This window comes from Anarhichas minor, unplaced genomic scaffold (assembly GCF_050575085.1).
Source record: "Anarhichas minor isolate MPS153535 unplaced genomic scaffold, ASM5057508v1 ptg000045l, whole genome shotgun sequence".
Classification (NCBI taxonomy): Eukaryota; Metazoa; Chordata; class Actinopteri; order Perciformes; family Anarhichadidae; genus Anarhichas; species Anarhichas minor.
The window spans coordinates 10,361,103-10,503,834 of NW_027466491.1; the positions used below are offsets into that span (position 1 = coordinate 10,361,103).

The window sequence follows — 142,732 nt, forward strand, 5'->3', positions numbered from 1 at the left end:
AAAAAAATCATAGTATATTATTAAAAAAGCCATAAAAAAAATATACTATAGAAGATCCGAATTCTGACGTGGCAGCAACAAACTATAAAGCAGTACCTCGTAATGATGGGATAGTTTTTATCAGACACTTGATGTCCCCAAACTAAATTCAAGTGAGGTGGACAAAAAATTATTTTAATTCTTACAGTATTCAACAAGTGCCAGTAAAAAAAAGTAAACGCAACAGCAGCGACATTAAACCACTTAAAGGCTTTTTATAATAAAAACAATCAAAAGTTAATTATTTAAGGAGGTGGTGTAAGATATTAAATTGAAGGCTTATTGTTTTACACAGGCTAAATCATTTTATTATCACATCGTGTATTTACGATGGAGTCGTGGTAAAACAGCACAGGAACACAACACAACGTCAACTTTCTGAGCATCATTTTGTGATATTTTCCAAAAATAGCAGCAGACATTGCGACAGACAGAACTATATGTTTGGGAATAAACCTATGGAAGCTCATTCCTGCATCCAGCACAGATTAAAACACAAATCCTTACATTTCACTGGAACAATACATTTGATTTCAGGCATATTTCATGTAACCTAAGGACAGTTAACATACAGAAAATAGCAATAAAAATAATTGAATACAAAGTTTAGCTAAAATTTTAGATTGCGCATAAATCATTCATGTGAGATACTGACATTTTTATATTTTTAATCATATATAACCTTATTTGTATTTATTTTTATAATGGGCTCCCAGACAACACTAATTGTTTTTGAGAATCATTTTCTAAACTTTTGTTCTTTTAGGCCACAATGTGAATGGAAACAATAACTATTGTTTTACTTGTTATATAGTGTGGGTTTGACAAAAAAATACAAAATAAAACTGGTAAAGTTAAAAGAACACGCTGATATTTTGGGAATTCTTCTTTTCTAATTTTATGTTATTCATTCAGTTAATTATAAATAGATTGGTTCATTTTACAGAATTGTAGATGTTTGCTGAAGATATTTATACAACTTTTGTCATTCTTGAGACTCCTTAAAGTCCACACCCGGCTGTGTGTTAATGCCATTAAATGTCACCAAAATATCAGCGTGTCCCTCCACAGTAAAAGCACAGGTGAAGTTACAGTAGCACTGAGGCTACACGGTACGTGGGCTATTGGGCACTGCTGATTGGCCTTTGCCAGGCAGCGATGGGATGGGATGCGGGGCCATGTGTAGGTGTTCAGGCGGTGGTGGCGCTCTCCTTCTTGCCAATCTGGCAATAGAGAATCATGGAGAAGACCATGCCGAAAATCTGCAGAGAGAGAGAGAGAGAGAGAGAGAGAGAGAGCGAGAGAGACCATATTAAAGACCACTGAAATGTAATTTAGTTAAGTTTTAGTGAAAACACTATTTGTAATTAAATTACATATATTATAACATTTTGTAAGACTTTAAATTATCTCCTATCGTGGCTCGGCACAGTTCTATACAGGTTTAGGTCTTAGTTTGTTTCTTCTGGGGAGTTCTGTTCATAAAGAGTAAATATGGCGTACCCCAGGGGTCGACCCCGGGCCCCCTGGTTTTCCATAATTAGATTATATTACCTTAAAATAAAAAGGATGTTTTACCTACGTACAAGCAGCAATAATACAATGTATAAATACTATGCTGCAAGCATTAAACACGTCACGTAAAAGTACAAAAGTATTAGCATCAAAAGTACTTGGCCCATACCCGAAGGATATAAATGATATTTGAGTAAAATTCTTTAAATGTTGCATACAAGGTGGAGTTAATCTATAACAACACATCATACTTTATATTTGTTCTTTATATGTTTTTATTAATAATCTGAATCTGCAAATTAACTACAACTGTCAGATAAATATTCACATCCTGAGATGAAGTGGAGTAGAAGTATAAAATAGGATAAAATGGAAATACTTAAGTAAAGTACCTCAAAATTGTACATTATTGAGCTAATGTTCTTTTCAAAGTGTTTTTTTACACAGAAAGTTTTAATATATTTCACCTCATCCACAAATGTAGTTATTTACCGTATAAAATTTTGGAGTACTTTGTATTGCATCCTTTTGTGTTGTGGCTCCAGGAAAAATATTTTTACTTTTAGCAGCAGTTTCTGGTGGGGAAGTGTGTGTGTGCGTGTGTGTGTGTGTGTGTGTGTGTGTGTGTGTGGGCTCACCAGCAGAATGGCGATGGCGAATGCGATTCCCAGCACCACCTTCATGTGTTTCTCCATCAACTCGATGATTTTGGTGGAGCAGGGCTGCAGGAGCGAAGCAGGAAATCATCATCACATGTTTCTATGTAACTGATGTACTCACATCTAGATATTAAATATCTAAATCTTAGAAACTCTTCAGTGATGATGTCAAATATTCAAAGAACACTTGTGCCGTTCACAGCTAGGTGTAAATAAAGTTCTGGTCTCACCGTTTGGTAAATGTCGGCGGGCTTGCAGTCCGTCTCGGTGGCGTTGCAGCGGCAGGAGTCGGGAACTGTATCCCAGTCTGCCGGTCCTTTCACGAGACCACAACACTTGAGCTGCAGCGAGAACACAACGTGAGACGCGCTGGTCATCAACAGCTCTTCTACATTCAGTTTATTCAACATGGAATGAGATGCAGAACAATCTGAAGCTTACCTCACTTTCATCTTTAGGGCCATTCAAATGTTCAAATTTGATCCTATTTCAACTCAGTTATTCTTGTTTTAAGTGATTCATTCTAAAATAACAATTGCTTTATTTATTAGTACATTTTTTATTTGTGTTTCTTGGTTCCTGTGATTGTTTGTTTATTATAATTATATTATTACAATTATTATTATTTTATTTTTATTATTATTATTATTTTACTTGGCTGTATAATAAATGAGCTCAATTTAATAAAGGTTTGATTAATTTAAGAGCTGAAACTAAAATGAAACAGCAACTTTTTTGATAATTTATTAATTGTTTGTCATTTTTAAAGCAAAATACCAAATATTCTCTTATTCCGGTGTCTTAACTGAGGACTTGCAGCTTTTCTTTGTCATATGTAACTGAAAATATTTGTGTTTTTGATTGTTGGTCTGATTGAATTTAAAAAAAGATGATTATAACGAGCATTTTATAGACATGCAGCGCCCTCTAGTGGGTCTCCATCCACAAAGCAGGCATCAAAATCATCCCTCATCCAGTTCAAGTTATTTAACGTCTCTCTGTGTGTGTGTGTGTGTGTGTGTGTGTGTGTGTGTGTGCTTGCGTGCGTGTCTCTGTGTGTGTGTGTGTGTGTGTGTGTGTGTGTGTGCGTGCCTCTCTCTCTCTCTCTGTGTGTGTGTGTGTGTCTCTCTCTCTGTGTGTGTGTGTGTGTGTGTGTGTGTGTGTGTGTGTGTGTGTGTGTGTGTGTGTGTGTGTGTCTGTGTGTGTGCGTGCGTGTCTCTCTCTCTCTCTCTGTGTGTGTGTGTGTGTCTCTCTCTCTGTGTGTGTGTGTGTGCGTGTGTGTGTGTGTGTGTGTGTGTGTGTGTGTTACCTCCGCCTGTAGTTTCTCCAGGTCGGCCTTCACATCCTCCGTTTGTGTTGACAGCGGGGTGATCGTCTCCAGACGCTCCTTCACCCAGTCCTTCACCTGCACACAGACACAATATGAATAAACATAAAGTCTGACCCTCCTGACAAACCTACCGGAAACAGGAAACACGAGGAGCGCATCACTTCCTGTTTTACCTTCTTCTCCTCCACGGCTCCCAGGATGCCCAGCGCCAGCAGGAGGATGAAGATGACGAGGAGGCTGATGAAGAACTGAGGATGAAGGAAAGCGTGTTGTTACATGAAGATGATAAATACTTCTATACAAAGATGAGTTAAAGCTAAAGTATTGCCATTCATTAGAAAAAGCTTTATTTACATCCTAACTCCATATTAAAACTCTTTAACAGGATTATTTTGATAAAAAGAGTTCATAAATCTTTCATCAAATAGCAAAAAAGTCATTAAAATAATATCATATTATGTCATAAAAAGTCATAATATAGTTTGTAAAAAAAATCATAAAAAGGTCATAAAACTTTCATAAGATATGTCAAAAAAAGTCATTAAGATTAATATTATAGTTTGTTAAAAAGTCATAAAAAAGTCATCAAAGTCGTATGTAAACAAAATATATAAGTCATAAGAAGTCATAATATAGTATTTCATTAGACATCATAGTATAGTATGTAACACAGTCACATTATACAGTATGTAATATACATGTATACGGTTGAATGGATGAAATATAAGTGTTACCATCAGCAGCAAGCAGCGGTTCTCTCTGATGGCTCCACAGCAGCCCAGGAAGCCGAGCACCATGATGATCACCCCGATGGCGATCATGAAGTCGATGCCGGGAATCGCTTCACTGGTGATCTGGAGAGAGACGGCGGCGACATCATAAATCATAGAGTGTGTGGAGGTCAACTGATGCTAATGTCTCAGGAAGTCAGTTACTATATCTGTGTTTATTTGATGTATTTCATCCTCGTATCTAAACTTCTGGACTGTTTCAGTGATGACGTCTCACCAGGTTTCCATCTTTGTGGACTTTCAGGTAGATGGCGACGCCGAGGATGATGCAACCGCTCAGCTGCAGAGAGAAAGAGATGAAATACAAAATACTAAATGTTTAATGTGGAGAAAAACGTTTGCAACTCAAACTTCACAATGTCGACTTTACATATATATAGATATATATATATATTTATATATAAAATAAAATATATAGAAATAATACATTTTTTAATATATATATATAATAAAACATGTATTTTTTATTTCTATTATTTTAAATAAATAAATAAATATGTGTGTTTTCTTTCTACCGGTCTTTGTTGTTGTAATACTCATTTTGGCCACAAGAGGCTGCACCACTACCTCATATATTAATGGGACTAAAAGCATTCATGTCTTCTTCTGGGTGAGTTTTTATTCACTCTAAAAACTCAAGAGACACATATTTATCTTTAAGTTCTGTAAATGAAGAACTCACCTGGAAGGAAACATGAATGTGTTTAATCTTAAGGTATCTTGTGTGTTATATTTCCGTCTCTGATCTGTTCTGTTGATCAATAAATCAAACTCCATCAGACTGGACCAGGCAGAACCAGCAGCTCAGTATCGGGGATCTGGATCAGGACTCCCCGAGGACTACATGGTGGAGGCTTCGGTCCGGGTTCAGGACTGACGAGCATGACATGAATTATTCAACCATCAATTAGCCGAAACACCCTGCTGTGAATCATCAGCAGAGAGAAGACAGAGCCAGAAACCAGAGACCAGAGACCAGAGACCAGACCACATCATTACCCCGGAGACAAACAGCTGATCACAGATTCATCTTCATTAAAGAAGAGAAGCGCTGCTCCACCTCATAATGAATGTACAAAGAACTCATCTTAAGTCTTTTAACAGCATGTTTCCTTCATGTGAAGTTACGTATTAAGTTTAGCAAAACTTTATATTTAAATTAAGTGAAATCGTGGACTAAACCTCTAAAAACCATATTAGATTTTACAGTTTATGAACATTAATTTGACTCTTTTTACTCATTTCATTTTGTATTATTTCAATGTATTAATTTACTTTATAATGTTGTAAAATATTTATTATTAATATAATTACTTAAATAACTTGCCAAATGCTTCACAAAAGCCAAAAATGAAACAAGAATAAAATCAAGTAAAAATTAATTAAAACAATATTTAATGCATATAATATATAAGAATATATTGTTTTAGTGAGTAAAGATTTCACTCATTGTAATTTGAATAAACATCTTGTTTGAATTCAACACTCTTGTTGTAAACAGAAGTATTCTGAACATGTGAGGTAAACTTTCCTTTAATCAAGAAAATAACATGCAGATAAAACACTGATGAAAGTAATCAGTAGTTGCACTTCTAAGCTTCTCCATCTGATTTGATTTAATGTCCATATTTTCCATTAACTTTACAACGTTTATCACCTTTGAATGATATTATTTTAATGCTATAAATAAACATAAAGTCTACAGTAAAGAAAAGTATGATGGATGATTCATTCAACTTCTGAATGAACGGAAACAGACATGACAAACAGAACGAGTACGTGACCTCTGTGCTCACAATAGTAACACACACACACACACACACACACACACACACACACACACACACACACACACACACACACACACACACACACACACACACACACACACACACACACACACACACACACACACACACACACACACACACACACACACACACCCTGAGCCAAGTTGTACTCTGAAGGCTGAATAAATAACAGCGTTACCAGGATTTAGTGAGTCACTGAGTCACACCCACATAGCTCACACCTGACCAGTGAAACCAGTGATTTATTCTTGTTTGACCAGCAACAGCTTCAGCAGTGATGAAAGAAGTATTCTGGTGTTCTACTTAAAGCTCAGGTTGGAAATGTATTTTTATATATATTGAAACGCTCCATACATCCTGACAGCAATCAATAAATCAAACGCTCTGCCTGCTTCATGTGTTAAAGCTGCATTCTCTCTGGTGTCCACCAGGGGGCGACTCCTCTGGTTGTATAGAAGTCTATGAGAAAATGACTCTACTTCTCTCTTGATTTATTACCTCAGTAAACATTGTAAACATGAGTTTTTGGTCTCAATCTCTAGTTTCAAGTCTTCTTCAATACAGCATGATGTTCATTTAGTACATTATGGTCCATTTAGAGTCAAACAGACCATAAAGCAGGGGATGCTTTAGGGCGGGGCTACACGGTGATTGACAGGTCTCTACCACAGCGTTGTCCGGTCTGGCAGTTGTCCGTGTTTTCGTCTAAAACTTGAATCCTTTTTAACGTGTTTTCACTTCATGACAAATTAATTGTAGCATTTTGATCGCCTAACAATGTCTTATTCACATTTTATTGTACTTGACTCGACCCTCACAAAAAACCCCAAGTTGGCGACGGCCAAAAATGACAAACTTGAGGCTTTAACACTATCGTCCACAAACCGGTGGGCGACGTCACGGTGACTACGCTCACGTCCGTTTTCACCAGAGTCTTCCACAAGCTGCTCGCTCGACATTTACCAACAGCAGCCATGTTGGTTGTCAACCCGGCTTCACCAAATGGCGAATAAACGACACAACAGTCTGTCATTTAGTGAGCAAGAACAACGTCAGTCTTGTGTCGGTCGGTACTGACTGCAATATGCTCCAATATGCTATTTCAAAATTCAGCTCCAGAAACATCCAAACAGAGTTAGTAGTTATTAGTTGGTGTTAGTTGGACAGTTCAGAGTGTTTGAATAACAAACAAGCCTGCTGGTGGAAACACTGAGCCTGAGGAAACATCCTGTAATATTCTGCTGACTCTGCTGGTTTGTTGTTGACACATCGGCCCTCATGAAATAAACCAAAACTGCTCCAACTGTTTAGGATCCTACTGGTTCCACAACAGATTTAAAAGAACTTCTTATTCTGCTTTCCTCTTTGATGGCTTTGTCTCTCTTTCTTTTTCAATTAGTTAATAGTCTACCGACTACAACAGTAAAATCCTGCTTTAACATTGATGTGTGATTAATGATAATCATACATCAACACTGAAGGAACATCTTACAGTAAGAGAGTATTTTTAATGTGTGGTATTGAGCCGGTGTTTTCATGTACAGGTGGTTTCCAACAGACACGGGCCAAACAAACACTGAATGAAAAGCCTCCGTACAGAGTAGTGGATCGTTGTTATCACCTAAACATCTGCATAGTCAAAGCTGTGGGATTCAAACGTGCGTCACTGTAACAGCAACATGAACACACACACACACACACACACACACACACACACACACACACACACACACACACACACACACACACACACACACACACACACACACACACACACACACACACACACACACACACACACAGAGAACCTGCAGAGCAACATAGCAGCACAGCCCTCAGCAGGTTTGTAAAACAAACACATCCTCTGATCCTCTTGATGAGAAAACGATCAATTCTACAGTTGATCATGATAACAGTTGATTCGGATTACACTTGACGGATTACAGTCAATTGGGATTGATTGGATTGGTTAGTTATGGATGCAGCTGACAGGATTGAGATTATCAGTTAATCAGGATTACATCCAATCAAGAGTGTAGTAGGTTTGGAGTACAGTTGATCAGGAATGCGATAGTTGGGATTTTAATTGATTTGGAAACAGATATTCAGGATTTGAGCCAATTAGGAATCTACAGGAGCAGGATTACAACTGCTGAGTCAACTGATTCAGGATGAAAGATATTTAGGAATACCATTAATCAGGAATACGGTTGATCAGATTTCAATTAGATTACAATTACAGTTTATTGGATTTGCAACTGGATCACAGTTAATCAGAATACATTTTCAGTTTTGCAAATTTGAAGATTACAGATTACAGTTGATCGGAATTAAAGTAAAATTGGGATTATATCTGGTCAGGGTTACATTTGATTAAGATAACAGTTGATTTGAAGTTAATTTGGATATTTACGAATCTCGATTACAGTTAATTACTTCAACAGTTTAGAAGGAATACCGCTCCAGTATCTTCTTCCTGTCTCTTTAACTTGTCTCTTATTGTTTGTTTTTCTTGCCTTGTGTATAACTCAGACTATACAAATACATGTTACATGTTTGTGTCTAAATGTAAAGATGTTCCCTGAGCCTTTATGTCCCTGCTGGGTTCCTGTAGATGCACTGTCGAGATCAATGTTGTTCACCGCACACCAATTGTTTCTCCTTCTTGGGTAATAACTAATAAACTTTGTGATAATAATAGTAATTACAAGGTGCTCGTTCTGTCCCTTGAGATAGACAGGGGGCGGCTCATTCCTGAGCAGTGACTCAGAGGCAGCGGGTTACACGGTAGTAACGAGTCATTGTGTAACTGAGACGCAAACTGATCTGCTGGATTCGTTGTAAATCCATCAGACCAGCGAGCAGACGAGACGGTGTCATTACACAAAAAACACACACTAAATTACAGAAGTGACGCAACCAATAACAGGAAGGTGTGTACAGTCATGAGCCCACTGAGCTTGTGAAAGACAACCCACTGGGTTTGGGCCCTTGTTGAGGTCTCTCTGGCTCAGCAACCATTACATTGAATTCAGACACTATTTCTAGAAGGTTGTACAACTCATGGTTGACAGTTGGACATCAATATGAACCAGACTGGAACCATAGCCACCATGGACATAGCCACGATGACATCACCCATTGGTTTGTAGACTGCTGTTTTGAAGCCACGAGTTCGGCATTTTGGTCATCGCCATCTTGGTTTTTGGCCGTCGCCATCTTGGTTTTTGGCCGTCGCCATCTTGGTTTTTGGTCGTCGCCATCTTGGTTTTTGGCCGTCGCCATCTTGGTTTTCGGCCGTCGCCATCTTGGTTTTCGGCCGTCGCCATCTTGGTTTTCGGCCGTCGCCATCTTGCTTTTCGGCCGTCGCCATCTTGCTTTTTGGCCGTCGCCATCTTGTTTTTCAGCCGTCACCATCTTGGTATTTGTCCGCCACCATCTTGGTTGTAAGTAAATGCTGGAAATGTTGAAGTTAATTACCTGAGAATTGTACTTCTAATCGTCAATGTATGTTGTTCTATCTGCTGATTGTTTTCATTTTTGAAAATAAATTTGCTTAATTGCTCATTTCTGCTCACATATTTTGACTTTTTCATCTCTTGTAATTTAATCAAATAACCAGTTTAAATGTTTCTGAGAGTAAAATAAGCAGACCACAGCAGTACTTTGACTGAATACATTTAGTTTGTATGTATTTAGTCACGGTCCATCTGTGTTTTGCTGCAGTTTTAAAGATGTTTTCTCTCTGTTGAGATCATCTATTTCCTGCGTGGGAACAGTCCCTGAATGCAGCATCTATTATTCATTGGGTATATGAGCACTCTGCTGAAAGGCGTTAATGTACAGAGACAGAGTTGCAGATAATTGGTTATTTCTTGACCATTAAAGGCCATAAAAGCTCTGCTGTGTGACAAGACATCCGCACGGTTAGAGCACTTTATCTGTGGAGAGTTCAGCCACAGAAACAACAGCAGATAAAAACATAAAGATGCCAAGAGGAGCAAGAACAAGTCAACAGTTCTACCAGTTTGATAGTCAGATGTCTGAGAGGACTACTCGTTATGTCTGAATGGTCTCTTCTGCTTTTATAGTGTAGAAAGTCTCTCTACTAATAAATGTTATTTAGTTTAGTAGATGGAGAACAAAACGCTGCTCAATGGTTCAACTGAAAGAGACAAAGATCCTCTGAGCAACAGTTGAATAAGAAGAGAAGAAATCAGCAGTCATTGGTGAAATAAACTGGAAGTTTAGATTTAAACAGGAACAGCTTCCTGTTTCACAGTTTCACAATAAAAGCAGCCTGGAACAAGCTGGAATTAACTTTAGCAAAGCTCTTCACAGTAGAAATAGAAGGTTAGTCTAGAGTTGTTGGAGTATCAACGTAAATAAACCATCTGGTGTTTGAATTATACTTATTTTATCTGTTAGAATAGTTATTGTTGGAGGAAAGAAGAGAAACATCAATATAACAGCAAATAAGTGGAGATAAATAGATCTTTTCCAACAGCGTCCATGTTTGTTCCTCTTTTTTTAGCCCTCAGGAAGCATCACTTAGCATCTAAAAGCTAGAGCAGAGCCACTAGTTACAAACTTTAATAAGAGCCCTGCCCCACCCTCACCACCCTCACCATCATCATTAGGTAAACACATCATGTCCACCATGGCCGCTGAGTGGGTCGAATCAAGTTAGCATTGATTGAACATCATTTCTGGGAACATGGACTGAAATAAACTCGGCAGGCAGCCGGACTGACGCTCAAACAGCAGGAGGTTTATTTTAAACAGAGCTAAAGGCTAAATATTATTTCTGACAGTTGACAGAAAAAGAAGAATGATGAGATGATATTCGTTCCAAATAGTTTGATCGGTGGTCTCTATAAAAGCTGATCAGAAGAGTCGATCAAATGGCACAAAAATGTGCAAGACGAATTCTTTATGCACCGCTAAAGCTGTGTCTCTGAAGAGAGTGGAATATGTCGTAAATAGGTGATATCTCTTAAAGAGAGAGAGAGAGAGAGAGAGAGAGAGAGAGAGAGAGAGAGAGAGAGAGAGAGAGAGAGAGAGCTGGTCAAGTGGACCAACAACAAGGGATGTGATTGGCTGAGAGACCAAAGAAAACACGTGTCCCCAAATATTCCCCTAAATCAAGACAACTAGTGGTTAAGACACAAATAATGAAACATATGTGAGAACGAGAGAGTTTACGAGACGACTGAAGAAGCCGAAATTGTTCAAATGCTACTTTTAATTAGCATTGCTAGCTTGGTTTCTTGTAGCGGGAAACAGAACTGAGCTTGAAAAATGAGTAAAACTAACACGGTAATGTTTGTAAATCAACATGCTGTGTCTTTAAAGTAAGGGGAAGCTGCTCGTCTATACTCTCAAATATAATGCAATTAAATTAAAATCCAAAGTCGTCTCTCTGACTGCCCCCCCCCCCACCACCTATAATAATGTGAATGATAACAAGTGCATTTCGACAGCACTGTAGAAATGCTCAGCACAAACCTTCAACAACAAGTGTTGTCAGCTTTGTGTTGAGCAAGAACTTAATCCAGTGGAGTTTTAGATTAACCGAGCGTTTGGTGTTTAATGGGGGAAGTCCCGAGCAGAGAACGTGAGGAGATAGAGATACGTGAGGCAATGTTTGTGGGTTTGTAACGTGGGCCGAGGAGTAACATGAGGCTGCAGATGTCAGGCGTGATCTGAGACCGAGCAGCGAGTCCACGCCCTGAAACTGAGCAACCTTTTTGTTCATTGGGGGGGCAGAGATACAATGGAGAGCCCACACAACCTGTTTGACTCTACTGAACGGTTGAATGGAGGAACAAGAAGAAGAGACGAGCTGCTCTGCACAGACACACCTGAACAATTAAAAGTTTAATGAACAAAACTAAACACATAGATTGAAAATAAATGAAATTAGACAGACAGACAGACAGACAGACAGACAGACAGACAGACAGATAGACAGACAGACAGACAGATAGATAGATAGAAAGTTAAAATACAAAAGAAGAAGTAATACTTCAATATATTCAACAACTTGAGTTGAGTAAAACATATAGTATAAGTCTAACAGTACAACACGTCCATAAAATGAATCCTGCATCACAAAATCCAAACACTTTAAGTGAGAAAACTCCTCCAATGACAAACCAAATAAACCCACAACTGACAGCGAATTGGAGAACTCTCGGAAACAAGAATAATATGATTTAAACGTCTCCACAATAATAAAAAAGACATTATTAAGATGTAATGATGTTAAAAACATTTATTAAATGACTTTGTTTTGTTTTCTAGACTCACCCAGAAAAGGAGGTTGAAGAAGAAGAGGAGGAACTTGATGCATTTATTCACAGCCATGGCTTTTTCTTTAGTTGTCTTTATTCCTTCGTCCTCAGCGGCTTCTTATCCGACTCTCGACTCGCTGCCTTCAAACAAACACTAGCTTCCTTCAGAACGAGAGACTCCCTCAGGCTGGTAAACAGAGCAGCCTGCTCTACCCGTTTACTCTTCACTGAGGGAGCGTCCCTTTTCTTGCCCTTCCTCCTTCCCTTTCCCGATCCCGCCTCTTCTTTCCTACACCCCCTTCTCTCCTTTCCCCCTCCTGCTCCTTTCCTTCTTTGCATCCTTCTTTCCTACCAAATAAAACTCTGTTGGGCTCGAAACCGACAGACTCAAGTAGAAGTACTAATACCACGCTGTAAAAATACTTTGCTACAAGTAAAAGTCCACTACTGAAAATATTTCTTACCTAAATCGATGTAAGAATAATCAGAATTATTTTTTTTTTAAATACTAGAATATGACGAGCTAATTTTTAATGAACTACACACTGATAAAAAAAATCCTGCTTGATCTACTTAAAATAAATGCTTATTATTACGTAGGTCAAACTAGTTCATTTTTTGTACTTAAAAATTATCTTTTTTATGTCAAGTCAACTTAACTTTTTCATTTACATCAAGCCAAAGTATTTTACAGTGAGTTTAAGCGATTGTTGCTTGAGAAGAGATATTTGTTTTGAACCTATGAGATGTTTTGAACACTGAGTTCATACTCTGTCAGTGGATGAGGGATTTTCCACAAACTGAACAATGATTATTATTCACCACATTCGCCTAAAGACATATTCAACACCAGCCATCAACCATTAACTTCACTGACTTTTGAACGAGGCAGAGCTGATGTGGTCCACACTGGCTCCTCCCACTTTATAACTGCAACACGTTTGCACTCATGTGTGTAATATCTTATCCCATGTCTGTATTTTAGGAGTTGTAGTTTTGTGTATTTATAGTGTATTCTAACATATTCTTTATATCGTGTACTCTAGTATTGATATGTATATTCTTACCGTGTATTTACTGCATTTACTTCTGTAACACAAAAATCTCCCAATTTAGGATTAATAAAAGTATCTATTCATCCATCACTGCAGTATAACTTGTTGTAAACTACACATTTCTTACAGTATAAAGTAATTAATCACAAACTGGCTGGATGGTGTTTCCTCAGTAAGAAGATCTCATGTTGGAAAATCAGCTCGAATGAATCGTAACAAAAAGTAAATAACAGATTTAATTTCGTTAACAGAACTCTTTGGTTTTACTTAACTAAAGAATTGTTGATCATTTTAACCTGATCACAGACTCGAAATGTATCTTTTCATTCTTCTCATGACAACATGTAGTGAAGCTGAAGTAGTAAAAGAACAGCACTGACACAACAACATGGTCCTTAAAGGTAGAATCAGTGAAATATGACTCTGTACTACCATCTAGTAGCAGCTGTGTGAAACTACAAGCAGCAAACACTGTTTAATTAACTTACAAATGTTCCTGCTCACCAGTTAGCTCACAGACGGCTGCAGTGAGACCCGAGACTGAATGAGTCCAGCTGGTTAATATTTAACTTAAAAATTCAAATAATTCTTTGTCAAGCTGGTGATTGTAAAAGCTGGTCTGACAGGCGGTTCTTTGTTTGCTCGTCTTCGCTGGTGTGTTGATTTAGAAACAGCAGGTGTTTAACTGCTTCACAGAAAAGAAAAAATAAATAGGGTGGGACTTTAGCCGGGGTTTAAAAGTGCTGATAGATGGAGAAGTCTGGATGCAGAATATGTTCTGAGGAGATCAGAGTCTGGATGGATTGGTCATGCAGAGCTTTAAAAACTAATAAAAGAATCTTAAAATAAATTCTATATTTCACTAGAAACCAGTGGAGCTGTACATAAAGAGTGCTATAAAGGTAAAAGCCAACTTAAGACAAATAACAGATCTCCAAAAGAAAGAACATTGTATTTATAAAAAGATACTGGTAATGAGAGTATTATTAGTTTGTCCAATTTCAAAGCAGAATCTAGAATGACATCTACATTTATGAGATGTGTTCAGAGATTTGAAGGCTAAATAGGACAAAGAAATTTAAACCGATAATAAAAAGTCTCCGTCTTACTCTCAGTTAGCTGTAGAACATATTTTCCCGTCCAGTGTTTCATACCTTCATTGTGTTTTCTGAACAGAGACCCTAGTGGAAGCTCGATGAAAATCAAACGGGACCTAAGATAGATCTTTGAGGTTCACCACGGGAAACGTGAGCAGAAGAAGATGGAAAATTAACAATCATGAGGCCAACCAGAGACATTTGTTTCCATCACTTCCTTTTTATCCTGTTAGATATTGATGTGAAATTGTCATGATTAGCGTGTGAATTCTTGAGTTATGAGAAATTTTAACAAATTCCTCCCGGGCACCCGTGTTACTGTGTTTACAAGAATGTACTGTAACTTTGACCCGAACACAAAAGGGTTAATAAAATACTGTACAGACTTGTAAAGCCCCTTTAAGGAAGATGTGTGATCTTGAGCTTTAAAAATAAAATGAACGTTGACTCGTCAAAGAAGTATAAGTGCAAAAATACAAGCAACAAAATCCACATAAAACAGAACATCAAGGCACAGAGAAACCTTTAATTATGCATAATAGTCTTTGGTGGGTGTAACAGCTGATGCATGTGTCTTTAATAGAGCGATAGAGAGAAAGAGGAGGGGTCAAGAGCGTGCGTCTACGTGGCAGAGAGTGAAGGCAGGTTAGAGTGTTTGTTTCTAGCAGATGGGGGATGTGGAGGTCTAGAAGAAGCAGCTAAGGCTTAACATGCTTATCTGCTGAACAGCAGCCTCTATATGTATATAAAACTTCTTTTTTTCCTTCCTCCGTCAGCTGTTTTTCGGAGTTGTACCTCTTTGTAGGATACTGGTAATTGAGTTGTTCCTTTCAGCTGTTTCTAGTTCTCTGTGTTTGTAGAGCTCGAATCTCACCGTGCTGCTTGTAGTGAACATGTGTTGCTGTTGTGGGTCTCTGCAGGTAGAGTGAGCTCTTTCCTTGGCGGATTTATTGAGTTCGTCTGGGTTTTGTTTGGGGAAAAGAACCTATTCGTCTCTCACGTCGGGTGCTTGAGAGTCTAGAATTGTCTCTTTCGTGGGTTTGTTTTAGAGAGCTCACGGAGCGGGATGTGTTTAACCTCAGTGAGAGTCCATGTGGTCCTGACTCAATTCAAGACTTTGGCTCGGTGCCTGGAATTCAATGTGCTGTGCGATCAAGTCCGGTAAGTTTATTGTTTATGGAAATGAGTGAGTGGCTCACATCCTGTGCAGCATGGTGGCTTCTGAGATGTGGATGGTGTCGTATCCGTAGTTGAGCTTTGCCCTCCTTTGTTGTTTGTCTCTTTGAACGTCTCTTTTGTCTTTGCTCGTGACAGGAAGCTTGTTGAAGCGCTCGCTGATGTCTTGTTCCGAGCGGTCCAGATCGTGTGAAGTTATAATCTGAAAACAAAAAAATAATGTTGTATGCTTGTTTTTTCTTGGATTAGCAGTGTAACTGGAGGCCACCACTTCTGCACTTGCTCTCAGCTCTACAGAACATTTTAGTGTCTTTCAACTCATTGTTTTGGGGGGGGGGGGGGTCTTTTTTGAAACAATACTCAAACAATACAGAAAATGATTGAAATCCCATCTTAAAGAGCTTTCGATGTAAAATCTATGTTTATTTGAAGACGATGACTTTTTATTTTACCATAGTCTCTTTATTTCAACCTGCTCTGCCGAGACACTGAGCTGTGGTTCCTCTGGCCTGTTGTCTTTTCTACTTGCATTGTGAGTTTAATTTAATATAATTATCTGATTATTCACTTTGTCAATAATGTTATGAGCCTCAAAAACCCAACAACAGTTGACTCAAAACCAAGCATTTCTATCCATGTTGTATCCAAACTGGAATGTCTCTTTGTAGCATTGAAGCACAGCTGATTCGTTGATTAGATGTGATGTCACACTGACGTTTCTTTATTCGGTTGGGAAGGTTTGAGGATTTGGCTGCAGTCCGACACGAACGGCTGAGAAGCAGCAAGTCGCTGTAACTTCATCTGGAGGAGTTTAACAGGTAAGATCACCTTCTGGAAACACTGATTAATGAATTATTGTCCGTCATAAATTATTATAGTGTAGCAGTGTAGAACGTACTCTGTATTTAAAAAACTATGAATTGTATTAATTAAAAAGTATGTGAAGTAAAGATACGATCTGAAATGTTCCTAGATTTTATCATGGGTGAGATTCGACATGTCACAACTGGCCTCACAGCTTTCAAAGAAGAGACTTTTTTTTTTTTTATTCAAATTGCCTGAACATTGGAGATTTAAAACAACTAATACAGTTGTTATTCCTCTAGAGATGTATTTTTAACAAAATGACCATTTGTCATATAGATGTCGGACCTGAGGCTCTGTAGTACCTCGGTGTTATTTGTCAAACTAATGTCAGAACTTGTAACGGGTGTAGTTAGGACCCAGGAGCAGTACGACAACACCAAGACTGGTATGAGTTGAGTTCTTTTATTTGCATCACACGACAGGCAGAAGATTCTCTGGAAGAATCCAACAGATTTCTCGTGGTCAAGGACAGAAGGGCTGAGTAAGTTACCAGGGCAGAGGCAAGGCGAGGTAGTCCGGGACAGGCAGGGTCGGCAACAGGGAATCAGTCCAAGGGAGAGTGCGGGAAAGTTGAGCATGAATGCAAAGAACGATCTGGCAGTGAGTGTGTCTGAGGCAGGGGTTTAAATAGTGAAGAGGTAGAGTGAGCAGGTGAGAGTGATGAGCTGATGAGGTGAGTGTGACTGGCAGGTGCCCTGAATGAACTAATTAGGTGAGTCAAAGGTGGAAAGAAGTGACAGAGCTGTGACAGAACCCCCCCCTCAAGGGACGGCTCCGGAAGTCCAAAAAAAACAAAAAACAAAACGTCTCCCAAGGGAGGGTGGTGGGGGCCCGGAGGAGGGTCAAAACTCCTCCGAGGCCGCAGAGTCAGAATCCCCATCCGGGTGGGTGGAGGGGTTCAGGTGGGAGGGTTCCTTGGGCCCGGAGGGAGGTCTCTCATGGTCCGCACCGGGGACCTGCTGGGTGTTCCTGGCAGTCGTCTGGGTCCTAGATGGTTGTTCTGGGTGCTGCCGATGAAATCTGGCGATGAGTCGAGGGTCGCAGATGTTCCGAGCCGGAACCCATTGCCTCTCCTCCGGACCGTATCCCTCCCAGTCGACCAGGTATTGAAGCCCTCGCCCCCAGCAGCGGGAGCGCAGCAGGCGATGGACAGAGTAAACCGGACCTCCTTCAAAGAGGCGAGGAGGCGGAGGAGGCGGAGCAGCCGGCACCAAAGGGCTCTCCCGGACCGGTTTGACCTTGGATACATGGAACGTGGGGTGAATGCGCATGGACCTGGGGAGCTTGAGCCTTACTGCTGCCGGGTTGATGATCCTCTCAATCTCGAACGGCCCAATGAACCGTGGGCCCAGCTTTTTAGACTCCACCCGCAAAGGTAGGTCCCTGGTTGCCAACCACACCCTCTGACCCACCTGGTAGATAGGGGCTGGGGTGCGGTGTCGATTCGCCGCTGTAGCAGCGCGGTCCGCAGACTGGAGCAGGGTTGCTCGGGCCCTAGTCCAGGTCTGGTGGCAGCGGCGGATGAATGTCTGGACAGATGGGCAGGAAACTTCCCTTTCCAATGCCGGGAACAGGGGTGGCTGGAACCCATAAGCACACTGAAAGGGTGACAAGCCTGTGGCGGAACTGGTCAGGGTGTTATGGGCGTACTCTACCCACATCAACTGACGGGACCAGGAGGCAGGATTCCGGGAGACCATGCAGCGAAGGGCTGTTTCCATCTCCTGATTCTTCCTCTCCGTCTGACCATTGGACTGAGGATGAAACCCCGATGACAGACTGACAGTGGCCCCCAGCAGAGTGCAGAATTCCCTCCAAAAGATGGAGGTGAACTGAGGACCTCGGTCGGAGACAATGTCGACTGGAATTCCATGCAGGCAGAAGATATGCAGACAGATGAGTTCAGCCGTCTCCTTAGCAGATGGGAGTTTGGGGAGAGGAATAAAGTGGGCCAGCTTGCTGAATCTGTCGACCACTGTCAGAATGACGGTGTGGCCCTCAGATAACGGTAGTCCGGTGACAAAGTCCAGGGAGATGTGAGACCACGGACGATGAGGCACTGGGAGAGGCCGCAGGAGGCCGGCCGGAGCCTGATGGGAAGGTTTCTGTTGGTTGCACACAGGGCAGGCGTTGACGAATTCCCTGGTGTCCTTGTTGAGCGAGACCCACCAGAAGCGCTGCCGCAGGACGTCCTGGGTCCTCTGGATGCCCGGGTGGCAGGTAAGTGGAGAGGAGTGTGCCCACTGGAGGACGTCGGACCGAAGGCCCTGAGGGACAAACAGGCGGTTAGGAGGGCACGCGCTGGGACCGGCTTGACCCCTAGTAGCGGCCCTCACCGATTTCTCAATCTCCCAGGTGAGAACGCCTACTTGACAGGAGGCAGGGAGGATGGATGAGGGGCCAGCGGTGGATTCCGCCTCCCCCTGGAACTGACGGGAAAGGGCATCAGGCTTGACATTGCGGGAACCGGGGCGATAGGAGAGCGTGAAGTGGAACCGGGTGAAGAATAACGACCACCTGGCCTGTCGGGAATTGAGTCTCTTGGCTGTGCGGATGTACTCCAGGTTCTTGTGGTCGGTCCAAACAAGGAATGGGAGCTTGGTCCCCTCCAACCAATGCCGCCACTCCTCCAGGGCCAGCTTCACTGCTAGTAGTTCTCGGTTACCAATGTCATAGTTTCTCTCGGCAGGGGAAAGCCGTCGCGAAAAAAAGGCACAGGGATGGAGCTTTTGATCAGTGGCCGAGCGCTGGGACAGGACACCCCCAACTCCTATGTCGGAGGCATCCACCTCCACCACAAATTGCCTGTCAGGATCCGGGACTCGGAGGATGGGTGCAGAAGTGAACCTGGACTTCAGGTTCTGGAAGGCCTCTTCAGCTGCAGAGGTCCATCGGAAAGGGGTCTTGGAGGAGGTGAGGGCGGTGAGTGGGGAAGCGACCGCACTGTAATTCCTGATGAACCTCCGATAGAAGTTGGCGAACCCCAGGAAACTTTGAAGTTGCTTGCAGGAGCTTGGAACAGGCCAGGTAGTGACCGCGGCAACCTTAGCGGGGTCCATCTGGATGCTGCCCTGGGAGACAATATACCCCAGGAATGAAACCGTGTGAACATGAAACTCGCACTTCTCCGCCTTCACAAACAGGGAGTTCTCCAGTAGGCGTTGAAGCACGGACTGGACATGGTGCACATGTTCCTCTTGGTTCTTGGAAAAGATCAGGATGTCGTCGAGGTAGACGAATACGTGCCGGTCCAACATGTCTCGGAGCACGTCGTTGACCAGGGCCTGGAAGATGGCAGGGGCGTTGGTTAAGCCGAAGGGCATCACAAGGTACTCATAATGTCCTTTAGGTGTATTGAATGCAGTCTTCCACTCATCCCCTTCCCTGATCCGGACCAGGTGATAGGCATTGCGGAGGTCCAGCTTGGAGAAGATGGTGGCTCCTTGAAGTAGCTCGAAGGCCGTTGCGATGAGTGGCAAGGGGTAGCGGTTCTTAACCGTGATTTCATTTAAGCCCCGGTAGTCGATGCAGGGTCTGAGAGTCTTGTCCTTCTTCTCCACAAAGAAAAATCCAGCCCCTGCGGGAGAGGACGAGGGGCGTATGATACCGGAAGCCAGGGAGTCGTTAATATATTTGTCCATAGCTTCTCTTTCAGGAACTGACAGGGAATACAGGCGCCCCTTAGGTGGGAATGTACCAGGATGGAGGTCGATGGCACAATCATACGGACGGTGAGGAGGCAGAGACAGGGCTTTGGACTTGTTGAATACTTCCCTAAAGTCCAAGTATTCCGCAGGAACCCCCGTAAGTTCAGGCATGGACCTGGAGAGCCTGGCACTTCGTGGAACGGCGGCTTGTTTCAGGCAGACTAGGTGACAGGCCTGGCTCCAACCCCGAAAAGCTCCCGTAGTCCAGTCGACGTGCGGATTATGTCGACGCAGCCAGGGGTATCCCAGAATGAGAGGGATGTGAGGGGTTTGCAGGATGTGGAAACTGATGGTCTCGTGGTGGTTGCCGGATAACAGCATGTGTACCGGGACGGTTTGGTGAGTCACTGTTCCCAGAAGATGACCGTCCAGGGCGCTGGCTGGAACAGCCTGTGGAAGAGGTCTCCGGTCAATTCCCAACTGGGTAACAAGGTCCTCGTCCATGAAGGACGCGTCTGCTCCAGAGTCCAGGAAGGTGGAAATAGTATGGGAGCCCCCGGTTAATAGTAGTTGGGCGTGGAAAAGTGGTCGTTGACAGGCGGAGGATCGGGAATCAGCTCGGCTCACCCGTACCTCCCTCCTTACTGGCGAGCCCGGTCCTTTTAACATGCAATTGTAAGCATAATGACCCGTCTGACCACAGTACATGCATAGGTTTCCCCGTCTGCGTCGCTCTCGTTCCTCTGTGGATAGCCCAGTACGTCCCACTTGCATGGGTTCGCTCGCCTGAGGAAGCGGCTGCGTCGGCGTGTAATCCAGAGCCGTAGCACGAGGAAAGCAAGACGGTTGCCCTTGACTTGGCTGTCCCCGGCGCCTTGCCAGCCGTCTGACTTGGATGCGGCGATCCACTCTGGAGGTAGTCTCGATAAGTCCGTCCAGGGACGTGGGTAGCTCGATCGAGATGAGTTCATCTTTAATATAATCCGCTAACCCGAGCAGATATGCGTCACACTGGGCATCCATCCCCCATGAGCTTAATCGAGCCTGGGTCCGGAATTCAATGGCGTAGTCTGTGACCGATCGGTGGCCCTGCTGGAGCCTCATTAGCCCTCCGGTGACGTCCGGTCCTCCGGAAACTGCCCCGAAAACCTTGCTTAGCTCGGCGGAGAAGGACTGGAAGGAAGCACAGGCAGGAGTACGACGATCCCACTCCGCCGTTCCCCACAGCCGAGCTCTCCCCGTCAGGTGGTTGATGGTAAATGCTACCCTGGCATCTTCAGACGCGAAAGTGCGGGGCTGCAACGCAAACAGGATGGAGCAGTTCGTCAGGAATGCGTTGCAACCCTCAGGATCCCCGGCGTAGCGTTCGGGCTCCCCCACCCGGGGCTCCGAGACCGCCGTAGATGCTGCTGGACCCATTCCTGACTGAACTGGAGCGAGTAGCGGCGAAGCAGCCACGTTGGCCGGAGCTGTGGCTGCCGTGAGTTGTCGTACCTGGTCTATCAACGTGGTGAGCATCTGGTTCTGATTCGCCAGGTTGTGGTGAACCTCGGCGGTGTTGGTGACCACCATGGTCTCGGTTCGTTGCATCGTCTCCTCGATCGCCTCGAGCCGGGTCCATGCCGTGGTGCCGTCTGCTGGATCCATGATGTGGCCAGATCGTACTGTAACGGGTGTAGTTAGGACCCAGGAGCAGTACGACAACACCAAGACTGGTATGAGTTGAGTTCTTTTATTTGCATCACACGACAGGCAGAAGATTCTCTGGAAGAATCCAACAGATTTCTCGTGGTCAAGGACAGAAGGGCTGAGTAAGTTACCAGGGCAGAGGCAAGGCGAGGTAGTCCGGGACAGGCAGGGTCGGCAACAGGGAATCAGTCCAAGGGAGAGTGCGGGAAAGTTGAGCATGAATGCAAAGAACGATCTGGCAGTGAGTGTGTCTGAGGCAGGGGTTTAAATAGTGAAGAGGTAGAGTGAGCAGGTGAGAGTGATGAGCTGATGAGGTGAGTGTGACTGGCAGGTGCCCTGAATGAACTAATTAGGTGAGTCAAAGGTGGAAAGAAGTGACAGAGCTGTGACAGAACTAAGTTTCTACCAAACACATACATTTAGTTTGCCCATGGACTGTATATAAGAAATGAACGTAGTCACTATGACATCACCCATTAGTTTGTGGACTGACGTTTTGAAGCCTCAAGTTCTGCATTTTGGCCGTCAGCATCTTGTTATTTTTGCAACCAGAAGTGACACGAGAGGGAGGAGCTAAGTACAACCAAACGCTGAATCATTTTTAGGCGATCAAAATATTTATGGTGACCATAAAGCATCCCCTGCTTTATGGTCTGTTTGACTCTAAATGGACCATAATGTACTAAATGAACATCATGCTGTATTGAAGAAGACTTGAAACTAGAGATTGAGACCATAAACTCATGTTTACAATGTTTACTGAGGTAATAAATCAAGAGAGAAGTAGAGTCATTTTCTCATAGACTTCTATACAATCAGTCGCCTCCTGCTGGGAGAAAAAGTTCCTCCGGTCCAAAAACGCCTAGCTTGTGGAACTATTTGGTCAAAGAGGGGCTTTTGATCATCCAATTAGAAAACCTGCAATTATTAGCATTCTTTGTTTTGCTAGGGAACCACGATGACAGCACACGATCTTTGGAAAACTCTGGCGAACCTGTCAGAAGAACAGTTCAAGGAGTTCAAGTGGTTCCTGAAGCAGGAAGACATCATTGAGGGCTTCTCAGCCATCTCAGCGGCCCGGCTGGAGAGGGCAGACAGGCAAGACACTGTCGATCTGATGGTGCAAAAATATGGCTGCTCTGGAGCTCTGGAGATAACCATGAGCATTTTAGAGAAGATCAGCAGGAATGATCTGAAGCAGTGTTTGTTCAACACTGTTGGCTCCAGACGAAAAGGTAAGTTAAGGAAAGGTGAAAATATAATCTCTCACAGCTATAATTTAAATGTTTTAGATAAATATTTAATAAACATTTAGGTAAATAGAAGTATTGGATCAGACTCAGTATCGTCAGATACCCAATATTAAAGGACTTGGATCCGGATCAGGAAAAAACAACACCTTGAGATTTAAGATTGACCAGATGTGTTTGTGTTCTGCTTTATTTTAGACCTTAAGAATCTTGACTCTCCTCCTCTCAATTGTGATTATGGAAGAATGAAGTCCAAGCTTGTGGAGACAACGGCTGAAATTAAGCTGATGATCCAGAAGAGAGAGATGAAGATCTTGGAAATCAACCGCTCAGCAGAGATCAGCAGTAAATCTGCAGACACACACATCGCAGACAGTGAGCAGGTCTTTACTGTTTTGCAGCAGTCTGTCAAGAGAATTCTGGGTAATCTCATTGAGGCAATCAAAGAAAAGCGTGAAACGACAAAGAAACACGCCAAAGGATTCATCCAAGAGCTGGAGCAGGAAATCTCTGAGCTGAGAAAGAAAGGCGCTGAGGTGGAGCAGCTCTCATGCACCGCAGACCACCCTGAATTTCTGCAAAGATTCTCGTCCTTTAATGCTATTCCACCCACCAAGAACTGGACAGAAGTCAGCGTCCCTCCACCGTCATATGGGGGAAGTGTGGGGGTCGCCGTGAATCAGCTGGAGGAAACACTCAAGAAAGAGAAGGAGAAATTGTTTGCTAAAGCCAAGCTGAAAAGGGTCCAGCAGTTTGCAAAGGATGTGACTTTGGATCCCGATACAGCAAATGACAATCTCATTTTGTCTGACGATGGGAAAACAGTTCACTGTGGTGACGCAACACGAAACCTCCCAGACAACCCAGAAAGATTTAATCCTGCTATAAATGTCTTAGGAAAGGAGAGTTTCTCTTCGGGGAGGTTTTACTACGAGGTTCAGGTTAAAGGGAAGACTTCCTGGGATTTAGGCATCGTCAAAGAGTCGATCAACAGGAAGGGGTCGATCTCGGCAAGCCCCGAGAATGGCTTCTGGACGATATGTTTAAGGAAAGGAGATAAGCACAAAGCTCCTGCTGTCAATCTTAGTGTAAAAACTCAGCCGGAGAAGGTGGGCGTGTTTGTGGATTATGAGAAGGGTTCAGTCTCCTTTTATGACGTTGACTCTGCAGACCTTATCCACAGCTTTACTGACTGCTCCTTCACTGAGAAACTCTACCCTTTCTTCAGTACCGGTCGTCATTACGATGGTAAAAACGCCACCCCTCTGATCATCTCTGCTGTCAATTACAACGATTAGATTTGATAAATCATCTACTTCTGCAACTGATTCAGCCATTTAAGAAACATCGCAAATTATAGCAACTGTGATGTTTGTGTTTAAACAAGTTCATGATCTACAACAGTGTAGGAGATGAGTGAAATGCTTTGAAACTGTCTGAAAATGTATCAGGATTAGGTTTCAGTAGGTGGATGTACCACTAGATGGAGCCACGTCCTCTGTGATGAAATGGAGTTAAAGATGTGTGTCTGTGAATAAATGTCTTTGATGTAATCGTGTGGAAATCCCTTCCTTGTATTCGTCTGCTGGCTTTCCCAGTTAGCTAGTGTTGAAGAACTCATGCAAAGTCCTGTTGACCTGTTTACTGCAGTAGAATGTTTTAATGGTATACTGGTACACGGTGAGCTGTCAGACAGAGCGTTGGTCTGAGACAGTAAGCCAACCAGCAAAGGACTCAGAACTGATCTACAGTGTAAAATACTCGACTCTACTTATAACCATTGATGCATTCATGTGTTCATCATTTTAATGTTGCAGCTGGTGAAGGTGGATCTCATTTTATTACTTTATATGCTACTGGGTAGTTGAATCTATTATAATAATACATAATTTATTAGTTGATTTGTTTTATTATTATTCTGAATCTGCAAAGTAACTAAAGATATAAAATAATGTAGAGCAGCAAAAAGTACAACTTTAACATGAGATGATGTGGAGTAGAAGAATAAACTAGCTCAAGTACTTCAAAATTGCACTTTAGTACATTACTTGAGTAAATGTACTTGTTACATTACAACATATTTAATAACTAATAACTAATGCTAATTACAAACAACTACTAATATGTTTAACATCACAATTCATAATAAATCTGGAAAGTAAACAGTTGTTGAGGTACACGATCACATTGTTTTAATGATTAAGATTTGTACTTTGCATAAAAATAATGTGCCAGAGTTCACAAAAGCCCCAAAAGTCCTGAAATCCAATAAAAGTATTTTCTTTGTAGCTGTAAGCAGATTAATTCCTTTCATTTTGAGCAACAGCCCTTTAAAAATGTCTGTGCACGTCCCTGTAGTGGAGGAAGTAAGGAAACTGTGACAAGTCTACACTCTGGATCACAGCAGGAAGAGAAGTCATAGAGACTTTATTGCCAGGTATTATGAATTGTATTATATTGATACATGGAATTTACCCCAGCACAGTCCGGGCAGTTTGATGTCAAATATTAACAAATTCATGCAGATTATGCAACAAACTATTGAAGATAAGCAGAAGAGAAAGTGAAGAGAGAAGTGATTCTGAGTCAGTTCTCAGATTTGACCCAAAGCTGAAGCTACAGTCCAGACGTTTGGTTTTCTGTCTGAAGACAATTTAAACTACATTTCTTGGATCTTTCTAAATAACAGCAGGTGAGTACTTCTGGTTACACTTCTGATTACATTCAAGGCAAGTTAAGTATAATATATGTCAAGATGTGGCAACAACAGAAGTTTATACCTGTTAATGTACATTTGAAGTAAACAAAGGAGAATATTTTAATAAACGGACCTTTTTATGAATTGATTTGATAGATGTATCATAAAGATCAGGAATTATTTTAAAAGACTTTACTTCCTACTGCAATGTCTTGATGTTGCCATTGATATTAGAGGTTATTATTTGAGTTTCTGGTTCCTGGAGAAGAACAAGCTAACCTTAGCCTACCTAGCTAACTAGCCGCCCAACACTTTACGTGTGTTGTTACCAGTAGCGGCTGGTCAATAGAGGGCGCTAGGGCGCCGACCCTCCTTGAGCCACAAATAATAAAAAAATAAATTATACAAATTGTCAATATTTGTGTTTTTGAAATATGGAATCACCCAGTAATATGTGTACAATATGATATCTGTGTAAAATATATGCTTTTCCTGCAGGTCCTCTCCACCCGTCTGCACGTCTCAGCAGCGCCCACAGGAGGCGGGTCTATGAAGCAGTTTAGCCAATTGCTGATTAAAGACATAAATGTGTGACATACAATTTAGCCAATCAGCGTCCTCAAATAGATTCCGCTTGGGGCAGAATCTGTATCATCCCAAATTGCGCGTTCTCGTCAGGACTAGTCTCTACAGGTGAGCGCCGGCACTTCTCCTCCAAGACCTGTTTGAGAACTTTGGCGGAGAAACTGCAGTGAAAGAGCTGATCCCAGATCAGCCTGACCTCACAATCAGACAGCAGACTAGCAGGAAAGAGAAGCAGTACATGCGAAGCTTCTCTAGTAGCTGTGTGTGTGTATGTTTTATATCGTAGTGAATATTATTATATGATATACATATTATATTATAGTGAATATTACTATATGATATATATTTTATTATATTATACTGAGACTATAATAAGATGTCCTGACGTGTTTATCAAAGTGTTATTTTCTGTTTTCTTCATGTTGGAATAAAGGTTAAATATTTAACTGTAAAGTAGTAATACGTGTTTGATACCTTAATGTTTTTGCATTAAATCATTCTGGGATGTTTGCTGACATTGATTGGATGTGGCACAGCCCTACAGAGAACATGTTCCACCAGCTCCACTGGTTGTTACCATAACAACTAACAACAATAGCCCTTTTCTTTTGTACTCATCAAATTACCCAGGAAAACATTTAGATGTCAGTTGTGCTCTTCTTCTATTTCTACGGCCGGCCTGTACAACTGGTTTGTTAGGATTTTCCAAAACGTTAAACTTTATTTGTTGCAGTAGCGCCACCATCAGGTCAATGTGCAACAGAGCTCCCCGACCCCAGAGAATGAGGTGTTATATTGAATTAGTCTCAACCTGCTATACCTCCATTAAAACGTGTATGTTAGAATGAGTATTGAGTGTACTTGTGGATTGTTGATGGTATGGATGAAATAAATATGTTAGATGGAGAGTTGCTACATGCTAAATGCTACATACTGTATTCTCTCCACATGTTCACAGGTCTGAAGCTGTGAGCTTCCTGTGTACCTGATGTGAACCAGCTCTTTAAAGGAGGAGGAGACACGCTCCACTTTCTTTAACAGGAAGTTTTGAGACCAAGACGGTGAGCACCGACTGACAAACCTGTACGGTCAGTGTTAGAATAGCTCACAAGAACTGTTGGACAGAATATTCTAGATGTGTTGTTCATCTTAATAGAGCTGGAGGACTCAAAGGAGGTGCTGAATCTAGCAAGGTGAGTTATTTTCTGTACTAAATGGTGCATTGTTTGAATGTATATTACACGTCTAGTTTCTATTTGAAGGTGTGTACCTACTCATTGTCTCTGCTGTCTACTTTGTATTTTAGAGGCTGGGTTAAATCAACCCAGCCTCTAAAATGATCAGTACTATACTAGTGTGTGACTTTTATACGGTTCTCAGCAAAAAGATGTGCTACAGAATAAGAGTTAAAGTGTGAATACACAATGATGCAGCATGAGATGATGGTTTTGAGGAGATTAGAGCAGGGTGTGGTTTCAGTTGACTACTTTCACTTATGAAGACACACAGTAAAGTGTGATAAAAGTTGGGTGAGCGCTCCTATGGAAGCCCAGTATTCATATTAAACATTGTTCAGGCCCATCATTAAGCCCTGCAGTGGGTCTCCAGCTGTGCAATCATACATTTTTTGGGCCCTCTGAGATGTAACATCATTCTCCAGCCATGACCTAATTTCCTTCTGAGATAAATAAAAGTTCATCTTGTCATAGTGTTGGGAACGAAAAGGAGTGTTTAAGTTATCAGCATATATGAAGAACTACATCATTGACATCAATATAATTATTAATGTCAGTAAGATTATTAATGGTTATTAATAACGGGGCACCACCCTGAGAACAGGGACCAATAACCAAACGATAAACTAAGTCTCATAATTAGTGTTCACTCACAGGGTTAATAGTCTGAGTACTGTTACACATTCAGAGTGAAGGTGAAGGTTTGAGTTCCAGCATCAGATCACATATCAGATATTATCACAATACATGCACAAAGTAATCACAGATTACAACAGAGTTTATTAAGCTCTAATAATAATGATCTAATCAACTAATATCTAAACTAACAACAAATACTATGCAGTCATGAGCACGCTAACTGTGGTAAGAGGGAGAGTGTGTGTGTGTGTGTGTGTGCGTGCGTGCATGTAGTTGTGTGTGTGTGCGTGCGTGTAGTTGTGTGAGTGTGTGCGTGCATGCAGTGTGTGTGTGTGTGTGTGTGTGTGTGTGTGCGTGCGTGCATGTAGTTGTGTGTGTGTGCGTGCGTGTAGTTGTGTGAGTGTGTGCGTGCATGCAGTGTGTGTGTGTGTGTGTGTGTGCATGCATGTAGTTGTGTGTGTGTGTGTGTGTGTGTGCGTGCATGTAGTTGTGTGTGTGTGTGTGCGTGCATGTAGTTGTGTGTGTGTGTGTGCGTGCGTGTAGTTGTGTGAGTGTGTGCGTGCATGCAGTGTGTGTGTGTGTGTGTGTGTGTGCATGCATGTAGTTGTGTGTGTGTGTGTGTGTGTGTGCGTGCATGTAGTTGTGTGTGTGTGTGTGCGTGCATGTAGTTGTGTGTGTGTGTGTGTGTGTGCGTGCATGTAGTTGTGTGTGTGTGTGTGTGTGTGTGTGTGTGCGTGCATGTAGTTGTGTGTGTGTGTGTGTGTGTGCGTGCATGTAGTTGTGTGTGTGTGTGCGTGCATGCAGTGTGTGTGTGTGTGTGTGTGTGTGTGTGTGCGCGCGTGTGTGCGTGTGTGCATGTATTTGTGTGTGTTTGGGGGAGAGGCGAGAGGTTGAAAAAAGAAAAGGGAGGGGTAGTTTCACTCAAAGCAAGGCAGAGCCTCACTGCAGCCGTGGAATACGGAAACTGTTAACTTGTCACGTCGAAACCGGCGGTTCTGGTTTTTAAATGATAGTCACAGTCATAACAATACAGTAACTCAGAACACAAACAAGTTAATAACACACAATGACCTAATGAAGCCCAGACACCCTAAGTCAGCCCTTACGGTGAGATGACTTGTTAATGGTCGACGTGGTCCTTCTGAGTGTCTTGGTTGAACTCAGGCTGCGCAGCTCCAAGCTGTGCGCCATAAACCCTCTCTGTGGCAGAGAACGTCCTTGCTTTCGCATCTAAACATTCCTTGGAGCTGGCTCTTATCAACAAACTCAGATCAGGCCTTCGGATGAACATACAGGCCTCAGTCAGATCCCTTTGTTTCAGAGCACATAATCAGATGCCAACGATAGCTTTCAGATGCATTTAAATCCTCTCAGCCAAGCAAGGAGCCGACACTCAGCAGCTTGACCCGGTCTTATATATTTTATCTGCACAGGCTAAACTACAGTTATTGGCTGATGTGGATTGAATGCCAACAATGTGAATTAAACTTAAACTATAGGTCTGTATCAATAGTGAAAGAACAGGAAACATCATGACAACAATAGTTTTGATCATTTAAAAAAAAAAAAAATGTAAACTGAAGGTTGAAATTTTTGTCTTGAACTTTGAAAAATACAATAATGTATTAAAATTAGTGCTGGGCAACAATTAAAATATTTAATCGCGATGAATCGCATGGATTTTTTGCGATTAATCTCATTGTTATGACAAAGTTCAATAATGAATTCAAAAGTAGTGTATTGCACACTTTTATTTTAAAAGTACTGCTATATGAACAAAAGGTCAATAACATTTGGTTTGCAAACACTTATTAAAACAAATAAGGTGCTTTTTAACAGCAGTATTCCCTTTACACAGTAGCGATCATATTTCTTATATTATATCATGCTTATATCATATGTGTATTTTCCCTTTAACTCACGAGATGCAGGTAGCATGTTTTATACTTAATGTGAATATAATTCATACTTTGTTGGCATCTTATTCTGAAAACCGGATGTTCGTCTGAAGAAACCGGATGTTGTCTCACGCTAATATTTCCGCTAACTTTCAAAGTCCTTCGCTCGCTCCCGACCTGTGCCGTTTGAATGAGTTTACCGTGAATGTCAGCATATAGGTGCACTAAAATGTAAGTGTCTGCTGGCTTTACCGCAGCATGTCCAGTAGTCTCCAGGCAGAGCAACAGCTGGTGCTCGTTGTAACGCTGCTTGTCTTGCTTTTGTTTATCTAAACGTCTCTCACAAGCTGCATCAACGTAGTCTGCTGAAGACTTCCTCCACGGACTTTCAAAATAAGAAAATTATTATACTGAGACTATAATAAGATGTCCTGACGTGTTTATCAAAGTGTTATTTTCTGTTTTCTTCATGTTGGAATAAAGGTTAAATATTTAACTGTAAAGTAGTAATACGTGTTTGATACCTTAATGTTTTTGCATTAAATCATTCTGGGATGTTTGCTGACATTGATTGGATGTGGCTCAGCCCTACAGAGAACATGTTCCACCAGCTCCACTGGTTGTTACCATAACAACTAACAACAATAGCCCTTTTCTTTTGTACTCATCAAATTACCCAGGAAAACATTTAGATGTCAGTTGTGCTCTTCTTCTATTTCTACGGCCGGCCTGTACAACTGGTTTTTTAGGATTTTCCAAAACGTTAAACTTTATTTGTTGCAGTAGCGCCACCATCAGGTCAATGTGCAACAGAGCTCCCCGACCCCAGAGAATGAGGTGTTATATTGAATTAGTCTCAACCTGCTATACCTCCATTAAAACGTGTATGTTAGAATGAGTATTGAGTGTACTTGTGGATTGTTGATGGTATGGATGAAATAAATATGTTAGATGGAGAGTTGCTACATGCTAAATGCTACATACTGTATTCTCTCCACATGTTCACAGGTCTGAAGCTGTGAGCTTCCTGTGTACCTGATGTGAACCAGCTCTTTAAAGGAGGAGGAGACACGCTCCACTTTCTTTAACAGGAAGTTTTGAGACCAAGACGGTGAGCACCGACTGACAAACCTGTACGGTCAGTGTTAGAATAGCTCACAAGAACTGTTGGACAGAATATTCTAGATGTGTTGTTCATCTTAATAGAGCTGAATGACTCAAAGGAGGTGCTGAATCTAGCAAGGTGAGTTATTTTCTGTACTAAATGGTGCATTGTTTGAATGTATATTACACGTCTAGTTTCTATTTGAAGGTGTGTACCTACTCATTGTCTCTGCTGTCTACTTGTAACATCATTCTCCAGCCATGACCTAATTTCCTTCTGAGATAAATAAAAGTTCATCTTGTCATAGTGTTGGAAACTAAAAGGAGTGTTTGAGTTATCAGCATATATGAAGAACTAAATTATTGACATCAATATAATTATTAATGTCAGTAAGATTATTAATGGTTATTAATAATAACGGGGCACCACCCTGAGAACAGGGACCAATAACCAAACGATAAACTAAGTCTCATAATTAGTGTTCACTCACAGGGTTAATAGTCTGAGTACTGTTACACATTCAGAGTGAAGGTGAAGGTTTGAGTTCCAGCGTCAGATCACATATCAGATATTATCACAATACATGCACAAAGTAATCACAGATTACAACAGAGTTTATTAAGCTCTAATAATGATGATCTAATCAACTAATATCTAAACTAACAACAAATACTATGCAGTCATGAGCACGCTAACTGTGGTAAGAGGGAGAGTGTGTGTGTGTGTGTGTGTGTGTGTGTGCGTGCATGCATGTAGTTGTGTGTGTGTGTGTGTGCGTGTGTGCATGTATTTGTGTGTGTGTGTGTGTGTGTGTGTGTGTGTGTGTGCGTGCATGCATGTAGTTGTGTGTGTGTCTGTGTGTGTGCATGCATGTAGTTGTGTGTGTGTGTGTGTGCGTGTGTGCATGTAGTTGTGTGTGTTTGGGGGAGAGGCGAGAGGTTGAAAAAAGAAAAGGGAGGGGTAGTTTCACTCAAAGCAAGGCAGAGCCTCACTGCAGCCGTGGAATACGGAAACTGTTAACTTGTCACGTCGAAACCGGCGGTTCTGGTTTTTAAATGATAGTCACAGTCATAACAATACAGTAACTCAGAACACAAACAAGTTAATAACACACAATGACCTAACGAAGCCCAGACACCCTAAGTCAGCCCTTACGGTGAGATGACTTGTTAATGGTCGACGTGGTCCTTCTGAGTGTCTTGGTTGAACTCAGGCTGCGCAGCTCCAAGCTGTGCGCCATAAACCCTCTCTGTGGCAGAGAACGTCCTCTGGAAGTCAAGGGAATTCTGGTCCTTGTATCCGGCATGAAGTCGACTTGATGGCAAAGAGAATCTGTCCTCTTTCTCTGAAAAAAGGTTTGTATCAAGAGTGAAAGAACAGGAAACATCATGACAACAATAGTTTTGATCATTTAAACAAAAAAATGTAAACTGAAAGTTTACATAAACTGAAAAATACAATCATTTATTCAAATTAAAAACTAAGAGAAGGAAATGTGTTTGGGGTTAAATATAACTTTGATTCAGTTCTGGAATTATTTTGAATAAAATATTTATTTTAATTTTTCACTTTCATATATATTTTGATATTTGAGGTCTTATATTTTTCAGATTCAGATCTATTTTTTTACCGTCTCAAATCTTATTTTTCCGTTTCAGATTTATGATCTTGATCTGGCCTGGGGGGGCGTGGCATAAACTGAGAGGGGCGTGTACTCATGAGTGACAGCATAACAAAGAAGGCCGAGGAGCTTCCTCAACCACGTTGCCTTCAGGAAACGTAGGTTTTGATCATTTACATTTTTTTCAAATGATCAAAACTATTGGCCTGGATTTGGTTCCATACATTCACACTTTAACGTGTCGTTTTAAAACGCATATCTTTTGCTACGTTTTAGAGCCCTTAAACAGAGATGTTTGAAAACGCTAACGACGCCGTTTTAGTTTGAAAACTCCAGGGTTGTGTTGCAGTGTGGACGGGCAGAAACGGGGACATTTGGGTAATTGGGTTTAAGTGGTCACGACTTTTCCTTCTCTGATTCGTCACAACACCGGCCTTGATTATCGATCGACTACCAGTGGGTATGTCAACATGGATAAAGGATTACAGGTGTGGCTGATCTTGTTGTCTGTACTAACAGCTGTTGTGCAGTTAAATTCTGTATTTTATAATTCTACTAATGCCGACATGCGGAGGAAGCAGCTGTTATTGGAGAGATCAGTGAGCAACGTGTCCATCGGCGTTATCAGTGCTGCAGAGCGGACGTCTGAAGTCACGGTTTGAGGCTTTGAGGGGGACGATGGACACAAAACTGAGGACTTTCCTTTTCTTATTCATGCTTATTTTGTTCTGCACAACTATTGTAAAGTTCACAAAGAAACTGTAAACAATCAAAATCATAAATGCTCTCCAGTGAGACAGCCACCCGGCAGAGCTACGAGTGAGAGAACAAACAACGAAACCGATGAAAGGAGAGAGAGACGTGTGTTGACATCATTTATTGACCCATAATCTAGAAGACTTTGATTTGTTAGTGTTCATTTTTAAAGTAAATTTGATGTTTGTGTAAGAGATAGATCTTAAGTACCAAGCACAACCTTTAATTATTAAAGAGTAAATAATACTCTGTTGTATTTTCATCCAGAGTTAATGTTCATGAACTCCTGTAGAGGTATGTGAGGTAAAAGCGTTTACAAAGTTTATTGTTTGAGCCCCATTTATTGTTTTCCTGTATAAAAGTAAATAATACTGGAATACAAGAGGAGAGCAGCACTTTATTGTACTGGCTGTTATTTATAAAAACATGGAGCAACATTATAAATTAGACATAATTATTTCATATGAAAGACAAATTTGTGCCACTAGAATCTCTGTTTGAATTTCTGTTCATAGCTAAGTATTTAGAAGGGTTGCTCTTCCATCTTTGACGACATCTCGATCTTGTTCCTTTGGAGTTTGAACAGTTGTGAAGTTGCAGCGGAGGAGATTCTATTTTTTTATTTTTTTCCTCAGAAAATAAAACTGATTCAGAATTGTCCTTTACTTTTAGCAGGCAGCCATGACGTTGAAACTTAAAGAGCAGCTCTTAAAAACTCTGCAGGACTTAAGAGAAGAAGAGTTTGATAAATTCAAGTGGTACTTGAAGGAGGACGATGTCCTGGAAGGCCTTTCAGGCATCCCAGTGGCTCAGCTGGAGAACGCAAAAAGGCAGGACGCGGCGGATCTAATGGTCCAGAAATATCAGGGTCCTGGAGCTACGAAGGTAACCACGAAGATTTTGGAAATGATCGGCAGGAATGATCTGGTGCTGCGTTTCCAGAATTTCAGCATTGGTAAGTTGGCGACATGTAAGAATAGAAACATCTGAAAAATAGTGTCACACTCATAAATGACTACATGAGTTATGAACAATCTATTGATAGAAACGCCACCATATGGTCATGATCATAGGTAAGGTGAGATGGTGATCAGCTCTCACAACATATATGGCAGCAGATATGACCAAACAATGAATTCTCAATCATCAATCTTTGGTTGAAGGTGTATCACTCCCTCCAGGAAATACACGACACCTTTAGTTCTTTTCTACTGTTGGATTTATTCCTCCTTTTACACCACTCTATCTATCCACCGTCTAACTGTATCAATTACATTTAGACATACAAACAATCTGACATTAAAATGACATAAACACAGTTTAAACGCAAATGTGCACAATGACAGATTTAACATGCGTAACGTAGCTCACTGGCTGCACACAACCGAGAGGGAATGAGTCAATCAAAGATGATCACTTTAACTTGTACCGTAACACTTTAACTTTCAGTTTACTTTACTTTACCACTTTGAGTGACTTATGTGGCTTCACGTGTCATCCTGCTGTCACTGTGCCACGGTCAAACCTGTCCCAGTGCAACACAGCACGCAACAATAGTTCCCCCCTTTTATACAAAACAAAACAAAAACCCATACTGACATAAACAAACCATACTAAACAACAACATATCAACAAGCATACTAAACAATGAGATGAATAACCTTCATGGCAGTTAAAACAAGTCAACCTAAACATACCGAGTCGGTACCTCTCAAAATCCACCACAAGACTTGAGGTGACGGTTTAGCTGTTTTACCACTCGAGTGCCCCCTTTTCCTGAATTTGCTTTATGAGAACAAAACACATTGCAGTTCTATTGTTTGAGGCAGAACAACCAACTGAAATTCAATCTGTTTCCTCTTTTGAGCTCTGTGGTACACTTTATGATGAGGTCACACCTTTGTTTCTTAAATTTTGAATTTTATGATTAAAGTCTGTGTGTTCTCTGCCTTGTTTTAGATGTTCCCCGAGAAGAAAAGATTAAAAGAAAGAACCCTAAACTAAAGTGGATCCAGCAGTTTGCAGTGGATGTGACTCTGGATCCTGATACAGCTTATCCTAATCTCATCCTGTCTGGTGATGGAAAACAAGTACATCACAGTGATGTGAGGAAGGAACTACCGGAGAACTCTAAGAGATTTAACAGATGTGTGAACGTCTTAGGAAAGCAGAGTTTCTCATCAGGAAGATTTTACTACGAGGTTCAGGTTAAAGACAAGACTGCCTGGGACTTAGGAGTTGCCAAAGAGTCGATTGAAAGGAAGGGACATATCAGATTGAGTCCTAAAGTTGGCTACTGGGTGCTGTGGTTGAGGAATGGAGATGAGTATGTGGCTATTGATCAACCGTCAGTGAAACTCTCCCTGAAGTCGTATCCTCAGAAGGTGGGCGTGTTTGTGGATTATGAGGAGGGTCTGATCTCCTTTTATGACGTAGATGCTGCAGATCTTCTCTACTCCTTCACCGGCTGCTCCTTCACTGAGAAGATCTACCCATACTTCAGTCCCTTTATTAACGAAGGTGGTAGAAACTCTGCCCCGTTGATCGTTTGTCCAGTCAGTCAAAACGATTAATCATTCTAGTTGATCAGAGTTCTGATAAGCTTGGCCAGAGTTGTGCTGAGCATGCAGTACCTACAAGAGTAATAATTGTCTCTATCGTCTCACCTTAAAGTCACCAGTGGAGTTATTAACCACTTGCAGTGATATGTTTGGATGAGCAGGTTTGACTTTTGTATGTATCTTGTACTCCATCAGCACTAATGCATTCTTTGTTGGCAAGAAAACTCCTTTTAGAGAAGTTAAAGGTCTAATAACAAAAAAAGTGAAAACATATCTTTGAATGTCCAATGGGTGTGAACAACTTGATAATAGAATGTGTGGTATTTACTCTATTGTATGAACTTTATTTCAAATTCTGGTGAATTTTGTAATTGCTTCATTCATTTATTTTTGCTCTTTTCTTTTATATCTTTTGATTTTGTTAAACAACACATTATCCACTCTGACTCATCAACAAGTCCAATATGTGCTCCAAATGTAAACCAGTGTTGAATATAATAATAACAAAATACTGAATTGAAAGTGGCTACAAATGATTGAATAATATAATCTTTATTTCATCTTCGAGACTTGTAAATGGTAGTAAACGGGTATTTAACGGATAAAATTGACGGATGACTTGAATGATTTTTGATTTAAGTTGTGTTGACTAACTCATCTTTTGAAAGTCTGATATTTCATTTATGTGGGCACTTTTTTATTACAATGTAATGCTGTCAGATGTAATCAATATAATCTGATTTTTATTTTTTCTTATTTTGAAATGTTGGACTTTTATGAAATACAAAACATTCTGCCTGTTTTTTATTTTATTGAAACTGAAGTGCTTCATTGGAATCAATATTCTGTTGATAATATTGTGACACAGACTGGCTGCATTATGAACAAATTACAAATAAAGAACTTTTTTCCAAAATGAAATTAGTTATTTTTTGTGAAAACAGCAAAAGCTGAAGTTTGTTTTATATTTTAGTTTCATTCTTACAGAATATGAATTTATGGTTAATGTATCACAAATATTGTACAAAAATGACATAATATAATTCAAGAGTTATAAATTAACTGATCATTTTGTCTTCATTTATAAAAATAAATGATTTCTAATAGTTCTAATAGTAGAGGTGGCAAACTTTTCCAAAGAACTTCCAGAAGAACATCGATGTGATTGGTCAGATTTTGAGATGGTTTATTTAATTACATGAAGACTAATTCACTTTAATATCTGAAATACAGATGTGTTGTAAATGGAGGCTTTGAAACAGTCTGCAGTAGACTTCAATGAATTGCATTATATAACTGATTAAATATGAATGTCAGATGAGCTTTAGTAAAGATGATAAATGTGCAAAAGTAAGAATTTTTCAATGGAAATGTTCGAGGCCCAAGTTATAAATAGAATGGGACTAAACGTCTCCACAGACTTCAATGAAATATGAAGCTGACCATTTTGAAATGTAGATTGTTTTATATACACAGCTGGGATATAAATACAGTGGTTCACTGTAAGATTAGTTTAAAAACACAACAGTTGTCAATAAGAAAATCAATGCAAGTTCACAACAATCACACTAATCAATATGCTCTGAATGTTTGACATGATTTGATCTGTTCAGTTGGGTATTTTGGATCTGCACCTCACTGTTTTATTGATATTAATGATCCTTACAAAGATCTTCACTATTTTCTGAGCATTGTAAATGTTGCCATTTATAGATATTATAAGAAGCAGTTTATTCTTGTTTGTGTTTTTGAAATTAATAAATGAGTAAATCCTGAAATTCAATATATAGTATATCTAGTCTGTTTTATCTCCTCGTCACTGATATTATTTGCAAATTACATTTTGCACTTTTTACGTTTACTCAACAAGTGTAATAGAAAGAAAAACAACAGTGACACACTTCCTGTACCGGTAACAAATGAACAATAAACTCATTTTAGAGGCTTTTCCTCAATAAAATGTGTATTTTTCTCCTGAAAAACAGTCCAAACTCATCAGACTCATGAATAAATCTTCTTTATTTCCATTCTCACAGAATGTAACTCGCTCTTTGTACAACAAACTAAAATATGTAACTGAAATCCAAAATGAAATGTGGCACTGAATGCTTTTCCAGGATCCAGTCACTGATACATTTACACATCACATTTAATAGAAACAAAAGCAGTGACACACGACCTGCATTGTGAACAAAATACAAAAACGAACGAATGCAGCTGCAACCGCATAAGCTCGACATAAACTACGACGGGATTTGTTGTGAACAACTGCAGATCTGAAACATGTTCAGCTTCAGTACGCTCTGCTGAAGCGCTCGTTGACTTTGGCGACAGGAACGTAGAGGACGAGGCTGACGACGAAGAACTGCTTCTGCTCCTCCAGCCAGACCAGCTTCATCTTCACGTGACCCTCGGGCTCGTAGAAGTGCATCAGGAAGTGCTCGCCGCCGTAGTCGACGATCAGCGGCCACTTGGTGCCCAAGATGAAAATGGACGAGCTGACGCACCAGAAGGGTTTCTGGAACTCGTCCAGCAGAGTCAGAGTCATGATGCAGCAGTTCTACGGAGGAACCGTCACAGCTGAAATAAAAAGGGATGCGAACCCTTTACCCCCCCCCCCCCCACCGAACAGCTGAGCTAGAAAACAAACCTGAAACAGACGTCTACGACCGTGTTCAGGTTCGCTGGTTCACACTGAATCCATATTTCAGTTGTTTTCATGTGTGCTCACTTTATTCAGGACTCAAACTCATTTAACAGATTTATAAAACTTTTTTATGCTTTTGAGGCAAATCTTCATGAAAATTAAGAATAAAAAGTTCGGAGTCGTTACAACATGAAGTGACGAAATTGATCTGCCCGAACATTTACGTACCGTTTCATAAATATACATTGTTCTCAGTCGATATTAATTTAACCACATGAAGTCTTTTTTACAGCTATTTGAGACGAACGTTTCCATGACTTTTCTAAAACATTCAGTTTTTTCTCCAGGCTTGGAAAATGCTATTTTCAAATTCCAGGACTTGTCCAGGTCTGTGAAGAACTAGTCATTTATTGATAGTTTTTTATTGAACCATTTCTACGGAATAGTTCAGGAAACACACTTATTATTGTAAGTCTGTGGCGCTGGAATCCCGAGGAAGTTACGGTTTAACCGACCAAAACATGTTCATTTAACGCTTTGTTTTTGTTTTACTAAACGAGGTATAACATGTTAATAGTATTAGTACTTTACTATTAGTAATACTAATAGACGTACCTCCACTGAGCCCTCCAGGGACTCGCTCTTCCACGGCAGCTTGATGTTGCCCGACAGCGATCTGTGCTCAGACAAGTTGTTCAAGTCGATGACCCTCAGCTCCACCAGACCGTCCTGGATCTGATCTGATGGCAGCAACACATCAGGTGTTAGAGATTTACACCTTCTTCTGTCAGGACTGTTCCAGCTATTTATTTAATCTGAGGTTAAAGTCAGACGGTAGAACGTCTAGAAATATTGAAAATAGCGATCAGATTACAACCCTCTAATTGATGTCATTTCCACGATTTAACGTCATAAAAAATTTTAACCAGCCAGATGACACGTTACTCAGATTAAATTAAACGATCAGGTAATCAGATTACCTGTTAATCAGGTTACATCATGTAATCAGATTACCTGTTAATCTGATTACATGATGTAACCTGATTACCTGTTAATCAGGTTACATCATGTAATCAGATTACCTGTTAATCAGGTTACATCATGTAATCAGATTACCTTTGCGACAGCAGAGGTGGCGGAAGTTTCCCGACATGATCTCGGTGCCGGTGTTGTGCAGGACAAAGTGCAGCGAGTAGCCGTGCAGACCGAACTCAGGGTCCGAGTTATCCACGGGAGGAAGGGCGACTGGCTCGGCGTACGGGCTGCAGGAAGGGACAAAAAGGACGGATGAAGCAAAGCACCTCAGAGACGATCATAACCAGGAACGCAACAAAAATATTAGATTCAAACAAAGCTTGTGGAAGTTTAACTGAACTGATTCTTTGAAATGTATTTACTTGAGAATCAATAGATTTACTAAAATCTATTATCAGCCATTCAAGTCCTTTAGTGAAATGCTTTGTTGCGCCCCCTACAGCACTGTTTGGTCAGAATAAATAATAATACAAAACACAAATACAATATTTACTACAAAGAGAATCTAAACAACAAAGGAAGAAGATATTAGGTTTTAAATGTATCAATTAACTAAAGGTCAGACAGAACGAAACAATCTGTTCATTATTTAACATTTGAGCAAATAGAGCTGCAGTGATGTGTTGTGACCAGCAGAGGGAGCTCTCAAACGTCACTGAACCACAAACGTGTGAACTCACCAGACTGGAGATCCCAGCAGACTTTTCTCCAGCAGCTTGTGGAAGTGAAGGGTGACCATGATGAAGGCGATGGTGTCTTCACCCTAAACACAAACACATAAATAGATTATAATAATGAGTAATATATATTTAATAAAAGAGAGCATTAAACACTTCACCCTCCAGGTGGCGATGGTGACGCCGGGCTGTAGATGCCTCAATCTGACCAGGTTATCGTTCCCAAAGCGCCAATCAATACAAGTCCTCAAGTCCAGGTTCAAGATCAGAGAACGCCATCCAGGTCTGATGAAGAGGGAGAAGAGGAGGAGGAGGAGGAGGAAGGAGAGGTGAAGGTGTGGTGTTGGGCGGATCAGAACGAAACGTGGAGCAAATAGAACTTTAAATGATCAAGTTTACAAAGTAACACTATCAGAGATCGATGACGTCCTGATCACATGTTTTACTGAATATTGGAGAACGATCGTCAGTAAAACTTTATTGACACTGTGATGGTTAACGTTAACGGTGACACCACCAGTTGTGTCTCACCTCCTGGCTTTGGGGCTCTTCTGCGTCTCCTTCCTGACCCCGTACAGCTGGATGGTTCTGATCTGATTGTATCTGAGGACGTGTTCTGCACTGAAGTGGACGATGGCGGAGGACTCGAAGAAGTACACTCTGCTCGGCTCCATCGTGATCTCCAGCCCCGAACAACAACACACCGTCAGCTCCCAGCTCACGTTCAGGTTCCTGGGGAGAAGAACCAGATACCTCTGATGTTTACGGGTTCATCGTCTCGTCTATTTAAATAAGGAGCTACTTTCACTCAGAGCCTTGAAACGCTAATATCAGACTAACTCAAGTTCACAAGAATGTTGGTTGTTGAACATGGTTCTACATGGTTTGTCTGGTTCTAGTTTCTCTGGTTCTACATGGTTTGTCTGGTTCTACATGGTTTGTCTGGTTCTGGTTGCTCTGGTTCTACATGGTTTGTCTGGTTCTATATGTTTTTTCTGGTTCTAGTTTCTCTGGTTCTGGTTGCTCTGGTTCCTAGACCCGCAACAATCAACACTTTTATCTTTTTTCCCCAAAAGTCCATGTTGGCTCGTATGGCTGCAACTAACACTTATTAATATCCATTAATCTGCTGATTTTATTCACAGTGAATCACCTGGTAGATACAAACTCAGAAAACTGTTTCAAGCTGTCGTCTTCAAACGGTCCAAAACCCAAATAAATATAAATAATAATGATACAAAGCAAATCCTCACACTGGAGCAGCTGGAACCAGAGACTTTACTTATTACCAGTAGAATCCACTGCAGATCTTAAAAGCGTTACTTCCTGTCGTACCTGAGGACGCACTCCGTCCTCAGGGGTAAACCGGTGATCGGGCAGACGTCCCTCATCTCTCTCCTCCACTTGTTCACATCCTGTCCGGTGGCGGTCCTGAAGTGCATCTTCTTCCAGTGACCCGCCGACCAACGTTCCACCGGCACCGAGTCGACCTCCGGCGCCGCGTCACCCGCCGCCGGCTGTGGCCTCCATGTTGGATTCCCAAAATCTGACATGTAAATCTTATGCCATATGACACTACAGGGAAGAAACGTAAGAAATTGGCTGCTGGGAAGTAAACACAAGTTTATAATTATCATTGTTGCATTAAGTTACATCGTGGTCTGATCTGCTGGATTAAACAACTATACAGATGTAGTTTAGCAGTCATACAGTTAGCATTCTGGGCTAACTGCCATTAACATCAACAGTCTGCAGCTGCGTCGCAGTTTAAGACCGCAGTCGACTTCATAAAAAAAAAGCCTAATGCCGTGTTCACACCAAACGCGGCCGGGCGTGACGCTGTGTCTTTACATCCTGTCAGCGTTGAGATGCTCCTCCTGTCATCGCTGACGTTGTTGAATCAGGAAGTAAATCCTGTCGCCGTGGATGTTCGCCCAGAGCTCTACGACACCTCACCTCACTACAGAGATCAAACTGTGTGTGTGAACGTACGTGAATAAACCAGACGCTGCACACAATGAATAGACGCTGCAGTATTAACGTCTAGATGACGTTATGTTGAGTGTTGATGGAGCTGCTACAGTGTTAGCTTAGCATAGCACCGATCGATCCCAGCTCCATTCAGAAGACAAGCATTTTAAAAGTGATTCGTTTGTCGTCTTGTGGAGAAAACTAACAAAACATGAATTCAGACTTTTTACAACTCGGCATCATTACGTAGATATTTCTGCTTCACACAGTGAACACAGCTCGATGAAATGTTAAATGCTAAAAAAACAAATACAAGCATTGCGCAAGCCAGCTATGACTTTTGATTAAAATGCGTTGCTATTAAATGGAATAATGTGTGAACTGTGTCGGACTTACTCATCGTAGGCGAGCTGGTGGAAGGTTTTGCTGACGTGGCTGATGCAGGACAGCGAGGAGGCGTCCAGGTACGACAGAATCTTTAGTAGCATCTCAGACGGCAGCCTGCAGAGAACGTAACCAGGTGTTTATTGAACAACAGGTGAGAATGAACGGGTAGAAACATCCCTGGACAGGTAGCCAGCATGCTACAGGGAGCATAGCTAGCTCTCATCTGTATACAGTAATACTGAACGAAATGATGTTATTATTTCAATTCAGTCAAACTCCCCGAAAATAGACCTGTGATTAAAAGATGTTTAATAGACCGAGAAAAATCATTGGAGAGAGGAGGAGAAAAGAGGAGGAGTAGGAGAAAGGAAGGAAGGAAACTAGGAGGAGGAGGAAGAGGAGAAGAAGAAAGGAAGGAAGGAAGCGAGGAGGAGGAAGAAGAGGAGAAGAAGAAAGGAAGGAAGGAAGCGAGGAGGAGGAAGAAGAGGAGAAGAAGAAAGGAAGGAAGGGAGGAGGAGGAAGAGGAGAAGAAGAAAGGAAGGAAGGGAGGAGGAGGAGGAAGAAGGGAGGATTAGGGGGTAGGAAGGAAGGAAGGATGCGAGGAGGAGGAAGAAGAGGAGAAGAAGAAAGGAAGGAAGGGAGGAGGAAGAAGGGAGGATTAGGGGGTAGGAAGGAAGGAAGGAAAGGAGGAGGGAGGGAATGAAGGGAGGAGAAGGGAAAAAAGGAAAGAAGTAGGAGGAAGGAGGACGTCATAATTTACCTTCAGCCAGTACTCGTGTTCACTGAGCAGAGCCTGAAGGCATCATAATGTAACTGAAGTGAACCTCAGTTGGTTAGCCGTTAGCGGTGCTGCTAACGTTACTAGCTGATTGGTTGTTTACAATGAAACATGATCAGAGACCAGAGACTAGAAACACATGTTCTACTGAATACTGGAGGAGAACCATCGTCAGTAGAACTTTACATTCAGACTGTAAATCTTGAAAAAAATGTTTATTTTTGGGCAAAAAGGTTAAAGTTGTCTTTAAAATCATTCATCGATGTTACCCGGTTAGCTCCACTTTATTTAATATAAAAACTTATATTAAGGTTCACAACAATATATGAAAAATAATATTCTACGTCTAATTAATTTCTGCAAAGTTTTACATCAATAAATGTACAATTCACAAAAGTAAAACTTCACTTTCATGTTTTTTACTCAACTTACATTATATTTATTTAAATTGAGCCTTAGCATGTTTTACTTCATTTGAATAAATGTTACATTAGCTTTAACATATATTCACCCATGTATCATTGTATTTATAGGTGAATATATATGAAAGCAAAGGTATATTCACCTATGTACTGTGTAAAGATAAAGTGAAGTATTAATGTTCATATTTAGCTGTTATTTAAATATATAAATAAACGTATCTTACCTTTCCATTAAGTTATCTTCAGATTGAGTTACCATTTGGGAGAAATCTGCTTTATATTCCTTTATTCTGGTTTCTGGCCATCTGGGTTAAAAATACACACACACAAAAAATATAGGATTAAGATAAATAAAATAATGTAATTATTCAAAGATTTGTAAATTTGTTCTTAATTGTTTGCTGTCACCTGCAACCGTTCACGCTAAACGAACATAGCGCTGCCGTTGGCTGGTTCTTCCCCCTCTTTCCGTCCGTTTGACCGTTACCACCCGGCCCGGGCTCTCTTTCGCCCGGACCCGGTTTGCGAAAGTTCGTGTTGGGGTTCCTCCTCAGACCCTCCAGGTAACTCGGTAAAAACGCCCCTCGTCCCGCCGCCATCTTGAAACTTGACAAGCTTACCGACTTCCGGTCAGCTTTATTTTTCACAATAAAGAAAATAACTAATTGGTTTTAGCGCATCCAAACCGCTAGATGGCAGTCTAGTTTAGTCTAAATTACAGTATTTTATCACTTTTTAATTCCTCCATTAAATTAATATTAATCATTCATCTAAAATACCACAGTTTAAAAAGTCCCTATTTTTCTGCCTCTTTTATATTTTAAAGCTCCAGTGACTAAAGGATCTTCATCAGTGGAGCTGGTGGAACATGTTCTCTGTAGGGCTGAGCCACATCCAATCAATGTCAGCAAACATCCCAGAATGATTTAATGCAAAAACATTAAGATATCAAACACGTATTACTACTTTACAGTTAAATATTTAACCTTTATTCCAACATGAAAAAAGCAGAAAATAACACTTTGATAAACACGTCAGGACATCTTATTATAGTCTCAGTATAATATAATAATATATATATCATATAATAATATTCTGTATAATATAATAATGTATATAATAATATAGCATATAATAATATTCACTATAATATAATACACACACACATATATATAATGATGTATTTATAATTATACATCATGTCTCAGCAGGTGCTTCATGTCCCTCACTCCCTATCTGTCCGTACTGGATCTGTCCCCGTTGTTTTAAAAAGCTAAATAAGTTATTAGCATGACGTCATCCAGCTAGCCAAACCTGTCTGGTGTTCAGCTAGTGGAGAAGCTTCATGTACTGCTTCCCTTTCCTGCTAGTCTGCTGTCTGGTTGTGAGGTCAGGCTGATCTGGTATCAGCTCTTTGGCCTGAAGGTTCTCCTCAAGGGTACATCCCAAGTCTCTTAATTGTCATTTACTCAACTTCCGGTTCTCTCTCGAACCGGAAGTTGTTCTGCTCCGCCATAGTGACGGCCGTCCCAAAGCTCTTATTTCTGCTCTGAGGAGCGAGGAGCAAGGACAGAGGAGGGATCTCTGAGGAGCCATGCCCACGAGAACAGACTTACAGGAAGCGTTTTAACGGCCGACACGCCCCCTCATTGTTCATCAGTCATGTGATTGGACGCTGCAGCCGATCGGACTGATGAGATTTTGTTCAACATGTAAACAGTGAAGACGGATCACAGATTAAACTCAAGCTTTATATTTGATTCGTTTTCTGATTCAACATCTGGTTTAAATAAATGTTCATTGTAGACTGAACAACAAAAGGACCACAAACAACTTTCTTCATTTATTAGAAAGATTTGTGTTTTCATGATCTGATGTTTCCCTCAATAACTTTTATTATGAATACAATTAAAGTCAGAGGGAGCAGGGCCCCGTTCCTCGTACGTGGTTCAACTAAGTCGATCAAATGTCCGATTAGCAGCTTAAATTAACCCGATGATTGACATCAGGCTATCTGGGTTTCTCCAAGGCTGATCCTCTCAAACAGTCTCGTTAATTGGAACCAGACGATCAGGATCAGGATAATTGCGCGTGCCCGTCCTACTTCAAAAGGGGGAAGCGTCGATCACCGAAACCATGATTTTCTAACAGTACAATGTCAAATAAACTCAAAGAAAGAGCCTCTTTTGACTCCGCTGACGAGCAGGAGATGATCATGAACGCATATGAGGAATTCAAGACCATAATCACGGCTAAATCTAACACTGCCACTGCTGCTGTCCTGAATGTGTACGTGTTACATAAGTCTCTTTGTAGTTTAACTAAAAGCTGTGAAACCTGAGACCACGCTTTACACTGAGACTGCTCTCTTGTCTCTGATGTAAACACACTGTTGGTCTCCAAGCAGCCAAATAAACAATCACACAGTTTGTGTGAGTGATGATGTCCTCATACGGGAAACACTGGAGATGAAGAACACCTTGAGCATCATTGTCTCTGTGGTTCAAACGGCACACGGTGGTGAGTATCACTGGTGTTATTGGTAATGTAGTGAGGAGAATCAGTATTGTTGCCTTTGTTTCCTGCAGCTCGATTAATGTTAATATTGACAAAGCCTTTGACTACTTAGTGCTACAGATGCTAATGGTGCTAATACGTTACTGTTGCTGAAAATGGCTTTAATAAGTGCAATGTGTACGATCTGGGCAGAATTGTAATATAAAAAAAGTATTACAAATGTGCACCAGGCGGCAACCTCCGGTTCTGCAGAATGAAGTTTATTCTTAAAGCTGCATTCTCTCTGATGTCCACCAGGGGGCGACTCCTCTAGTTGTATAGACGTCTAGGTTAGAAATGATAACAAAATTCAGACGTGTCAGAGTGAGAAGTGGTAGAAGTAAAAGTAGAAAAGAGGGTGTTACTTTCAGTAGATTAAGGTTAGGACATACAGGACTCAATGACACATAAATCACATTATTATTGTGTTTAAATTATGTCATAAAGACATGATGGTACACACTCCGGTCCAGTAGGTGGCGGTATGCACCTTGGACGTTGGTTTGTAGTCCGCCAATAAACTAAAAGAAGAAGAAGAGGAGGAAGAGGAGGAGTAGGGAGGAGGAAGAGGAGGAGCTTAAGAGGAGGCGTCCGGTCCCCGTCCGTCTGTGTCCAGAGGAGAGGAGCGGCCGCCATGTTAACCAAGAAGCCCGGAACCTCGATCCTCCCAACGGGTGAGCACAGCCTCTGTAGCCGGCCTGAGGGCGTCTGAGCCCGGCAGTGTAGCGAGGACACACCGCTGATCTCCTCCTCCGGTTCTCATTTAACCTAGCGTTAATTTAAACGTAATAACTGAAGACGGATTAAAGCAAAACACTAGCTAACAGTATAGGAAACAGCCTTTCTTTATCTGCTCACTAAATCATCTTTAATCTTGTCTTTTAGTGTCTAATGGCTCAGAGGAGAAGCTGTTAATGATCATGTGGAAGTAGCTCCAAACGTCTGTCGGGTTTATTTATAGAAGTGACAGCTACAACAGTAGGAACAGGTTTTACACCGTGTGTGTGTTTATTATTTTCGGTTTATAACGCCTTAATAACTGTATTATAACTGTTTGGTGGCTGTAGAATAGCCATCGATGTTTTCTAGCTGTTTTTGTGCGTAAAGAGACGGTTTCTGGTGATATTTGGCGGTTGTTCAGCGTGTGTTGTTGGTTTCTGGGTGATTTCTGGCCTCCAGTTCAGTCAGTTGTTTTCTGTTTTTTAAAGTCAGCATACTGCTTTTATTATATTTATATAACATAATAATATATATATTATATTGTATAATATATTTATATTATTCATTATCATATATACATATATTATTTATATATATATTATTTATATTAAACATATATTATATATATGTAATATTCATATTATATTATTATATATTTATTATTGTAGTAGCTTGACAAACACGTGCTAAAGCTGTTAGGGAGCTTATTATTAGGCCGTACATTAGTATTCATGCTTATGATAGTTTAAATGTTATAATGTTTATTTGGTTACAGACAGTTGATAGCGATTAGAGACAGATCAAACTAACTTCTTCTTTAACCACTGCAAGAAAACATGTTTCAACTGTCGTGAAATCAGCGTAAACTGTCAAAAAAGCCTCGATGTTATCCTTCTACTTTATCGTCACAGTGGTAGTTTGCATTAAACATCCACAATAAATATACTCCAAATACTCTCAATATCTTTTACTCAACATATGTATTCTGAACATTAGTACATCTAATCTAAGCTTTATAGTGTTTGATTTTGAAACCACTAATATGATGAATACATGTTGTAAAGTAGAAGGATGAGAGACAGAGAGTTGTATGAGAAGCCTGCAAAACACCCGAACATTACATTAAGACTAGACTTGATCCATAGATATATACAATACTGTATATTCACTACGGTACGATGGTGAAATAAGCTGTAATATTGACAAATCCCAGCAAGCCAACAGAGAGCTAATGGTGCTAATATCTGCAAATATTAGAGTGAATCATCTCTGAGCTACAATAACGCATAAATACATACACAGAGAGTGTGTTTACAAACATTACACAAGAGCCAGGGAATGATGTCATCTGTGTTTAAATAAATACTACGAGACACACATAATACTACGTAGTGGACTAGTGGTGGTCACATGGTAACCTCTGGTAGTAGCCGTGTTTACAGCATAATAAAATACATTTATATTGTAGTTCAGGGTAGAAGTGACAGCATGGCTTCTTAATGATGAGGAGTAAAAATATACTCTGGTGTCTGAAATACTGTAAGAATATTAATGATTAAAAGTATAGTCGACCACCAGGATTACAGGATATTCAACCTTTGTTTCTTTATAACACATTTAATACTTGACATGTGATTGTAAAGTTTAACTGCGGCGTTAAACGTTGGGGCGTCATGGTGGCCGTGCGGTTTAAATCACGAGTTACCGTAACGTCCACAATGCAGAGGATCTTTGCTGCATTTGTGGACTGCCACAAAATTCGGTGATTCCGCCATCGCCATCTTGGATTACAGTCGTCGACATGTTGTTTTTTTCGCAACCAGTGAACAGGAAGTGACCATATCTGGACTGAGGAGGAGTGACGTAGAGACGCCGTATACGTCTCTGGTAGAGACCTGTCAATCACCGTGTAGCCCCGCCCTAAAGCATCCCCTGCTTTATGGTCTGTTTGACTCTAAATGGACCATAATGTACTAAATGAACATCATGCTGTATAGAAGAAGACTTGAAACTAGAGATTGAGACCATAAACTCATGTTTACAATGTTTACTGAGGTAATAAATCAAGAGAGAAGTAGAGTCATTTTCTCATAGACTTCTATACAACCAGAGGAGTCGCCCCCTGATGGACACTAGAGAGAATGCAGCTTTAACACATGAAGCTTTGACTTTCTAGACTCTGTAGTTAATTTCTTTCGGTGAGTTTGTGACCCCGCTGCGTGTGTGTGCGGTCACGTTGCTGCATATTTTTCTTTCTTACCCGCCCGTCCTGTCGAGCAGCATGCCGGGCGAGCTCTCCGGGCGCTCTGGCATTCCCAGCTCGGTGTCGAGTTCACATTCAGCACGCCGCGTTTCCACTCTGCTGGCGTGCAACTGTCGGGGGGGATACTGCAACGTGCTCTCTGCAGCGCGGATTCCTGGTACTTTATCAGCATGTACTGTACAGTAGTACAGAGTACAGTAGTACAGAGTACAGTGTCGTTAAAATACTGCGCAGCCGGTTTCAATCCAGCAATACTGGAGGTTTTTCAGGCTGATCTCGTCTGTGCTTTATTATAATAACTACAATATTAGTTTGTTTGATATTCCTACAAAACATAAGATAAGTCGGTGACGATATAATAATGATAATACAACTAAAATATGAATATTTTTAGGAGGTTAAATATACATAACAATGGAGAGAATACAACTTTTTTATCTGCAAACACATCAGCTGATTGTTTGTGATAACAGCAGTTTAAATGTGTTTCTGTGTCACGTTTAGAGCTAATATATATATACTGTATAGACGTAGTAATAACTAATATAATATATATATACTGTATAGACGTAGTAATAACTAATATAATATATATATACTGTATAGACGTATTAATAACTAATATAATATATATACTGTATAGACGGAGGAATAACTAATATAATATATATATACTGTATAGACGTAGTAATAACTAATATAATATATATGTATACTGTATAGACGTATTAATAACTAATATAATATATATACTGTATAGACGGAGGAATAACTAATATAATATATATACTGTATAGACGTAGGAATAACTAATATAATATATATACACTGTATAGACGTAGTAATAACTAATATAATATATATACTGTATAGCCGTAGTAATAACTAATATAATATATATACACTGTATAGACGTAGTAATAACTAATATAATATATATACTGTATAGACGTATTGATCGTCGGTCAGATTACAGCTCGTGTTGTTTTGTGCTGATGCAGCAGTTTGATGCGTCACGGTGTTCCAGCTCGTTAGCGGGATTAATGTGAGATTAGAGATTAGAGAGCAGAGAGCTGGACGGTGGCCTGTGAGGGTTTTACATTCATTCAGGTTCAGGTGTGTTTGTGCACACGAGCAGCAGGTGAAGACGGTTCTGTAGTCGTCAGAGGTCTTAAATCTTCATCCGTCGTTTGGTTCATCGATTAGTCAATTTAATCTGTTTTTAAGAGAAAACTCTTTTTTATCTATTTTCTGAAGAAGTAAACCTTCCCAGAACACAAATGTTATTTACTATATTTATCCAGCTCCTTGTGAGCGGATATTAAAATGCCAAACACGTCTTACCTGACTTTTTCTTTTGTTTTTAAGACTAAAAAAAAATCGAATTTTCCATATTTTTAAACATTTCTAGTTCCCATAGAGTTTTATGAAAACAAACTAAATATCGTTTTGTTTTGGACAGTTGTGGTCGTACAAAAACAAGCTATTTGAAGACGTCATTCTTGAAATAATAATACAATTTTTGAACTAATACTCATCTTTATTGTTTGACGTTTGTTTGTTTGTTTGTTTCTGGTCGCCGAGAGTTAAAAATAAATTCTCAGCCGTCCAATCACAGTGGAGGAGGGGCGGGACAAATATCCAACCACAAAGACGTGATGGAACGTGTTTTATTATTAGTTTGTTGTGGTCTATTTGTGTATTTTGTCATTGTTTATGTATGGCTGATGTTTGTGTGTGTCTCAATATGCATTTAAGATTTTATATTTTAAAGGCCCAGTTTAACGGTGGTTAGACCGACGTTGGCTTCGTTCATGCAGTGTGGTTATTTCCTGAGTCAAACGTAAGAATTTTAACATTCAAAAGAAAGAAAAGAGTTTGACCTGATGCATAAACGCTCCAAAATACTATAGATTATATGGTAATAAATATGTACCTGATGAGGAGCCAAATTGTGCTTGAAATTCATTTTAAATTCAGTTAAATAGAATTTTTAGAGGCAGCGTTCAAACGTGTTGAGAGTCCTTTGAAGTAGGAAATAATTAACACATTTTTAAATAATATTTTCATTTAGAAATAGTGAAAAACTGCATCTCAGATGTGAGGATTTGCGGCCTCTCGGTCATATTTAACAGTAAACTGATTAACTCACTTTCTGCTCTGCATTTGAACAAATGAACCGATATTTAAATGAGTGTAAATTGCAGCATAAATCTCATATATTTAATATATATATCACAACCGTTAGCGTTGGAACGCAGGTTAAGAACTGAGAATGAAGTTGTTTTTCTTTGAAGTGGTGGTGTTTTGTGTCGCGTTGTGATTGTGAGGCAGTAGCCGATAAGAGCGGTTTAAAGTACGACACTAATCAGATCTTTAACCCTTCGCTGTGTCGTCACGTTGTGGTCGAAGGAACAAGGAAGCGAGGCGTAGACGTGGAGGATTATCAGGCTGTTAGAACCATCATCCTCCGTAGACCGGGTCTGTCTGGTCCATAAGGGGGCCTGAGGCCGGTTCACTTAATTTCAGTTAAGATAAACAGCCGGTGGCCACTTTATTAGGTACACCTGTTAAACCTAAACTTAAAGATAATAATGTCTGAGAGGTTTTAATTCAACTACATGTTTGAAGTTGTGATCGTCAGCAATGTTGAACTGGACTGCTTCATATTTAAAGGTGCTACGATCTCTGTGGTAAATATACTTAATATAACCGACCATTATAATCACAATCAGCTTTAATGGCTAAGTGTGAGAAATATAAATAACAAGCACAACAAATGTGGACATTTAAAGGTAAAGAAAAGACTCAAGATAGGTGTAATCATAAATGTTATATATAAAGAACCAATAAACAATACAATAAGAATAAAAACGTTTATATACAAGTCAAGTGTTCTGTAGGTTGTAAACAAACAAATACTGAATAGATGGACTGGAGGATTATGTCTGTAGGATTTATATTGACAGTGTACATTTATGTACATTAATAAAGTAATTGTGCAAAAAATAGCAGTATATTGTGTAATTAACTGGATATTTAGTGTTAATGACAAATACATTGATAAAGGTAGAAAAGGGGACAATGTGATGCTGGTTAAAGTGAATATATAATAGACAAAATAGAACATTTTAAATTTATAAACACGCAAAACATGCAGTTAATAAACTCTCCTCAAAGCCACCGGACTCTGTTGACAGAACTCGTGCTGATAATCGAGACGCACTTCATTCAAACTACACAAAACATAAAAACATGAAGACACACTCGTCTACTGGCAACATGAAGGATGTCTATAGCCTTCAGGTTTCCCAGTGTTGAAACAACCTGCTTCTACGCACTCGTTTCAGTAGAAATAGAGTTCCAGAGGCCACATTATGCCGACACATTTCTAACATAACAGTCTAAATCTGGTCTCACGTCTCTCTATGAAAACACAGCCGTCTGTCGGAGGATTCCAGACACTTTCCAGTATTTTGGGAGCTTGACGAGCGCATTCCTGATATGCCTGTTTACGAAACACTAACCTCTTTAGGTGGTGTTGTCATGTGATGTGATATTTGGTATGTTGGGGGGGGGCATCGACGGACACATCATGTCCTCTGACAGGCTGACACTCTCCGTCATGTCGTCTGATAGTCGGAGCTCTGTTTACACCTCTTCTGTTCGATGTACAAGACATGTATCAGAAACACGCTAGCAGTTTCCCCCCGCTTCCAGTCTTTGTGCTAAGCTACGCTAAACACCGTATTTGGCAGTTAAGATGCTGAAAAATATACCAGAAGTACACACTTAGTAACACACTGTGAAAATACTCTGTTACTAAGTCCTGCATTCACTATTCTACTTGAGTAAAAGTATTACTAGTAAGATGTACTTAAAGTAGCAAAAGTATGTTTTTATCTGTAACAATGCATTATATTTAATAAGTCGATCATATGTTCTGTTTGTAAAAACAAAGGAACTTAAGCTGTGAAATAAATGTGGTGCAGTAAAAAGTACTATATGGATTAGAAGTATAAAATAGCATATTATGGAAGTACAAGTACCTCAAAATTGCAATTAAGTACACTTGAGTAGATGTACTTAGTTACTTTCTACTACTGAAAAACACACACCAGTACGATTATATTTAGTTTCTGGTGTTGGTATCACTTCTTATACACTTTGTATTTTTACTCTTGTGTTCACGTTTCTTGTTATATTGTAGTTGATGTTTTTTACTTTGGTGTTTTTCTCCTCTCAATGATTTCCTCTGTTTTGTTTCCAGGCAAAGCGGGCGAGCCGGTCTTCTCTCCGGGTCACGGTGGCTCTGAGACGACGTCGCCTGTCGCGCTGCCGCGACTTCGTAACAACAACCACAACGTCCTGACGGTACGAATGCTTCTCACTTCCCCAAACTACAAAGGATCCGACGACAAATTTTTTGCTTAAAGCTACTACAAAGAACTTTCATCTTGTGTTGATTGTGTCGCCCCCTGTGGACTAAAGTGGTAGTGTCTCTGAGCACCAGAGTCCCTTTAGAAAACCTCTCATTCTACTGCAGCAGGGTCTGACAGTCTGCCCCTCTCAGTCCTGGTTCTGGTTCTCCCGTGCCTCCCTTCAGCAAAATATACACGTATAAATACACGTATAAATACAGGTTTAAATACACGTATGAATACAGCTTTCAGGGGAGCCGAACTCCACGTAGCTCCTTCATATTTCAAACTCGGCATCTGGAGACATTTCACCGCCGTCTGCTCCGCTGATTTAAGGCCGTTTTGGTTTTCTTTGTTCTGCCGTTAGCGTGTTAGCATGCCGTTAGCGCCATGAAACTCCTGTATGTGAGCCTGAGCAGCAGGAACAGTCGGCTGTAGCCACGCGGCTAATAATAGCCCTCTGCTCCGGGAGGCTTTAAACAGCTGATTGGTTTATAGGGTGGCGTGAAGGACGGACACACACACACACACACACACACACACACACACACACACACACACACACACACACACACACACACACACAGCGGACTAATGGTTTAAAGGAACTGATGCATTTGTTTACTCCATTAACTCCAGATTGACTGTTAGCATTAGCAGGCTTTTTTCCCGTAAGATGTTATTTATTTATTATATCTTCTTTATCAGTTATTTTATGATTAATTACTGTAAAGAGAAAGCACAATGTGATCAATCCATCAGATCAAATATTTAGTACATTTAGTGCATTTAGTCCTGTTTGTGTTTGTTTGACTTCATGATGAATCAATACGATCAATAAATGATCATAAAAGGACTGTTTGTCAGTTTCACAGCTGAAGCAACTGAGCAACAGAAAAGGAAACAATTTAATAATAATCATGATAAATTATTTTAATAAACCTTAAATAATAACAAAAATATTTGCTGCTTTCCTGTTTATTCAAACTTTAAACTGAATATATTTTTTGGATAAAAGATGCAATTAGAAGTGCAAAAGGAAGTTTTGATTCATCCGATTCAGATTTAAACTTTAAAAAAAAATATTTGTATGTATTCATTCATTTTGTCTTTTATTACACTATCTATTTATATTTTTGATATTATTCTATATTATTTTTTTATTCAAATATTTTATTATTGGTAGATTGATCAATAATAATCTAAAATAAGTGTAAGTGTGTGCATGTGTGAGATAAGGTGTTGTCAGGTGAGGGAGGAGTCAATATTTTGCTCTCATATGTCACTTTGACTACTGACAACACAAACACACAGTCAGAGTAGTGTGTGTGTGTTTGAATTTTATTTATCTCTTGACTCACTTCCTTGTTTTGACACACACACACGGCCTTTGAACTGGGCGGCACTGTGTGCGTGCGTGCGTGTCTCTTGTTATCTGAAAGGACCCAGGTGTGCTGGTCACCACAGCAACAGGGAGTGACTCACTGAGTGAGATGAGACAGAGAGACAGAGAGACAGCTGTCTCTCTGTCTCTCTGTTATTGTTGGTTAGAGTGAACCAGGTGACACATTGTTTATTTATTAATCATCAGAGAGGCTCTGGTGTTGTGTTCAGGAACATCGTTCACCAAACCGTTCATAGTTTGTTCTTCAGGTTTGAATTTCACATCTCTTTGACTCATGTGTCTCCTTCCTCCTCCTCTCCTTTCTTCTTCTGTTGGTCCTCTCCTCCTCCTCTAACCACTCTCCTCTCCTCCTCTTGATGTCTCTCCTCCTCTAACCACTCTCCTCTCCTCCTCCTCTTGATGTCTCTCCTCCTCCTCCTCTAACCACTCTCCTCCTCCTCTAACCACTCTCCTCCTCTCCTCCTCAGGGAGGCTCTAAAGCCAGCATGTCTGAGTCCGTCCAGTCGGCCTCTCATCTGTACGAGGAGAACAACAAGCGTCCCGTTCTGACCTCCCAGCCCAACGGTCTGGCTCCTCTGGGTTCCACCAGGCCGGGCCTCCCTCTGCCGGACAGGCAGACAGACAGGCAGCAGCCCCCCCCGGCCCCGGAGCCCCCCCACCACTGCCGGCAGGGCAGCGCCTCCTCCACCAAGTCGACGGAGGTGAAGCCGAAGCCATCCTTCCTGTCCCCGGAGCAGGCCATGAAGCAGTTCATGTCCAAGATGTCGTCTCTGGAGCACCACGAGGTGTTCAGCTACCCGGAAGGTGAGCGGCTCTGAACCTCCCAACAGATAACCAATCAGTAATGTGATCGGTGAGTCATCGCGCTCTTCTTCTTCTCCCCTTCAGTGTATTTCGTGGGTCCGAATGCTAAGAAGAGGTCGGGGGTCATGGGCGGAGCCAACAACGGCGGCTACGACGACGATCAGGGATCCTACATCCACATTCCTCACGACCACATCTCCTACCGCTACGAAGTCCTTAAAGTTATCGGCAAGGGCAGCTTCGGACAGGTAGTAACAGTACTACTACTGGTAGTACTACTAGTGATGTACTACTACTGGTGTACTAGTAGTACTACTACTCTCCTCTGATGGTCCTCTTCTTCTGTCTTCTCTTGATTTTCCTCTCCTCCTATGCTCTTCTCTCCTATCTGTCTGTCCTCCTCCTCTTCTCCTTCACTGATTATCCTCCTCTCTTCTTTTGGTCCTCCTCTCCTCCCCCTCCTGCTCTTCTCCTCCTCTGTTGGTCCTCCTCTCATCTGAATACCATCATCTGTAGAATTGACCACAGCATTAGATTAATAGTTTATTCTGTACCATGTGTTGAATGGCCGATGGCCGTGTTCCTCGTCCTCAGGTGGTGAAGGCCTTCGACCACCGGTCTCAGACCCACGTGGCCCTGAAGATGGTTCGCAACGAGAAGCGCTTCCACCGGCAGGCGGCGGAGGAGATCCGCATCCTGGAGCACCTGAGGAAGCAGGACAAGGACTCCAGCATGAACGTGATCCACATGCTGGAGAACTTCACCTTCCGGAACCACATCTGCATGACCTTCGAGCTGCTCAGCATGAACCTGTACGAGCTCATCAAGAAGAACAAGTTCCAGGGCTTCAGCCTCCCGCTGGTCAGGAAGTTCGCCCACTCCATCCTGCAGTGTCTGGACTCGCTGCACAAGAACCGCATCATCCACTGCGACCTGAAGCCGGAGAATATCCTGCTGAAGCAGCAGGGACGCAGCGGCATCAAGGTGGGACGGAGAAATGGTGCTTTTTACCTCTTTGTGTCTATTATAATCCATCTGTTAAAACAATCCTTTCTGTCTCCAGGTCATAGATTTTGGTTCCAGCTGTTATGAACATCAGAGAGTTTACACCTACATCCAGTCCAGGTTCTACAGAGCGCCAGAGGTCATTCTAGGTAAGTTTACCAGGATGTTCTCCAGCATTCCCAGCTAAAACAACGAAAGATAATGTAATATTCTAATCCGTCGATATTCTGTATGTTTTGTATGTCATACACTTAAAAAACAGTGATCTTTAAGCCAGGAGGACGTTGTTCGTTCTCCATGTGAAACGAGAAGTCAACGCTGATTTATTTTTCATGTAACTTGTGCAATGTTGTTACAGCGCTTCAGTAGTTATTTTAACCCAAACCACCATGTTTTCCTAAACCTAACTAAGTATTTCACGATCTTTTCCTGAACCTAACCAAGTATTTCACGATCTTTTCCTGAACCTAACCAAGTATTTCACGATTTTTTTCCTGAACCTAACTAAGTATTTCACGATTTTTTCCTGAACCTAAGTATTTCACGATCTTTTCCCGAACCTAACGAAGTATTTCACGATCTTTTCCCGAACCTAACCAAGTATTTCACGATCTTTTCTTAAACTTAACCAAGTATTGTCACAGTGACTTAGTTAAAACTGATTGAGAAATGATCGGTGGGAATGTTAAGTATTAATTAGCATCATTTTTGATAAATCCAGATTTTAACTGTTCAATCCTTGGCCTCCAGGCTCCAGGTACGGGATGCCCATCGACATGTGGTCTCTGGGCTGCATCCTGGCCGAGCTGCTGACCGGTTACCCGCTGTTGCCGGGCGAAGACGAAGCCGACCAGCTGGCGTGCATCATCGAGCTGGTGGGCATGCCCGGCCAGAAGCTCCTGGACGCTTCCAAGAGAGCCAAGAACTTTGTGTCGTCTAAAGGCTACCCGCGGTACTGCACCGTCACCACGCTGCCCGACGGCACCACCGTGCTGAACGCCGGCCGCTCGCGGCGCGGGAAGGTACGCGGAGCGCCAGGCAGCAAGGACTGGAGCGTGGCGCTGAAGGGCGGCGACGACTCACTGTTCTTGGACTTCCTCAAGCAGTGTCTGGAGTGGGACCCGACGCTCAGGATGACGCCCAGCCAGGCGCTGCGCCACCCGTGGCTGAGGAGGCGACTCCCCAAGCCGCCGACGGGCACCACCGCAGTGGAAAAGACCTCCTCATCCTCCTCCAAACGCGCCACCACCGACAGCGCCGTCACCTCCATATCCAAGCTCGCCACCTCCTCCTCAACCACCATGTCCTCCTCCTCCAAAACCAGGACTAACTTGGCAGCGATCACCGACGCCAACGGAAACATCCAGCCCAGGACAGTGCTGCCCAAACTGGTCAGCTGAGAGTGACCGCACCCCCCCCCCCCCCCCCCCCCCCCCCCCCCCCCCCCTCCACGATCGCTGTGGTGGGAGTTGGTGAAAGCTGTGCGCAAACCAGCTGGAATAAAACCTTGTTCGTCCGGTTTTAAAGGAGCGCTTTGTTTGTTTCACGCTGGTCTTCGCGGCGGCATCGTAGTTGTTGGGGGGGTGCGTTCAGGACACGAACGTGGAAAACTTAGCGTCGGGGTGTTCCACGGCTGGGATGTAAAGCCGAGCTGAAGGAAAACTTTATTGACAAAGTGGGACGCGTTCAGCCTCCTCAAATTCTCAGAAAAAACAAGAGCAGCGAGACAGGAAGTGACAACGCAGGTTTTTAAATGATTGTGAGGCTGCTCAGACAATCAGCTCACTCCACTCTGTAGCTCCAAACACTCAAAAACACGTCAACAAACATGGTGCTGACGGAGGGAACAAAGCTTCTTTTTTATGTTTTTACCACAGAATCTTTTGTGCAAGCTGACAAATCGACACCAAAAACAACTTTCTTATATAATCTTAGTCTTACAAGGTTTTATCTGCTGACAAACAAGTCGGATATATCCTTGGAATACTTAAGTAACCGCTGCAAAAAACGCAAAGATTAGCATGCTAATCTTTGTCTCGTATCACTATGAAATCATTGTTACGTTTCAGTTTAGGGGAACAGAGGTGGGGCACAATCCTAACTGAACCATCAACCTGTTAGCTGGCTAACTTTCTTAGCTAGCTGTTGTTTTTACAGTGTGTAGCTAGCCTTTGCTACCATGCTAGCTTAGTGCCTGTCAGCTGGTAACTGTTAGCTGGCTAATAACCACTGGTTAGTTGTTAGACAGTTTATTTGTTTGTGTTAAGGTGTCACTTTGCTACCAATTTACAAACTTTTTAAATCAGTCAGCTAGCCATAGCTGGATAACTATTTGCCTTTTTTTGGCAGTCTGGTGGCTAGCCTTAGCCTTTTTTTAGCCATAGCCTGTTAGCACTGCCCAGCCTTACGAAGCACAGATTTAGAGTTTTTAAGCGCTTTTAGTTTTTTAGTTTTCAGAAGGTTAGCAGGAAGAGAAGGGAGCTGGAAAAAAGTATGTTTGGGTTACGTCACACCATTTTGTTCCCTATTTAACTAAACAAATCTGATTATTAGGGATGCAAAATGGCTGTGAAGATAGAGACGAGCAAAAGACAAGTTATAAGTCATGTTAAAATTTAAAGGGCTCTGATATGAAAAGAAATGTAAGCAACCAAAGTCAGAAAAACAATTGAACTGTGTGCCCGCTAGTATTTAATTAGCTAAACTAAGTGATTACTTTCCGATTCAGGAAAGTTAACACTGATGTATTTGACTTGTCATAACTGCAAAAACAAGATTAAAATAACAATATGATGGTTGTCTGTGTGATTGACAGACTACTTCTGGCCATTCAGGACCATTTTAAAGACAATATTTTAATATTTATAGCCATTTTAAAATGATTACTTTCATGAATTCTTGTTAAATGAAAAGAAAAGAATGAAGTAAGATGAGGAGGAAAAAGGCGACGTAGCATCCAGACCTGAATGTCTTCAAATAAAGAGAGCAAAGATTTGATTATTTAGACTTGAAGGGTGAAGATATTGTAGTTTTATTTGAGACTACAGCCTCGTGAGCAGCACATTCACAATATCTACAGCCACATAGAGGTAGAACCTCTGTAGCTAACGCTACGTTAGCATGTGACTGATAGTCAACGGTGCTTCAGTTTCAATTCAGGGTTTCTCTCAATGTAATAAACAGTTCTGAGAGAATTTAAGACACTAAACATATCCACTAAAACACACTAACAAATAATAACATCATGAATAAAGGGTCCAGTCACATCAGTATGTGTTGCGGTTAGTTAGTGACAACAGACTGTATAGAAGAAGTAGACGTAGTCACTGGGACGTCACCCGTTCTCAAGTTTGAGTCGGCCATCTTGGTTATTTGCAACCATTAGTGACACGAGGGCGGAGCTTAGTACAATCGAATGAAGCGACCAAAATGTTACAATTACCTTTGATGAAGTAAAAAAACACATTGTGAAATAGTTCAAGTTAAAAATACGAAAACATGGACAATGCCGTGGTAGAGACCTGTCAATCACTGTGTAGCCCCGCCCCTACCCTGCTTTATGGTCTGTTTGACTCTAAATGGACCATAATGTACTAAATGAACATCATGCTGAATTGAAGAAGACTTGAAACTAGAGATTGAGACCATGAACTCATGTTTACAATGTTTACTGAGGTAATAAATCAAGAGAGAAGTAGTCATCTTCTCATAGACTTCTATACAACCAGAGGAGTCGCCCCCTGGTGGACACTAGAGAGAATGCAGCTTTAACACGTGAAGCTTTGACTTCACTTTTCAGACCCGGAGGTTGCCGCCTGGTTGTGATACAGATGTGCTTAAATTATTTCGTTTTTTAATATATTGAGCTGGCTAGCAGCAGCCAGATGTCACGCAAATTTTAATTGAAATTGGAAAAAGAACATCCACTACAGTCATGCAGATATTAGTACCAGTTGATGGCGCTAATTCTCCAGTCAGCTGTCATTAAATAGATGTAGGGGCAAAGAGATATTTAATGTTTATCTTAATTATTAATACTCACCAACCATCGAGAGGAAACGCTAAAGTGAGTAAACAAAAAAACATTGTTGTTGTACCCTGTCTTAGCCTGGGTTTTGCGCAATGCATGCTGGGATACCGCTCCCGCCTCCTTCAAAAAAACCTGAACCGGAGGAGCCAGTATTCCTAGCGTTATCGCTAACATCAACATGAAGGAGTCACTCTGCCACTTCCTGGTGTGACTGGGTCCTGATGCTATCAAACATACCATTTAAACACCACAAGTACTAGTAGTACAAGTACACAGAGTTTGTGTGTACGACAGAGATACAAATACAACAGTTACAATAATGTTTAGAGGAGCTATCAATGTGATCGGGGAGGGTCGGGAGTTATTTATTTACAACAATTTTAATATTTATTAATCGAATCTACATATTTACTATGATGTGCAGTTCATAGCGTATACTTGAATGTGTGTGCGTGTTGTATGTAGCAGTCTGTGTGTGTGTGTGTGTGTGTGTTTCTGTCGACGTAACGAGAGGGTTTTCTTAAAGCTTGTTCCCTCACACACACAAACCTATATCGACATTAAAAAACAACTGTAGCTGAACGCACCCACAGGAAGTCGAGTCATACTAGGAGGATGAGGATGAAGAGGAGGAGGAGGAGGAGCTATGGGACGACAGGAGGACCTGATGATGTACAAACACTACCTGCGGGTCCTTTTCTGACGTTTTATGTTTGTTTTCTAAGGATTTTGATTGTTTTTTTAAAATTGTTTTTAAAGAGAGTGCTGAGAGTCGTAACTTTGTGCCTTCAGTATCTCGTCGCCATGACACAACCCGCCCAACACACACACACACACACACACACAGCAACATTTACAGTGAAGTCAGTTAGTGTGTCGTTTCACGATGATGTCATTGAGACTCGTGTCAAAACGGATCACGGATCATTTAAAGCGCCCACGTTACCAAAATAATTATTCAACAGTGTATTAAAAAATTGCACAAAATCTAGTTCTGTTTTAAACAATTGAACACAAACTAATAAAAAAAAAAAAAAATTGAGGACTTTAATTATAGAGAATCTGAAGGTTTGTTTCTGTTGATGTAATATGAATAAAAATACATAAAAACAATATCGGCCAAGAGGCTGGAGACCTGATTTTCCCAGCTGTCTTGAATGTAGCGTAAATAGCAGCTGCTGGAGGGGGGGATGTATGGAAGCCCATTAACTCCAGAAAAAGAGAAAAATTAATAAAGTTAGGAAGGATCAAAATGATGACGCGATATTACAATGTTTTCAACATGGGGCTGCACGAGTAGACGCAAGTTGTAGCCTCTTTATGCTAAACACATAATTAAACAAAATATAGTACAAAATAAGTTAAAATTTAGATTTTTTAAAAATTGTTAAGTCGTCTGAGATAAATCACAATTTTGACTCATTAAATAAAGATAGAACATAATACTTCAAAAAAATGATTTTAATTTTAACTTAAAAAGTCATCACTATAAATTACTAAATTATCATTTTGATCCACTATCTTATAGTTTAGTTAGAAAATCAAAAGATATTGAAATTTATACTTAGAAAGTAAAATATTCACTTCGTTGCCCATCATTTTGATTTACCATTATTATTTTTTTATTGTCCTTTATAACAATTAATGTATTTTCCTGGTTGAAATGTGCTTCCATATTGTTTACAGAACCAGGCCAACGCACCAACCACATGTTGTAGCTTTAAACTGATTAACACTGACATAAAGTGTGTGTGTGTGTGTGTGTGTTGGGGGGGGTTGTAAAACATGGCTGCACAATGTACAGACACATATCAGCCAACTGTCGCCTTGGGGCCTGCTGACGACAGGGCTAAGCTAACACTAGCCGATCGACCGCTAGCGTCTGGCCGCTAGCTGCTGCACTGACGTTTGTTTTCTCTACAGTGAAGCTAACACTAGCCTACTGCTAACTGACCGCTAGTAGCACGTTACAAGTTTAAACCTGCCAGCCATTAGCATTAATGTGGGTTTCTTTAAAGCAAGGGGATGCACCGATTGTAAAATTCTGGGTTTTGTTGATGTTTATTTTGTTTTTGTTGTTATTTTGTTCCCCTTATTGTGCCGGGGAAACAAAGACATCATTGTTAAAAAAACAAAACAGTTTTAAAGTCGTTCAGTCCTTCATTACACTATCTTTGAGTGAGCACAAATTTATAAAAACAACCTTTAATATAACCTCCTTTCATATGCTACACAACTTTTAATGACAAGAATGTTTCCGTACTTGCATAGCCCAACACAAGCACTCTTTTTGTATCACATAAATGTAATTAAATGTAAATGTAAAAGCGATTACAAATATAAATAGGGCTAACTTTCACCTGTTGTGTTTTTCATAAAGAATACAACGTTGTGTTCATCGTTGCGACATTTTCTCTCACTTTTATATATAAACAAATCTCAATCGGTGCATCCCTACTTTCTTTTTTCTCATGTTGGTACCTCAGACTGCTCAGTTATCATTGTTTTTATGATTATTACCGTTGTCATTGTTGTGACTATCACCCAGGGCATTTGGTTTGAATCTACCAAAGTGCATTCCTTTACAAAGCTAGCTGAGAGAGCTGCTCAAACAGACAGACGGGTCAGAAGGTGAGACAGAAAGCAGAAAGCAAGTGAACAGAAGGGCAACAAGAGATATAACTTCCACACAATAAGTACGGAAGGAGAACACGCGATATTGTTTTTATTTGTTTTTTTTAAAGTTTATTATAACAGGCTGCAGTCACACAGGAACATGAAGTCTGGTTTTAACTGACCTCTTGGTAGCATTCAGAAAACGTGTGAAAGCACCTGTAGCCTAACTAGCCTGCTAGCGCGTTACCATGCTAGCCAGGTAGCCTACTAGCTCATTGTTTCGCACTTCTATCGGGAGTTCGCTGTTAGCGTGAAACTGAGCTGTATTTCTGTGACGTTTGCCAGCTGGGTTTTATTGTGGATTTTAATTGTAAATAATGTGGAAAAAATGTTTGAATAATATTGGGTTTTTTGGGGGGGCGGGGGGGTTTGAATGTGCTGCTGTGCCACACCGCGGCCAGTTTTACAATGTACTGTATCTACTGTACAGAACACAGAAGTCAACACTTTTCTAGTGAGCCTTTGTTAAATTTTATTGTGGTGGAAAAATTATTATTAATAAAACAATTTTATTGTTCATCTTTGCGTATTGTTCTTTCCAGGAGTCAGTGCTTCAAATAAACGCATAAAGCACAAGAATTTAAAGTTTTTAAATTTGGTCTAAATCCATTTTATTATATATTTTGAATTTAATTATAATACTTTTTTATTTTTCACTTTACATTCAAGGGTCATGGTTTTCAGCTACCAAGCTAACGATACAATGTTTACAGCTAACAAGCTACGGTTACAGCTAGCAAGTTGTCATTACAACGTTTACAGCTAACAAGCTACGGTTACAGCTAGCAAGCTAGCATTACAACGTTTACAGCTAACAAGCTACGGTTACAGCTAGCAAGCTAGCGTTACAACGGTTACAGCTAACAAGCTACGGTTACAACGTTTACAGATAACAAGCTACGGTTACAACGTTTACAGCTAACAAGCTACGGTTACAGCTAGCAAGCTAGCATTACAACGTTTACAGCTAACAAGCTACGGTTACAGCTAGCAAGCTAGCGTTACAACGGTTACAGCTAACAAGCTACGGTTACAGCTAGCAAGCTAGCGTTACAACGGTTACAGCTAACAAGCTACGGTTACAACGTTTACAGCTAACAAGCTACGGTTTCAACGTTTACAGCTAACCGATAGAAGCAGCAGTAGCCTAGTCGCTCCTGTGTTCTGAGAGGTAAAATTTGTGTTTTTGTGAATGGAGTCTGGTGTCTTTAGATAACGGCTTCAGTTCCTGTCAGAAAAGCCTGAGAGCAAAGTAAAGAAGTGGAAAATACTCTAAATATATCGTAAACTTAAACCGATATTGATTCTTTTAGTTGTCTTTAACACATCCACAGCAGTACATCTACTGTAGTAATACACGATGTAGAAGTACCTCATAAAATCACACTTTAAAACATCAGAACTATATCACTTAAAGTGTAAAAGTATCAACACACCAGTATATAAATACTCCCATCACAAGTACATGTCAGATAGATAAGAGGTTTTGTTCTGTATGATGCAGTTTAAAAACACCTGCTGACTCACCTGTGCTTCTGCTGGCTCTCTCGCGCTCTGATTGGCTGACCAGAGATGGAGCGGGCGGAGTGGGCGTGGCTGTGTAAACAAACAAGGAATGTTTATTTTGGAGATTAATTCGATAGTGAGTTACTTCCTCTCTTCTTCCTCCTCGTCTCCAAAACAACTGTGGACCCAACCAGAGAAACGATTGTCCCTCAGCTGTGTTTCTTGTTTGAAGGAGACGTTAAAGATAACAAACGTTTCACACTTTGAAACTTTGCTTTTGAAAACTACCAAAAACAAATGTTCAGCAATTTTTTGTTGATTTTCCATTAAACCCACCAACAATCACAGAAGGAGCACAAACAATATAATGCAGTGTGTAAAATTAATTAAATGACATTTTTTTTTTTTTTATTAAAATAAATAAAATAAAATTGTGTAAAATAAAATAAAATAAAATACATCAAGAAATCGTCTTCTGGCCCAAAATGTGACCAGAACATGTGTGTGTGTGTGTGTGTGTGTGTGTGTGTGTATGTGTCTGTGTGTGTGTTACAGAAAATGAGCTGAACAAAGTTGTCAGTTGCTGCTGAGTCGGTGAACGTCTCCTTGTGGAGGTTAATCTGGATCCTCGTCTGTTTGGGCTTCTGATGTCCGTGTGTGTGTGTGTGTGTGTGTGTGTGCGTGTGTGTGTGTGTGTGTGTGTTTCTATTTAAATCTGGATCTAGCTCAGCAGGAGATCATGACGGTCACACACACACACACCCACCCACGCACACCGGTAACCTGATAGAGTGTGGCTTGCTGCAAGGGATTATGGGTCCAAATTAATATCCACTTACTGTCCAAATGTTAAACCGCCTTCACTCAGGTTGCCGGTGCAAACTGTGTACTTTATAACGGAGCAGCTTTTCAAATGACAACCTCTACACGACATTTTTTGTGTATAATATAAATTCAGACACTACTTTACCTCCGTGAACCAATCAGATCTGTAGGAGATCCTGTAAAACTAGATACATGTAGAAAATGGTATTTAAATAAAGGTTATAATCTGTAAAAATCTCAATTTTAAACTAAATCTAGACAGATCTTTCTGAGCTTTAACAATAAACCGACACTTTAAAAAAGAGAATAAAAGTGCTCTGATCTTTTGTAACAGAGCCAATACCAAATACTTTAAGTCCTGCATTCAGAAGTCAAAGTACAACAGTATTGGCATCAAAATATACTTAAAGTACCATAAATAAAAGTACTCTGTGCAGAATAAAGTGTCACCAACGAGTAAAATGAATAAAACCTATCATTGGAGTTTAGCAAGCAAATCCCAATATTAAAATAAATAAAATAAAAACATCTGCTGCTGCTTTTGTTTTGGTCAATTAAAATATATTTGGTGTATCTAATGTTATATATTAAACTCAGGTTCAACCTTCTACAAACATCTTAAACACCAGGCTGTCCACTTTTACCATTAATTAATGCATCAATAGTTATCAGTATTTTTACTTGAGACAGAGTATTTTAAACTGTAACAGTAGTACTTTTACTCAAGTAAAAGGTCTGAGTACTTCTTCCACCTCTGATAGCTTCACAACATGTAGTTATTTACAGAGAACGAACTTTCACTCTCGTCTTTTCTAACTGATCTTAATCAATAATCAGTCTGATAGTGGAACCAGTTTGAGAGATCAGAGTCAAACGTTCCACCTTCTCCAGACAACCTGGAACCCTAAATATAAGAGCAGTCATGGAAACTGTCCGTCTGTCTACCTGTCTGTCTCTCTCACTGTATACATGAATATAGACTCCAGCAAGCACTCACTGATCTGCTCTGAGGGTCTCTGAGTTCAGGACCAACGGAAAACTGTGTGTGTGTGTGTGTGTGTGTGTGTGTGTGTGTGTGTGTGTGTGTGTGTGTGTGTGTGTGTGTGTGTGTGTGTGTGTGTGTGTGTGTGCAGATGGTGTCAGATTTGTCGGGCCAGAGGTCAGTTTATTTTCAGCGTCTCTCTTCATCTCACAACTCTCTCTCTCTTTCACTCTCTGTCCGTAATTCGCTGCTGGGCTTGAATATTAATGAATGAATAATACGTTAATAAGCAGCGATGATTAATAATAATGTTGGAGGTAAAACTAACCTGAGAGAAACGGTTGTCACCTGCAGGAAACAAAGATTGTCTTTAATGATCTGGTGTCGTTACTTTAGTGAGTTGATCCATTCATAGATAAAAGTATCTGTAGTACAAAAGTATGTTTAATTCTACTGCAGTCAAGTCAGGAGCTGCTCTGCTGCCACCTAGTGGTAGAAAGCTGCCATCACACTCAGTGTTATAGTTATTATCATTATTGTTATGATTATCATTATATTTTGAGGTACTTTACGTGAGTATTTTCTTGTCATGTTACCTAATACTTCTCCATTACACCTCACATCAATTCATTCATAAATAACAGCAGCACAGTCACAGTCTTTAACTACATTATCCTGATTGTACTTTTACTGAAGGATCACTTTAAATACTAAAGTATTCGAATACTACAGTCAAAGTACTGCCACCTCTGGAATTCTGTTATATGTATTTTATCTGAGTACTCTGCTGCCATCTAGTGAGTAGAAGGAGTCACTACACCCAGTGTGTGTCCATGTGTTCGAAATGTAAAGCACCTTGACAGCACTTTTAAAATTAAATCAACTACATAAATACAGGTAAGTATCAGTGGAGCTGGTGGAACATGTTCTCTGTAGGGCTGTGCCACATCCAATCAATGTCAGCAAACATCCCAGAATGATTTAATGCAAAAACATTAAGATAATGCGAGGAGAGAGGAAAAAAGGAAATATGTTTTAAGAGACATGAGACGTCCTTTCCTCAGTTGCGTCACGTGAAGCGACGTCTGTTTCTGATGACGGAGGATCAGCTGATCACAGCTGGATCAGCTGTCAGTCGGCTTTAACAGCTGGAGAGACTTTTGATAAGTTAGTGTGTGTTCACATGATCACTGTACTTAATAATACTAACTAATAATCCTAATAACTAATAAAGACAGTAATCACCACTGTAGAGGTGTTTCTCTCTATAGTCTGTTAACAAACTGTCCTGTGTTCTGTTTATAAGCTCAGGATCCATTTCTACCGGCGGAATGCGATCGTGTTATTTATGAATTATTTGCGTTTGTACGTTTTGAAATTCAGATTGTGGCGTCATTATTAAATAACCCAGAATATGATTATTGTTTCTCTTAAATGATAAAACTCATCAAACCCGACAATCAGGAATGAACAGCCTCACGTGACTGAATGAAATGATACATGATGTAAAAAGTGTTTCGTCTCTCAGCTCTCTCTCTCTCTCTCTCTCTCTCTCTCTCTATATATATATATATATATATATATATATATATATATATTATATTGTTTACTGCTTCTTAATAAGAAGTACTTCACATTGATCCCTCTATTGAGACCATAAACTCATGTTTACAATGTTTACTGAGGTAATAAATCAAGAGAGAAGTAGAGTCATTTTCTCATAGACTTCTATACAACCAGAGGAGTCGCCCCCTGGTGGACACTAGAGAGAATGCAGCTTTAACACATGAAGCTTTGACTTTTTCACTTTCAGCATTATTCAGTGTAACTGAATTTATTAAATGAATAAGAATTATTCAAATTTCTGCTTAGTTTCAGCATATCTCTGATATTCATCTATAAGAAATAATAGTGAGAACAATTTTAAATCAATAAAAAAAACGTTTTTTAAAACTATGAACGATTCTTGTTTAATAATATTACAAATTAATATTTAGTCCGATTTTTTGTTCTGGCTCTATAAACGTCGTCTCCTCTTTTATTTCTCTTGCTTGTGTGGTTGCTGTGAACCCACTCAGAGCTTCCTTTGCAACAGGAAACAACTCGTAACTTCATGGAAATGCCACAGTGCATCTCTGTCTGACATGTTAATGAGCCGAGAGAGAGAGTGTGTGTGTGTGTGTGTGTGTGTGTGTGTGTGTGTGTGTGTGTGTGTTTCATGCCACTACAGTCAGCATCTCCACTGAAACGTTAAAACACTGGAGGACAAACGTTACGCCTGAATCATCATTTAATTCACATGAACTCAGGTTCCCTTAAAGGGCCAGTTCCCCCGATTCACTTCACCCAGAGATGGAAGAAGTATTCTGACTTTTTATTGCAGTAAAAGTACTAATATCGCACTGTGAAAATACTCCACTACAAGTACAAGCCCTGCACTCAAAACCTTACTGAAGTAAAAGTACTATCAGTCAAATGTTTTCTGATGTTTCTGCTGCATGTTTTTAACTCGTTTAATCTACATCAATGCATCGTATTCAAACTTTCCACGTTACTCTGAATATTGATATATTTATGTATTCATAGCTCTACAACCTGCTCGCTCTGAAGAGGTCAAAGGTCCCAGACGAGCAGCCTGACAGATTTATTCTCTTCTTTCATCTCTTATCTCCGCTCATCCTTTCATATTCTCAGCGGTGAGATAACGATCTGAGCGTCTGAGTGTGAGACAGACTCACTTCCTCTCAGAATACGAACACAACACTGAAGCTCATTTAGATTTCATCTCTTTGATGCTTTTTAATAAAAAATCTAAAATAGATACCCTTTCTAATTAAATGAGTAACATTTCAGTCTGTTAAACAAACCACAGAGTAGAGCAGCACCTTCTTCAGACTCACTTCTTTAGCGTTTTATTTACTGATGGTTGATCGTTGTATCGATTCATAATTCGTTTAATGATTTCTATCTCGCTTACATCGTGATCTTAAATGATTTATCGTGTTTTTATTGTAGAGCACTTTCAAAAACTGCTTCATAAATAAAGTTATTATTGTTATATTATTATAAAAACCACCATATACAACATATAGTGCTATAAATAACAGCTGTGGTACTAATTATACATATACATACACACACACACACACATATACATATGGTGTTAGGTTGCAGCAGCAGCAGAGCTGTGAGTTCATACCATCTGTCACTCATAAACATGCAAACACTTGTTTCCTTTCTTCTGCAATAGCATCTGCAACATGCTGACTCACACTGAAACCTCCACACACACTCTCACACACACACACACACACTCTCACACACACACACTCACACACACACACACACACACACACACACTAACACTCACTGATCGATCATGATCAATGACTCTTGTCTCTATTGTTGCATGTTTAAATGTGTCTATAATGTGTTTATTGTTTACATGCTGTTCCACATTAAAGTTTTCTAAGTCTATACTTGTACGATGATGCAGTACTACTACTAATCCACACAGTAGTATATAAAGTATTTAATGTGGCTCTCGCATTGACGAACTGCGACATGCTTTTACTTTTATTTGTTAGTGATGAAAACAGAATATTATAATAATCTCTAATAAAGGAGCCATTCTGCATAATGTATACTTTTACTTTGATGCAGAGTTTTGCTGGTAAAGTTACGTAAAGAATTGAGTACTTCACTGCTAAATAGTCCCCAACAAATGCACAACATACTTCCTCCTGTTTGTTCAATAACAAAGTCATGAATTGACGTATTTGTGGAGTGTTTTTAAAGAGTTGCATCTTCAGTGTGGCATGAAATAAAAACATTCTTCATCTTTCACTTTCTCTGTCTGTTGACCACACAAACACAGCTCTGCAGACTGGGGAAGCACAGCGCCGCTTCTTAGAAGCAGAGCGACCGGGGTGCATTGTGGGTAAAGGGGCTGCATGTAGTTACAGTAAAAGAAGGCCACCTGCCGTTTACCAGAAGGGATGTCACAGGAAGTGACATCACAGCTGTGGGTTGGAGGGAGGGTTGAATTTCTGCAGAAATACCCCCGACCCGTCTGTCTGCTGCAGAAGATCATCAACACAACAAGAGCAGGATCGTTATTCTGTCATTTTATCTTTATTCTGCTATTATTGTGACCCTTTAATATTTACTATTTCCATTTTCTTGTGCTTTCTACTTCTACTCAACTACATTTATCTGACAGCTATAGTCAGTAGATATTTAGTTCACATAAAACACACGTAAGATTATAAATTACAACACAATCTTAAAGATGTATCCAGTAGTACAACAGTTTGAGCAGTTTGACTCTAAAACATACATATTTTGACCACATACAGAAAACCACTGGGAAGCAACAGAATGATAAAAATACATCATTCTAACAGTTGACTCTCCCTTTAGGTCTGCTAGTAAAGCGAGTTGTCCTACCACAATGTTGGTAGTTTGATTCTCCGCATGTCAAAGTACACTGAACCCAAACCATCACTTAATGCAACATCACACGTTTCATTATACGTTTCATTATACTTTTACTTCTGTGATTCACATTCTGTCTGCAGGATGGGAGCGGTTTTGAGCTTGAATGTTTAAATGTTGACGTTGGAAATTAGGAAATAATACTAAATCCGCTTACTAAATATTTGACAGTTTTGGCCACTTCTTGTGCGTTTCATCTACGGAATGAAAGCAGTGGACGAAATGCTACAATTGTTTTTTGTCCTACTTGGCAACTCTGCCTCTAAGCAGACCAAAATGACATGCGGAGTTCCGCAAGGCTCAATTATTGGGCCTCTTTTGTTTTGTAGAATAAATTAAATACATTTGTTAAAGACATATATGAAATATACGAAACAATAAGATCATCTTTTATGCAGATGACACTCACATATACCTAGCAGGGTTGATAAAGAACTACAGGCCTTGGAATGTAACGGCCTTCTTCAGACTGCCAGCTGAAGTTAGTTTTTGGCATATCCAGATTCATTTTATAATATCTGGACAGTAAAAAATGAGATGTGGTTTCTGCAAATCTGATCCAAACCACATTTGCCGGTGGATTTCAAAGTGTCTTTCCCCCTCTATGTGACAAACAGTTACGCAAGTGCTGAGCAGAATCAAAGGTGCTACCAGCGGAGGGCTTTATGGAGGCTACAACAATCCATCGTCACACATTCATCTCAACGTACACCAGCCTCCTGGAGTTCTGGTTGCACAGAGGGCGAAACGATGGACCTCCTTCTCATACTTCCCCATCAGAAAGTCATGTCACTAGCGAAGCTAAGTAGTTACCGACGCCTACGTCGCTACCACAGAAACCCATGCAAAGTCTTGCAATCTTGCAAGCTGAACGACGCCAACGATTTGAGTTTCAAACTTGACTCTTGAACTTTGACGAAACAATCTCACTTTCGATCGTAAAGACCGATCGTACCACAAGACCAGTTGGCGTAGATGATTTTGATGTGCCCTTCATGAACCTTTGATCTGTGAATGGCTCAGAAACAAATATAGATTTGAACATGTACAATTTCACAACAACGGACAATTAAGAAAAACAATTATGTGATGTGATCGTGAGTTTCTTTTAGCAGAACGTTGAGGTGAGATTGTTTTGCCGAATCAATGATTGCCTGAGCGTCATTCAGACTAAGAGTCGCTCAATCTTGATTCTCCTTCTTAGAAAACAAAAAACAAGTCAGAAATGTTGGTGTAAGCACAACAATTAAAAAGTGCATCTTATCGTCCTTTAAAATCATCACACCAATCAGAAAGTGAAGTTAATTCTGTTTAATTCAGTTGCATTGCTCTGCATGTGCCAATCAATAAATACAATTAATAAATAAACAGTCACAGCAGAATGATCATTAAATAGATGCATTAAATACAAAAATAAATATAGAAAACTACGACATGTCAGTAAAATACAAAAAACCCTGAAGAGTATAGTAGTTCTATTACAGCTGCAGAGTACCTGTACTGCAGTGAAGTACTTCACTTGAATGTTCAGAGGACTTGTAGTATGTTTGAGTATGTCAGTATTTAACCCTTGTGTACTTTGTACCATACGAGTAATGACATCACCGACAATTAAATAAATCATAATTCTATTCGGCAAATCTTCTGAGCATTAAATCATCTGCCGTTTTTAAATAAGTAAAAATCAAGAAATCAAGTATTTCCAGGTGATAATTGATTGATTAAGTGAGTTAAACTCCATGTTGAATACATTAGTTTTTATAAACATTTCACAGGATTAAACCGCCAACTCTCTTCTTTCAAGTACGAATCTCCGAACCTCTTGAGAAAATATATGAATTTTACAAAATTACAATATCTATTAGGCTTAGGCTGGTTTATTGTCACTGTAATAAATATCTATCTATTTATAAATAACCTCTTAATACAGAAAAACATTTAAAACTTTGCAAGCTGGTTTAAATTGAATATTTTGGTTTTGTAACATATTTTATCCATTTTCAAAATGTCATTAAATCTGCTTGTTGCTGTTATTGTTGACATCTTGTTGGTGCTTTAGGCACTCGGATGGGTTTTGACCCTTCGTGTTTGCCGCCGCCGGCGTTGCCTCCTCTCCATCTTGATGTCATATAATGAGCTCGCCTCCTCGTACAGCCGCGGCAGCTCCCACAATGCTTTGCTCTGGACTTTAAGGTTATCCATCTGGAGAAAGCGGAGAGACATTTTATTTAAATTATTTCAACCACACAGTCAGAAACAACGTAATTCCCACAACAGCATCCCATTAAAAGCACCACAAAACCTTAAGTAAACTTCACTTAATCCACTTCACTTAATCCATTCATACATTTTCTAATGAACCCTACATAGACTTTTTAAACAAACATTAAACCCTACAGAAGGTTTTTCGCCTTTGTACTCTCTACATAAACCTTCAACAAGCCTGACTTTAAGGCCTTTGTACGCTCTATATACACCTTCAATAAGCCCAACTTTAAGACCTTTGTACGCTCTACATAAACCTTCAACAAGCCTGACTTTAAGACCTTTGTACGCTCTATATACACCTTCAACAAGCCCAACTTTAAGACCTTTGTACGCTCTACATAAACCTTCAATAAGCCCGACTTTAAGGCCTTTGTACGCTCTACATAAACCTTCAACAAGCCCGACTTTAAGACCTTTGTACGCTCTATATACACCTTCAATAAGCCTGACTTTAAGACCTTTGTACGCTCTACATAAACCTTCAATAAGCCCGACTTTAAGGCCTTTGTACGCTCTACATAAACCTTCAACAAGCCCGACTTTAAGACCTTTGTACGCTCTATATACACCTTCAATAAGCCTGACTTTAAGACCTTTGTACGCTCTATATACACCTTCAATAAGCCTGACTTTAAGACCTTTGTACGCTCTATATACACCTTCAATAAGCCTGACTTTAAGGCCTTTGTACGCTCTATATACACCTTCAATAAGCCTGACTTTAAGGCCTTTGTACGCTCTACATAAACCTTCAATAAGCCCGACTTTAAGGCCTTTGTACGCTCTACATAAACCTTCAATAAGCCCGACTTTAAGACCTTTGTACGCTCTACATAAACCTTCAATAAGCCCGACTTTAAGGCCTTTGTACGCTCTACATAAACCTTCAATAAGCCCGACTTTAAGACCTTTGTACGCTCTACATAAACCTTCAATAAGCCCGACTTTAAGGCCTTTGTACGCTCTACATAAACCTTCAATAAGCCCGACTTTAAGGCCTTTGTACGCTCTACATAAACCTTCAATAAGCCCGACTTTAAGGCCTTTGTACGCTCTACATAAACCCGCCATTAACCCAACAGTCTCTCTTGCTCAGTGTGAGTATTTGTCACTCTACCTGGATGTGTTTGAGAGCCCTCAGTTCGTGCAGAAGCTTCTCCTGCTCCTGGTAACGGTGTTTCCTCAGCTCCTGGACCTTGTTCAGGATGTAGCTCAGCTCCGTCCTGACGTCTTCGCCCGTTCCCACCTCACCACCACTGGCGGTGACGGCAGCGGCGGGAATCTCGTTGCTCCCGGCCGTCTGGGGAGTCGGGGTGGGCAGCTCCTTCAACATCTGGCCAAGCAGCTTTTCGTACGTCTCCAAAACGCCACCCATTAACACCCTCTTTGCCTGAGAAAGAAACAAATATCGGTTTGATAGTTTAAGCATCCCGAATATTTTTGTTGAGCAAAAATGCAGCAAGTTTTTAACAAATTAAATGAAATCTAACTCCTAAAAAAGTGGGAACATTAAAACATGGTATGAAATATAAAAGTATATATTTGTAGTTTTTTTCCTAAACCATATAAAATCAGTGGAATAGTCCGTTTAACAAAACAAAGCTGGTGTTCTCTGTCTTGAGAAACTTGTACCGGCCTCAAGGTGCTGAAAACCTTTCTACACAGTGGAAAGAAGCTCTGTGGTTTCCCACACAGGAGTTAAATTAAGAGCAGGGTGCGCTTGAAGGGGAAAGCCACTCATTGACTGCTAAACATGAATGTCATCCTCCAACATTGCTCAACAGGTTTTAAACTCATTAGGATGCAAAAACTGAAAGAGGTCAGAGGTCAACAAAGTCTGACATTTTATTAATCAGTGAAGACGCAAGTTGAAGACTCATTAAATGTCCGACCCGTGCAGGTTTAAGGTTTAAACTTTGTCAAATTGCAGAAGCCAAGTGTTAAACTTTGTCATATATTTATTAATGGATTTTCAAAAGGCCAGAAGCCAAAACAAGTTGGTCTCACATTCTTACCACCAACCCAGCTCTTTGCTCTGGACCTATTGTCACTTAAAGCACCGCAGCGGCATAATGGTGTACATTTTCAACATTGAGGGTAGTGCAATAGACTTAAACACTTTGTTAGCGATACGTTATGTATGTGGCGTAATTTAAGTCACCGTATCCTCATATCAGGGTTCGTATGAAATCTTATGTAAAGTTACTCGTTTGCCTACAAAAGTCCAGCAACACGTGTCCATTTACACAATTTACATGAATACAGTCTTTTCAAAATATACTTCTGTCTTCACAGGAAACAACTTCGTTAGGTTTAGGCAAGGAAGAACGGGTCGTTTAGATTCAAGACTATTTCTCTTCAATGAGTATAAGACTGTTGAGGATTTCTTACATGGAGGCATGTAATCCTTAAAGCATGCACATATGAGATCTTCCCCCAACAGGTTCATTGTTTCCTAAAGCAGTGTTTCACCTCAGATGAGTTACTGAGGAGGCTGGATTGGAAAAAATTCAAAAGTTGACGCCTGTGTCGTCGTGGTGAGGGAGAAACTAAATGGAAAAACCCAGAAGGGCGTGTTGGGTGGGTGACCTGTATGCTAAAAGAGTTTCTGTACCACCATGAATACCTAAATATGATTAAAAGTCATCCTGACATCAACATGTTTCCGACATTTATGACATTTGTTTGACACTTGCCCAACCTTATTTCTAAACCAACAAACGGCAACGACATCACGTTGCTGATGCCGGTTCCAAAAACGGGACAATAAGCGGATCCAACAAAGTCCAAATCTTGTTGCAACAAAATGTTCCTCTATATGAACAATCTAATTATTGATTATCTTTACATTGTTACCTCGTGTTCTGTATAGCTGAGGACAAACAGGTTCAGGTCCAGTTTAAAACCTTCATATCTAGATGAACATGTTTGTTTTCATAGAGACACGCAAACAGCATGAACCAAATACCGCAGCCTAGTTAGCAAAGCCTCGATCTTATCTCGTAACCACACAACAAGCAGCAAACAACCGACTGAAGGGCCGCAGACATGAACAGGGAAAGACTGTTGTGTTGGTGCTCAGCACTCGAAACCGACCATGAAGTGGCTTTTTATAATTGTTGGTGAAGAGTGAAAGTTTCATTCTGAGCACACAGTGTTGCACACAACGCAGAGCAAGCAGGGAACAAAGAAAACCTCAACGGTGCGATAAAGAAACTGTTGGGTGTCAGACTGCATTGTGAAAGACAAACACCTAAAGGAAGAACCAGCTGCTGACTCAGTGATTAATAGTGAAATAAAGATGGCGGAGCTCGACAGGAGAACCTGATTTTAAATGAATTTCAATGAGTTCAAAGGCGATTAGCCTAGCTTAGCATGAAGACTGGAAGCAGGGGGAAACTGCTAGCCTGGTTCTGTCCAAAGTAAAAATAAATAAAAAATACACCAACAAACGCCTTTAAAAGTCTTGTTTGGTGCACAGAAGTACTGAGCGGATGGTTGTTGTTTAAGAAATGTTTTCCATGAAATCACGTATACTTCTTTTTGTGTACAAATACCTGTTAATTAGTCAGCTGTGTGTTGGGAGGTGTATTTTCTTCCACTTTGGACTGACCCATGCTGTTGCATCCAGTCTTTATGCTAAGCTAAGCTAAGCAACTAAAGCTTGTACTTAACGAGCGCTTTCAATCCTCTGATCTCGGAAACACATCTCCTGAAATATTGAACTATTGCTTCGAAGGTTGCAGTTGAGTTCCCGTTAATTTTCTATGAACCACGAACGATATCCGATATATTTTATGGACGTTTAAAGAGAGGAGACTGTGAGCTTAAAGGTGCACAGATGAACAGATGAATCATGTATATAAAAGCCAATCTAGTCTTTATGTTCATATTTGTAGATGTATAGAAGTTAAATTGTTTAATTGACTTTTATTTACCTCCATTTTGCCGGCAAGTGGATCTCTGGAGAAGACCGGCTTCCCGTCAAATCTCTCTCTCGGTGGAATCTTCTGCAAAAAAAAGAACATTTTTTCAGGTCAAGTTTCATGTTAATAAAGACAAATTATTGTAATTACTGGTGCATTCAAGGACAGTCGGACATTGGGCGTGTCAGAGCCGTCTGTTGCAAAGCGTTAAATTGATGCGCTAAAGTATATTGAATATCCAATCCTAAAAAGATCGTAAACATTCATGTTAAAAGCATCATACGGTGAGTTCAAGGACAGTCTGACATTTCAGATTTAAGAGACATTGAAGGTAATGATGATCAAAAACAAGACAAATAATAATTAAACACGTTAGAAAAAGAGATTTTAGTGGTTTTCTATTGTTTTTATTGGTGCGTTCAAGGACACTCCGACATCTCATATTTATGTGTCATCTGTTGCAAAACAAAGGGAAAAAAAATCGACCCTAAAATACAACGGAAATGCGGTCGTTTCGCACTTAAAAAAAGTTTGCCTTCAGCGTCTGTCTGCTGAATCTCAAAAGTCGGAGTGTCCTTGAATGCACCATCAAGGAACAGTATCCCTGCTCCTGAAGTGCACAGTTGGATCATTTCTAAAAATTTAAATAGTGACTGTTTGTAGTTAAAAGGTCCTTAAAACATGCATAAAGTAAATGGAACAAAAAGTTTGTGGTGAGTGTGAAAGCAGCAGGAGGAAACAGATTTTGAAGTACTGCACAGTACTGATGTAGTATAAGCACAGTAGTAGTACTCTCAGTGAAATACTCACATAGTGCTGCAGGAGGTTATGGATGGTCCTGTTCATCTTCGGAGGGATGTAGGAGCCTCGGACCTGACAGACGATCAACCAGAGGGACAGACAGACCACCGCCTTCGCTGTGGCAACCATCGTATCGTACCGCTTGTACAGTGACACTCCTGCGTGCTGGTCGCTGGTTCGATTCCCAAGCCCGACTGTGGGCCTTTTTTTCAATCCCTGACGAAGCGACGAAACACCTGTCTGACTGTCTGACTGATGGTCTGATGGTCTGACTGTCTCACAGTCGAGTGTCTCTCACCCTGAAGTTGTCTCAAACTGTTTGACTTGACGTGAAACCTTGTATTTATAACTCAGGAGAGAGACGAGCCGCGCAGAGAGAGCGTGTGATGCAGCGATGATCTAGGTGTGAAAATGTGGTCGTGCAGTTTCCTTTAAATCACCAAACTTCATAGAAGAGGGTGAGGGGTCTCCCACTCATGCATGTCAAACACCAATCATCTGCTCCTGCAGAAATGCACATCACTCAATGTTTATTAATGTAATTAATGCTTTTACTGGTCACACTGGGAACACTGATGGTGTCTGATTGGAGGCCTGTTCTTTCCTCAGCGTAGTGAAGAGAAGTTTGAGTGGAAGAGATGCCGCAGCCGGCGTCGGAAATCATTCCATCCAGTAGAGATGCAATGGAAACCGTTACGAACCCTTTTTATTAATTCATCGTCACACGCATGACCTTTTACCTCTGTGCCGAACCCTAACCCTTCAGCATCAGCAGCAGAGAGCAACTTGGGGTTCAGTGTCTCGCTTAAGGACATTTGGACAAGAGGAGCACGGGGATCAAACCGCCAAGCTTGTGGTTAAAAGGACGACCCGCTCAACCGCTGAGCCACAGAACAATACATGAAACTACTTAGAAAGTGAGCATTTGAATCAGTTAGTAGCAAACAGTAATAGATGCAGGTGAACAGCTTGATTAAAGTAATGGATAACATTAATAGTTGTACTCAAAGTAAACCTTCAGGGTTGATATTGTTTGACAAGATGGTGAAATACTTAATCACTGTTGACACAATCAAAAGTGACATGAACAGCGGTCTCCTGGGTGACAGACCTGTGTGTTTGAACCATCACCTCACCTTCCACTGACCCGCTGAGGGTTTCTGTGGTCCGTAGACTTCCTCCTTCAGGATTATGAATGATTCTCTTACGTGAGAAGTCTACACATTCCAGTACATTGTCTTGTCGTAGGCACAGCTGTGAACGCTGTGTGAGAACAGCCTGAACTGTAGATGATATTGAACTATTTGGTGTAAATGAATAATAGCACAGCAGAGACTAGGCCAGATGAGGACAGGAAATGATGTCATGAAGCTGACACCCTGGCTGGGTGTGAAGTGTTTCTAATGCCCAGAACAGTCCCCACTTTAGTTTAAAGGAAACTAAATAAGAGACTTTTCTTGTCAGCTACACATAACTATTTATACACATATACACATACAGAGTGAGAGAGTGATGTAATTATCTGGAAACAGATAGAAATGAACTGCAGGGCAGCAGACAGGAGGTGGATGAACCTTCAGCAAGCTGCATGAAAGGTAATAACGGAAGAAAGTGAAACCAGAGGGTCTGAACTTCAGAGAAAAAGTTTTATAGTAAACGAGAGAAATGTGGACGAACGTCATTCACATTTCACTCGAGGAGAGTCGCCATCTTGGTTTCTCGGGCCACAATCATTCAGTCTTTTTGGCAGTAGCCTAAAGCATCCCCAGCTTTATGGTCTAGTAGAGACCTGTCAATCACTGTGTAGCCCCGCCCTAAAGCATCCCCTGCTTTATGGTCTGTTTGACTCTAAATGGACCATAATGTACTAAATGAACATCATGCTGTATTGAAGAAGACTTGAAACTAGAGATTGAGACCATAAACTCATGTTTACAATGTTTACTGAGGTAATAAATCAAGAGAGAAGTAGAGTCATTTTCTCATAGACTTCTATACAACCAGAGGAGTCGCCCCCTGGTGGACACTAGAGAGAATGCAGCTTTAACACATGAAGCTCTGACTTCACAGAACCGGATGCAAAGTAACAGGAATTAAAAGCTCTTTTCAACCAAATTACTAAAAAACTAAAAACCTTATTTTCCAGCTCACCCCTAGTACAACAGAGGATACTCTCTATTGTTATCGTCATGATTCAAAGCATGCAAGCAAGCAAAACACTGACGGGGAACTATCAGTACTTTTAATCAAATACATTTAGCTGATCAGAAGTACTTCTTGCAGTAAGGTTTTGAATGCAGGACTTTTACTTGTAGTGGAGTATTTTCAGAGTGTGGTACTAGTACTTTTACGGCAGTAAAGAGTCTGAATACTTCTTCCATCTCTGCTGTCAGGACACAGAGAAAGTTGAATTCTATATAACATATAAAACTCTTTTTTGTCTTCATTTCACTTTTCTTCAGCTTAAAAAAGAGAAAGTGAATTTAATGCTGAGCTCAGCAGGAAGAGAGGCAGGTAGATTCTGGTGTTGTTCGTACATTACGTGGGTATCCCCCCCCCCCCCCCCCCCCCCCCCCCACACACACACAGGAAGAGGTTTCACACGTGGATTTCTGTTTCTGTTTTGAGGAATTTGCAGCAGTTTCTTTTTAAACATCAGTCTGAACTTTAATGATGTTTGACTGAATTTCTGCTGAATTTCTACTTTAGCTCCTAAAGTCTGCTTCTCTGATGTACTACTTTAACTTTAAACAGATATGAGGACGAACCTGGTAAATGTCACTTATTGTTGGAGTCTTTGTCCTCATCCTCATCGACGTTCAGCTTCTTGTACTTTAGTTTAAAATGTTCATTGGCTCTGAACCATCGTTAGTGTTTTTAGTAACTGTTAGAAAGTAACTAAAGTAGTAGAAATATAGAGAGAATGCAGCTTTAACACATGAAGCTTTGGCTTCTCTTTAAAGAACCGGAGGTTGCCGTCTGATTGGGACTTACAACTCATTTAACTGCTCGGTAACGCAATGGATTGTGGGTCAGAAAAGCTTGCTGACTTGCAAACTTCAAAACGCGACAGGATGTAGTAGAACATCCTGGTATTTTTGACATACTGTGTATTTAAACACACACTAAATATTTGGTATTTTGAAAACTGGAGCTCACAGACAGATCGACTTAATGTGGATTAATCTGCTGCTGAAAATAGTTCCCAACTAAAGCTCTATATCCAGCTGTTACATTCATGATTATTGTAGTTTCTGAGTTGGTGTAAACAAAGTGGAATAAACTTTTCCAAACTTCACTGATGATTCAGTTCTTCTAGACTTTTGGAGAAACCTCGACTCCTTCTTTTTCTTTTACTATCTGATGTCACCTGTTGTGAGAAAAGCCCCGTCCTCTGGTTTTGGTTTGGGGGGGAAACCCCTCGACACATCACACCTGAGTCACAAATCCACTCAGTGCAGGTAAAGACAAGCATCACAAGTGAATGTTTGAGGAAAAGCAAAAGCTTTCAAACATCTGAAAGAAAAACATCAGAATTTCTGAAATGCTGTTTTCCTCTTTTGTCATTTTATTTCTTCTCATTTGTATATTTGTTTGATAAAATGTCATTTATATCCATATTTCTGAGATGTTATTGAACACATTGCGGAACACAAAGGAGACAAATTGACAGAGAACAAAGATATTTACCAGGTTTATCCTCAGATATTCTGAGATATTCTGACTTCTGCACCGTTGGATCAGTCAGTAAAAACTCAAGCTTTGTTTATTTGTTTATAATATAAGTGGAGATATGAACGTTTTTAAAGATACCAAACATGTCCGGCTGAATGTGCCTAAAATGAGGCAGAAGGCGACTCGTGGAATCATGAAACACACCGACAGCTTTAATATATGTAACATACATGTGATACAGAAAAGTGTAAAATGTGCCCGTTCTTTTATTAAATAAGGAAAAACAACTTGTTTTAAACTTCTTCTGAAATGAATTGGGTTTAAAACACTTTTAATAATTTCACATGTTGGAGACTTTTAGTTCATCTGTTTTTATTAAATATGGAGATTTGAGACATTTTATACAACAAATAATGACAAAACGTCCTGAGAGTGTCTCATTACATCACCGCTGCCTGAGGGGAAGTCCCTCCCTGTGATTGGTGCAGGAGCCGGGGAACACGGTGATGTCAGAGTGATGTCACAGGAATTACCACACAGAAAATCTTTATTTCTTTCTTTCTTTGTGTTCCTTTTGTTTCTGCATTTCTTTCTTTCTTTAATTCTTTCTTTCAGTTTTTCTTTATTTATTTCCTCTGTTTGTCTTTTTCTTTCTTTCTCTTTATTTTCTCTCTTCAAAAGCATCCAAACTACATTATAAGTTTTACTTTACTTTACTTTAATAGAAAAGACACTCAACATAGAGCCCCAAATTATGATTTATTCTTGTATGTGAAGGTCCACCGGGTCGGATTCTGGTGAAACCAGATGACATCATGCAGGTTCACCAGAACCTCCTTCAGCTCAGACTCCAGCAGAGACCGGTCCACCGTGGACAGACCCAGATCCTCCAGCAGAGACCGGTCCACGGTGGACAGACCCAGATCCGGCTTCACCTGCAGCCTGCAGCCGGAGGGAGGAGGAGAGCTCAGCTCCCGGCAGCAGCAGCGTCGTCTCCTCCTCCTCCTCCTCCTCCTCCTCCTCCAGGAGCAGAGCTTCTCCTCTCTGGGAGTCGACACCGACACCACGGTGCTGGAGACCAGGACATATTGCTGGACCCGCTGGAGGGAAGGGAGGCACGAGAGAACCAGAACCAGGACTGAGAGGGGCAGACTGTCAGACCTGCTGCAGTAACATGAGAGGCTTCTAAAGAGTCTGGTGCTCAGAGACACTACCACTTTAGTCCACAGGGGGCGACAAAAACAACACTAAATGAGAGTTGCTGATTATTGTACGCTCTTTGGAAGTAAAGAGATGATGAAAAAAAGAATGGCGTCATCACCATCATCTTCATCATCTTCATCACTGGTACCAGCCTGTATGTTTGGCGTAAAAGGTATGAAACTGTGCAGTACGAAGCTTTCTGGAAATCCTGTTCACCGTGAAAACTCAACACAGGAGGCCGTAATATTCTTTTGTTGTAAGCAGAAATAAAAGTATTTTAAAGTGTAAGAAATGAAAAATTAAGCTTTTATTTGGTGCTGATTTCTGCTTTTATTCAAATGAACAACATAACACCTTTAAAACGACAACAAGAAAAATAAATTAAGTTAAATTAACCATAAATTAAAAAATACATTAAATGATTACAAAATAAATATAACTCAGTGAAGTGACTGGATTGGGACCTGACCTTATGTAAACCCTTTAAATAACAAAATAAATATCTCAAACTCTGAAAGTGTGATAAAAGAAAATAAACACAAAAAACATTACATTATGCTAATGACAGACAATTACTTGACATGAAAACTAATTCCCAGCACCTAATTTAGTCAGAGCTATTGATAATGGTGACGTCATTCAGCAGAGGAGTGGGCGTGTCCACATCGGGGGGAGACAATCACAGAGACCGCCTGGTAGACCTCTTTAAACTGAGCCAGAGCCTGTCTCTGAACCAAGGCGTCGTCCACCTGCAGAGAGAGACAGTTCATTAATAATAAAATAAAATAAAATAAAAGTGAAAGTGAAAGTGATCTGTCATGATCATTTAAAAGTCTTGAAATTACCCTAAATGCCGTTAATTCAACGAGACAGACGGACGCTCACCTCTATTCCCTTCAGCTTGCTGAGCACGTCGTCTCTGTCGTTCCCCTGGCCCAGGTGTCTCCTCAGCTCCTCCATCTTTTGCTTGAACAACGTCACGACCGACTTCACTCTGGACTTATCGGCGTCGGACCGCAGCTGGTGCTGGTCGCTCTGCAGGATGCTGGAGAAGATTCGGATGTAGACGTCCAGAGTGGCGTTCATCACGTGAACATTTCTCTGTGGACGAGAGGAGGGAACGGTTCACTAAAATGAGTCTTGTTGTAATAAAATAAACTTTTCTAACAGCAACTCTGGTCTTCAGTCCGGATTCTTGGACAAAATATAGAAAGTCAAATTAGTCCAAAAAGTCTAAAATTGAATATAATTTTGTCTAATTTGACGATATATACAGTGATATATTATATACTGTATAGAACGCCATTTTATGATATGTCGGAAATTAATGAGAGCTTCTGTTTCATGGCAATATTGGATTTTTATATGATTTTGCATCCATGCCATATCTTGATATTTCCTGTATTGAATTCAGTGCGAACATTCCTGTGTGGCTATTCTATTTATAATAAAACAGTTTCTCATGTGATTTCCCAGATAGTTTTGTGTATTACAATATAAAAGAATATATATATAAATTTTTGATTTGACAGCTGAAGCGTTGCCTTCATCACTGACAGTCAGGTTTGGAGTTCCTCAAGGCTCCATTCTGGGTCCTGTTCTTTTTCCCTTTCCGAGGATTCCTCTCTGCCTCGTTAATCAGCATCAACACTGAATACTGTTTCTAAATGTCTGCGTGTCTTTAGTGTGGATTCACATATTATCGGTGACCTGTGAAAAACACGTATCTCCACAATGACAACTTTTCACAAACCCTTTAAGGAACTCTTCAATGTAACTAAAAAGATTCAAAATCACCACATGTGGCGACGCATGGTTTTCTAATATTTGTCTAAGATATTAATACTAATAGACGTACAGTAGAGGTAGTAGAGACAGAGTTGTGTGTACCTGGCAGGAGGCGTTGATGCTCTTGATGGCTGAACTGAAGAGAGGACTAGTGCCGATCTCCTGCTCCTTCAACTTCTAAAACACAAACAAGAAACACATTTGAATATTTATATTTCTGTTCAAAGGGTTAACCAGCACAACAACATAATCTATCCAGAGTTATTATCTGGAAATAAAGAAAACTGTCAAATACTGAAAGTTGGCAGTGAACACTTGGTTATGTTTTCTTTTGTTGTATCTTCATTTTATTCAGTGTTTCACTTATTAAGGTACTTTAATGATACAAGGATCCAAATATTTTCCCAGCTGCATGCATCATAATTACCAGGACACCTAATGGGATTTAAGGTTTTTAAAAAAGTTATTTTTTTATATAATGCAATTAGGATGAGTTAGTTCTAATTGTTACCAGTGTCTTATTGTAATCACTGAATAAGAAATATGAAGTTGTGATATAAATGTGTAGAAATGTTACAGTAATAATTTTGGTCACTCTGAGCTGTTGACAACCACAGACACACCATCACTTTCTATATGATTATTACAGAGACTTTCTGTGTGCAGTTGCATCTCCAAAAGGTTCAAAATAATTGCTGATGATATTTGCGGTCAGAGATAGAGCAACACATCAGACCAAACCACCAGCAAACTAACTGCTTTAATTCAACCTTCTTGATCTGAAACATCACAGTCAACGTTCAGTCACCTCGGTTTGTTTGGGTTAATATCTTATTAGTTTGAGTAACACATGCAAATAATGAGACTGGCAAAAGGTGAAGTCATTTGTTATCATATATAAATGAAAGCAAAAGCATATATCAGTGTAGAGGATGTATGTGATTCTTATCACATAGGAGGTCATAGAGGCCTTGTAGTAGAGTGTAAATATCACTTTAGAAAAGCCTTTTTCACCTATAAATTTGTGCACATAACCCTTCATAAGAACTCAAATGTCAACTTCTGTGTAATCTTAAAAGACAAGTTCCTTAAATAAAGCTACAATGTGGCATTTAAACCCTTTAATCAGAAGCAGAGGCTAAGCTGCCTAGAAAACTATAGAGGATCTAAAATTGTGCCCTGTGGGACACCACCAGGTAAACTCACCAGCAGGCCTGCGATGGACTCGTGTTTTTGTTGCATTGCGTCAGAAACAAAGTGGCAAGGAATCCTAGATGCCACCGCAACTCCCAGCAGGACCAGTAGACACAGTGAACCACAGCACCAAGACATGATGGACCACGAACTTCAACAAAAAAAAAAAGTAGATTGTTCTGCAAAAAAATGAGCGTCCTCCGAACAGGGCTGAGTTAAAGAGTTTGATGATGTGATGTCAAGTCAATGATGCTCTCTGTTGACCTGTGGGTCTATATATATAGCTGTCTGCATCCCTGCCTGTCTCATTATGTGTCGGTGTGGTTGTGCATCGTTGTGGTCTGTGGGCTTTCAGCAGCAGCATCACAAACAGCAGCATTGACGACAGTTTTCCTCTAAAAGTCACTCTGCTGCTGCTAAACTCTCACACACAGGAGTCTCCCTGGTCAGGTTTCCATTCACTTCCATTCACTGAACACATACACATGTACAGACGGGGGGGGGGGGGGGGGTCTATGGTCAGAGTGGTTTAACTGGAGGCAGACCAGTCAGACTTTACATAGAATTCAGTGTGTAGTGCAGAACAAGCTACCCTTAGATTAACCAGATGCGCTAGTAACATCAACGCTGTGTGTGTGTGTGTGTGTGTGCGTGTGGTTCAAGGAGTGCATAAAAACCACATCTAACTTAATGAAACTTTACAGTCCTGTTTGCATTTTGTATGCAAGCTTTTCTGCATGTACATGCTTGCGGTGTCTGCAAGTATACAGGCCTAGAAGAGCATTAAATCGGAGTATTTGCAGATTTTCACTGTATTTTATTAGTGTGAGATGAATATCTTTGGCTTTGATTAAACAAAACAAGATTTGAAAATGTCTGTCCAATAGTAAATTGCCATTTTTCACTATTTTATGACATTTTATTAAACAAATCATTAACTAATGAAAGGAGAAAATAATTAGCAGCTTGCAGTGTTTAACATCTGCATGTATTTGAAATCAAGCATTCCTGCGCAGTACATTATTCCAAAAATTAGAATGATGGCTTAAAGTAGTGCAAGAAGTATTCAGATCTTTTACTGAAGTAATAGTAGCAATGCGCCAAAATAAATATACTCCAATAGAAGTTAATGGCCTGCATGCTAATTTATATTTAAATCTAGAGGTTTTATCAGGATCACATACTTAAAGTATCAAAAGTAAAAGTACTCATTATGCACCAGAATGGCTTGTGTATTATTACTATTATTGTACATCATTTTAAAGCTTTGTTATTACTGATGCACTGTTTTGATGTTGCAGCTGGTCGAGCTCTTCTTTCTCATTTGTTTTCAGCAGGTTAAGCTGCAGAGGCCTTATCGCACCATCTAAAACCAACGCTGAATAAATAAAGTGTGTCACCACGTCAAAACGTCTTTCAGTGCACAGTCATCTGTGCACAACCCATGCAGTTAGAGGGGGAAGACGCAGACCACGTTGTGGATGTTGTAAGAAGGCCTGTGGACCCCCAAAGATGTGATCTCTACGAGCTGTAATAGTAGAGGGATGCTGAGTCAGTTCTTCATCTACACCTGTTCAATAAACAATACATAAATCAGACAGATTTAGTGCCTGTTTCTTCCTCTTTGGACGGAGATAGGCTACCAGTTTCCCCTTGCTTCCAGTCTTTGTGCTAAGCTAGGCTAAACACATGCTGGACTCTTTGTAATGGATGTACAGAGATGGAACTGATCAAGAGTTTTTTAATGTTTTGTTTGAATGGGTCCCTTTTTAACGTTATTTTTGTGGAGTATAGTTGTATGTATCATTGGTTTTATTATATTGGTAATAATATCTTATGTTCCGTAGTCAGCGTTGGTTGGTTACGACGGTAGCACTGCAATTTACATGATTTTATACATCAATAAAATGAACCTTGAAACATGAAACGGATCCAGATGTTTGGATCTGGGTACAATGTATAGAAATCCACGTTAAAAGCAGGTCGTATCGCTGTACCCTCATTATATGGCCAAAGTGTGAGGACTTTAGACCAGTGCTTCCCAACCTAGAAGTCACAAGTGAAAACATTTGGGAACCCGAGTTTAAGACAAGTGTTCTTCCATCTTTATATCAACAGTTGGTGTTTGTCCCTTTCCTGTTCCAACACAACACAAAACCAGCTCTAAACCAAATGTTTCCCCCAGTTTGGTGCTGAAAAACTAGACTGGTCTGTACTGAGTCGTGATCTCAACACCATCCAACACTTTCTGGGGGATGAACCGGTACATCAACTGTGAGCCAGAGCCGATCTCCAACATCAGTTGGACCTCAATGATGCTCTTGAGGCTCAACGGGAGGAAATCCAAATCCGATCTCACAGAGAAAAGGCGTATAAATAGAACCACATTTCCAACATTTCCACGTGTCATTGTTACACATTTTAGGCTTTTTGCATGTCATTTAACACCACCTTGTTGTGAAACAGTTGCGGTTATGCTTAGGCCGAAAAACCCTGATTTAGGTTCAGGAAAAACATTATGGTTGGACTTAAAATAAGTCTGTAAACTAAGTAAGAAAAACACGTCAAAAACGTAACTAACATCACAAACAACGCTCACGTAACTTCAAATAAACATAAAAATTACAACACTTTAAGTCTCCTGGTTTGTTCCCCACCTCCCCACCATAAGAGGTCTCTCTCACATTTCATTCTACCTCACGTTGGCAAGTTGGCATTGTAGTCAGCCCAGACTACTACGTTCTTATTGCACGCATAACGATTTACAAATTGTCGTGACATTCATTCACCAATTGGCGAGAGCAGGCTGGAAAATCCCTGATGTCAGGTTCAACACCTGGTGGGAAGCCTGAAACCAGAAGAGCGGAGGCTGTTGTAGCAGTGCAATGACATGTTCGACTATCACACATAAATGTATTGTTCGTTTGTCCGCATGCTTTTTGGTAATCTTGAGCTGTAGAAACATGGCAGGTTGAATCACGTCCGTAGGCGGTAGAAGTGCATTCACCGTTGTGGACACAGGTGGAAATGTGATGACTTTAGGTAAAAGTGATACCGCTGAGACTAGAAATGTCATCACAGCAGGAAGAAGAAGAACCATCGCTGCATCATTGCTGCTAGTGGAAATGCCACCACGAGGCGTTCAGCGAAACCTGAATCATCACTGCGGGTAGAAATGCCATTACTATGAGTAGAAAGCATATTTTTAGGGTTTCCCCCGATAAACTAATTCAGACTCAACATGAGTATATATTTTATATTTTATATTTTCCAACATCATACAGCTGCACAATGCAGAGTTCAAGTTAAATGTACCGATAGCTACCGGGGGAGAAACAGAAGCGCTACCCTCTTGCTCTTTTCGTGGAACAATGGTTGACGCGCTCTCTTTGTGTCGTAAACTGGTCGATTGCAACTTTAACAATCGGGGGTCGTCTGGCTGAACACAAATGTAAAATTGTGTGTCATCTGCATATTGTAATATATTAGGTGATTGAATAAACAATCCGTGGATCAGTGTTCATGTTTGCACCTGATTTTGATTTAGTTTGTGCATGCAGATCTTTTGCATTTACAGTAATGTTCATTTGTAGTATTATTTAGGTGGAGAAACTTCATGTGGAATCTAAAGCCTGAGAATTTAAAAGCCTAAACAATGGAACAAAAACCCGGTCACATCTTGCAGGTCTCATCTGAGTGTGAGATTTGGTTTGAATTCAGATCCTGGTCTCCCATTGGACCAGGTCCACCTGAACTCAGGAGAGCTCCTGTAACATCACCAAAGACATAAAAGAGAGCGCACCACTCTGGACCATCACCTGTATTATTATATATATATATTTATGGTTTTATTTAAACATAACCAAACATTTCTTGCATGAATTGAAAATCCTAAATAACTAAATAATGCTAAAATGCTTGAGGGCTTTGTTTTTTGTACACCAGAAGAAGAATTTCTGCCAGTCTGTCACTCTCACACACACACACACACACACACACACACACACACACACTGGCGGTTGGCTTTCTAAGTAAATGTTAATCAACTGGAACTAACTGGTGGTCTCCTACATTTTAATCTCCTCTATGTTTCCTAGAAGTCTTAACCAGACAGTTTTTTTTCCTCTGGGCCAACCGTCAACATAAGCACCACACACACACACACACACACACACACACACACACACACCACATCCTCTCCGGTGTGGTGGAGGGTTGAATTTCCCACCTACAGCAAACGCAGCACACACTCAGATTGGATAATCCATGAGCCTCACTACCCCATGACCTCTGATCCCGTTGAGGCAACATGGGGACAATATGTGTATATTAATAAAAAAATAAAAAAATAGCAAAACAGAGGTATTGTGCTTTTAGCAGCAGTTAGCATTAGAGCTAATTGGTCACAACAGCTATTCAGATCCTTTACTGCAGTAAATGTACTGTGAAAATGCTCCACTACAAGAATGAGTTCTGCATTCAAAACCTTACTGAAGTAAAAGTAGTACAGTCACTATAAGGGACTTTCTTTTATATGTTAATTCTGTTGGTCCCTGTGCACGAAAGTAGTGTTTCTGAGCACCAGAGTCCCTTTAGAAAACCTCCCAGAGAGGAGAAGCTATGCTACGCTGCTGCTGCTGCCAGGAGCTGAGCTCTCCTCCTCCCTCCGGAGCTCTGGATCTGGGTCTGTCCACGGTGGACCGGTCTCTGCTGGATGATCTGGGTCTGTCCACGGTGGACCGGTCTCTGCTGGAGGATCTGTGTCTGTCCACGGTGGACCGGTCTCTGCTGGAGGATCTGGGTCTGTCCACGGTGGACCGGTCTCTGCTGGAGTCTGAGCTGAAGGAGTTTCTGGTGAACCTGCATGAGTTCATCTGGTTTCACCAGAATCCGACCCGGTGGCTCTGATGACGAGCATTAAGAATAACTCTATAGAAACAGACCATCTTCTCTCTGATGGTCTCTTTACTGATGGAGGTCTGATAGAGGATCAGGACTACACTGAGATTGGTTCATATAGAGGATCAGGACTACACTGAGACTGGTTCATATAGAGGATCAGGACTACACTGAGACTGGTTCATATATAGGATCAGGACTACACTGAGACTGGTTCATATAGAGGATCAGGACTACACTGAGACTGGTTCATATAGAGGATCAGGACTACACTGAGACTGGTTCATATAGAGGATCAGGACTAAACTGAGACTGGTTCATATAGAGGATCAGGACTAAACTGAGATTGGTTCAGAACCAGTTAAAAGTTCCTCACAGTAACTTTAAATAAGTAAAAGTATTGATTGATCAGTAAAATGTTTTCTATCATATCTGATGTTTCTGTTGCATTAATCAGAATTTTGCACGTTTTTAACTCGTTTTCTGAGTTTTTTTAAAGCGTTTTTATTTTATCCCGCAGTAATAAAATGACTCAGCTCTCGTCGAGCTGAGTCAGCGTTGCTGATGCGTTCAGTTCAGTGTTGCGTCATCACTGTGGGGCGGAGTTTCCACTGACCGCTGAGGGAGCGGATCGTGACTCAGTTTTGCTTTTTGGGTAAAACCGTTATTTGAATTCTTCGTTCTTCCACGAACCCGAAACCGCAAACTCCAAATACCGTTTCTTTATTTTTAAAATGTTTCTCTTTCTAGCTTTCCGCATTTCTTTCTTTGCCTTTTTCATTTCTTCTGCTCACCTTTTATGAAACTTTACTTTTCTTTCCATTTCTAATATTTGGTTCTGCACCTTTTCTTTCCTTTAATTTGTCTTTCTCGTTTCCTTTCTTGTCTACTCTTCTTCTTTTACTCCTTTACTCCTCTTCTATTACCCTCATTGCTTCCTTTCCTTTCTCTTCCTTCCTTTCCTCGTTACAACACCCACTTTATATTCACGTGTTGTACCTGATCTCGACCAGCAGAGGGAGACAACACTCCAAATTTACAGATTATTTCAGAGATTAGAAATCAACACCAGTCAACAGTGATGAAGATTAAAATCTAGTTTTATTTTGAAAAATTTACATAAATAAAGCAACAATAATTCATATAAAAATATCTTCCGTCATCCAAATTCAATACACACAAGTTTCAAGTAATTTTAACACTTCTTCAGTGAATACACAGATACAATAAATATTTTCTGAAAAAATAAGTTATTTTGAAAATAAACTATATCAATACAAAATATAATATTCAAACGCCGGATCAATACTTAAAAAAATGAAGATTCAAGAACTTTGAGGTTAAAAATAATGATGATGACATTGATGATGAGGTTGTTAACAACGATGATGAAGATGACGATGTTGAGGTTGTTAACAACGATGATGATTAAGATGATGAGGTTGTTGATAACGATGATGAAGATGACGATGATGAGGTTGTTAACAACGATGATGATGAAGATGATGAGGTTGTTAACAACGATGATGATGATGACGATGATGAGGTTGTTAACAACGATGATGAAGATGACGATGATGAGGTCGTTAACAACGATGATGAAGATGACGATGTTGAGGTTGTTAACAACGATGATGATGAAGATGATGAGGTTGGTGATAACGATGATGAAGATGACGATGATGAGGTTGTTAACAACGATGATGATGAAGATGATGAGGTTGTTGATAACGATGATGAAGATGACGATGTTGAGGTTGTTAACAACGATGATGAAGATGACAATGTTGAGGTTGTTAACAATGATGATGAAGGTGATGAGGTTGTTGATAACGATGATGAAGATGACGATGATGAGGTTGTTAACAACGATGATGATGGAGATGATGAGGTTGTTGATAACGATGATGAAGATGACGATGTTGAGGTTGTTAACAACGATGATGAAGATGACGATGTTGAGGTTGTTAACAATGATGATGAAGGTGATGAGGTTGTTGATAACAATGATGAAGATGACGGTGTAGAGGTTGTTAACAACGATGATGAAGATGATGAGGTTGTTGATAACGATGATGAAGATGAAGATGATGAGGTTGTTAACAACGATGATGATGAAGATGATGAGGTTGTTGATAACGATGAAGATGAGATTGGGAATATGGTGACGATGATGAGGTTGTTAACAACGATGATGAAGATGATGAGGTTGTTGATAACGATGAAGATGATGAGGTTAACAACGATGATGAAGATGCTCTACAGGATGTGGTGCTGAGTCAGCTCATCAATCCACCTGAGGATGAAGGTGAACTCTCCGACAGCCTTCAGCGCTCCTTCGTCTCTCCTCCTCTGCAGCAGACGGGTACAGGTAGTATTAGAGGTATATTTATAAGTACATGGTATAAATATAAATACATACAAACAGTAGTAGTAGCAACAGTAGTAGTATTAGTGACAGTACTAATACAAGTAGCATCACTAGTAGTATTAGCAGTTTTAATAGCAGTAGTAGCAACAGTAATAGCATTAGTGCCAGTAGTAATACAATCATTTGCATAAAAGTATTAATTGTAGCAATATTAGTAGTAGCAGTAGTAGTAAATGTAATATCTGTAGCAGTAGATGCAGTAGTAGTAGTAAATGTGTTATTGGTAGTAATAGTAGTAGCAACGGCAGTTACTATATAATAAAAAGTAGTAGTTGTAGTAGTAGTTGTTGTACAATCTGTCAATATTTACCTTTTTAATTTTTCTTTCCAGTTTCTTGATGATTTTGAACCATTCTGAACGTTTAGAGGTAGAAACCTGCAAAGTACACAAAACACATTAGTCAGTGTACATAAGTAATCTGTGTGTGTGTGTGTGTGTGTGTGTGTGTGTGTGTGTGTGTGTGTGTGTGTGTCTGAGCATGTGGAGTGTGTACTTGTGTACTCACACAGTGCTGCAGTGTGTGTTGGATGCGGTACAGCAGGTCGTTGTAGTGGAGGGGGAGGAGCTTCTGGACGACTCCTCTGCTGAACACAGTCGTCTGGTAGACGTCAATCAACTCCCGCATCTCCAGCCAGCCAATCATACGCTGAGGAGGACAGAGCACACAGCGTCATCAGTAGGTGTTACTTTATTATCAGCTTCTCTTGAACACAAATAAAATAAAACAAAATAAAAGATATTATAAAATAAAAAATAAGATAATAACATAAAATAAAAGATAATACAATTAAGTAAAACATAATAACATAAGATGAGATCAACCTTGTTCCCATCTGTACTTTTTCGGCGTGTAATATTCACGTTCTGTGTGAAAGTATTCGTGACAAAGACAACTATTTTCACGAAAATGCCTTCGGTGTGTAAACGGGTAAATTAGCAATGCCGCTTATTTGCATAGAAACGGGAACATTTTGCGGCAAACGTCTGCATATCACCTAAATAAATGATTTGCAAATGTCACAGGAGGAACAAGGCGCTATCTGCTTGGCAGCGCGGTTAGTAACACTTCACTTGTTCCACTACCGAGGAGGACTCTCACTTAGCTCAGAAAGCCTCGACGAGAACACCAGAGGCTAGATCACAGCTGCTGCCTGAGACAGAAGTCAAGAAGAAGGCTGCAGAAGGAGAGGTGGTGCTGCAGGGTTTTGGTTAGACCTGGTTCTGTAGAGTTACAGCATTAGATTGGTGATGGTAAACATGCGGTTGTGGTTGAGGTCGAGGTAAACCGAGCAGGTACTATTATGGCTGCAGGCCGAAAGATTTACTTCCACTTTTGCTCTCCAGCACCAGATTCCATTGAAAAAGGGTCATTTTTACACGAAATACAAAGACAATACTGGTAAACAGGTAACAGACAGACAGGTTTACTGACAGACAGGTCAACAGACAGACAGGTTTACTGACAGACAGACAGGTCAACAGACAGACAGGTTTACTGACAGACAGGTCAACAGACAGACAGGTTTACTGACAGACAGACAGGTTAACAGACAGACAGGTTAACAGACAGACAGGTTTACAGACAGACGGACAGGTCAACAGACAGACGGGTTTACTGACAGACAGACAGGTTAACAGACAGACAGGTTAACAGACAGACAGGTTTACAGACAGACAGGTTTACAGACAGACAGGTTTACTGACAGACGGACAGGTCAACAGACAGACAGGTCAACAGACAGACAGACAGGTTAACAGACAGACAGGTTTACTGACAGACAGACAGGTCAACAGACAGACAGGTCAACAGACAGACAGGTCAACAGACAGACAGGTAAACATACAGACAGGTTAACAGACAGACAGGTTAACAGACAGACAGGTTTACTGACCTCAGGACAGTTGGTGCAGAACTTGGGCAGAAGTCTCCGTCTCCTGGAGAATTTCTCTTCTTTCTGCAGATACAAATATCAAAATCATGAGTCTTATATTTGCTTTTACATAATTTTTCATATTTTTTTCAAACGTGAATGAGAGTTACTGAAATCTTTTTGGTATTTAAGAGTAAGAGAGAAACATGAGAAATACAATTATAATCGACCTTTAACAAAGATACTTGAAAATAATTTACAATGATATTAAGAAACATAAACAATATACAATATTAATGAGACCAAACAGGGAGGCCGCAATATTTAGAATATCACAATAAATATACAACTTCATCCATAAAATACACAAAAGGTCAAATAAGCTACCTCATCAGGAATATTTTCACAATTATACATTAAATAAAGCTCATGATGAGGACACTGATGGGATGTAGTTGAAAGCTCAGGAAAAGTAAATAAACACCTTTTTTTGTCCATAAACATAATCTACTTTTTTATTTAAAATATTTTATGGTTAAATACATTTTTATTCAAATGAACCAATGTTCATTATTAGTTATATTAGTAGTAGTAGTTGAAGTAATGGTTATTAATCAATGGAAGAAATACTGAGTTCCTTTGGCAAAAGTATTAATATCACCATGTAAGTACTCCAGTACAAGTTAAAGTACAGAAGTACTATCAGCAAAATGTACTTTGAAAGCACTCATTATGCATAATGTTACAGGAGAGGAATAGAAACTGCAAATGTAGTACAAGAATATAAAGTAACTCAAATTACACTGAAACACTGTACTTTGTGAGTATTTGAATGTACTTTGGAGCAGTGGTAGTATTAGTATTAGTAGTACAGTAGTAGCAGTAATAACATCAGTAGTATTATTGTATGTAAATGATGTTCTTTGATGTTATTTTTACTCCGGTAGTGAAATAAAAGAGCTTCAATCAGAAAGTCTTTGATCTGGTTTAAAAACTGCAGTTTTTCACACGTTCACTTCCTGTCTGACACTGAACAGCTGATTCACAGCATGACTCATCAATATGAATGATGTCATGATCGGATGTGAAACTGTTTTGTGTATAAATCTGTAACGATCAGATAAAATGTGGTAAACCCTCAACGAAAGTGTTTTCTTATTTTTGAAAGAACTGCTTTTATTTTGAAAGAATGGATTCTGTCTTTGCCTAATCAATAACAGATGTTTCTGACCTATAAGGTAGTAAACTGAAATATTGATAGGCTAATCAATAACAGTTATTATTGACATACAAAGTTAGTAAACCAACATATTAATAGACGAATAAATCAGAATTATTGATCTATAAAAGTAATAATCTGACATATTGATATCCTAATCGATAACCGTTATCAATGTATGATATAGTAAACTGATATATTGATAGGCTAATCAATAACAGTTATTATTAACACTTAACGTTTGTAAGTGCTAGTAAACTGATTGATCTTCAGTTAATCTAACAGACAGTAATAATCAGAGGTATTGATGGTAATAATCAGAGGTATCGATTGTAATAATCAGAGGTATCGATTGTAATAATCAGAGGTATAGATTGTAATAATCAGAGGTATAGATGGTAATAATCAGAGGTATAGATTGTAATAATCAGAGGTATAGATTGTAATAATCAGAGGTATAGATTGTAATAATCAGAGGTATTGATGGTAATAATCAGAGGTATAGATTGTAATAATCAGAGGTATAGATGGTAATAATCAGAGGTATAGATTGTAATAATCAGAGGTATGGATTGTAATAATCAGAGGTATTGATGGTAATAATCAGAGGTATAGATTGTAATAATCAGAGGTATAGATTGTAATAATCAGAGGTATAGATTGTAATAATCAGAGGTATTGATGGTAATAATCAGAGGTATAGATTGTAATAATCAGAGGTATTGATGGTCAGTTATTGATCTTACCGGCAGCTTGTTGATTAGCAGTCTGGTGCGACTCCACAGGTCTCGGATCAGCTCGGCGGGGATCTCCTGTCGACAGGTGAGTCCTCGCTCAGCCGAGGCAACGAGTTCGCCGGCGACAAGCTCGCCGGCGACAAGCTTGGCGGCAACGAGGACGAGGAGCAGAGAGAGAATAGACGTCCTGACGAAGAGGAGCGACATCTTCAACTGTAGCAGGTTGTCCCCTCTCTGCCACATTTATACCTCCTCTTCCTCCTCCTCCCCCTCTTTACTTCTTCTTTTGCCTCCTCTCGTGTTTCAGAAACTTCCTAATATCACTGACTCACTGCAGCAAATATCTATGGACTGTCCCTGCTGATGTCACCTTCCCTTTACTCTCCTCCTTTACTCTCTCCTCTTTCACCTCCTCTCTTCTAATTTCCTCTATTTCTCATTGCTAGCCTCCTTCCTTAATCTCCTCCTTCCTCCTTTCTTAACATTTTCTCCTCCTCTCCTCCTGTTGTCTCCTTCCCTTCCTCTTTTTTCTCCTCTCTTTATTTAACGTTGTTATCAACTCTCCTCCAGTCCTCCTTTCTTGATTTCCTTCCCTCCTTCTTCTCCTTCCTCCTCATCTTCCCTTGTTTTATTCATTATCTCCACCTGTTGGTTTTCCTCTTTCCTCACCTCCTTCTCTCCTTCTCTCCTCCTGTGATGTCACTTCCTGATCGGTTTTAACGGTCGCCTCTTGGTAAAAACCTGGTTTTGGTGTTTAAGATCTGCAGTCAGATAAAACTAGGTTGCGGCTTCGGTTCAACGCAGCCAATGAAACTTTGACTCAGCGAATTTGTTTCCCTCCAATTGGAGAGTTTCAGAAAGCGCCGAGTCGCTCTGTGTCCAACCCAGATTAAAGACGATGTCAGCACGCCGGCGCCGCAGGAGAAGAAGAAGAAGACGATGAATACATGTTTGATGTTTGAGTCAAATACAGAAAAGTTCAGGCAATGACAAAGTGTGTGTGTGTGCGTGTGTGTGTGTGTGTGTGTGTGTGTCTCTGTGTGTGTGTGTGTGTGTGTGCGTGTGTGTGTGTTGACGGTACTTCCTGGAAGTCAGAACAGTAACCAGGTCAAGCAACCACACTGACGATAAACTGTCTGTAAGAATTATTGTTTTGTCGAATCATCCTTTGGTTGATTGACAAGTGATCAGCCCGTGCAGTGCATGCTGGGAAATGCACCAGCACCCTCTAAAACTGGTTGAAAGTGCAGTAGAGTGAATGTGTTTCACATAGAGAGAGACTTTTCTATTGGAGACAGTATTATAGACTGTATATAAGAAGTGGACGAAGTCGTCGTGACGTCACCTGTTGGGTTTGTGGACGTTTTGAAGCCTCGAGTTTGTCGTTTTGGCCGTCGCCATCATGGATTTGCAACCAGTGAATGAAAGTGACCGAATTTAGATGGCGGAGGAGTGATTCTTCCAGCACTCGTCAGAAGTCTTTAATTAATCAAACTTGATTGATCAAATTTGCTGCTTTTCCCTGTTTTACATCACTTTAAATTGACTATATTTATCTTTTGGACTGCTGAACAAACAGAACAAGACATTTAAAAAGCGTCTGAGAAATTGTGAAGGGCAGGCGTCACTATTATGACAGTTAAAAATAATAGTTTGTTGCAGCCTTAGTAAATAAATCAGATTTCACTGTCTCTGATGACGTCGGCGGCGTTTATTTTGGTAAGCAGGTTTTAGATGTGCGGTCAGATAAAAGTAGGTTACGGTTTTGTTGACTTAGCCGGGAAGCGGTGACTGTGCAGGGTTTTGTTTTTTCCCCCACGCAGCAGATTTGAGAGAGACGCTGTTCGACCCACATAACGGGACGCCTTCTGTCTGCTGGTCGACAGGCGGCGTCCAACACTTCTGTTTCACAAACACACAGGTGCTCCAGTTTCCTCCAACAGTCCAGGTGACTCTGAAGTGCCTGTAGACATAAACGTTGAATGCAGGAGATTTATTAAATGCATGGATGCACAAAAATATGTGACTGAACCGGAGCTGAGAGCAAGTGGAAGTGAGAGTTTTCCTCTTTGTCTCACGAAGACTGACGAACCTGCAGAGTGGAAGGACACTGCATCAACTCTTACATTTAACTGTATTTATCATATTCAGGACAAATGAAAAGATAATTAATGTAAATGAACACACTGTGAGGCCGTATGTCAGAGGCAGACATGCTCATGTTCAGCCGGGACAACTACGTTAACATGCACGAAATAAAACAATATTCCCACTGAACTGTTTACATGTAAACAAACTAAATATATATTCCTGTACATGTAAACGTAGCCAGTGTTTACTTCAGCATGTTAGCATGCTAATGTTTGCCAACTAGCACAGGGCCTTTAATCAATGCATGATAACATAAATGATGCTGTTTAAGTTACATTAGAACTCAAGAGGGTACATTGTGATAAATGTAGCTATTTTTACACAAAAAAACACATTAAGAATAGCCTAAAAAAAAAAATAGCTAACAGAAATAGTATGCTAGCTACGTATTTCTGGTTAAATTAGGTGTAAACACACAACCTGCAACAATTACGTCCATTTACATCACTTAACCATCTTTATTAGAGATAAAATTTAGTTTTTTACCTTGAACTGCTGCCGATGGTGAGATACTGTAGACGTCAAAAAGTCCCGACCCAGAATTAAGAAATGTTTTTTCCCCACTTGGTTGGTAGATATTGTCTGAACGCTGTGACATACATCATTGTTCAGAAAATAAAATGTACCTGTAGCAGCCTACAGGTGAGGAGGACAATACCAGAAACAACAAAGACATTCCTGTTTCAATTGTAGAGCTGATAGTGAAACAATCACAGACTATTATTAGAGTCAAATGTAGCAGAGTGAAAAGGCCTACAGGTGAATATGAAGCTAATCACCTGAATAGATTGAAGCTATTTATTTACACACATTTATAAATAGCAATAACATGATAATGATAATTGAGTATTTATAAATACTGGATAATTTCATTGTTTTAGCTGATTTAACAAGAAGCCTTTAACACCACCACTAGTCTCAATCCTCGCTAATGGCAGCTGGGCTAACGGCGGCTAACTAACAGCGGATAGGCTAACGGCAGCTAACTAACAGCGGATAGGCTAACAGCGGCTAACTAATAGCGGATAGGCTAACGGCGGCTAACTAACAGCGGATAGGCTAACGGCGGCTAACTAATAGCGGATAGGCTAACGGCGGCTAACTAACAGCGGATAGGCTAACGGCGGCTAGGCAAACAGCACTCCAAAACCCTTTTCGCACCATTACCTAAAATTGCGTTATATCACACAGAAATGAAAAACAAATTTCTATAATCGGTGTGACTTACACTTCCTGAATATATATTTACGTCCAACCTCCACTGAGTACAAAAGTCTGCTTAATCATAGTAACATATTTAAAAAAGTTACAGACATGCCCGAGTAATCCCGTGATAGTTGTCTGTACATCAAGGAGTACATTACAAACATGAACTGCTAATTGATAATTCGGCATAAGTTTAATGTTGCCAAGTTGACAAAATGTAAACAAATAAAGGTAAATAAACTAGGCTCCTGTTGTATTAGCTCACAGCTAGCTTACATTGCTAACTTGACCTCATGCAACAATGTACTTCCTGTTTACACTAAATCCTAAAAGCCCCAAATTAAGGGAACTCTAGTTCCTAAACATGCAGCATTATTATTCCCCAAATCTAGAGTAACTAAATTCATACCGATAGCAAAATATATGTATTAAATCAAATGATATATGACAAGAAAATGGAAATTGTCCAGCTGAGATTTTTGGTTTATAAGGTAGAATATTGTTATATAGTTTATTTATCAATGTTTATTTATTATTCTCTTTAAATTATTGAATTTTCCTACTTTCTTCCTTCTTTATTTGTACATAGAAGTTATGTATTTATACTCCTATTTAGTATATAATTAGCTCTGTACATATTACATCATCAACAGGCATCTTTTCGAGCTGTTGCTCGTTATTTGGGGGCTTCCACCTCAGACGTCTTTGTGCAGCTCATGTAAACTGTTTCCTGCTTCTGTCTAGACACAAAGAGCTCGGCTAAATATAGATCTTATCACACACACACACACACACACACACAGTGGGAAGTTTGCTGTTCTTACTGTACTTCCTGTTGTCACCTGTGTGGGGAAATCCCCGTGATGACGTCACACAGGTAAGGCCGTATTTCTCATGGAGAAATCCAAACACACCTGAGCTCCTGCTGAACAAAGCTCTTTTTTCAAAACGTCCTCCCGTGAAAGAATCTTCTGCTGCACCGGACTTTTCCTAAAGTTTCCCCCAAATGTTTTATAACCTTTGACATCTTTTGTCCGTGCTCCGTTGAAGTCTGGTCGCACTTATATGCTTTTATTTTGTAGGAGCTCCGCTCTCTTTAATAACTTTAGAGAGTCTCTGGAGGGACCGTGTTGAATGAAATCGTTTTTAGCTGCACTGTTCCTTTAAATCCACAGGAACGGAGCAGGGAACATCCAGGTAGACCTGCTGCTAAGCGGTCCTGGTTCTGGTTCTGGTTCATGAAAACAAACACAATAAACCACATGGGGAACTTTGATGGTCTGGAGTTTGCAGTGAGAGGCTGACAAAGGGAATGAGATGCTGGTGAGGAAGTCAGGTGAGTAGAGGGGGCGGGGCCAACAGGTGGCGGGGGGGGGGGGGTGAGGACATCTGGTGGACAGGTGGAAGATGACAATGTGATGAATGGAAATCTCAATGTCCATCTTAGAGACGCCTTTAAGTTTAAGTCAGTTTACTTACTTATTTATTTGAATCCTCATCAACACATCATTGTGTGTTTGTCTGCAGATTGATTGTTTTATTTCAGCTCTAAAAGTAAATTAATTTTAAAAACATTTGTGATTTGTGAAACTGACTGACTTTTACAAGACGCAACCTTTCGTGACTGAAGAACATGAATCTGTCTTTAAGTTGTTCTTTGGTCATGAAAGGGACAGGAACCCCCCCCCCCCCCCCCAACAAACACACACACACACACACACAGTGAGCTGAGAACAAACCTACACTATTGAAAGTAGGTAAGTAGGTCTCGTCTTCTTGAGGTTTCTGCAGGTTTCTGCACCAGTTTGATATAAAGGGCATCGTGTGTGTGTGTGTGTGTGTGTGTGTGTGTGTGTGTGTGTGTGTGTCATCAGATAAGATCTAATTTGATCTGATAAAACTGATCATAACGATAGCGATGTATAGGTATATATGATAGGAAACATTATCATGGACATGTCTGTTTCTTTTTTATTCATTTCAGAATAAAATTCATTGATAACACTTTTGTTTAAATGTCACTTTATTATTTCACTTCTTTTTATTTCATCTTATTAGGTGCAATCAAATTGTTCAGAGATAAAATAAAACATAAATGTCGTATTTTTAATGTCTTTTAAATTAAATTAAATTAAATTAAATTAAATTAAAATGAGCTCCACCTTAATTAAAGTGATTTCATTCTGCATAACTCAGTAACATGTTGCTACTTTTATTAAAATAAAAAGTACTTACTGCCCAGAGCGCACACACACACACACACACACACACACACACACACTCACGCACTCACACACACACACATGTGACATATGAGTCACTGCAAACTCCCACACTGTTTGTTAAAATCACCACAAATGGTCAGAGATGAGAAGTGTTGATTAAACTCACTGAACGTATTTGGGATGTTTTATCTCCTCTAGTCTGAGAGAAGACGTTTTAATCACTTAATGATGAGAACGTCTTCTTCACAATAACGACCTCAGAATGTCTTCAACTGGATGAGACGTTTACAGTTGTATATAAAAATATAAGAACATAAATTGAATAAACGTGACTAATATGAAGTTAACTGCTCCCACTAAATGTTTCCAAAGCTTCCAAATGAAAATAAAATGACAGTTCAGTCTGAATATCAGGGTTATTACTACTGCTACTACTACTACTACTACTACTACTAGTACTAGTACTACACCAGCAGAAAGACGAGCCAACGTTCACATTCAAAACCAAACTTTATTTGTTTTCAAGTAAATCTTGTGACACAGTCGATTCATTGTAACGTTTAAATACTGTAACTCCTTCATATTAATGAGCCATAAAATGGCAACATGGTCAAAACCAGAGCATCGAAACTCTGATCAATAAATAGATCAATAACTAATCCAGTCACAAATAAATACTGTATCAAAAAACACAGTTAAATACGTTCTCAAATGAAATAGATCCATAATAAATAAAAGTATGAAAGTGTCTGTTATAAAAGGGGATAAATATGATAAATAGAGTTCAGTAGAAACAGTAGAAACGGGCGTTAGACGGCGGTGTCGTTTCTGGGCTGGATGCAGAAGTCCTGCAGGTAAGTGAACAGGATGTCGATCTCTCCCACAGCTTTGTTCATCCCTCGCTCTCCTCCCATCTGAAAACAACAGAGTCACATTAGAAACAATAGAAACACACACAAAGGACCGATTATCTTCTTCTTCTGTGGTTTATTAGACGTCCTGCTGCCATAAAAACTCACTAGAACACCAAATGTGGATTCATCCGCCGCTGAAAATAGTCCCCGATTAATGCGCTATTTCCTTTCTGTTTGTTTCTGTTTGATAAACAGCTGTTTGATAAACAGCTGTTTTCAGGAGTTCATGACGCTCTATAACATAGTTGTTTTCATTGTCGATTAATCTGCTGATTGTTTTCTCAATTAATCAATTAGTTTGGTCGATAAAATGTCAGAAAATAATAGAAGAATTACGGAATAACTTTAAGATTTAAAACTAGATTTCTCACAATAAAGTCAAAATTCTGGAATTAAAGTCGTAAATGTTAATTCATAATGAAAATAATTGTCGATTAACTTTCTGTCGATCAACTGATTGATTAAATGTGTCACAAAATGAAGCAATATAATAACTATCTTGTCATATTTGGTGTGTTAAGCTTGTTATCGTGAGATAATGTCAGGTTATATATATATAGATGTGAAACATAGTTTAATAAAGTGTCATTATTTAGGGAGTGAAATCTCACCTGGTTCAGCTTCCTGCGAAACTCCACAGCGTGATGATGATCGTGATAGTGAGTCACGTTCTGGAGAGACAGACAGGAGGCGCAGGTTAGCATAGCGCAGGTTAGCAGCTGTTAAATTTTGGGCTTTGCTTGCTTAAATATGAATGATGACGGTTAGCTTAGCTTAGCATAAAGAGTGAAAACAAGGGAAAACAAGAAGTAGTCCGACACGTTTCCCCCATAAAACGACATAATATAACTGTTTCCATGCTAGCTGTCCTCCCTGTTTCTAGTCTTTATGCTAAGCTAACTAGCTGCTAGCTGCAGATGCTTAATCACTGCGGTATCAATATTTTCAGCTAACTCTAACCAAGAAAGTAAAAAAGCGTGTTTCTTAACTTCAGATAGAGCCAGGCTAGATTTCACCCTGTTTCCAGTCTTCATGCTAAGCTAAGCTAACCAGCTGCTAGCTGCAGATTCGTAATCACTGTGGTATCAATCTTCTTATCTATCTTTCACCTAAACAGCAAATTGTAGCATTTCTTAACTTTGCAGAGGCTAGCTTCCCACCCCCCCGTTTCCAGCTAAGCTAACCAGCTTCACATCAGCAGCAGAATAAAACACTCACACAGCCTTGGGACTGCAGGTCCTCGCTGACGCGGGTGAGGTCGGTCTTCAGCCGGTGCATGTTGGGATGCATGCTGTCGCGCTGATGCAGGATGTTGTTCAGGTAGAAGTCCAGGATGTTGGCGTGAAGGCAGCAGATCTTCAGGTGGTCCTGGAGGATACGGAGAGGTCAGAGGTCGAACGTTTACCTCGATGTTCTGCTGATGATTTGTTTATTTGTGGTAAACATCACGGGATGATTCTCACCTGGTCGATGTTGACTCTGGGCATCAGTCTGATGCTGGATTCGTCCTCCGTCTGCGCGTTCTGAGCCTGGAGAGGCAGGAAACCACATTAGCATCAATAATGCGAACAAGCTGCTCAACCCCAAACGTTGACCAGGAACCTAAAATAAAACCTCTAAAAGGTTTTTATCATTTGGATTCGTCACATTTTATTTCTTCTTCTGCTTTGATAAGCAAAACAATATTTTAAAAGTTAATACGATTAAAGCCTCAATTCTGAGATTTAAATCCATTTTTCTACAATTAAACTTCTAGAATTAAAAGTAACTTATAAACAACTTCTCAAGTACTCTATTTAAGTACAATTTTAATGTACTTGTACTTTACTAAAGTGTTTAAACTTCATGCGACATGATACCTTTACATCACCTGAATTCTGAAGCAAATACTTCACTATCTTTAGTTACTTTACAGGTTCAGGTTTCACAATTAACCGAACAATATACAAAGTAGTTACACACTGCAACATTAAAATACTGCTTACAAATAATAATACTCATACAATATATCATTAATGTAGACAATGTTGTTTCTGCTTTAAGTATATTTTTTGTACTTTAACATAAATCTGATTTTGACTTTTACTTGTAGTATTTTGTTACTTTTACTTATGAAATACTTCTTTGTCATCACAATAAAATACCCAGACTTAACTAACAATTCAAATATTTTTTTTTTAATTGGCCACTCACGTGTTGCGACACGTCCCGGACGGCCTGGTACGTCTCCCTGTTTCTCAGCGGCTGGCTGAGCGGCTGGTCCAATGGGAGCGCTGCTGCCCCGGCCCAGCCAATCAGAAGCAGCGGCAGGAGGATGAGCACGGCGGCGGTCGGACGGACGAAAGAGGCGAGTGTGGCGGCGACGAGCTTCATGGTTCAGGTGGATGAATTATCTTCACGACTTTCAGTCAGAGTCAGAGAGGTTTTTTCAACTGCAAGACAGAAAACAGATTTTAAATCACTTATAAATTTTATTAAATAAAACATGAAACTATTAATCTGATGCATCTGTGTGTTTCCTCACCTGTCAGTGGATGCTGTAGTGAAGACGTCTCTCTGCCTCCTCTCTTTATACAGATCAGTCCTCCGCCCACCGCTGCTCAAATATAGGACAGGTAACCATCCAAAAACCCACAACACACACACACACACACACACACACACACACATACACACACATACACACACACACACACAGGTCAGTGCTGAGCTGGTACAATCTGTGTTTACTGTCACTTACACAGAGGAAATGAATCGGCAAGGTGTGACGACAAACTCGATTCTCTAAAAGAGTATTTTTAATTGTACTTCTCCGGTGACATCACTTCCTTTTTTATCAGGGCGTGTGTGTGTGTGTGTGGAAGTTGTTGTATAAACTTCCCCTCTGTTGAAGAGAAAAACTCGTCCAACCAGCTCTGATAGATTCATCACGTTACGCAACATTTAATCGTCAACAAACCTCAATTAAGTCTTATTGTTTTTTAATTATATGGCATTTAAAATGATGACAAGGTAAAACAATGTCGAAGAGGAAACAATTTTGTAACACTGTATATTTTCATGATGCAATAACTAAAACAAATATGGAGTCAGTCGTTTATGATTTGTTTTCAGCTGCAAGATTTACTTTTTTAAATATTAATACCAATAATTTTTATGATTGTCTCAATAAAAACAATAGAAAGAAGTGCTAATCGACGGCACATTTATGAGAAATAACACTTGATTTTTGCACATCATAGCCGAGGGTTGAATCCATGATTATGCTGCAGCGCCTCTAGATGCCTCTAGAGGGCGCTGCTCAGAGAATAAATGATGTCAAATTAATATGCATACTTCATCGCCTTTATGCAAACCCTCTAAAGAAAGAAGTCAAGTATTAAAATAATGAAACAAAGGTTGAATATCAGTTTGATTCGTCTGACAAAATATTTACTCAAATGTAGATTTTTAAGACTTCATGTTTCTAAATCATCTAAAAACGTCTTTGTAAAATCTTCAGAAATGTTATTAAGGTTTTTATCAGTGAACTATATAAGAGTATAAACCAAGCTTAAAGCTGCGTAAAGCTGAGAGGAGCTCGGATTATTTTCAGTATATATATACTGTATAATATATCATTACCAGGACCAGAGGCCGACTTCATAAGAACCTCATGATCCAACTGGTAGAAACTGTTGGACAATCTGCAGTACATTTCAAGAGATAAGGAAACACAAGATCTTATGTAACAGCTGTGTATCATCTGCATAACAGTGAACATCAGCACTGTAATCAGTACTGGAGATGATTTCCCCAGAGGGAAGCTTTTGAATAGAGATCAACAGAAGACCCAGGATTGACCCCTGTGGGACTCCACCACACAGCGGGCCACTTCAACCTGAAGCCACTACAGAGGAAGACTAGACGCTGGGCTCGTTGATCGATGCCAATGTTTTCCACTCTCTTTGTAGAACGCCAGTATTTTCCCATCAGGCAGTTATTTTCTTGGCAGCTTATGATTTTACGGGTGTGAAGTTAAAGGATCAAGTGTCCGGGTGCTTTTTCTTTTCTAATTTTCATTTATTGTGTTGGTTGTGGGTGTGTGAATCCCTCAGAGACGGCTAGATAGATATCCAAGTGATATCAGGTCACACTTCAGACCTATTTAATGGAAAAAGAGACTTCGTCTTTCATTTCTCATCAAAATGCTGCTTCTATTGCACTAATTATTAAAAAATGGGTTCCATGAACTCATCAAATGAGGTTTTATGTGTCTAGTGCGTCACAAAAAGAGACGTTAGTCATGACATGTTGCAACACGTTGTACGTAGTGAGAAGAGGAGTGAAGTGGAACACCCAGTTAACAAAGAAAGGGAAATAACCAGCGACATGAGCAGAGCGAAATAACCAGCGGCATGATGAGCTGAGCAGAGCGGCTGGAAGTCTGGAGATAAATCCAAAAAACGTGTTTTAATAAAGATAATAAAGATAAAGATAATCTCACTCAGAGGAGGTTTCATTCACAATAACAAACATGTCATTTTGTTGTATTTGTTCTTGTGACTGTTCAAAAGTAGGAACAAATCAATAATAATGAATAAATAATATGATATTTGATGTGATCTAGTATACAGAGTGCCGTCACTCCAGCAGAAGCCATTGAGATTTATTTTAGGTATTATTTATTATTATTATCAGCCGTTATCGACAAGCTTTATTTCTCTAGTTCCAACATGTTATCTTATTTATTTTATTGTATTTTGGGCTTTTATTTCAATAATTCTCTGTACTTTAAGTGCTACTATTTTCCATATTAAGCACCTTGATGCATTCAGTTTGTGTTTATAGATCTATATATACAGACGTAAGTGTGGTTAGAAATTATGATATGATATATACATATATTTTTTATTTTTTTGACTCCATATACATACATCCTGTATATATATACAGTATATAAATATATATATATTTTATAGTTTGTTGACAAACGTTTTGAAGCCGTGAGTTCAGCATGTTGGCTTTTATCTTAATTTAGGCCGTCGCCATCTTGATTTGATTCTTTGCCACGAGAGGGCGGAGCTAAGTACAACCCAAAACTGAGAATAAGACATTTTTACGGGGCCCAAAATTTGACAATAAATTTTTCATGAACTGAAAACAGTGAAAAGAGTTAAAGTTGTAAGACGAAAAGTAATAAATAGGTAATAAATCAAGAGACTCGTAGACTTCTATACAACCAGAGGAGTCGCCCCCTGGTGGACACTAGAGATAATGCAGCTTTAACACATGAAGCTTTGACTTCACTTTACAGGTCTGTAATTATTATTTAGTGCTCGTAACTAATAAAAAAGATCGTTCCTTGTTAAGGGCTAAAAATGTAGTCATTTTTCTATATTAATGTATTTTAAACATTACTGACATTTTAAATCTATCTTTAGACATAAAGCACATATTAAACATTGTTATTTGATCTTTTTTTGTCTGTGTTCCACATTGATGAAATGTTGTCCCAGGAGAGCCCCCCCCCCCCGCACACGTAAATCCACAGGAGGGGAATTCACAGTCAGCTGGTTCAGCTCCAGGTCATTCACGTGTGTGTGTGTGTGTGTGTGTGTGTGTGTGCGTGTGTGTGTGTGTGTGTGTGTGTGAGAGAGTTGTTGCCAGGTAATCGGTCCGTGTCCAGAGGAAGTGATGACGATGTTTGTTCTTCCTCCTCTACGACATCCGACTGCATCAACATTTATTTTAAAGACTGATAATAAAGATAATATTGTCTGGAACTTTGTTGTGAAATCCCAAATTAATAAAGACGACTATAAATAGAAAACGGCACATTAGAGGAAGTACAGTACAGTACAGTATAATTCAGAGGTACTCGTACTTCCGTTGAGTATTTCTATATTTGTACTTCTACTCCACATCTCAGAGGTAAATATTTTTCTTTATACTTCACTATATTCATCTAAAAACTGAACAAATAAATGTTTTAATATGTTCACAAGCTTGTTTTGATCTTTTCTTCTTTTCTAATAATTATGTTGTTCTGTCTGTTTTATGAGAAATTTAACCCATTTGTACCAAAGATGATATTTAGTGTGACTCTGGTTTAAAGTCTTGACATCTGGTTCTGACGTACTTTAGACAAATCAGTCAGGTAAAGTTGTGTTTATTAAATGTCTTTCATATGAATTATTTTTACAAATGTGTGAATATCTTTGATAATTAACTTGTGAGTTCATAGAACTTGATTCTGCTCCTTGTTGTTCATTTTGACCTTCTGAATTTAATTTATTTTAATTTCATTTTATATCGTGAACACAAAGCTTTTATTACTCACAGTAGAACAAACTTGTATTATTTGAGTTTGCTGCATATAGTCCTTCCTTGCTGTATTCATTAAATATGAATTAATCTTATGTATTTCATTATTAATTCAGCGTATGTATTTATTAATTATTAATTCAGCGTATGTATTTATTAATTATTAATTCAGCGTATGTATTTATTAATTATTAATTCAGCGTATGTATTTATTACTGGAGATTCAGCCGGACGATGAAACTATTTAGAGGAAGAAGAAACGGAAAGTACGTCAAGTTTTTTGGGAAACTTCCTCTAAACTTCTGTCCTTCAGGAGGAACCAGAGAAGAGGTCAAAATTCAACAAACACAAACAGATATTGTTGTTTTTGATAACAAAATGTTTATGAGTCACATTACTCATCTATATAAAATACATTATTCTCACTAACTATTGTACAACAGAGCTCGACGGACTCCAGACTCCAGACTCCAGTATCTAGACTCTAGACTACAGACTAAACATCATCTCTTCCCCCAGAAGTGTTCCCGTCTCTTCTGAGCGCGCTCCAGCACGGCGGACGCCGCGGAGCACGAGGCCGCCGAACGCCACGACATCACCGACAGACGGTCGTCTTGTTCACCTTCATCAGAGCAGCAGCCTCCTGCTGGACACTGAAGCTCCCTGAACCTCAAACCCAACTCCCCTGAGGACACACAGGTGAAGCCCGGTTATTGATTATTGATCACACTAAATATTATATATATATATATTCTGTGTATCGGTAACGCTGTGAACCTCTTCAGTTCTGCAGGTGTAAGATGTTTATCATATTTAACACGTTGACCTGAGTCAGAGGATCAATAACGTTTTTACAGTTCAATCCACCCAACAGGTGTTGATGTACAGGTGTCATCCTCAAACTTCCCCCGATCACTCGATACACCCGGAGATGTTAAAGTTAACGTTCCCGTGATGATGAAATCAACTCAGTGAATAAAATGATCCGGTTGGAAAATATGAAATCTGATCTGTTGAGAAAAACTGGATGAAAAGAAAATGAGAAGGAAGTGAAGAGAAGGGGGGAGTCCCTGTGTGTGTGTGATTGATTGGTTGATTAATTGATTAACGACCAACACGAGTATCTCACCGTTGTGCTGGAAGTCAGCGTTTCTCAGCGTTCCTTGGATACAGTGCTGAGGGGGCGGGGCCAGCGGGGGCGGGGCCACAGGGGACGTTTGCTTCATCCTGATTGGTTTAGAGGCAGGACTGGCGGCTGGTTTGTGGTTGGGGGAGGAGACAGAGGAGGAGGAGGAAGGGAGGTGGGTGTGGCTAATATCTGACCACGCCTCCTTCTGTTTTACAGCTGCCCCACACCTCTGAAATAATACAATATAATATAATATAACATAATATATGGCAATATTATATGTGTTAAATTATAATATTACCCGTTTGTTTGGAGAAGATTCATCACGGCTCTTCAGTTTTCCCACCAGTATAGCTCCTCCTGGTAGAGAGGTCAGAGGTCACACACTGTGGTCCAAACTGTGTGTGTGTGTGTGTGTGTGTGTGTGTGTACCAGTGGCAGGTGTGGTGAGGTCATGGTGAGTTCTCTGAACCGGTCGTATCTTCAGCCTCGGAGTCGGTAACCTTCCCTCCTCACTAAAAACACACACACACACACACACACACACACCGTGTATATACATATATATATATATATATATATATATATACATATATATATATATATATATATATATATATATATAATATATTATATACACATATATTATATACACATATATTATATACACATATATACACATATATACACATATATACACATATATATTATATACACATATATATTATATATATGTATATATATATATATATATATATATACATATATATATATATATATATATATATATATATACATATACATATATATATATATATATATATATATATATATATATAACATATATATAATATATATGTGTATATAATATATTATATATATATATATACACTGGTTTAACACTTAAACTCTTCACAGCAGAATCTGAAACACTTACTCGTCTGTGTCTTCTTCTTCTTCTTCTTCTCCCCAGGCCGTGCGGCCTTCAGCAGGAGGACTTGGAGGTGTTTGTGCTTTTATTTGATTGTTTTTGTCTCCTGAGCTCGTAACAGAAGACCTCTTACTGGAGCTACTGGAGCGGCTAGAAATAAAACACAAAGACTTAGAGCGTCGTCTGAAAGCTTCTCTGAGCTGATTTCTCTCTCCGTCTCTCCGTCTCTCACCTGGCCAGGTCCAGGGCCTCCAGGGGGGAAGGGCCGCGGCTGTTCAAGGTTAGGCGGGGGGTGGGGGGGTCCGTGGGAGAGTCCGTGGAGTCCGTTGGCTCCCACAGAGCGTTGTGTTCGGACAGCAGCTGGCTCAGGTGGTCTCTGTCGAAGTTAGCTCCCCAGGCTCGACGGCGGTACGACGAGGCCTTCTGCCTCAACTCCTTCACCTGGACAGGAAGTGAGTCTTTAACACCTTTGTGTCACAATAGTCCAGGAGATAAGAATCCACAGGAATTAGTCTACAGCCACACTACTACGTCCACTTCTGATATACAGTCTGTGGTCTCAATGAGCTCTAGCGCCACCAGGAGGTCAGATTCATTTGGTCCTGAAAGTAGAAGTAGTTTAAAGTACCATGAACACTGACTTGTCCTTCGTAGTGGCCCTGATCAATATACAGTATATATATAGCTGTATATATATATACTGTATATATATACTGTATATATATAGCTGTATATATATACACTGTATATATATAGCTGTATATATATATATACTGTATATATATATATACACATATATATATATATATATATATACCTGTGTGTGTGTGTGTGTGTGTGTGTGTGTGTGTGTGTGTGTGTATATACCTGTGTGTGTGTGTGTGTGTGTGTGTGTGTGTGTGTGTGTGTGTGTGTGTGTGTGTGTATATATATATATCAGGGCTGCAGGAACAGAGTTCACACATTCAGTGTTCAGGAAGCAGCAACATGACAAAACAAGATTCACAAGTGTGAAAGTGTGAAGTTTCAACGTTTCATCTTCACTGAAACAGAAGAGAAAGGAGGAAGAACACGTGTGCAATGTTTGTGATCGACTCGTATAAAACAGAATAAACACAAGAGGCAGAAATGCTGAACGACGGGTTTCAAGGGGAGAAGTTTTGTCCGTTAAACTAGATTAAAGACTCATCGTCTGAGTTTCAGGCGTAGATTCTGGTAAACCTGACCTGACCCCGGTCCAGACCCCGGATAACCCCGGCCTCCTCTTCAAACGCAACCTCAGCGTGTCTCTGAAGCTAAACCTCAACCCCCACGACACCAACCGTCAGCCTGATGCTGCACATCTGTACGCTGAACCAGTGAACGCCTCATCGCTTCCTGCTGACGTCGGCACACATTTAAACTCTCAGACTCATTAGAAGAGATCACGTGATTAGTTTAAATGAATGAGTAAATTAATCTACAGTTTATTAGCTTCACCTGGCTCAGATCAGTCCAGTCTGTCCTTACTATTTACACACATTTATACTAAACTACATAATGAATCCACTAAACCTGAGAAACACAGTTCAGGACTATTATTTGTGAAAAGTTAAATGACAACAGGAACAACAGAAGTCTAATTATTACATTTTTAAGTGATTATAGAAGTCTTTAAAACTATTTTACAAACACTTTAAAGGAAAAAGAAACACAAAAAAACAAACGTAGAGCCGCTTCGAACCAGATTATTATAAACTAGAATAACCTCCTCGTGGTTTATATTCCTACACCGACCAGTCAAGCATCAGTTTACATCCATGTCTCTGTAAAACGTCAACTGATGCTTAATTCCAGCATATACTTCATTTGATTATAGTTAAAAATGAGAGCAGATTAAATAACAGGAATATCTCTCACTCGTTATAGACGGAACAGTACAGAGTGAGTAACGTTAGATAATCACCTCGTTGGGCTGATCTGGGTTTTAATCGGGACACAAGTGAGATCTCTGCTCAGCAATCAGCTGAACACGACGACGTGAAGCTTCATGAAGAGTTATTACAGATGATCTCAACCCTGTGATTTATGATACAAGCTGTATTTTCTTTATGTGTAAATTCATATCCTTTGGTCAATAATTGTATCATAAGATAATAATAGCAGGAAGGAGCAATATTAGTGTTTTGTACCGGCAATGAGTGTGAAACTAGTAAAGTTAGAGGATCCTCTTCATTGGTTTTTATTCGTTTAACAGCCTCCAAATGAACAAACGGGTGTTTTGTTTGTTTACAGTTTTTAGACTAATTCTCAGATATGATTCATGAATTGACGACGCTTTGCAGCACAAGTTGATGGAACAGCCACCACTAGAAGAGTCGAGACTCATCAGAGATCGCTGCATAAAATGGATCCATTCTAACTGATGCTTCTTCTTCGTGCACGCTTTGAATCACACTTTACAGCTTCATTATCTACCGTGTTGGCTAAATAAAAAGATATCTTTGTCCAATCGCCCGGCGCTCATGTGGAGTTGTATAAAATGTTTTCCCTGCACATCTTTAGGGGATCTACTTTACGCTGTTTGCATGAAGCGGTTTCATGTTTTCTGCAGAAATCTGCTGATTTGAGGCAGAAAAAGTGTTTCATCTTGCAGAAGCAGCAGCTGCCCCCCCCCCCCCCCCCCCCCCCTCCTCAAACACTTTCCACAAGACTGGTGGGAACCTACGTGTGTGTGTGTGTGTGTGTGTGTGTGTGTGTGTGTGTGTGCGCGTGTGCGTGACGTGCAGTGAGCTGTTTCCCTGAAATGAAGCTCTGTGGTTTCACAGCTGACACTCAGCACTCTGGTTTTCGATCAGCAACAAACACAGTTGAGCAGGCGGGCAGTGTGCAAATCCCCCGAAAATAACACTTCAATGGAAGTGATCAGGAAACATCGATCCGTCACTTCAGCAGTCTTCAGTCCCGTTAGATTCTACATCAGTCAGGTGGTCACACCTCCAGGGAGCATTAACGTGATCAACACATTAATGCAGCAATACGACTACAATATGTATTATAATGCATACTTTTACCTTTAGTACTTTAAGTACTTCAAGTATAATCTGATGCTAATATTTTTCCACTTTTACTTCAGTAAAATAAGAAGTATTTCTACACTGTAGTATTTCTACTTTTACTTCTTCCACCAATACTAGCTTGCTATACATTAATGATTAAAACACAATAAAATATTATGTATTATTCTGCATAATGAGTACTTTAGATACTTCAAGTATATTGTGATGCTAATATTTTTGAACTTTTACTTCAGTAAAAGAAGTATTTCTACAATGTGGTATTTTAATATATGGTAATTAAATTAAAGATCTGACTACTTCCTGCACCGCTGCTAGCTTGTTAGTTAACAAGTTTTTTTTTGTTTTTTTTTAAATGGCGCTAGGCTAGCAGTTTCTCCCCGCTTCCAGCCTTTATGCTAAGCTAGGTTACAGACGAGCATCAACTTCTCATCTTGATAAATGTAACGGAGACAGAACGTGAACCCGCCCCCTCGTTATGACGTGGCACAATGAGTCTGAACTCTGACCTGACGGGCGTCGCCGTCCGTGGCTCCGCCTCCCTCTGGGATCCTGTGGAGGGGAGAACGAAAGCTGCTCTCATAGGCTGTCAACATCCTGTCAGACAGACAGACGGTCAGGAACGTGATGCACATTCACGACACACACACACACACACACACACCACACACACACACACACACCTGTGTCCTCTCTGAACCTGAGGTGGACGAGGGGGCGTGGTTTCAGCTTTATTGAGAGCGGGGACATCGACTTTGGGGCGTGGCTTCTTATCTGACTCCTCCCTCCTCTTTTTGTTGGTCTGTAGATGAAGACAGTTCAGTCAGGACTTTTATTGTGAAAAGTCAAATGACTGCAGGAACAACAAGCGCGTGTGTGTGTGTGTGTGTGAGAGAGAGTGTGTGTATGTGTGTGTGTGTACCATGTCTACGTGGAACAGCGGTGCTCTCTGATGATGCTCCAGGTGTTTCTGGAGGCGGGGCTCGGTGGGCGGGGCCAGACCCTGGAAGCTGCGCCGGTACTCTGTCTCCAGGGGAACGGGGTGCTTCTTAAAGGGCGGCACGGACCTGCTGGAGCGGATCATCTACATGCAGGGGTCAGAGGTCAGCAGTCAGCAATCATTCGTACTGTTTACATTCCTCTTATTGTGAATTTATATTTGATATTTATGACTTTCTACCTCCATCTAGCGGACACACAGCAGTACTACTACTACTACTACTACTACTACTACTACTGATGATAGTACAGATATATATGACACATACTACATTACCTCCCTCTTATATGATAATGTTAAGTTCTTGTATTTGCAGTATTATCCGTGTACAGTCAGTAGTACAACATGTAGTAGTATTTGGTGTATTAGGTGGATGTGTACCTGTTCTGCAGTCAGAATGGGAGAAGCAGCGGTTGCAGGTTCCTTCCAGCTGAACTGCCTGTGGTACTCTGACCTGTGACCTCCCGTCCTTAGCCCCGCCTCTAGCCCCGCCCTGCAGCGCAGAGCATGCTGAACCTGCGTCACAAATGAAGGTGAACCTAACAGAGAGACACACACCTGTGGCGGAAGCAGTAAATCTGTATAAGGCTACATATCGGCTCACCTCATTGGCCGAGGGCTGCTGTCCATCAGGCGCTGCTGTCAAGGGTCGGCTCAGCTGTGATTGGTTGACAAGCTTGGAGGGGTGGGGCTTCACTGAGGAGACAGAAAAACAAATAAATACTCAGAATCAAAGCGTTTAAAGATTAAAGGTAAGACGATAATGAAAGCAGATATGTGATGTGTATTCACCAGATTTTCCAGCAGCTCCTGGTTCAACTGACGGTCCAGGGTCTGCAGCGGGATGTGGTCCTGCCGGAGGTCCAGGGTCTGCAGGAGATCCGGGGTCAACTCGTGCTCCGGGAGGTGTTGGAGGATTTGGCCCTAGGGACGTCTCCTTCCTGTGAGCCGAGCGACTCCTCGAGGCTGGTGATGAAGAAGAGGGACGTCTGAAGAACACCTTGTTATCTTACGTAGGATGCTAACACGCTAACGTCAGTATACAAGCATGCTAAACGTGTATTTCTAAGAAGAGAGGTCTGTAATAGAGGTTTCCTACCAGCAGGGGGTGCTGTTCTGGGTGCAGCCGGCTCAGCGAGGGATTTCTGTGGATCTGGAGGACACAGCAGAGACCTGCAGGACTGAGCCAGACCACCATGACCGAGCCTCTTCCGCTGCTGGAGACCTGGTTCTCTGCTGATACCTGAGAGACAAAGATGTATTTGATGTCAAAGCTGGAACTTTTAATTTTCGGTTCAAAGAACAAAAGAAAGAGAGACTAAGGTTTGTCCAATCAGAGCTCGTCTCAGGGTTCTCACCCATCTGGTCGGAGCGCAGACCGGCCAATGGGACGCAGCGCTGAGGAGACACACTTCTGGACCGGAACACCCTGAAGCTCTTCTGGTATTCACTCCGACTCTGAAACACATGAATACATACATCTCAGAGGTAAACAGTGTACTTTATACTGTACTACATCTCAGAGGTACATATTGTACTTTTTACTGTACTACAGCTCAGAGGTAAACAGTGTACTTTTTACTGTACTACATCTCAGAGGTAAACAGTGTACTTTTTACTGTACTACATCTCAGAGGTAAACAGTGTACTTTTTACTGTACTACAGCTCAGAGGTACATATTGTACTTTTTACTGTACTACATCTCAGAGGTAAACAATGTACTTTATACTGTACTACATCTCAGAGGTAAACAGTATACTTTTTACTGTACTACATCTCAGAGGTAAACAGTGTACTTTTTACTGTACTACAGCTCAGAGGTACATATTGTACTTTTTACTGTACTACATCTCAGAGGTAAACAATGTACTTTATACTGTACTACATCTCAGAGGTAAACAGTGTACTTTTTACTGTACTACATCTCAGAGGTAAACAGTATACTTTATACTGTACTACATCTCAGAGGTAAACAGTGTACTTTTTACTGTACTACATCTCAGAGGTAAACAGTATACTTTTTTACTGTACTACATCTCAGAGGTAAATATTGTACTTTTTACTGTACTACAGCTCAGAGGTACATATTGTACTTTTTACTGTACTACATCTCAGAGGTAAACAATGTACTTTATACTGTACTACATCTCAGAGGTAAACAGTGTACTTTTTACTGTACTACATCTCAGAGGTAAACAGTACTTTTTACTGTACTACATCTCAGAGGTAAATATTGTACTTTTTACTGTACTACATCTCAGAGGTAAATATTGTACTTTTTACTACTACATCTCAGAGGTAAACAGTACTTTCTACTGAGTACAGCCGTCTAACTACAGCATGTCAAACTGAAACTGATTAGCTGGATTAGCTCATTACATCCGGGTTACGTCTCACTTATCCTGACTCTGCGGTCTCGTGCACGATTCTGTCCGGTACACCAGTCTCGTGACACGTTCACGAGAGCTAAAGCTGCCAATTTTTAGTCACAAACCGTTCATGAATATTCATGACTTAGCGAGCTATGTGACGTTAGCTGGGTTCGTTAGCATCCGTTTGTTTGGCTAACTATGCTAACACCTGACAACCTGTTGCTTACCTTGAAGCGGACGGTCATCGCGCTCTCGCCACCGACGAACCAACGCGAGAACTCACTTCTTCGTCATTTGACCAGCATGCTAACTGTCTGCTCACCTGCTTTAGTTACAGGAACAAGCTGCCGCTGTTGCCATGGCAGCTCAGCGTCTGACGTAGCCGCGTAGACGGGTTGACGTCACTGTGTTTTCGTTCTGTTTATGACCCAGTAATAATAATAATAACCCCTCAAAATAATAATTATAAACCCCAGAAGAAAAAAACAATAATACAATAATATAATTAATAATTACGTTAATAATAACGAGGCCTCAAAAACAATAATAAACCCTCTTAAAAATAATAATAATATGAATAACCGCTCAAAAACAATAATACAAAATAAACTCATGGAGCTTTCGACCACATTAAAATGTCTTTTCTTGAGGTTTTGAGCTGAAAAGAAATATTTTGTTTTTGTCAAACTATATTTACATTATTGTCACATACGCTGGATGCATTCATTATGCATAAATATGTCTATAGTGTATGTGAGCGTATCTATCTAATCCAGAATGAGTGCACATCACTGTTGCTGTTACAAAATTGCACCACTTTTATTCATTTAAGGCTTTTTAGTTTTTACTTTACATTTGGCTTCACCCCCCCTTCCACCCGCTGCTGCTGTGGGTTTCTGTACTGGAAGAAACCAGTTCAGACCAACTTTAAGACCAGTTTTAAACTCCCGACGATGGCTGAACCGAGACGATTCAGCAGAATGGAAACGGAGAAGTTGAACCCGGTGTTTGAACTGGCTGCACTGGTTCCTTTTACATTTCACTGGTCATCATGCCATACAGAGAACAAAAGAAGCAGATTTATTTCAGTAATGTAAAATAATTTCTTCTTTGAATGACTCAGTTTGCATTCGGCTGTGTGTTGCACTCGTCACTTTGGTGCGACTTCTGTTCGTTTTTACAGAAACTCACAATGAGTTTAATCTGCACAGAGATAGGTCCAGGATGCCTTTAGCCTAGCTTAGCACAAATAATGGAAGCAGAGGGAAACTGCTAGCCTAGCTCTAAAAAAGTGAAAAAACACACCTCAATTTATCCCAGACGTTAAGGCCTCTGTATGCATACTGAGGCCTTTAGATCTGCCAAAACGTCTACATACACACACACACACACACACTGTATGAGTTTGGCCTGAGCTGTCAATCATTACAGCCACAGAAGTCTCATAAAATGACGAATGCACCTCAGAAGCCAGAAAGGTCTGCCTGTAGCCGCGGCGGCGTTGCCAAGTGCTGATCTGAAATGTATCTAAAAGTGCTATCGTAACACTGGCTTTTCCTATTTGTTAGCATGCTAGCACGTTAGCATGACATTTATTTATGATGATCCGCTGCAGCTGCAAACAGACCTTCGACCCGCTCGGCATGCAAACTGTTCGCGGCACCTCCCGGAGGTCAGACTGAGTACTGACAGAAACATCAACATGCTACATGACTGAACGTACTACTGCGGGAGAACAGTAGTAGTACCACACTGTACTTGCAGTACTCCCGGTAGTACAACACTGTGCACAGCAGTACTCACAGAGGTCACTGAGTCCAACGCACTCACATTTCAAACAAAGACGGATATAAGAAAAAGGCTTCTTTTTTTTATATGTGGCTGCTGCTTCACAGGCCACGCCCCCAAAATATGTTTGGGGGCGGGGCTTCCGCTTCAAGCCCAACGTCCTCCGGTCGGTGTTGAACCTCGGCCGGCGCTACCGTTAAAAAGACACTGAGATTTTAGCTTCTCGTCGAATGATGAGAGCATCCATGCTAACACTTTAGCATGTTAGCTGCTACCACTGCACCCAGTGTATGCTAACGTGGTAGCATGAAGTATTACACTGGATGATCTGAGCATGCAGGGACATGGAGGACCAGCTCTAACTTTTTTTTCGGTGAAGTTTGTTCCTCCATAGAGGGACAGTTGACATCAGTCGAGACGTAAAGAACAGAGAATTCAGCGCTTCCCTCTCAGAGGAGTTAACAACATTAATATGCTCACACACACTCACAAAAACACACACGGTAGCCTACTGGACCAGTGTGAGTCTGCTGTCTAAAGGCAACGTGTCCGCCCTGAGCAGCAGATCTAGAGTCAGCTCACCGTGCTGCTACGCTAACAAGTTAGCTCGCAGCTACTGTAATTTATTTGCTAAAGTGGCATTATTAGCTTCCCTTTAAAACATAATAAATATATATTAAATTGGCTGTTAGCGCTGCCTGATATTTACTATCGCGCTAGTTTTATTTTGATGTTTTGAAACTCATCGCTGTTTACAAACGGCATGTTTAGCTTTGTTAGCTTTTCCTTATCGGCAAGCTAGCTGGCAGCTAAGCTGTCAAGCTAACTCACGGCGATCACTTTTGTTTCTTTGTGAATATACTAACACTCACACAAGTAGTGTGTTAGCATAGTTAGCCTTCAGTCCTCGTTTGGATGTATTCATAATGCTAACACCTCACAAACGGCATCATTTGCGCACAATATGTTTACATGAGCGCTAGCTGCTATGCTAACAAGGTAGCCCAAAGCTATGTAAGCTTTGTCCACATTCTTTAAAAATGTATGACCCGACAATTAGCATACATGGATAGTTAGCATTTTCTCTAAATATTGCCAAATCTGTCGGCTAGTTAGCGGAGCGCGGCGAGCTAACCGTGTGACCTGCTGCACCCGCTACCCCCTCCCGCCCCAAAAAATTAAAAACATTAAATGACTTTTGTATCTTTTTTTCACACATAATCATAATAATAACCACCGTAATAATAATAATCACTGAATGGATCCACAGGTTCAACCAGCTGCTGGAAAAACAAGTAAAAAGAACATTTAAAAGTAAAAGCAAGAGGCCACTCCCCCAGCGCTATGTGGCCTAGCAGAGAGCATGATGGGAACCGTAGTTTAAATTTGGGCAGTTGTTTGGACAGCCCCCCCATTCCTGCAACAGCAGAATCATCATCTTCATCATCGTCATGATCATCATCGCCGGCTGAAGTCTTTCGATGTTTGTTAGGTCAGAGGTGGCTGATGTTGATGATGACGTGGTTGTGTTAAAAAGGGGGGGGGGGGGGGGCGTGGCCAGCTGGAAGATGTCCTGTGATTGGTTGGTTGGTTGGTTGGTTGGTTGTCGGTCAGGTGAGCAGGAAACTGGAAAGAGAAGATTAATTAAATATTCGTAAAGTATTTGTGTTTGTGTCTATTAATATACGTATATAACGTACCTGTTATTAGAGAAGTTGGCAGTTGGACTTTTTGCGAGTTTTCCCTTGAACTGGACTCTTCCTGTTGATCTGTCGCACGAGGTCATAGAAGATCTGCACACAAACATAAATAAAACATATAGAAACATGTATTTTAGGCTCAATATCTAAAGCTAAAGAAAAAGTATAAAAATTGTTACAACTAGAAAGGTGCAGAGCTCCACCAGCTGTAATGTGTGCGTTCACCTCGTTGACGTTGATCTTGCTCTTGGCCGAGGTCTCCAGGAAGGCGCAGGAGTTCCACTGGCGGGCGAGGCCGATGCCCGACTCTTTGGCCACCACCCGCTCCACCTCCAGGTCGCACTTGTTCCCCACCAGGATCATGGGAACCTGCAGCGCCACAAGTACATTGTTAGCATAGCCTAGCTCCACAAGTACATTGTTAGCATAGCCTAGCACTGATCAAGCCAGACTCCATGCAGAAAACAAGCATTTTAAAAGTCGTTTGCTTGTCGTCTTGCGGACCTGACAGAGGAAGAATTCAGACTTTTTACACATCTGCATGATGATGCCGTTATTTTGGCGATAATTTGCTTGGTGTTTGTACTCGTATCATAAATAGCCGTGAAATCAGTTTTATGAGCTTTTAACTTTCATATTTAACACCAGAGGTTTGATTAATTTGCTCCATTATGAGGTTTTACAGATGGGTGCAGTACCATCAGCTGGCCAGCCAATGTCACTAGTTACACCAAATCAACCCTCTCATTCAGTGTGTTTGAATGGTTTGGAGAGATACTAGTTAAACTATAGCACTGAAACAGTTAATGAATTTAGAAAATAGTTGATTTAAAGACAATAGATCCACAAGACTAAATCCATTAATAATTGTGTGTGTGAGTGCGTGTGTGTGTGTGTGTGTGAGTGTGTGCGTGCGTGTGTGTGTGTGTTTGTGTGTCGTACGTCCTCGGTGTCCTTCACTCTGAGGATCTGCTCCCGGAGGTCCTGCAGGTCGTTGAAGGTGGACTGAGCCGTGATGGAGTAGACGAGAGCGAAGCCCTGGCCGTTCTTCATGTACAGGTCTCTCATCGCCGTGAACTGCTCCTGTACACAGACAGGTGGGGAGGGAGACAGACAGGTGGTCAGAGACATAGACAGGTGGTGAGAGAGAGACAGGTGGGGAGGGAGACAGACAGGTGGTCAGAGACATAGACAGGTGGTGAGAGAGAGACAGGTGGGGAGGGAGACAGATATGTGGGCAAACAGACAGACAGGTGGTCAGAGAAACAGACATGTGTCAGAGAGACAGCGAGTGATAGACAGACAAACAGTTGGACCGGGAGAAAGACGGCTGGTCAGACAGACAGACAGACAGTGAGACAGACAGACAGACAGGTCTTACTGTCCCTGCTGTGTCCAGGATCTCTAACATACACTGTTGTCCATCGACCTCGACTTGCTGCAAAGAGACAAACAAACTCAAATAAATCATCTAAGTTTATTATATTTCATTTAATATTCACACATCTGGACTCATTATTTAATCAGTTTGAATTTTCATCTTTTGTTTCCGTTCTTCTTTCCTCCCGTTTCTTCTTCTTCTTTTTGTGTTATGTGGTCGGACGGTTAGCAGCTAGCATTAGCATCCAGTCTGTCCTCTGGGAACCAGTGACTACAAATGGTCTCACATCACATCGGGAGAGACAGACGGGCTGAAAGCCTGTCTTACCTTCCTGTAGGAATCCTCTATCGTCGGGTCGTATTTCTCCACAAAGATCCCCTGAACAAACTGGACGGTCTGGAGACAGAGAGACAGGCAGAGGGACAGACAGGCAGAGAGACAGATAAAGAGAAGTAGGCCAGTCATGTTAATGGAGCTCTGTTCTGTTCTCATTGGAAGTCATTAGAATGGAATTAATGTGACACACTGACACGTCTCCATTATACCATCTACACTGAAGCACCTCATTGTGTGTGTGTGTGTGTGTGTGTGTGTGACAAGTTTGAGCTTTTATTTTGAAATTAAAACATAAAATCAAATCTGCAAAATAGTGATTTTTTTGTGTTGTTGTTCATGAAAAGGTAGTTTTAGTGAGAAGAAAACAACAATTAAATAAATGTATTAACTAAATAAACTGAGATCCATTTGATAATTTACATCATCTTTTCTCATGTGATCCTAAAGGTTTTTATTATTATCAATAAATCTTATTAAAAGACTCTCAAAAACCAAATACATAGTTTATTTATGTGTAAAGCAGTGGTTTCCTCTCATGCATTGAAACATCGGTTGTTTACAAAGATAATAAAATGAATAAATGTGTTAAATATTTAAGATTCCAACAAGCTTAAAGCTACTTAAAGAGGTTTAAGTGTGGGGGCGACTGTGGCTAAGTGGATAGCAGGGCCGTCCTTCAATCAGAGGGTCGGTGGTTCGATCCCCGGCTCCTGCTCTGCTAGTCGCATGTTGATGTGTCTGCTAAATGACTGTAATGTAATGTAATGTAAAGGGTTTAAAGACGCTCTGTAATCGCCTACAAAGATGGCCGCTGTAGTTTTTATCAAACTCATGTGTAGATGGTGATGAAGGACAGTGAGGCTCGTTGTTTTAATGGAGGTCTATGGCTCAGAGGAGGAAGATGGTTTACTCAAAATAACAAACATGTAGAATATTGTTTACTTTATGATTTAATGGAAACAGTAACGAGGTTTCATAACTTACCAGAGCGGACTTTCCAACTCCTCCTGATCCTAAAACTACCAGTTTGTATTCACGCATCCTGACTGTCTGTCTGTCTGCTTGGGGCGAGGGAGAGAGACAGAGACAGAGACAGAGAGAGACAGAGAGAGACAGACAGAGAGAGAGACAGAGAGAGACAGAGAGAGAGAGAGAGAGAGAGACAGAGAGAGAGAGACAGAGAGAGACAGAGAGAGAGAGAGACAGACAGAGAGACAGATTACTAAAATGTAAAACATTTAATGAAATAAGGAACATTTATTTCGACAAATTCAACAGATTTCAAAGAGTTTAATGAGCTTTAAAGTGAAAAATAGTCAGAGGGGGAGAGTGAAGGATCTACACACACACACACACACACAGGCAACGTTTCCTCCCTCTCACCGGGAGGTCATAATTACCCAGCATGCATCTGGGTGCGTGTGTTTATTAAAAACATAGCGAGGTCACGTGATCACACACAGCTGGTGGTGAAGTCACAGCTGTGGAATCCTTCCTGGTCACTGTTGCTATGCACCCTCATGTGTGTGTGTGTGTGTGTTTTTGCATACCAGTCATGCCTCGCCGTGTGTTTATCGTTGCAGCAACAAGAAGCAACAAGACGGAGACGACACACACACACACACACACAGACTTCTCATCTCTCTTGTTAATAAGGGTCTGCCAATATTAACATCTCTCTCTCTCATTTCTAACCGCCATTTGTTATTTTACCCAGAATGCCGATGGGGTGTCTCAACTCTTCATACTTTCACTTCCTGTTGTAAGTGAATAAGTGTGAACTCTGTCACTTCTCACCATCAACGGGCACCATCTCACTGTGTTTTAGTTGCATAGTGCAAGTGAACGCATCACCAGAGGAGGATTTCAGAGCCTGGAGGTCTAAACAGGACCGTCTCACTACGTCTGTCTTCAGTTTGATGAAACAAGTCCTGACGAGTTCAGGGAATCACAGGAAGTCACAAAGTGAAGAAGAAGAGAAAGTGAGTTTGACTCCTCCTACACCTGTCTCCTCCGTGTCTCCGCCTCAATGTCTCCGCCTCAATGTCTCCACCTCAATGTCTCCACCTCCGTGTCTCCGCCTCAATGTCTCCGCCTCAATGTCTCCACCTCAATGTCTCCACCTCCGTGTCTCCGCCTCAATGTCTCCACCTCAATGTCTCCACCTCCGTGTCTCTGCCTCAATGTCTCCGCCTCAGTGTCTCCACCTCCGTGTCTCCACCTCCGTGTCTCCACCTCAGTGTCTCCACCTCAGTGTCTCCACCTCAATGTCTCCACCTCAATGTCTCTACCTCAATGTCTCCACCTCAATGTCTCCACCTCAATGTCTCCACCTCCGTGTCTCTACCTCAGTGTCTCCACCTCAGTGTCTCCACCTCAGTGTCTCCACCTCCGTGTCTCCACCTCAGTGTCTCTGCCTCAATGTCTCCACCTCAATGTCTCCACCTCAATGTCTCTACCTCAATGTCTCCACTTCAATGTCTCCACCTCCGTGTCTCTGCCTCAGTGTCTCTACCTCAGTGTCTCTACCTCAATGTCTCTACCTCCGTGTCTCCACCTCAATGTCTCTACATCAGTGTGAGGTACTCTAACAGAGTACCTGATCAGGTAGTGAACAGAGCACTATATTAATAATATAGTGCAGAGATTGATAATTTAAACTAAATATTGTTCCTGTTATAACATACTACATCACCTAAATCTCAACCACATGGTTATGAGGCTGATATCGATGAGGTAACTTAATATTAATACGTATGAGTTATAGTGAGATTATATGCTCAACATCCCAACGTCGAGGTTGTAAAATATCAATTAATCTGAGAGGATGAAAAATATGACTTCAAATTCATTATTTTATCCGACAAACAGGCGAAAACTACAAAAATATTCCGTTTACAACAAAGAAAATCTGCAAATTCTCACGTGTAAGGAGCTGAAACCAGAGAACGTTTTTGGGCTTTTTCTATTAGAAGCATCAGAATATTTCTGTCACCAATTAATTTTAGGCGTAGCTTCAATTAAGAGGTAGGAATCTGCTCTTCCAGATGATTATTGGTGCATTCAAAGGATATTTACACAGACAATCAAACAGGTACTCAGTGGTTTCTAGCGATCACAATATTAATATCATAATGAAATATCACCTCGCTCTGATCTATACGCGTGTTGCTATGTGCACCAAGTGTGTAGTTCTGCTTTTTCCAACAGGCAGCGAATGCAGCGTGATGTTAATCTACTAAAGTAAAGTTGGTGGAGGAGAAAGATGGACATACACACACACACACACACACACACACACACACACACACACACACACACAGAGAGATCCCTGAGTCAACCACAACTAGGTGGGGCCTGTCAATACTCAATGCATATGTATGTGCGCGCGTGTGTGTGTGTGTGTGTGTGTGTGTGTGTGTGTGTGTGTGTGTGTGTGTGTGTGTGTGTGTGTTACTGACAGAATAAAACCAAGCCTTGTCTATACACTACAGTCAGACAGACAGGTCGACAGACAGGCAGAGCGACAGACAGGTTCCTCCAAAACTCCTAAACTCCGCAGTCTGCAATAACTTTACTTCCTCTCTTTCTTTTCATTTATTTATTTTTCCTCCAGCAGAGCAGCGGGAGTTCCGCAGCTCTGAGGCCGCCTCAGAATGCTCCCTACCCGGCCAGATCTGGCGGCAGGCCCCGCTGGAGGAAAGCCGGAGAACTGGAACGCAGATATCTTTAAAAAGGCGTGAAGACGGACGGACACACCGCCGCCATGTTTGTTCCTTCGGCTGTCTGTCTGTCTGCGTGTAATAGCAACAGTATTACGGAGTAACGGAGCTCCTGTCTGTCTGTCCGCCGGTCGCTTCCGCAAACCCAGCCCAGCCCAGCCCAGCTCGGCTCGGCACGGCACCAGCCTGTCTCACCCCCTTACCCTGTGTCACGATCCGTCCCGGGTTAAGCTACATCTACATGATGGAGGGAAGAAAAAAAAGAAAAGGGAGGAAAAGAAGGAGAAGAGAGAAATCAAGCGGTACTCACAGTCATCCACACGTCCACTCCAATGCTCCCTCTCTCTCTCTCTCTCTCTCTCTCTCCCTCTCTCACACACTCTGTATCTCTCTCTCTTTCTCACACACTCTGTCTGTCTCTCTGTCCCTGTCTCTCTCTCACTCACACACACTCTGTTTCTCTCTCTCTCTCGCTCTCTGTCTATGTCGCTCTACCAGAGCCGCTCCCTCCTGTCGCCGCTGCTGACGTCAAGTTCGACGTGGTGAACGCCGGTGCTTCCTGTGAATCTTTTCAGAATAAAGGGGGGGGAATGTTGGCTTTAAACTGGTTGTAAATTGCAATAATTTACACTGATGAAGAGTGGTGTGCGTGGTTGAAAGCTCTAAAAAACAGAAGTAATGAGTGTGAGTGAATTTTCACGTTAAAATGTATTATTTCTTCACAATTTTGGACAAATACATTTTTAGTTCTTATTTTCAAAATAAAGGCTTTGCATTGATACATTTACTGTTGAATTGTCTTGAGAGTAGAAAGTTAGATAAGTTTACTACTAGTATAATATAATTGAGGTGATGAAAGTTATTAATTCATGCTAAGTTAATATGCAATTAACAGCGGACACCCACACAAGTTTTTCAGAATAAAGGCACCTTGGAAATGTATTCTGATAATTTGTGAGTACAAAGCAAAAAAGAAAATAAATTATTTGTAAAATTATAAATTCTTTTTTTAAAAGACTTCCAAGTTGCACCAATTCCAAGAAATGTAAAGTCCCGGAGTCAGACACTTAACAAAGACTAGATATCGCTTATGACAATTAGTCATTAATGTTATGCATTTATTTTGAAGACAGTCTACACTTACATCCGGTTTTGCTCTAACTTCGTCACTTTTTGGCTCGATCTTATTTTCTTGTGACGTCTCAGCTTCACTCTCAGCTGCTTCCCGCTTCCTGCAGAGTAGCAATACTAGAAGTACTTTGTTTTTTATTGTGGTTTCTATTTTTACTGAAATAAAATGACAAAAACTCAGAAAAAATGTACAACTGACAATCTTCAACATGAAAACAAATACTATTTTGGCTATTGTACTAAAGTACAAATTAAACTTGTACTTTACTTGAGTATTTCCATGTTATGGTACTTTTTACTTCTCTTCCACTACAACTCAGAGGAACATATTGTACTTTTTACTGTACTACATCTCAGAGATACATATTGTACTTTTTACTCCTCTGCATTACTTATAGGAACATTTTACTGATCAATCAATACTTTAACTGTATTTAGTTGATAATACTTGAATACTTAAGTAAGGTTTTGAATGCAGGGCTTTTACTTACTACAGTGTAGTATTTTCCCAGTGTGGTATAAGTGCTTTTACTGCAGTAAAGAGTCTGAATACTTCTTTAAACAAACTAATTACTTTGACCTGTTCGACCAAATATAAACGTCTCAAACTTGTCAAAATGATCCTGTGACCCTCGAAATGTGTTAATGAGTCGCTTCCTCTCCTATCTGCTCACACTGGAGGTCGAAGGTCAAAGCAACTCATGAGGTCACCAAAGAAAACCCAAACATTAAATACAGAGTGTGTGTGAGTGTGTGTGTGTGTGTGTGTTACTGCAGAGTCAGCGAGCAACTGAGCGTGTCGGTGCATGTTGACGGGAACACGCCTCGAGACACACACACACACACACACACACACACACACACACACACACACACACACACACACACATAGTGTTCAATACAGTGCTGTGAAGCCACACCTAAACAGGAAGTAGTCACCAAGAATAGCGTCGCCCCCTCACCCAACCAGCTTCCCTTTCTCTGACACACTTCCTCTTAAGTAAGAGTTCACATTACTACAAGTGAAAGTCCTCCAATCGAAGCCTGACTGAAGTAAAAGTATTATTGGCAGAATGAACTCAAAGTAACACTTTATCCTTCAGTTTATCACAAACATTCAACATCAACACATAAAGTGACACTTCATCCTTCAGTTTATCACAAACATTCATCATCAACACATAAAGAAACACTTCATCCTTCAGTTTATCACAAAGATTCATCATCAACACATAAAGGAACACTTCATCCTTCAGTTCATCACAAACATTCATCATCAACACATAAAGAAACACTTCATACTTCAGTTTATCACAAACATTCATCATCAACACGTAAATGAACACTTCATCATTCAGTTTATCACAAACATTCATCATCTACACATAAAGGAACACTTCATCATTCAGTTTATCACAAACATTCAACATCAACACATAAAGGAACACTTCATCATTCAGTTTATCACAAACATTCAACATCAACACGTAAATGAACACTTCATCATTCAGTTTATCACAAACATTCAACATCAACACATAAAGGAACACTTCATCCTTCAGTTCATCACAAACATTCATCATCAACACATAAAGGAACACTTCATCCTTCAGTTTATCACAAACATTCATCATCAACACATAAAGGAACACTTCATCCTTCAGTTTATCACAAACATTCAACATCAACACATAAAGGAACACTTCATCCTTCAGTTTATCACAAACATTCAACATCAACACATAAAGGAACACTTCATCCTTCAGTTTATCACAAACATTCATCATCAACAAATAAAGGAACACTTCATCCTTCAGTTTATCACAAACATTCAACATCAACACATAAAGGAACACTTCATCCTTCAGTTTATCACAAACATTCATCATCAACACATAAAGGAACACTTCATCCTTCAATTTATCACAAACATTCATCATCAACACATAAAGGAACACTTCATCCTTCAGTTTATCACAAACATTCATCATCAACACATAAAGGAACACTTCATCCTTCAGTTTATCACAAACATTCAACATCAACACATAAAGGAACACTTCATCCTTCAGTTTATCACAAACATTCATCATCAACACATAAAGGAACACTTCATCCTTCAATTTATCACAAACATTCATCATCAACACATAAAGGAACACTTCATCCTTCAGTTTATCACAAACATTCAACATCAACACATAAAGGAACACTTCATCCTTCAGTTTATCACAAACATTCATCATCAACACATAAAGGAACACTTCATCCTTCAATTTATCACAAACATTCATCATCAACACATAAAGGAACACTTCATCCTTCAATTTATCACAAACATTCATCATCAACACATAAAGGAACACTTCATCCTTCAATTTATCACAAACATTCATCATCAACACATAAAGGAACACTTCATCCTTCAATTTATCACAAACATTCATCATCAACACATAAAGGAACACTTCATCCTTCAGTTCATCACAAACATTCAACATCAACACATAAAGGAACACTTCATCCTTCAGTTTATCACAAACATTCAACATCAACACATAAAGGAACACTTCATCCTTCAGTTTATCACAAACATTCATCATCAACACATAAAGGAACACTTCATCCTTCAATTTATCACAAACATTCATCATCAACACATAAAGGAACACTTCATCCTTCAGTTTATCACAAACATTCAACATCAACACATAAAGGAACACTTCAGCCTTCAGTTTATCACAAACATTCAACATATAAAGGAACACTTCATCCTTCAGTTTATCACAAACATTCATCATCAACACATAAAGGAACACTTCATCCTTCAGTTCATCACAAACATTCATCATCTACACATAAAGGAACACTTCATCCTTCAGTTTATCACAAACATTCAACATCAACACATAAAGGAACACTTCATCCTTCAGTTTATCACAAACATTCATCATCAACACATAAAGGAACACTTCATCCTTCAGTTTATCACAAACATTCATCATCAACACATAAAGGAACACTTCATCCTTCAGTTTATCACAAACATTCATCATCAACACATAAAGGAACACTTCATCCTTCAGTTTATCACAAACATTCATCATCAACACATAAAGGAACACTTCATCCTTCAGTTTATCACAAACATTCAACATCAACACATAAAGGAACACTTCAGCCTTCATTTTATCACAAACATTCAACATATAAAGGAACACTTCATCCTTCAGTTCATCACAAACATTCATCATCTACACATAAAGGAACACTTCATCCTTCAGTTCATCACAAACATTCAACATCAACACATAAAGGAAACACTTCATCCTTCAGTTTATCACAAACATTCAACATCAACACATAAAGGAACACTTCATCCTTCAGTTCATCACAAACATTCATCATCTACACATAAAGGAACACTTCATCCTTCAGTTCATCACAAACATTCATCATCAACACATAAAGGAACACTTCATCATTCAGTTCATCACAAACATTCAACATCAACACATAAAGGAACACTTCATCCTTCAGTTTATCACAAACATTCAACATCAACACATAAAGGAACACTTCATCATTCAGTTTATCACAAACATTCAACATCAACACATAAAGGAACACTTCATCCTTCAGTTCATCACAAACATTCAACATCAACACATAAAGGAACACTTCATCCTTCAGTTTATCACAAACATTCAACATCAACACATAAAGGAACACTTCATCCTTCAGTTTATCACAAACATTCAACATCAACACATAAAGGAACACTTCATCCTTCAGTTTATCACAAACATTCAACATCAACACATAAAGGAACACTTCATCCTTCAGTTCATCACAAACATTCATCATCTACACATAAAGGAACACTTCATCCTTCAGTTTATCACAAACATTCAACATCAACACATAAAGGAACACTTCATCCTTCAGTTCATCACAAACATTCATCATCTACACATAAAGGAACACTTCATCCTTCAGTTCATCACAAACATTCAACATCAACACATAAAGGAAACACTTCATCCTTCAGTTTATCACAAACATTCAACATCAACACATAAAGGAACACTTCATCCTTCAGTTCATCACAAACATTCATCATCTACACATAAAGGAACACTTCATCCTTCAGTTCATCACAAACATTCATCATCAACACATAAAGGAACACTTCATCATTCAGTTCATCACAAACATTCAACATCAACACATAAAGGAACACTTCATCCTTCAGTTTATCACAAACATTCAACATCAACACATAAAGGAACACTTCATCCTTCAGTTTATCACAAACATTCATCATCTACACATAAAGGAACACTTCATCCTTCAGTTTATCACAAACATTCATCATCTACACATAAAGAAACACTTCATCCTTCAGTTTATCACAAACATTCATCATCAACACATAAAGGAACACTTCATCCTTCAGTTTATCACAAACATTCAACATCAACACATAAAGGAACACTTCATCCTTCAGTTTATCACAAACATTCAACATCAACACATAAAGGAACACTTCAGCCTTCATTTTATCACAAACATTCAACATCAACACATAAAGGAACACTTCATCCTTCAGTTCATCACAAACATTCAACATCAACACATAAAGGAACACTTCAGCCTTCATTTTATCACAAACATTCAACATATAAAGGATCACTTCATGTGCAATTAACAGCGGAATATCCGCCTCCGTTTGTCAGAATAAAGGCCCTAAGGGAAATGTTTAATTTCTAAATTGCGATGATTTGTAAAATAACGACTCAATGAAACTGAACACCGGTGGTAAAGTATCAGAAAATAATTATAAGAAATTGACCAACTGAAAAATAGCTCTTCTTAATTTTCAAAATAAAGGCATTACAGTGAGTGTTTCAGAATAAAGGCACTATGGAAAAGTATTTATGATAGTTTGAACGCACAAAAAATGATTTATAAAATGATAACACTGGTGATAAAGGGACTTGAAATAAATTAAAATCTGTATTTGACTAATTAAAAAACATATATGGTCCTAATTTTCAAAATAAAGGCCTTTCTGTGACCTTAAAAAATATAATCAAAGTATTGCTGTGTAGATGTTATAAGCGTTTCAGAATAAAGGCACTAAAGGAAATGTATTATAATTTGATATAAAGCAGAAAAAAAGACGATTAAAGACAAACGAAGCTTCAGATTCAGCCGATAAATCTTATTCGACAGTTTTTTTCTCTTCATTCCTGTCAGTGAAGAGAATATTTTTATTTTTCGGAGGTCCGGTGACGGCGGCGCTCTGAACACAGAGGACAGAATACATTACTGAACTTCAAAGAGGAAACAAATCATCAGCAAGTCAATGATACCGACTCATCAATTCAGCTGCTGCTAGGAGACCGAGACCAACGAGCGTCACTCGTCTGGTTTCTCTGCCTCGTTGAAACAGCCAATCAGAGCAGAGCTTAGCCGTCTGGACAGGAAGTTGTTTATTTTGATTCCTACCTGTAGATTAGCACATCACAGGTGTACTAGTACTACTAATGAAGTACTGTGTTCTGGCTCCCTCTGCTGCTTCAAATGTACTTCAACTACAGCGAACAGAAAAACTGTTCACTAGTATTTCACATGTTTGTTTGAATTATAAATGAGCAGTTTTTGTTTTAAATGTACAAATAACTAGAACTGGATTATTGTGAAACTGAAGTAAAGGCATCTTTGTTCTTCGATTTCCAGATTTATGTATTTGTTTACGTTTATTTATATGTTTATTTATATAATATGTGTTCATATTTAAATGAGTTACAACTCTGAAGATGTTCAGACACAAAAATAAAGCAGATTTGTGTTTGTTTGAAGCGACACAAGAAGAAATGACACAGAAAGAAGTATGAAGGCAGGCAGAAATGAACCCTTTTATTCTTTTCATTGGGCGATAAACAACAGTGGAGAGTCCAGACCGGACCGGACTAGACCGGACCGGACCGGACCAGACCCGGTTTCACCAGATCAAAACCGTTGGACCAATAATCTGTCCTCTCTTCCCTTCAGAGGAGTGAAGGGACTGGAGGCGGGGCTATTGAATCAGGGGGAAACAAAGAAAGCTGATTGGTCCACAAACGGTAAAACCCCACCCACCCGTCATCTGACTCCTCCCCCCTCCCCCACACACACCCACTTAAGCATCCTATTGGTTGCCTACATCATCCAAAAAACAAACAACCAGAGCGAGCTCTTCTCCCATTGGTCACCACCGTCAGGCAATAAAAGGCCGTTTCCCCATTGGTCGGTTTCGATAACACGCCAACTGTCAGTCACTCAGCAGCGGCCAATCAGGTTACAGCACAGTACCTGTGGAACTTTATGGAAATAACAAAAAAAAAAAGAAAAAAAAAAAAGAACGATGATGATGAACAGGGAGATCAGCCAATCAGACGGCCTCGCAAGTAAAAACAAACAGGAAGGGGGAGGAGCCTCCAAGCCTCATATGGAACTTTTTTTTGTTTTGTTTTTTGTTCTTAGATTTTGTCCGTACATCAGTCTGCTTCCTTTCTTCTGATTTCAGTGCAATGCATCAGGGTGTGTCACTACGTGTGTGTGTGTGTGTGTGTCCTGTTGTCATGGAAACATGCTGCAGGGTACGTGCTCCAGCAGCAGGGGGGGAGGGGGGGGCGGGGCTTGGTTGGTGGCGTGTTGCATCATGGGGGAATGTGTTTTTGTCCGTCTCTCTCCTAGCTGGTGTCCATGGACTCCATGTTGGCGGAGCTGGAGTCCCTCTGGATGGAGTCAAAGATGGCCGCCAGCTCCTGATTGGACGAGATCTGAGACTGGAACTCCGACATCAGCGGCGACTTCTCGGCCTCGGGGATCGTCAGCAGCGCCACCACGGCTCGCATCGCCGACCGCTTCAGCTCGTCCTGCTTCTCGAACTCCTGCTTCACTGAGTTCGCCTTCACCTGCAGACGAACACACCAGACGTCAACTACTTTATACTTCTACTACACAACAAGTACCTGATTACTAGTTTTATCCTCTTTTCTTTATATTCGATTATTTACTGCTCGTAGTGACTTTTATTTGATCTGATAACTTCAGTTACTTTAAAACTAAATATAACAAACTAATACACGATGATGTATTATTATATATTAAACTACCAGCAGTATATAAAGTTGCCTATATTTACACATTAATGCATCAATAAAATATATATATTATTCTGCAGAATCAATACTTTTACTTTTAGTACTTTAAGTATATTTTGATGCTGATATACTGGAACTTATTATATACTTATATACTTTTACTTGTAACAGAGTATTTGTACAATGTGGTATTACTACTTTTACTTTACTAAAAGATCAGAGTACTTCTTCCACCGCTGGAAATACACAAATATCTTCAACTGACATCAAACAAGTAAAAGAGACATAAATACACTAAACTAAAATAGGCACTCCAGTGATTTAGTGTAACCCCCCTCCCACAGTCCCAGTACACATGGACTGGACCAGGACTGGGGGGGGGGGGGGGGGGGGTCTACTGGTGCAGGTGTACCTTGGTGGTGCAGGTGGCTCTCAGCGGCTCCACCAGTCTGTCCAGTCTCTGGAGGACGGCACTGGGACACAGAGACGACAGCCGGGCCAACATCAGGAACGTCAGCATCTGGAGAGACGACGACATCATCATCATCAAACATACTCTGCTTTATAGTCTATTAGAGACCTGGCAATCACTGTGTAGCCCCGCCCTAAAGCATCCCCTGCTTTATGGTCTGTTTGACTCTAAATGGACCATAATGTACTAAATGAACATCATGCTGTATTGAAGAAGACTTGAAACTAGAGATTGAGACCATAAACTCATGTTTACAATGTTTACTGAGGTAATAAATCAAGAGAGACGTAGAGTCATTTTCTCATAGACTTCTATACAACCAGAGGAGTCGCCCCCTGGTGGACACTAGAGAGAATGCAGCTTTAACACATGAAGCTTTGACTTCAGAGGACCTGAACCAATCAGGTTACCAGAACCCTGTATTTTCTCAAAGGACCTGGTACTGCAGTAGTAGTAGTACTGTTGTAGTTCTGGTTGTGGGGGTGCGGTCAGACCTTGATGTCGTAGTGGTCCTTCAGTCCGTCCTCCACGTGGTTCAGGAAGGTGAAGATGTCCAGTCGGTCCAGGCAGCTGTCCAGCAGAGTGTACATGCACTCAAACGCAGCCTTCCTCAAGTCCAGACCGTCATCCACCGTGTGTTTAAAGGGACCCATCTCCACCTACACACACACACACACACACACACACACACCCCCCCCGTCATCATCACCATCAGCTGACTGACTCCCCGTCCTCCTTACCTCAGTGTCTCTAACCCTCCGTACGGTCTCACCTCTCTGATCAGCTCCTTCCTGACTTTGGTCTCGTTGTAGAGTTGCGGTAGAACCGAGTCCAGCAGCTCTCGGATCAGACTCGGTTTGTTGTGAGCGGCCGAGTTGAACGTCACCAAAGCGACGCGACGCACGTTCAGGTCGGGGTCCTCCAGTGTCTTCAGGAAGTCACCTGAGAAATAACAGAAGTAAATAAACGAAAGAGCAAATGTCATGTTAGAGCTTTAAGTCTAAGATAAACTGAACGGAGTTCTGCTAGAGCGGTACACTGCTACACATCAACGCATCCATAATTATAAAACTACAATAATATATATATATACATTATTCTGCAGAATCAATACTTTAAGTATATTTTGATGCTAATATACTGGAACTTTTGAAAGCAGTACTTTTACTTGTAACGGAGTATTTGTACAATGTGGTACATTGTAAAACATGAGGTGAATAATCAATTAGTCGATCACAAAGTTAATATGCAACTATTGTGATGATTGATTGATTGGTGTGACATCATTCATACCGATGCAGTTCTTCAGCAGCGGGTCGATGGGCTGTGGTTGATCAGAGATGGTGAACTTCACCGCCGTCACCACGGAGCTCCTGGCGTACGACGAACCTAAACACACACGCACACACAGACACAGAGACACACACACGCACATCAGTAATCAATAAATCACATCAATCCTCAGACGACTGCTTCAGGTCCAGCAGCAGTTTTCATCTAAAACTCTTTAATTCACACTTTTTAATCTTTAAACCAATGAGATGCAGGTTGAGGAGAATCAGGCCGTTTGATTGGCTGGCTGGAGCTGATGGGCGGGGCTTAACACTATGTCCAACGTTCCTATTGGTTGGAGTTTTTATTTTATTTTTGTCACCGTTTCAACAAAGAAAAATAAGACTTAAACAATCAATAAGTGCTTTACAGAGTATTGATTTGGTGGTTATTGATCAAAATGTTCATTTTATTGGTTATTGATCAGAGTATTGATTACCTGACAGCAGGTATCCTTTGAGGCGGGGCAGCAGGGTTTCGGGGTCGATCAGCGTCAGCTTGCCGAGACACTCGGCCACCACGTTCCTGGTTCCTTCCTCCTGACACTCGCAGTGTTTGAGCAGCAGAGTCCAAACCGATTCCACGTACGGCTTCAGACCGGACACCGACGCCGAACCTCCACACGGACACACACAGGTTACAACCAGAGTCCACACACGTTACAACCAGAGTCCACCCACACACACAGGTTACAACCAGAGTCCACCCACACACACAGGTTACAACCAGAGTCCACCCACACACGTTACAACCAGAGTCCACCCACACACACACGTTACAACCAGAGTCCACCCACACACACAGGTTACAACCAGAGTCCACCCACACACACACGTTACAACCAGAGTCCACCCACACACACACACGTTACAACCAGAGTCCACCCACACACACACGTTACAACCAGAGTCCACCCACACACACACGTTACAACCAGAGTCCACCCACACACACACGTTACAACCAGAGTCCACCCACACACACAGGTTACAACCAGAGTCCACCCACACACACAGGTTACAACCAGAGTCCACCCACACACACAGGTTACAACCAGAGTCCACCCACACACACAGGTTACAACCAGAGTCCACCCACCCACACACGTTACAACCAGAGTCCACCCACACACACAGGTTACAACCAGAGTCCACCCACCCACACACGTTACAACCAGAGTCCACCCACCCACACACGTTACAACCAGAGTCCACCCACACACACAGGTTACAACCAGAGTCCACCCACACACACAGGTTACAACCAGAGTCCACCCACACACGTTACAACCAGAGTCCACCCACACACACAGGTTACAACCAGAGTCCACCCACACACGTTACAACCAGAGTCCACCCACACACACACGTTACAACCAGAGTCCACCCACACACACACGTTACAACCAGAGTCCACCCACACACACACGTTACAACCAGAGTCCACCCACACACACACGTTACAACCAGAGTCCACCCACACACACAGGTTACAACCAGAGTCCACCCACACACACACGTTACAACCAGAGTCCACACGGACACACACACGTTACAACCAGAGTCCACACGGACACACACACGTTACAACCAGAGTCCACACGGACACACACAGGTTACAACCAGAGTCCACACAGGTTACAACCAGAGTCCACACGTACGCACACGCGCGCACACACACACACACACACACACACACACACACACACACACACACACACACACACACACACACACACACACACACACACACACACACACACACACACACACACACACACACACACACACACACACACACACACACACACACACACACACACACACACACACACACACACACACACAGTTTGAGCTGCTCTTACTGATGATCTCTTTGAGCGAGTGCAGCAGCAGGTACTGCCTCTTAGAGGAGGAGATCTCCTGCAGGACGAAGGGAAGATACTCCGGAAGATTCCCCACCGCGATGCTGCCCAACGCATAGGAGGCTGCAGACTTCACCTGAGAGACACAGAGGGAGGGGGGAGACTGATTATTCAACTAGAATATGAGCAGAATAAAACACAAATATACTGCAGCACTCTTGTTATTCTCCCATCACACACAGACTTTTACTGTGAAACTCTGAGAGGCACTTCCTGCTGGGACAGACGGGCGTTACCTCTTCACTGGAGGACGAGAACGCGTCCAGGATGACCGTCTTGAGCTCCGGTTGGCTGCTCAGGTCCACATGGTGTCCCACCTCGCCCAATGAGAGCAGAGCGAGCAGTCTGATGGAGTCCGTGGAGCGGCTGTTCTTCACGTCCTACAAATACAAAATAACTTTATTTAAACCTGCTCTAAGATGTTCATGTATTCCTACATTGAGAGCTCCAGGTGGATCGGACAGGTGAGTTTACCTGGATGAACTGTCCCACCACCGCCGGCCCCTCCTCGGGACAGGCTCTGGTCAGAGCCGCCACACACTTGGCGATGGAGCAGTAGGCCTGTTTGTGAGGCAGAGCGGCACTCTGGGAGTAAACCGGACCGGTCAGCATCCTCAGCAGGTCCATGTAACCCAGACCGGACGTCTCTGTGGCCACCAAGGCCTGAACACCAAGAACAGGAAACACGAGTGTTCACAGAATCGCAGCTGCAAAACTGGAACTGATTGTTTAATATATATATATTTTTGTTCATTAAAATAGAAGTAAAGTAAAAAAACAATAAATAAATAACTAACTCCCTCTGTACCTGGTAGAAGTCGAGCATGGCGGCGAGCGCTCCGCCCTGCAGCAGCGGGGATCGAACCAGCGCGATGAGCTGCTGCAGGATGTTCCCTCCGCTCAGCTGGCCCAGCGAGGACGGGTGAGTCACAGCCAGCGTGGACAGGAAGCTCAGCGCCATCTGGGACACGTGCATGTCGCTCTCTGAGATGAGGGGGGGCAGCTCGGCCAGGACGGCGTCCACCATGACGGGGGTCACCGCCGAGCTGAAGGGTCACAGACGGGGTTAGGACAGGGAGGGGTGGGCGGAGCCTATGGCTGTGCGTGTGTGTGTGTGTGTGTGTGTTACCTGTAGTTTCTCAGCAGGATGTCCAGAGCAGCCAGTGTACAGAGCTTCAGAGCTCTCTGGTTCTTTCGGAGGAAGGAGGCGAGGATTGGAACGGCGTCGGGGAGAACCGGCCTCAGGTCGATCTTCAGCGGAGAACCAGCGATTAGCGTCAGAGCTGCAACACGGAGAAGAAATAAAAACGTTCTTTACGACGGTAAACCTCTAGAGAGTCTATTTAAAGACAGTCCTATTTTTAATCCTATGAATAGCGTACGTGTCTAAAACTCAAAGATAAATCAATGTGTGTATTTTCAATAAAACCAAATATGTTAGACTTGTTTCTGTTCGTTCATAATTATTTAATGTTGTTTTGATGTGAGATGTGTACACAGAACGAGCTGAAGTAAACAGTGAATAGAAAGTCAGTTTTATAAAAAGGCACAAATTGCCCTGAGGCGTTGAAAAAAACCGTACAAAGAGACTCAAACACACAGCTGGTTCACTGAGAATAAATGTACGACCAACACACGACCTGAAGAGATTAAATCTTCATAATGAGCTGGAGGCGGGGCTTACCTTTCACCGTGGTCAGCCTGGTGATCTCGTTCTTGAGGCGCTCCAAGAAGATCAACAGCGTTCCAGGAAGTTCAGCCGGCAGACGGTCCCCTAAGTTACAGATGATCTGCCCCATGCAGGAGATGGCTCGCTCTTTGACTTCCTGGTCGATGTCGGCGGCCTTCAACCGTTTGATGGTGCAGGTGAACAGGTCGTTGATGTAAGGGGAGGGGTCGAAGCTGTCCGAGGCCTCTGATAGGTTGTCCAGAGGTCGGATCACCTGGAATAGAAAGAGAGAGACGGTAGAATCGTTACGCGCCACAGAGAGATCAAAGACGTCCTCCCCACTGGTTTGATTCCCACCTTGACGAGCTGCTGGGTGACGAGCAGGGCCTCGGAGGTGATCTTGTAGAAGGGGTCTCCCACGCACGCCACCACGGGCGGGACGAGGGCGGGGACGTGGGCGTGGAAGGCGTGGGCCGGGTGTGTGACCATGATGACGTGGAGGCAGGACAAGGCGTCAATTTTCAGGTTGGAGCTGCTCGACTTATCGTTCAGAGAGAAGATGATACCTGAAACACAGATACTACTAATAATACTGTACATATATTACACATCTTTCTGACTCCCAACCAACACTTAAAAAGGATCAAAAAGGTATCAAACCTTTGCATGTTCAAAACTATTTTAGCCATAAAACAGGAAGCCACATTCCGATATAGAAGAACAGCCCCTCCCCCTACCCTTTAGCCACGCCTCTTTCATAACCTATGCACCATTTATTGACTCTTGTGGGCGGCAGAAATTAATTTAGAAAGTGAAAAACCAAACCAAAAAGACATTTCTGTTCAAAATCAAACTAAATACTCGTGAGGCGTTTCTAAAGACCCAACAACGA

The 142,732-nt window shown here is 40.7% G+C and overlaps 10 protein-coding genes and 1 long non-coding RNA gene across 27 annotated transcripts in view; 4 read left to right on the forward strand and 7 right to left on the reverse strand.

The window, feature by feature from the left end:
• Positions 1 to 318: 318 nt before the first annotated feature.
• On the reverse strand, positions 319 to 12,672 carry LOC142971105 (tetraspanin-8-like). Its single transcript, XM_076111733.1, has 8 exons — positions 12,458 to 12,672; positions 4,552 to 4,614; positions 4,278 to 4,397; positions 3,717 to 3,791; positions 3,523 to 3,618; positions 2,444 to 2,554; positions 2,193 to 2,276; positions 319 to 1,301 (listed from the first exon to the last, which is right to left on the reverse strand). Exons 1-8 carry the CDS (start codon positions 12,512 to 12,514, stop codon positions 1,230 to 1,232), a joined length of 678 nt encoding a protein of 225 aa, XP_075967848.1. The 5' UTR covers positions 12,515 to 12,672; the 3' UTR covers positions 319 to 1,229.
• A 2,567-nt stretch (positions 12,673 to 15,239) lies between these two features.
• Positions 15,240 to 24,775, forward strand: LOC142971026 (E3 ubiquitin-protein ligase TRIM39-like). Of its 6 annotated transcripts, none has more exons than XM_076111604.1 (6): positions 15,240 to 15,405; positions 15,643 to 15,754; positions 15,908 to 16,301; positions 16,507 to 16,587; positions 22,922 to 23,207; positions 23,421 to 24,775. In XM_076111604.1, the coding sequence occupies exons 5-6, from the start codon at positions 22,931 to 22,933 to the stop codon at positions 24,518 to 24,520; spliced, it is 1,377 nt and encodes a 458-aa protein (XP_075967719.1). In that variant the 5' UTR covers positions 15,240 to 15,405; positions 15,643 to 15,754; positions 15,908 to 16,301; positions 16,507 to 16,587; positions 22,922 to 22,930; the 3' UTR covers positions 24,521 to 24,775. The 6 variants fall into 6 exon arrangements, with proteins under 6 accessions (XP_075967719.1, XP_075967721.1, XP_075967718.1 ...); XM_076111606.1 differs by having other exon boundaries at positions 16,227 to 16,301; XM_076111603.1 differs by having other exon boundaries at positions 15,240 to 15,754; positions 16,227 to 16,301.
• Positions 24,776 to 27,470: 2,695 nt separating this feature from the next.
• LOC142971176 (zinc-binding protein A33-like) lies at positions 27,471 to 37,241 on the forward strand. Of its 6 annotated transcripts, none has more exons than XM_076111819.1 (5): positions 27,471 to 27,698; positions 31,286 to 31,520; positions 33,041 to 33,161; positions 34,432 to 34,714; positions 35,719 to 37,241. In XM_076111819.1, the coding sequence occupies exons 4-5, from the start codon at positions 34,441 to 34,443 to the stop codon at positions 36,330 to 36,332; spliced, it is 888 nt and encodes a 295-aa protein (XP_075967934.1). In that variant the 5' UTR covers positions 27,471 to 27,698; positions 31,286 to 31,520; positions 33,041 to 33,161; positions 34,432 to 34,440; the 3' UTR covers positions 36,333 to 37,241. The 6 variants fall into 6 exon arrangements, with proteins under 6 accessions (XP_075967934.1, XP_075967936.1, XP_075967933.1 ...); XM_076111821.1 differs by having other exon boundaries at positions 34,435 to 34,714; XM_076111818.1 differs by lacking the exon at positions 33,041 to 33,161.
• Positions 37,242 to 38,423: 1,182 nt separating this feature from the next.
• LOC142970869 (F-box only protein 15-like) lies at positions 38,424 to 44,836 on the reverse strand. Its single transcript, XM_076111314.1, has 9 exons — positions 44,646 to 44,836; positions 43,047 to 43,151; positions 42,015 to 42,254; positions 41,211 to 41,411; positions 40,841 to 40,964; positions 40,683 to 40,765; positions 40,084 to 40,229; positions 39,583 to 39,707; positions 38,424 to 38,880 (listed from the first exon to the last, which is right to left on the reverse strand). The coding sequence occupies exons 1-9, from the start codon at positions 44,834 to 44,836 to the stop codon at positions 38,614 to 38,616; spliced, it is 1,482 nt and encodes a 493-aa protein (XP_075967429.1). The 3' UTR covers positions 38,424 to 38,613.
• Positions 44,837 to 47,340: 2,504 nt separating this feature from the next.
• On the forward strand, positions 47,341 to 64,634 carry dyrk2 (dual-specificity tyrosine-(Y)-phosphorylation regulated kinase 2). Its single transcript, XM_076111464.1, has 7 exons — positions 47,341 to 47,467; positions 54,047 to 54,150; positions 56,070 to 56,406; positions 56,491 to 56,654; positions 57,001 to 57,390; positions 57,470 to 57,560; positions 58,162 to 64,634. Exons 1-7 carry the CDS (start codon positions 47,428 to 47,430, stop codon positions 58,809 to 58,811), a joined length of 1,776 nt encoding a protein of 591 aa, XP_075967579.1. The 5' UTR covers positions 47,341 to 47,427; the 3' UTR covers positions 58,812 to 64,634.
• Positions 64,635 to 73,982: 9,348 nt separating this feature from the next.
• LOC142971165 (interferon gamma-like) lies at positions 73,983 to 79,051 on the reverse strand. The gene is made up of 4 exons (XM_076111804.1): positions 78,932 to 79,051; positions 78,134 to 78,205; positions 75,313 to 75,585; positions 73,983 to 74,129 (listed from the first exon to the last, which is right to left on the reverse strand). The coding sequence occupies exons 1-4, from the start codon at positions 79,049 to 79,051 to the stop codon at positions 73,983 to 73,985; spliced, it is 612 nt and encodes a 203-aa protein (XP_075967919.1).
• A 24,962-nt stretch (positions 79,052 to 104,013) lies between these two features.
• Positions 104,014 to 107,036, reverse strand: il22 (interleukin 22). The gene is made up of 6 exons (XM_076111777.1): positions 106,961 to 107,036; positions 106,630 to 106,868; positions 105,900 to 105,965; positions 105,655 to 105,804; positions 105,048 to 105,107; positions 104,014 to 104,436 (listed from the first exon to the last, which is right to left on the reverse strand). Exons 2-6 carry the CDS (start codon positions 106,807 to 106,809, stop codon positions 104,332 to 104,334), a joined length of 561 nt encoding a protein of 186 aa, XP_075967892.1. The 5' UTR covers positions 106,810 to 106,868; positions 106,961 to 107,036; the 3' UTR covers positions 104,014 to 104,331.
• mdm1 (Mdm1 nuclear protein) lies at positions 106,961 to 119,610 on the reverse strand. 4 transcript variants are annotated; one of them, XR_012959339.1, is made up of 15 exons: positions 119,459 to 119,610; positions 118,217 to 118,316; positions 117,958 to 118,101; positions 117,651 to 117,824; positions 117,463 to 117,554; positions 117,240 to 117,374; positions 116,781 to 116,942; positions 116,542 to 116,660; positions 116,368 to 116,455; positions 113,035 to 113,243; positions 112,809 to 112,952; positions 112,304 to 112,386; positions 112,173 to 112,231; positions 111,872 to 111,997; positions 106,961 to 107,032 (listed from the first exon to the last, which is right to left on the reverse strand). XR_012959339.1 is itself a non-coding variant. In XM_076111776.1 (15 exons), exons 1-15 carry the CDS (start codon positions 119,474 to 119,476, stop codon positions 111,246 to 111,248), a joined length of 1,893 nt encoding a protein of 630 aa, XP_075967891.1. In that variant the 5' UTR covers positions 119,477 to 119,608; the 3' UTR covers positions 111,101 to 111,245. The 4 variants fall into 4 exon arrangements, 2 of the variants coding, with proteins under 2 accessions (XP_075967891.1, XP_075967890.1); XM_076111776.1 differs by lacking the exon at positions 106,961 to 107,032 and adding an exon at positions 111,101 to 111,427 and having other exon boundaries at positions 111,872 to 112,100; positions 116,368 to 116,410; positions 119,459 to 119,608; XM_076111775.1 differs by lacking the exon at positions 106,961 to 107,032 and adding an exon at positions 111,101 to 111,427 and having other exon boundaries at positions 111,872 to 112,100; positions 119,459 to 119,608.
• A 415-nt stretch (positions 119,611 to 120,025) lies between these two features.
• LOC142970928 (ras-related protein Rap-1b-like) lies at positions 120,026 to 128,630 on the reverse strand. Of its 4 annotated transcripts, none has more exons than XM_076111427.1 (8): positions 128,362 to 128,630; positions 125,421 to 125,494; positions 124,428 to 124,496; positions 124,101 to 124,157; positions 123,662 to 123,802; positions 122,945 to 123,088; positions 122,720 to 122,812; positions 120,026 to 122,645 (listed from the first exon to the last, which is right to left on the reverse strand). In XM_076111427.1, the coding sequence occupies exons 2-7, from the start codon at positions 125,475 to 125,477 to the stop codon at positions 122,726 to 122,728; spliced, it is 555 nt and encodes a 184-aa protein (XP_075967542.1). In that variant the 5' UTR covers positions 125,478 to 125,494; positions 128,362 to 128,630; the 3' UTR covers positions 120,026 to 122,645; positions 122,720 to 122,725. The 4 variants fall into 4 exon arrangements, with proteins under 4 accessions (XP_075967542.1, XP_075967543.1, XP_075967541.1 ...); XM_076111428.1 differs by having other exon boundaries at positions 125,421 to 125,497; XM_076111426.1 differs by having other exon boundaries at positions 128,469 to 128,628.
• LOC142970929 (uncharacterized) lies at positions 126,028 to 128,937 on the forward strand. The gene is made up of 2 exons (XR_012959314.1): positions 126,028 to 126,418; positions 128,053 to 128,937. It is a non-coding gene; the product is annotated as an uncharacterized LOC142970929 (long non-coding RNA).
• Positions 128,938 to 135,189: 6,252 nt separating this feature from the next.
• The window catches only part of cand1 (cullin-associated and neddylation-dissociated 1), a 13,526-nt gene continuing 5,983 nt past the window's right edge, over positions 135,190 to 142,732 (reverse strand). Inside the window, exons 13-25 of the mRNA XM_076111552.1 lie at positions 142,198 to 142,406; positions 141,856 to 142,114; positions 141,301 to 141,454; positions 140,980 to 141,217; positions 140,646 to 140,834; positions 140,408 to 140,551; positions 140,112 to 140,247; positions 138,687 to 138,863; positions 138,209 to 138,304; positions 137,688 to 137,857; positions 137,410 to 137,574; positions 136,856 to 136,963; positions 135,190 to 136,254 (exon numbers count right to left, since the gene is read on the reverse strand). Coding sequence (XP_075967667.1) covers positions 136,030 to 136,254; positions 136,856 to 136,963; positions 137,410 to 137,574; positions 137,688 to 137,857; positions 138,209 to 138,304; positions 138,687 to 138,863; positions 140,112 to 140,247; positions 140,408 to 140,551; positions 140,646 to 140,834; positions 140,980 to 141,217; positions 141,301 to 141,454; positions 141,856 to 142,114; positions 142,198 to 142,406 — 2,270 coding nt within the window. The 3' untranslated portion in view covers positions 135,190 to 136,029. The remainder of the gene's footprint in view (positions 136,255 to 136,855; positions 136,964 to 137,409; positions 137,575 to 137,687; positions 137,858 to 138,208; positions 138,305 to 138,686; positions 138,864 to 140,111; positions 140,248 to 140,407; positions 140,552 to 140,645; positions 140,835 to 140,979; positions 141,218 to 141,300; positions 141,455 to 141,855; positions 142,115 to 142,197; positions 142,407 to 142,732) is intronic.

Excerpts from the sequence above, each read along its gene's own strand:
- LOC142971105 (XM_076111733.1), bottom strand. The coding sequence starts at position 12,514 with ATGGCTGTGAATAAATGCATCAAGTTCCTCCTCTTCTTCTTCAACCTC. Across the intron at positions 4,615-12,457 it reads TCTTCAACCTCCTTTTCTGG|CTGAGCGGTTGCATCATCCT; the intron begins GTGAGTCTAGAA and ends TTCTCTCTGCAG. Across the intron at positions 3,792-4,277 it reads ACCGCTGCTTGCTGCTGATG|TTCTTCATCAGCCTCCTCGT; the intron begins GTAACACTTATA and ends CTTCATCCTCAG.
- LOC142971026 (XM_076111602.1), top strand. The coding sequence starts at position 22,931 with ATGACAGCACACGATCTTTGGAAAACTCTGGCGAACCTGTCAGAAGAA. Across the intron at positions 23,208-23,420 it reads TGTTGGCTCCAGACGAAAAG|ACCTTAAGAATCTTGACTCT; the intron begins GTAAGTTAAGGA and ends GCTTTATTTTAG.
- LOC142971176 (XM_076111819.1), top strand. The coding sequence starts at position 34,441 with ATGACGTTGAAACTTAAAGAGCAGCTCTTAAAAACTCTGCAGGACTTA. Across the intron at positions 34,715-35,718 it reads TTTCCAGAATTTCAGCATTG|ATGTTCCCCGAGAAGAAAAG; the intron begins GTAAGTTGGCGA and ends GCCTTGTTTTAG.
- LOC142970869 (XM_076111314.1), bottom strand. The coding sequence starts at position 44,836 with ATGGCGGCGGGACGAGGGGCGTTTTTACCGAGTTACCTGGAGGGTCTG. Across the intron at positions 42,255-43,046 it reads CACCAGCTCGCCTACGATGA|TGTCATATGGCATAAGATTT; the intron begins GTAAGTCCGACA and ends TCTTCCCTGTAG. Across the intron at positions 40,230-40,682 it reads CTGCTGGGATCTCCAGTCTG|CCCGTACGCCGAGCCAGTCG; the intron begins GTGAGTTCACAC and ends CCCTTCCTGCAG.
- dyrk2 (XM_076111464.1), top strand. The coding sequence starts at position 47,428 with ATGTTAACCAAGAAGCCCGGAACCTCGATCCTCCCAACGG. Across the intron at positions 56,655-57,000 it reads GCAAGGGCAGCTTCGGACAG|GTGGTGAAGGCCTTCGACCA; the intron begins GTAGTAACAGTA and ends CCTCGTCCTCAG. Across the intron at positions 57,561-58,161 it reads AGCGCCAGAGGTCATTCTAG|GCTCCAGGTACGGGATGCCC; the intron begins GTAAGTTTACCA and ends CTTGGCCTCCAG.
- LOC142971165 (XM_076111804.1), bottom strand. The coding sequence starts at position 79,051 with ATGGTTGCCACAGCGAAGGCGGTGGTCTGTCTGTCCCTCTGGTTGATC. Across the intron at positions 75,586-78,133 it reads CACTTGCCGGCAAAATGGAG|GCAAAGAGGGTGTTAATGGG; the intron begins GTAAATAAAAGT and ends TTTCTTTCTCAG. Across the intron at positions 74,130-75,312 it reads GGGCTCTCAAACACATCCAG|ATGGATAACCTTAAAGTCCA; the intron begins GTAGAGTGACAA and ends CGCTTTCTCCAG.
- il22 (XM_076111777.1), bottom strand. The coding sequence starts at position 106,809 with ATGAAGCTCGTCGCCGCCACACTCGCCTCTTTCGTCCGTCCGACCGCC. Across the intron at positions 105,805-105,899 it reads CCAGAGTCAACATCGACCAG|GACCACCTGAAGATCTGCTG; the intron begins GTGAGAATCATC and ends CGTATCCTCCAG. Across the intron at positions 105,108-105,654 it reads ACCTGCAGTCCCAAGGCTGT|AACGTGACTCACTATCACGA; the intron begins GTGAGTGTTTTA and ends CTGTCTCTCCAG.
- mdm1 (XM_076111775.1), bottom strand. Across the intron at positions 116,456-116,541 it reads CAGGTTCAGAGAGGACACAG|GATGTTGACAGCCTATGAGA; the intron begins GTGTGTGTGTGT and ends TCTGTCTGACAG. Across the intron at positions 111,428-111,871 it reads CGCTGACTTCCAGCACAACG|GGGAGTTGGGTTTGAGGTTC; the intron begins GTGAGATACTCG and ends GTGTGTCCTCAG.
- LOC142970928 (XM_076111427.1), bottom strand. The coding sequence starts at position 125,477 with ATGCGTGAATACAAACTGGTAGTTTTAGGATCAGGAGGAGTTGGAAAG. Across the intron at positions 124,158-124,427 it reads TAGAGGATTCCTACAGGAAG|CAAGTCGAGGTCGATGGACA; the intron begins GTAAGACAGGCT and ends GTCTCTTTGCAG. Across the intron at positions 122,813-122,944 it reads GCAAGATCAACGTCAACGAG|ATCTTCTATGACCTCGTGCG; the intron begins GTGAACGCACAC and ends GTTTGTGTGCAG.